Here is a 144,179-nt window from a genome sequence, read left to right on the forward strand (position 1 = left end):
TTTTCGATATGACCAGTTCTAGATCTTTAGAGTACACCCCAAAAAACCCACCTGGTAGTCTAGTTTGGAGCCAGTCTTTGTAACTTCTCTTACCAGGGATATCGTAGTTCCAATCGATTCTATCAGGAATAGTGGTACAGTAACTTTTATCGGATCATACTTAGCATGGATATTGGAAGCCATAGCAGAAGTCTTTGTGTCAAATTTAAACCAATTCAGGTGAAAATTGAGACCTCTAGGGGACAAATCCGGGGACCGGATTATATGCGGGATATATATAGGCCGATTTGGATCATACTCGCCAATGAAGTTCGAAGTCACAACAAAAGTCCTTGTGGCAAGTTTTAGGGGCTCATGAAGTCAAATCCGGGGATCGATTTGATGGGGATCTATATATACCTACGTCGATAAGAAGTATCTGTGCAAAATTTCAAACTGATATCTTTATTGTTCATACACTGTCGTGATTTCGACAGATATACAGACGGACGGACGGTCATGGTTATTTTAACATTATGAGTTATTGAGATTCAATTGCAGAATATTGTTCGGCTTTAGACCATTGTTTAATGCTTTCTATTAAAAGAATAGTATATATATATATACGCACCTTAAGGTTGGAGGCGGCCCTCCACGAAGTGGAACGAGAAGTGGAGACACCTCTCCAACTACTGATATACAACCTTCCTGAATATTAATGGGGCATTTAGGAACGCGGAGATAGAGTCTAATATCGCCGTCCTGAACCGCACGGGGTTCCAGCCGACGGACGGATTGCCGCAGAACTTCAGTGGGGCTCAAAATGCGCAATTCAAGGGTGGAGACGGCCCTCCACGAAAAGGAACGAGAAGTCGAGACGTCTCTGTAACTACTAATAGAGGGTCTTCCTGGATATTAAGGGGGCACAAAGCAACGCGGATAAAGAGTATAATGTCGACGTCTTGAACCGCAGGGGGTTCTAGCCGGCGGACGGCTAGATTACAAACGCAGACTTAATAGATAGAAGGTGGGTGACAAGGAGAAAACCTCAGAGAGGTAATTGAGAAGAGAAAAAGAATTTGATATATATTTGTGGGGTCAAGTATTTTGGTGGCGGCTCCACACCCAAAACGAGCCCCAAACGAGAAATATTTACTGACCATGGCAAAATGGGGTTCAAATGAAAGGTATTTGAGAGTGCAGATCAGGAATCTGATACCTATTTTTAGAGCCAAGTGTGGACATTTTTATCAATCATGCAATAAGGAAGGTGTATGAGATTAGAGCGCGAATATGCTATCCATATTCGATAAAACACGGGCCGTCCAACATACAAAAACCCCAAACAGTATTTTTTTATTGACCATAGGGATATAGGGCTTATATATCAGATCATGACAATATAAGGTTCATAAAAGGTATTAGAAAGTGAAAGAAGGCACTGCGGAGCGGGCCCTGTTTAGCTAGTCATTATATAAACGGAGTTGTAAATGTTAAATTGGCATCAAATTCAATACAATACAAATTTGCCCACCGTAGCGCAGAGGTTAGCATGTCCGCCTATGACACTAAACGCCTGGGTTCGAATCCTGACGAGACTATCCGAAAAAATTTTCAATGGTGGTTTTCCCCTCCTAATGCTGGCAACATTTGTGAGGTACTATGCCATGTAAAACTTCTCTCCAAAGAGGTGTCGCACTGCGGCACGCCGTTCGGACTCGGCTATAAAAAGGAGGCCCCGTATCATTGAGCTTAAAAAAATTGAATCGGACTGCACTCATTGATATGTGAGAAGTTTGCCCCTGATCCTTAGTGGAATGTTCATGGGCAAAATTAGCATTTTAAAAATTTTCCTATGAATATTTAATTAAGGAACAGGCGCAAATTGTGAGCAAAATCCAAATTATATTTGGTCCCTCCAAAAATGTTGAAAAATTAGGACTACTGCAGTCATTAAAGCACATTTGGAAGAAAGTTAAAAATTAGCTCTATTTTAAACCAAACCTATTAAAAAAAGAGATTTTTACACATGTTGAGACATCAAGTAAAAATAGCTCAAGCAGAATGTTTGTAATGAAGGGATCAAAAATGAGGGATTTTTACTAAAATGGATAACAAAATTTGATAACAATCGGGGAACATATGTCATATATTGTATCACATTCTTTATCATTAGGCCAAAATAAACATGAATTTGGTAGCGCTGATTGATGTGACACAAGCTTGCCATCTTTACCACACTCAATAAAATGCCCCAGTGGCCCACCATCTGTTTTTTAGCCGTGAATGATGATGGCTCAGTTGGTGGCATGCAAGTCACATTTTTTTGCATAAAAGCTATCGTTGCCAGAAAAAGAGACCCAAGTGGTAGCCAACAAAGGCTACATTTTTCTATTCGATAATGATTCCAAAAAAAAAGCAAAAATAATTAAGTAATAAAATTTACTACTATTTATAAATCAAACGGCCGCAAAGAAGTGGCACTAGACCTTCATTAAAATGCCGATCGGCAGACAGTGGCAAAGCCTTGCCCAAAACTCAAAAAAACGAAATCATGACAACAAACGAAAATCATTAAACAAAAATTATTACATTTGCAATTTATCGGAAATGATTAAATACCATTAAATTTGCATAGATTATAAATGAATGGCGGAAAGTAGTGTGAAGATGATGAATGAAATGGAAAAATTTAGGCCATATCATAAGGGGTCATATGAAGGGGTGACGAACTCTCAACTCGCTCAAAAACGCCTTTTTAAAAAACAAAAAATCAAATGATTTTGTCAGGAAGGAAACCATGTTGCTCCAAATTCCATGACGCAGATACTTCCTCATCGAAGCCATGCCAAATGTGGGTTACCTTAAATGGTCACAATGGGTGTTGGAGCTGTTTTTATTTGTTTATTTGCCCATTTGGCTTGTTGGCGCAAAGTAGGCAACGCCGCTGTGAGTAACGCTCTAAGCCAATGTTAGGCACTGTTGCGCATGCGTGTTTTTTTTTATTTTCTTGGACACCGCATACTATGTGAAGTGCATTGTTAAGTGGTTATAGACTGTCTGACCGTTTGTCTGTCTACCACTTGGTCATCTTTGGCTCTTCACTTGGGTGCTTTAATTATTTTTGTTTTTGTTTTTGATTTCATTTTAGTTTGTTCACTTTAGGTTGTCTACGGTAGCGCCCCAGCACCCATCATCATCCGCATGTTTTACATGCATTAAAGAAATTAAACGAAAATAAAACGACACAAAACTGTGGTGACCTTGAGAAATCACCACAAATATTTCGCTGTTCGTGTTATTGTTTTTAAACGGATTACCATTACCCCATGGCTCAAAACAGTACTTTAGGTGTCTTCAAGCAAAAACTTTTGAAAGGAGGGCCAAATGACCAAACTTGGAAGGAAATTACTAAGCAGCCGAACTATGTCGTCAGGGTGGGGGGCAAAGGCATGGGAACCTAACTATTAATTCACCCAAATTTATTGCAATGCCATTGTTTTTTAGGCAATTGACACCACGTAGAATGTCTTCACAAGTGCATGCAATAAATTGATTTCAATTTCAATTGGATATTCCCCAAATGTCTCAGCCATTAAATCTTAATCTTCAAATGTTAAACTATAAGAAAAAAAAAAACAAAACAACAGTACCAACAAAAATTAAAACCAAAAATTGAAATGTTAAAATATTTGGGCCCCGACATTTCATTTTCCATGCAAGCAGCATTTTTGGCGAAATAATAAAAAACGGTCAAGTTCAAACTTCACATGATATAACTCTACAAAGTCCCCAGGCCAACAAGCTTTACGAGAAACTATGTTCACTAATTTTCACGGAGGACGACCATGAAAACATAGAACTTATCCATCAGCCTTTAAGCATAGGTACTAGGCATTGCAATTGAGGACAAGATAATGAGGGACTGCCCACTCACCTTCCAGACCATCAAATCGAATGTAATCTGCCCTACACTCTTGCAGGAGTCTTTCGCCGACCAAGGCCAGAACGGATTTCAAATGCAAATTTTGCCCATGAACATTCCACTAAGGAACAGGGGCAAACTTCTCACATATCAATGAGTGCAGTCCGATTCAAGTTTAAGATCAATGATAAGGGACCCCCTTTTTATAGCCGAGTGCAATCGACATGCCGCAGGGCGACACCTCTTTGGAGAGAAGTTTTAAATGGCATAGTACCTTACAAATGTTTGAATTAGGAGGGGAAAACCACCGCTGAAAATTTTTTTTCTGATGGTCTCGCCTGGAGTCGAACCCTTACGTTCAGCGTCATAGGCGGACATGCTAACCTTTGCACTACGATGGCCTCCAGATTTCAGAAATATACTTAAATTGGCTATGACAGTACATTTATTCCATTAGCCTTTGCACTACGGTGGCCTCCGAATTTCAGACCTATACTTAAATTGGCTTTGACAGAATATTTATCCCATTAGCCGAACGTAGAATAGCGTTCCAAGCGCCTCATCTTCTTCTCCTCCTTCTTAAATCTCTGACACCAAGTTTCGAGGTGTCTCCCACCAATTGATCTTTCCATTGGGCTCTTGCTCATTCTGGTTTGCGTGTGCCACCGTGATCGTCTTCAAAAGACTGATTTGCTGGGGCTTCTGACAACATGGCCTAGTCAACGCAACCGTTGTATTTTGATGCGATTAACTATGCAATCGTCGTCATACATCTCGTGGTTCAAACGAGGCCTATTTTCTCCATTAACGCAAATCTTATACATAAAATTCTATTTGTGATTGTTTGTCGGTTTGTATGTCGGTTCGGGCTGAACCGATTACCTTGACTTTGTCACAGATTGTGTAGGTTGGTCTCGAAAGAAACATAGGCTATATAATTTTTTGATATCGGGAGGGGAGCGAACCCTCCCCTTTACCCCAAAAGTACTACCCAAAAATTAAAGTGGGCCGATCGGGACATTATGGGATTCAAATAAAAGGTATTCACGAGGAGAGTACGAATTTCATAATAAAAGTTGGGTTCAAGTACTTGGGGGGCCGCCCAGCCCCAAAACCCCTTAAAATAGGTTTATTTGACCATCATGACAATATGGGACTCAAATGAAAGGTATTCGGGAGTAGATTACGAATATGGTCAGGAAGTAGGAATAGGCTTTATAATTTATTGATAGAGGAAGGGGGCAGACCCTCCACCCTTACCCCAAAAACACCACCCAAAATCAAAAGTGGACCGATAATGACGATATGCGTATCAAATGAAAAGTATGCGGGAGTAGATAATGGATCTGGCATTCACAAATTCATGTCGAAGTATACGGGGTCACCTCACCCCCAAAATACGCACATTAGCCAATCACGGATATATGGGTCTCGGTTTATTTGTTCCGTATAGACTGAAAAACGGCTGAACCGATTTTCTCAAAATGTTCGCTTATTGTGTAGGTTGGTCTGGAAGGAAACATAGGTTATATAATTTTTCAGTATCGGAAGGGGGAGGGACCTTCCCCTTATGCCAAAAACACAGCCTAAAATCAAAAGTGGACAGATCGGGACAATATAGGTATCAAATGAAAGGTATTGGAGAGTAGAATACGAATATGGTATTAAAGTTTGAGTCTTATTATCCATCGGGCCGCCCCAACCCCAAAACTCCCCCAAACAGACATATTGGACGTTCATTTCAATATGGGGGTATTCGGGAGTAGATTTCGAATCTGCCATACAAAATCAAATCGAAGTATAGGGGGTCACGCCGCCCCTCAAAAACACCATTAGACCCATTATGACTATATGATAATTGGCTGAATCGATTTTCTTAAAATTTTCATAGAATGTGTACGTTTGTCTAATTTGTAATTTTTAGAAATCGGCGGGGAGGTCGACCCTCCCCCTTACCCTAAAAACGCCACCCATCTCCGAAAGTGGTCCGATGGGCACAATAAGGGTATCCAATGAAAGGTATTGGGGTCCAAATACCCAGCGGGCCCTCCAACCCCAAAACTCCTCTAAGCATATATATTCGAAGTTCATGTCAATATGGGACTCAAATGAAAAGTATTGGGTTGCCCAAAAAGTAATTGCGGATTTTTTAAAAGAAAGTAAATGCATTTTTAATAAAGCTTATAATGATTTAATCAAATATACTTTTTTTACACTTTTTTTCTAAAGCAAGCTAAAAGTAACAGCTGATTACTGACAGAAGAAAGAATGCAATTACAGAGTCACAAGCTGTGAAAAAATTTTTCAACGCCGACTATATGAAAAATCCGCAATTACTTTTTGGGCAACCCAATATAAGGCAGTAAATTACAAATATGACATAAAACATTAGGTCCAAGAATATGAGACACAAATGAAAGGTATTAGATAGTAGATTACGAATATGACATTAAAATTTGCTTTCAAGTCTAGGTGGCGCTTTTCCTCCTAAAGATACATCAAATGGGTTATTTGACCCATTATGACAATATTAGACTCAAATGAAAGGTATTTGAGAGTAGAAAACGAATTTGATATCCAATTTTGGAGCCAAGTGTTTTGGGGTACGCCCTAAAGCACCCCCTAAACTGAACTTCATTTCCTTTGGGAATAAAGAACGAATTGTGTATCTATTTTCAGTGCAAAGTGTCGGTGGCCGCCCCAGCTCCAAAACACCCTCCAAACGGTTCATATTTACCGGCAATGGCAATATGGGGCTCATATTAAAGGGATTTGGAAGTGCAGCACGAATTTGGTATCATATTTGAGTCGAAATGTCTGAGGTGCCATCCCATCCCTAATGAGAACAATACCCTAAGGAAGAACATTACGACCAGGAACCGAGAGGGGGCAAATTCTCACACGTCAATGAGTGCTTTCCGATACAAGTTTAAACTCAATGATAAGGGATTTTTTTTATAGCCGAGTCCGAACGGCGTCCCGCAGTGCGATACCTCATGTTAATCAATCATGACAATATGTAGCTCAAGTGAAACATTTTTGGGAGTAGAGTACGAATAGTCAAATTTGGGACCAAGTTTATAGGTCCACCAAGAAGAAGATGTAGAACAATCATGACAATAAGCGGCACAAATAAAAAATATTTTGGAGTAGAATACGAATCTAGCATTCCATTTTGGGGCTAATTGTCTGGGCGTAATAGGTTATTTATGGGTGACCACCCTAAATTACCTATTACGGATGGTAACTGATGAGGATTTGAACACGGCTGGTATGCAGATGATGTTAAAATACTTCTAAGGGGTAAGGATCCGAACCAGCTATGCAGAAAGGCCGAGAGAATCCTGCAGATGTCATACGACCGGGCTAGACCTAGGGGTCTCTATGTTAACCCAGAAAAGACCGAAATCTGCTTGTTCACGTGAAAGACAAAGGTGGGTCAATTAAACGCACTACGTTTCCTTAATGGAACGATTTGATATCTGACAAAGTCAAATACTTAGGGGTGATCTTGGGCAGAAGGTTCACAGATGTTGAACACTATGTAGACGGGCCGTAGGCTCAAAATGGGGCCTGAATCCGAGGACAGTCCACCGGCGCCACAGAAGCGTGATAGACCAATATTTAGTTACGCCTCAGAGAAAAAGAACAACGTTAGCATAATCAAAGCTAGAGAACAGAGTCGGCCTGGGGGTCTACATTGAGAACCCAGCGACTAAGATCTCTTTTAGACTGCCTGACCATAATACAGTCCTGCAGGCGGAGACCCGGGCGATCACCGAATGCATGAGCTAGTGTGGCGCTAAAGCGAGGGCATCGAGAGTGAACATCTTTACGGTCAGTAAACTGGCCATAAAGTCTATAACAACCAGAATGATAAAGTCACGAACAGTCTTGGAGTGTAAGAAGGAGATTAACGCCTTCAACGAGAATGACACGATCCACATCGTTTGGATGCCGGGCCCTAGCGGAATAAAGCACACAATTTAGCTATGAAGGCCAGAGAACTGCCGTCAATAAACTACGTTAACCCGAAGTCTTTCGGGTCGACGCTGTCCGAGTTAAGGGCGTAGGCTAAGAATGTGCATGTAACCCTGTGGAACAGTGAAACGATCGGTAGGAAAGCGAAAATCCTATGGGCAGATCCGCAATGTGAGAAGACGAGGCTATTACTGAAAGGAAGCAAGCAGGAGGGACTGCGAGCTCATTTATGCAAAATGCAAGCGGCTAGTAATAGCATGTGTAGGGCATGCGGGAAAGCATTTGAAGCAATTCCTATGTCATTTCCCGGCTTTTGCGGCTAACAGACACCGGCACTTGGGTTGGGACACAATACCAGACATAAACCAACTGAGGGGAGTGGTATGGAAAACAATTAGGGATTTTGTAAGCAGTACGGACTTCCTGACCTAAATTTTCTTTTTGGAGGTTATTATTTAGTATTTTGAGCCCACAAAAAGCCGATTATAGGCTTAGGTGAATGTCCTAACTTAACCTAACCTAATTGTCTAAGGCCGACTCACCCTTAAGAGAAATTATCTCCAAAGCCAAAATGTGAATGACATTTTCCAAAATATAAATTTTTCTTTAAGGACAACATTTAAAGACAAATTTTCTTCAAAGACAACATTTAAATACAATTTTGTCAAAAGACAAAGTTTTAATGAAAATTTCTCTAAAAAAACAGACTTTTAATGAAAAATTGAGACCATTTTAAGAAAAATTTTAAATAAAGTTTTCTCTAAATACAAAATGTTGATGCATTTCCTCAAACTTTCAATGAAATCAAAATTTTAATGTAATATTCTCCAAAGAAAAAATGTCAATGAAACCTTAGGCTAAGAGAAAGCAAATGCAGATTTGCCCATGAACATTCCGTTAAGGAACTGGGGCAAACTTCACGATGAGTGCTGTCCTATTCAATTTATAGCTCATAAGGGACCTCCTCCGAGTCCGAACGGCGTCCCGCAGAGTAACACCTCTTTGGGAAAAGTTTTTACATGGCAAAGTACCTCACAAATATCGCCAGCATTAGGAGGGGATAATCACAGCTGAAAAATTTTCTGTTGGTCCTACCATTCCATGGACATGCTAACCTCTGCGCTACGTCTAAGTGAATACTTCATTTAAATTTTGTCTTTAAAAAATTTTAATTGATATTTATTCAATGGTTCATAAAATCAAAGAAACCCCCTTTGAATGGCGATGTGCTTAAAAGACGCCTCAGTGTCGAAGATAATGACAGCAGTTATTCCATGACCACATTGCTACCGCAAGCCAAGGGGTGTATTGCCTGGAGCACAACCAAATAATTTTGCCTTTTGCATGAATCCTCAAAAGTAATTTGAAGTGGCGGCAAGTGGTGTTGCCTGTTGCTGGGGCAGGTATTGTTGTGGCAAGCAGCATGGTTACAACAGCCAGTCGCATAGCTTGCTAGCCACTGTCAAAGCTCTCACTGCAGAAATGCTGGAGCCAGATTATTATGCAATTGCCATTTACAAGCAATAACTGTAGCTTGTTTCTTGAAGTCCGTAATACAATATAATAATGGCTATTTTAGCTTCCATGTATGCTCCATGCATGGCTTACTGGATGCTGACCACTCCTCCACTTCCTCCTCTCTCTTTCTCTCATATAGTATTTCTTTAAATGCACTTTGAATATTGCATTCAACTCAAGCTGCATGCAACATTCAATGGATTAGCGTTGTACTAGTGATCGGGCATATTATCTTTTATTGGTGGTTGTTTGAGTAACAGCTCTTAAATTCCAGTCATATAATTGGGTCAGTGGGTTCAAGCGAATGTGCCACCAATGAAAGTAATATTGGTAACATACTCATAACTCTGCAACAGCACAATGCAAGGACATCTGCCTCTACTGCGTCTCCTGTTCATGAAATACACACCAATCATCGAAACGTATCGCTGTAAAGTCGGTCAAGATCAACAAGGTTGATGTGGGCATTGTTGCATGGAATGTAGTCTTGTTAAGTTATTCTTTGTTTAGCCTCCACGAAGGTGTTGTACTCGTATAGATATCAATGTTGTCAAGGTTACTTCATTGTTGTTAACATTAAACGTTGAATGAGGAATGACAAATCAGAATTGTATTCGTGGAATGCAGTTTTGGTGTTCTGATTGGTGTCTGGCTAATCGAGACCTTTTGAACCTCTATGGTCTAAATTTGATCATTAAGCTTTTATAAATAATGAAAAATTTTTTAGAATATTTTTCGTGAGGGAACGGTTGATTGAAAATCTTTTTTTAAAATTAAATCCGAAAAATATAATTAGATCATACATAATTGGATCTTTTTTCACCATTGTTTCCATATTACTGCTATCTTCACTTTTTGCCGCCTGTGGGGTTTGAACATGGATTCTCTCGTTTGGTAGTCAGATGAGCTACCAACCCAGCCAACCACTTGTTTATAATGTGCGCGGCTAAAAGTCTATTTTTAGAACCAGCAGCATCGTCTTATGCTCCCGTCGATACTCCTTATTTTTTGCCTACTCTTGAAAAGCAGCTATAAATTTAAGTTTACTCTTTGTGTTTGGGTTGCACTCCTCTTTCATCTACATATATGTGTAGAGTATTGAGCCAATAAAAGGAGAACTTTTTATCCGATTTCGATGAAATTTGAATTTTGGTAGCAGTGGTCCAAGTAGCAGTGACCCGACTAAATAACAACAAGGCAGCAGGAGCCGACGGGTTTCCCGATGAACTGTTTAAGACCGGAGGCGACTCGCTGATAAGGCGTATGCATCAGCTTATGTGCGCAATTTGGCTAGAAGAACGCATACCCGATGATTGGAACCTCAGAATACAATGTCCCGTACACAGGAAAGGAGACAAGACGGAATGTGTCAACTACAGAGGAATAAGTCTCCTCCCCATCCCATACAAGATACTCTGGAGTGTACTGTGTGAAAGATTAAAACCTGAAGTCAATGATTTAATTGGTCCTATCAATGCGGCTTTAGCCCTGGTAAATCCACCCTGGACCAGATATTCACACTGCCCCAAATCCTGGAAAACACTCGAGAAGGACAAATAAACACCTACCATCTTTTCGTTGACTACAAAGCCGCCTTCGATACTCCTTTACGTTCAAAGGTATTTAAAGCCATGTCTGAGTTTGGTATCCCTGCAAAATTAATAAGCGTTCCTCAATAAGAATAGGAAAGAATCTCTCCGAACCATTCAATACCAAACGAGGTTTCAGACAAGGAGACAGCCTATCGTGTGATCTCTTTAATATTCTGTTGAAGAAGATTATACGAGATGGAGATGTGAATAGATATGGCATACTAATCACAAGAGAACACATGCTACTCGCCTATGCCGACGACATCGAAAAGATAGGTCGGTCACCGGAAGTAGTAACTGCAGCCTTTGAAAGAGAGTCAGTGAAAATGGAGATAAGACGAAATGGATGGTTTCAACTCCCAAAACGCCTTGCACAACCGAGCAGATAAAGAACATGGAGAAAGTTGAGAACCACAACTTTGAGACAGTCAGTAACTTTATCTACCTCGGCACCGCCGTAACCGAAACGAATGACACCAGTTTTGAGATTAAGCAAAGAATAATACTGGCAAACAGATGCTACTTTGGACTAAGTAAGCAGTTTAGAAATGAGGCCACCTCTCGACAGACGAAGATTACACTATACAAGACACTGATACTACCCGTGTTGTTATATGGTTCTGAAGCATGGGTACTTGTGAAAGCAGATGAGGCAGTGCTTGGAGTATTTGAGAGAAAGATTCTTCGTTAAATATATGGACCAGTTTGCGATAACGGAGAATATAGGCGACGTATGAACCACTAGATGTATGAACTGTATGACGACGATAGCATAGTTACACGCATCAAAATACAACGGCTACGTTGTCTAGGTGATGTTGTCAGAATGGATGAAGAAGCTCCAGCAAAGAAGTTTTTTGAAGGGAAACACGGTGGTACACGCAAACCGGGAAGACCAAAAGCCGGATGGAAAATCAAGTGGTGGGAGACACCTCGAAACTTGGTGTCAGAGATTTTAGAATGAGCGCAGAAGATTGAGGCGCTTGGAACGCTATTCAATGTACGGCTAGTGAAACAAATATTCTGTCATAGCCAATTAAAGTAAAGTAAGTGCTCAAGAAGTTAAATCGGGAGATCGGTTTATATGCGAGCTATATCAGGATATAAACCGATTTGGACTATACTGGGCACAGTTATTGGAAGTCATAACAAAACACTACATGAAAAAATTTCAGCCAAATCATACAAAAATTGGGGCTTCCAGGGGCTCAAGAAGTCAAATCGGGAGATGAGTTTATATGGGAGCTATATCTTAATATGAACCGATATAAACCATTTGCAATCCCCAACGACTTACATTAATTTAAGGTATCTGTGCAAAATTTGAAGCGGCTAGCTCTACGCGTTCGACCGCTATCGTGATCTCGACAGATGGACGGACGGACAAGGACAGATCGACTTAGAACGTCGATATGATCAAGAATATATATACTTAATGGGGTCTTAGACGAATATTTCGAGGTGTTACACACGGAATGACTAGATTAGTATTCCCCCTATGGTAGTGGGTATAAAAAGCCATGCCAGTCATGTACACATTAGTAGAGCAATAACAAAAAATGCGAGCGAACTCAGCCACATTTCGAAATGTATACCAATGGATGGATGGATGGATAATTATATCTTAGGTCAGATACAATTATATCCAAGGCCAGATATAATTATATATAGCAGATGTAATTATATCTGGTCCCATCTCCAATTATATCTACTACCAGATAAACTTATATACAGCGTCAGATATAATTATATTGGGTTGCCCAAAAAGTAATTGCGGATTTTTCATATAGTCGGCGTTGACAAATTTTTTCACAGCTTGTGACTCTGTAATTGCATTCTTTCTTCTGTCAGTTATCAGCTGTTACTTTTAGCTTGCTTTAGAAAAAAAGTGTAAAAAAAGTATATCTGATTAAAGTTCATTCTAAGTTTTATTAAAAATGCATTTACTTACTTTTAAAAAATCCGCAATTACTTTTTGGGCAGCCCAATATATTATTTGTTGTGGCAGATCCATTTGGATCTAATTAGATCCCACTTAATTTTATCCCAGATATATTTGGATCTGACCATATCAATTTTTTTACTCGGGATGCAAATTATTCTTAAGGCCATATAGTAATGGCCTTAAGAATAATTTCATTACATTTTTGTCTGAAGAGAAAATGTCATAGAAATCTGGTGTTTAGAGAACATTTTGTTTTTATATTTTGTCTTTAAAGAACATTTCATTGAAATTTTGACTTTAGAGTAAATTTCATAGAAATTTTGTCTTTTGAGAAAATTCTTTTGAGGAAATTTTACTAAAATTAAGTCTTTAAAATCCTGCATCTCAGCCTAGTAAATTTTGTCTTTTGAGAAAATTCTTAAGGAAGTTTGTGTTTTAAGGAAATTTTCCTAAAATTAAGTCTTTAAAATCTTACATATCAAACTAGTATAAGAGCAACTGCTCTTGTTAGGGAAAGATGAGTGTAGGAATACACTTGCAAACGTGTTAAGGCCATGGTCTACCATAAGTTCTTTGTAAGATTCTTCTTTCATGCTTCACACAAAGTTCAGAAAATATATTGGAAATGAATTATTGAAATAACGACTTTGTAAATCCTAATCTTTGCAACAGGAAAGAACTCACACCCTGGAAGTAATTAAGTAATCCGTATATATTTTCTATATAAGATAAACCCACATCTCATAAAACAAAGCTTTCTCAATTACTTGTTGCTGTTTCACAAGATATTTCAGATTAAAATTTCATCTTTAGCTCTTATCTTCTGGTGTAATAAATGTTACAAAATAGGCGCACATTCACGTAAAGGTCATTCCAACTAGAAAATATTTTAATAGCGATTTATTTCAATCAAGCAACTTGCTTAACATCGATACCATTGAACCTAGCATAGTAAGCGTATTAAATTAGTCTCTCTAAACTCACCCATGACACCGTGTTATTTGTTGCTGCTAACATCGAAACTAACTTCAACAACAACAATGGACTTAAACTTAATTTTAGGTAAGTCCCATGGGGCAAAACAAAAAAAAAACCTCAAATGATGTGTAATTATAAAAGTGCTGACCTTTCCAATACCGCCGCCGCTGCCGTTGCCGTTTGGCAGCTTCTTCAATGATTCTCCCAGATCTACTTTGGTCAGCGATTCACTTGAAGATCACTGTTAGCGGCAAACTGTACTTAAATGTTAACGCAAACAATATTCAAATCAATTGAAATCGATGATATGTTCGAATACCACAACAACAACACCAGACATTACGTCAAAACAAACTGGCCGAAACGAAACGCCGAAAATCTTCATACCAGCAATTAGCAATGACGAGTAAACGAAGGAAGAATGACTGGTGACTTTTCATTGGAAATACTATGTGGCCAAAGACCCCAAAGACAAAACGAGAAAAAAGTTTTGAAATTTTAACCACTAATCGAAGATGTTGCCGCTGATGATGTTTTACCAAGGTTTTAATTAAGACAATTTGTTGTTGTTGTTATTTATCACACTTCCACTTCAAGTAAGCCCTTCTACTTCACTCTGTTTACTCTGTACGAGTACTTACATGCAAACCAACAAGGCAGATAGACGGACGGAAAATCAATGGAGCGGTATAAGTACTGGTTCAAGTCTATCAAGTTGGGCATCATGTTTTGTGAGCAGCAAAACAAATAACTGATCTAGAAACACGTTTCTTGCTTCCAGAGCTTAAGTTTAGGATATGATAGAGGACATAAACAATAAAGTATCAAAAATGTCAATACATGAGTCCTTTAAAATTGATATATAATGGAAATTTTATGAGTGATCAATATCATGATAGGCATCTCGAAATATATGTATCATGATATCATCATAGACATCACACTTCATGTCATTTGTATGCCCAACACCTTGAAAGATTGCTCTGAAATACCATAAAGTTTAGCAAAGATGGGCAAAAATACACATACTATTGCACATTATTGTGCACAAACTGAAGAATATAACCACGCGGGCGGTATGTACGCATCACTGAATTATAGTTTACTAGCATCCCGGTGGTCCGCTTTGCTGCCCCCGTTTTTGATACCCCTTTTAAGTGTAGGACTTCCAAAAACCTAGATAGTCACCCAGTTTATAAGATTGTGAAGTTTTGTAACAATTGAGTATAAAACTTCAGAAATCTGTCCCCTTCTGTAAAGAGAGTATCAAATAATACCAAGAATAACAATACATCGAAAAAATCATTAAGTGGCCCAATATATATTGTCAACGTATAAATGAGTCCCATTTTTAAAGTAAAGAAAGTGTCGTTTTGTATGTTATAGTACCTAAAATGTACGATATTGAATAAAACTCTTCTGGTCGCCCAAAAATGTATAGTCAATGTGTGGCTGTATCCCTATTTTGAGAGCTTAAGATCACTCTGTAAAAAAAAATATTATTTGTATGTTTTAGTACCTAATTGCACGAATTAAAAACGATTCTTCTAGCCGTCCAATGATTATTGTAAAGGTGTACCCGAATGCAAATTGTGAGTGCTTTAGCTTATTTCCCTAAAGAATGTACCATTTTATATGTTTTAATGCCTAAATATACGAATTTAAAATATCTTCTAGTTGCCCAATATAAACTTTCAAGGTACCAAATCACCACAATTAACACATCTTCTTCCACATGCCATATTTTTGTCAAGACTGCGACAATGTTTGTGAAATTGCTGAATTTAACCACTCCCCGTTGGCTGTAGGCGAAGATAAGCTATTTTGTACTTTTTGGTACCAAAATTTTCGTATTTTGAAAGGTCCATTTAGTCACTCATTATATATTGCCTTCTTATATATGCATGCAAAATTTCAGACGTAAAGCTCCATCTGTAAAGAAAGTACCAATTGGTACAAAAATGTTGGAGTTGTGAATATATTATTTAGTCACCATGCATGCCACATTTCAGACATCTAGCTCCATCTGTAAAGAATGTACCAAATGGTACTAATATTGGTACTTAAATGTACGAACTTTGAATAGATAATTTAGTCATCCATCATTCATTCCTAAGTTGTACCTACTTGGCAAATTTCGGACCTCCATCTATAAAGGCAGTACCAAATAGTACCAATTTTGGTACCAAAATGTTCGAATTGTGAAAAAAAATTAGTCGCCCATCATTTCACCTACATGCCAAATTTCAGGCCTGTAGCTCAATCTGCACAGAAAGTACTAAATGGTACTATTATTGGTACGAATTGTAAAAAGATCAGAATCACCTATCATATTTTTCCTAGTTTTACCTGAATGTCAAAACCTAGAGCTCCATTTTTAAAGAAAGTACCAAATGGTACCAAAATGTATGAATTTTGAACACATCATTTTGTCACTCATCATATACAATATTTCCTAGAACTCTAGCTCCATCTAAAAAAAAGAAGATAAAGAAAGTACCAAATCGTACCAATTTTGGTACCAAAATGTGCTAATACTGATTAGATCAATTAGCCACTCATCATATATTTCTTAGTTGTATGTAAGTACAACATTTCAAACTTTAAGCTCCATCAGAACTGAAAGTACCAAACGGTACCAAAATATAAGAACTTTTAATGGATCATTTAGTTATCCATTATTTATTACTTTGCAAATTTCGGACCTCTGACTCCATCTATAAAGAAAGTACCAAATATTACCAATTTTGGTATCGAAATGTTCGAATTGTGAAAAAATCATTAAGTCCTAGTTGTATCCACATGACAAATTTCAGACCTCTAGCTCCAAATGGTTCCGTTTGCTGTACTAAACGTACGTTTTCTCCCGTAACTAGTAATATTTTTGCATTTTTTCTTATCGCCCTTATCCTTTTGCACCAGATGTCCTTTAAGCCAAATTTCCAAATTCTACCTCTATCCATCCGCCCTGTGCAAAGTTTACAATTTTCGTACCTTTTTGGTACTTTTGTTAGTACTTAAATGAATAAATTCCCAAAAACTTTTATAGTCACCGAATTAGGGCTTCCCATAGTGTACCTAAGTTTCAAAATTCGGAGCTCTAGTTCAATTTACAAAGAGAGTACCAAATAGTACCAATCGCGGTACTAATCGTACTATTTCTCTCCGGTATGATTTTCCAATATTTTTTTTTTACCAATCTCGTTCCTATTGGTCTGGGCGATGACCAGTCAGTCAGCAATCTGTCTGTCACTCAATTCTTTTATATATATAGATAATATATTACATTCAAAATATGTAAAAATGTAAAACTTCCCATGAACACTCCATTAAGGACGAAGGTATATTTCTCTCATATCAATAAGTACAGTCCGATTAAAGTTTAAGTTCAATGATAAGGGGCCTCCTTTTTTAATTCAAATCCGAATGGCATGCCGCATAGCGACACCACTTGGTAAACAAGTTTAAACATGGCAAGATACCTCACAAATGTAGCCAGCATAGGGGGAAAACCACCGCAGAAAAACTGTCTGATGGTTATGTCGGGATTTAAACCCAGGCGTTCGGCGTCAAAGGAGTACATGCTAACCTCTGCGGCCGGGGATAACTATGAGCATCACACAGGCTGGAACTTTGAATTTGAGTGGTGTTCTTCGTTATCACGAGAAGATTAGCTGGGAGCTACCGGTCGTGTCCACAGGTTGCGGATAGTGGAATGCTCCATACGGAGTAGCTGCAACTGCAGTCGCGGACAATCAACAGTCGCGGCTCTTGCTTAAACACTGAGTGCCTATGATGCTCGTGCGACAAGGAGAGTTATTGGCGACTTTAAATAATTAATGGCCATCATGTTCCCGTGGCGATCAGTCGTATAGACCGGAACTAGCTTGCTCGCCTATGAGGGCTTGATGAAGGTCGCCAACTCCACATGCAAATGTGGCTACAACAACAACCTCTGCGCCACAGTGGCCTGCAAAATACACTCGAACTTTTCTATAACGTAACAGTTGCGTACCGAAGAAATACTACGTTATAGAGTCACGAATTAGGGCCCATCTCCTAGGACGCATACTCCAGGAGATACAGCCAATTTAAAGTTTTCATACTGAAATTTAGATTTTTTACCAAATTTTGATGGAGTCACGAATTAAGGGCCATTTTCCTCTAAGTCGCATAGTTTAGGAGATACAGCCAATTGAAAGTTTTCATACTGAAATTTCGATTTTTGATGGATTTTCGAAAAAATTTTGAATATTTTGGTGGAGTCATGAATTAAGGCCCATTTCCCTCTAGGACGCATAGATTAGGAGATACAGCCAATTTAAAGTTTCATACTGAGTTTTCGTTTGTTGATAAATTTTCGACCAAATTCTGAATATATTTGTGGAGACACGAATTTCCCTCTAAGACGCATGGTTAACGAGATATAGCCAATTTAAAGTCTATTTTCTACCCAAATTTTGAATTTTTTGATGGAGTCACGAATTAAGACCCATTTCCCTCCAGAACTTAAAGTTTAGGAGATACGGCTTAATTAAAATGTTCATACTGAAATTTTGATTTTTGATGGAATTTCGACCAAATTTTTTGATAGATTCACGAATTAAGGCCCATTTCCCTCTTGGACCCATGGTTTAAAGTTTTCGTACTGAAATTTCGATTTTCGACCAAATATTAAATTTGTTGATGGAGCCGTGAATAAAGACCCACTTCCCTCTAGGACTTATAGATTAGGAGATACAGCCAATTTAAAATTTACATAAGGTAATTTCGATTTTTTACCAAATTTAGAATTTTTTGTTGAAGTCACAAATTAAGGCCCATTTCCCTCTAGGACGTTTAGTTTAGGAGATACAGTCAATTTAAAGTTTTCATATTAAAACTTAGATTTTTGACCAAATTTTGAATTTTTTTTTATGGAGTCAGTATTAAAGCCCACTTCCAATTGTAAATTGAGGGATTTTCGACCAACTTTTGAATTTTTCAGTGGAGTCAACCATTAAGGCCCATTGTGGGAACTAAAATATTCGACTTTAAACCAAAAATATTCTCCCTTCCTATCTTGGCATTAAATCTCCTGTCAAATGCGATGTAGCGTTCAAACATTCTCTCTAGACGCTCGAAAGTACATCCTTGGCGTGTTCGTCAATGTCATCTGTCGGGACACGGGAACATATAGGAGTGATGTAAAAGAATTTGACTTAATTTGGCCAACCTTCCATCCACTTGGGTACAGCTGCCGGTACTTTCTGTAAGAAAGTATTCTTGGCCTTTTGCTTTTTTAGTAAATCCAAATTCAAATTTTGTCCATGAACATTCCATTAAGGAACAGAGGAAAACTTCTCACATATCAATGACTGTTTTCCGATCCATGTTTAAAGCTCAATGATAAGGGGCCTCCTTTTTATAGCCGAGTCCGAACGGAGTGCCGCAGTGCGACACCTCTAAAGAGAGAAGTTTTAACATGGCTTCTATGCATGGCATAGTACCTCGCAAATGTCACCAGCATTACATTTTTTTTAAGATTCTCACCCGGCTTCGAACCCAGGCGTTCAACATCATATGCGGACATACTCAACTCCGCGATATGTTGTCCTCCAGGTGGCCTTTAGTACATCTGTCAGGAGCTAATAAATTTGTCTCTTACACCAAATTTCAATTAAACTTTCCATGTACCTACATGAGGCTTTTATGTCAACTCAATCACCTTCCCTTCTTTCAGTTTCTTATGCAACTTACACAAATAAAATTCAAATTATCCACCATTGTTTCAATTCATTTTGTAAAAGAGTCGTTGTAGTCAGTTTTCCCATTAACGACAACATCTATGAAACAAATCGATCTTCTTTATTTGCCAATAAAGATTACGATAGTTGAAATGGATATTTATGAATTCGCATGGAAATAAATCTCCTTGGAATGCTGCAATAAGCCCGACTAAAGTCCAAAATAGCAAAAAGAAAAAAAACAGACATTAAAGATTTCCCCACCAGGCAGATCTAAAAATAAATGAATTCCAATGATTACCACATTTGTACATGGTGGTAAAAAAAAAACTCATTGAAAGATTTTCTTGATTGCAGATGGTATGCTTGCATCGTGTTGTACCCACATCGGTAGAAGATTGAGATTACATGCACATTTCATGATAACTCTTCATTATTTCAGTTTTTAATTTAAAAATTAGTTGAAACGACACAAGTGTAGGAAAAAATGATATACACAGAAAAAAATTATTTAAGAAATTAGAAATGGTAAACAATATTGGACGGATGGCTTCCACACTAAACTTAAAACTAAATAATTTTCAAACTTCTTTTTATACCCTCCACCATAGGATGGGGGTATACTTATCTAGTCATTCCGTATGTAACACCTAGGAATATGCGCCTAAGACGCCATAAAATATTTATATTGATCGTCGTGACACTTAAGCGATCTAGCTATGTCCGTCCGTCTGCATGTCAAAAGCACTTTAACTTTCGAAGGAGTAAAGCTAGGTGCTTGAAATTTTGCACAAATACTTGTTAGTGTAGGTCGTTTGGAATTGTAAATGGACGAAATCGGTGCATGTATTGCATTGGGCCTTAACTTCTTGGGCCTCTAATTCTTAAACGATTTGGCTGAAATTTATTGGAAGTCATAGCAGAATACTTTATGCAAAATTTCAGCTTTATGCAAAATTTCAGCGATTCAAGAAGTTAAATCGGGAGATCGGTTTATATGGGAGCTATATCAGCTTATTGGCCGATTTGGGCCGAACTATATATAATATTATTACAGAATATCGCATGCAAAATTTTAACCAAATCGGACAAAAATTGCGGCTTTCAGAGGCTGAAGAAGCCAAATCGGGAGATCGGTTTATATGGGAGCTATATCAGATTCTTCACCGATTTGGTCGGTACTTGGCACAGTTATTAAAGTTCATAATAGAACGCTATGTGCAAAATTTCAGCCAAATCAGACAAACATTGCGGGGTTCAATTCCAGAGGCTCAGAAGTCAAATCGGAAGATCGGTTTATATGTGAGCTATATACAAATCTAAACCGTTATGGCCCATTTGCAGTCCCCAACGACCTACATCAATATTGAGCATCTGTGCAAAATTTTAAGCGGCTAGGTTAACGCGTTCGACCGCTATCGTGAATACGACAAAAGGACAGACGTACGGACGGTCATGGCTAGATCGACTCAGGATGTCGAGACGATCAAGAACATATATACTTTAAGGAAACCTAGATCAATATTTCGAGGGGTTACAAACGGAAAGACTAGATTAGTATACCCCATCCTATGGTGGTGGGTATAAAAAACATATTAAGCTCGGCCGTGCCGATACCCTACAACTGACAAACAATCGTTAATCGAAGCATTCAATATTTTCCATAGTTTTAATAATAAATATCGATAGTATCGATACTAGCATTTATAACTCATCAACTATATTTCAAACAAAAATCAGAAGTAAAAATCAGGAGATCGATTTATATAGAAACAATATCAATGCACAAATCAAATCAGTTGGATTTCTCATGAGAGAAATCATTGTACAAAATGTTAGCCAAATCGGATGAAAATTGCGCCCTCTATAGGCGCAATGTACCTTACAGGATACATTCAGTGGCGGATTACTTATTTAATCGGATCGCTTAGTTTAATTTTTGCAAAAAATTTAACCTTTTCGATAGTATCCATCGGAAAAATATCAATTGATGTTCAGTAAAAAAAATAAATATCGATAGTGCCATCGATATTTTGTCAGCTCTACGATCCCCTCCATTGATATATATTTATCATCTTATTTTATTACAACTCCACTGCCATATCCATAGTTATATCCATACATAAGCTGGCGTTGCATCATATTTGATTCAGATTCTGAGAACTCTTTTACAAGTCACAGTTTCAGAAAAATCGGCCAGTTTCGGAAAAAGCGGATATATGCTTTTAATAGGATTATGACCCTAAATTGGAATAACTTTTAATATTGCAGTTATATTTAAAAATGATTCGATCTGCACTACATCCTGATAGGATGATGGAAGGCTTAAAATTACTCACAGTTTCATATTTCACCGAAATCAGATAATTAATGCGCCTTTTACGGACTTTATACCCAATATCGTAAGACTAGTCTATATGGCCGCTAAATTGAAATATTGTCCGATATGGGCCATTTTATGTTAAAACAATGGGAGACCTAGTCCAACTCACTGTTCTAAATTTCAGCGAAATGGGGCAATAAATGAGGCTTAACATCCTATATATGGCAGCCATATCAAAATATGGTCGGATCTGGAAAATTTTCAGTTTGGTTGTCGGGAGACTTAAAAAAACTCACTGTTTCCAATTTTAACGAAATCGTTTTAATTATACAGCAGTTATGTCCTTAAGATCCTAAATCGGCAGTTCGATTTATATGGCAGCTATATCTAAATATGGTCTGATCTGGATTATATTCCAGTCGGATGAAGGGAGGCCCATAGCAACTCACTGCTTCAAATTTCAGCAAAATCGGGTAGTAATCTGGTTATAGGTTTAAGCCCCTAGTCGGCAGATCGGTCTATATGGTCGAATATAGGGTCAAATACCAGGGTCGAATACCAGGAGGCCCAATTCAACTCAATGTTTCAAATTTCAGCGAAATCTGGTAATAAATGTGGCTTTTATCGGCATACGACCCGAAATCGGCCGATCGGGTTATATGACAGCTATATATAAATGTGGTCAGATCTGGACGATATTTGTAATAAACGCCGACAGGCTCAAACCAACTCAATGTTTAAAATTTCAGCGGAATCGGGTAATAAATGCAGTTTTTATCAGCAGATCAGTCTATATGGTAGCTATATCTAAATATAGTCCGATCTGAACCATATTTGGATCGGATTTCGGGAAGCTTACAAGAACTCACTGTTTTCAGCGAAATCGGGTAATAAATAAAGATTTTATGAGCTTCAGACCCTTAATCAGTCTATATAGCAGCTATTCAAGAACTTAACCAGCGTGCATCAAAGGGACGTATCTGTGCCAAATTTCAGCTCAATATCTCAATTTTTGAAGGCTGTGGAGTGATTACAACAGACGGTTGGACAGGCACACGGACATCGTTAAATCGTCTTAGAATTTTACGACGATCCGAAATATGTATACTTTATAGGGTCGGAAATTGATATTTCGACGTGTTGCAAATGGAATGACTAAATGAATTTATCCCCTATCCTATGGTGGTTGATATAAAAATAAGTAAAATCGTGCTCGTCCGGCCAGGCCCGAATCTTATATACGCTCCACCATGGATGACATTTGCCAAGTTCTTTGCCCGGTTTCTCTTTATAGGCCAACAAAGGGTAATGGATAAGAATTGCTATGCTATTCGAGCTATGTCAATTTATAAACCTATTCGGGCCATATTTGGCTTGGATGTTAATGACAATAGTAGATCCCATTGTGCAATTTCAACCAAATCGGATAAGAATTGCGCCCTGGAGGGATTTAAGGAGTATAATGGGGAGATGGGCTTGCATGGGAGCTATATCAGGTTATGGGTCGATTCAGACCATATTTGGCACTTAGTTTAGAGGGCATAGAAGAAATCATTGTGCAAAATTTCAGCTAAATCAGATAAGAATTAAGCCCTCCAGAGGCTATGGGAGCTATATCAGCTTTAAGACCGATTCGAACCACACTTGGTACATCCATTAAAAGTCATAGAAGACGTCGTAGTATAAAATTTCAGCCAAACCCGACAAGAATTGCGCCCTTTAGAGGCTCAAGAAGTCAAATCGGGAAATCGGTTTATATGGAAGCTATATCAAGTTTTGAGCCGATTTGAACTAAACTTGGCACGTAAGTAGGTCATTGGAGATGTCATTGTGAAAAATGTCAACAAATTGGATAATTGCGTCCTCTAGTGGCTCAAGAAGTAAAATCTGTAGATCGGTTTATATGGGAGCTACATCGAAATATGGACCGATATGATTACAATCCCAGCCGACATAAACTAATATTGTAGCAATTATTTGTGCAAAATTTCAAACACCTAACTTTACTCCTTCGTAAGTCAAGGTGCTTTCCACAAACAGACAGGCGGACGGACGGACATGGCTAGATCGACTTGAAATGTCAAGACGATAATGGGATCTTAGATCAATATTTCAAGGTGTTGCAAACGGAATGACTACATTACCACTCCCTATCTTATGGTAGAGGTGGTACAATAAGATTGATTGTTCTTTAAAAAAGACCTAAAACTCTTATGGCATAACCTTGAAGTTTATTAAAGTTGATATCAAATTGATATAAAAAAAATTATGGCTAGAATTTTTGTGTATGCAACACCATTATCTTAAGTTATTGTACATAAAATTCAACTTACCTTATTTACGTGTAGCACTTTTGTGTCACTTCTACTTTTTGGCACTTTCTTGTAACTCGTGCCAAAGATTACCACACAACCATTCCGGCATAACAACCAACAAGTCAATCTTCCATGAGATTATGTATTATGAGGACAGCAAGAATCGCAGGTGTACACAACGACCGACCAAGAAAACAACCCACAGCTCCATCCAAGCGATGCTATGGGCGGATGGACACGTCGTCTGAGCAATAGCACACAACTCAGACACAACAGTGTTGTCTTAACAAAGGCTAAATAAATAATAAATATAAGAAAAATAAAATAAAAAAAAAAAATAATAATAATAAGATTTACTTGGCATTGGAAATGGCATGAAATGCCTAAGCATACCGGTCAACCAGAAATGTTTACAAATTATTGCCAAAACAAGAAGGAATTATAAATGAAATTGGCAATGAAGAGTCAAGCCGAATTAAGGTGACACTTCCTTTTTGGTATACTATAATCATACCACAAAAGACCATATTAAGGCTGGTACTATGCTCGTAATTTAGAGGGGAAACCCCTTTTGCGATAAATTTTTTGAAACACTACAAAGATCATAATGATAACAGAACAGTTTTATTGAAATTGTAGCATAAGTAAGGAGGGAATAGAGGCCACCGTAGCGCAGAGGTTTGCATGTCCGCCTATGACGCTGAACACCTGAGTTCGAATCCTGGCGAGACCATCAGAATAAATTTTCAGCGGTGGTTTTCCCCTCCTAATGCTGGCTACATTTGTGAAGTACTATGCAATGTAAAACTTCTCTCCAAAGAGGTGTCGCACGCCGTTCGGACTCGGCTATAAAAAGGAGGTCCCTTATCATTGAGTTTAAACTTGAATCGGGCTGCACTCATTGATATGAGAGAAGTTTGCCCCTGTTCCTAAGTGGAATGTTCATGGGCAAAATTTGCAATTTGCAAGGAAAGAATGTTCTATTGAATGAAATCAGAAAGTTTTATTGCTTCAAAATCTGTACTATAAAAAAGTAATCACGAAAAAATATTGAATTTCGTCGCGAAAAAAGAACATAGTACCAGCCTTAAGTAGGGAACTTTTCCCATATCAATGAATTCTAGGCGATTGAAATTAAGTTTCAAAATAAATATTCTGCTTTTTAAAGACTAGTTCGAAGGGAATATTTGAAATCCATCACAAATATTCGTACAGGGTGGCTGATGAAAGCCGCTACCAAAAAAAAATGTAATAACTTTTTTTCTATTTAATAATAATAATTTAATAATTAATTTAATTAATTAATTAATTAATTTAATTAATAATAATTTAATAATTAATTTAATAATTTAATTTAACATGAATAAAAGAAAAATGTATTCCATACACCGAAAAAAAAATGTAGCAATATTCATCATTGTAGCAATATTCATCAGCCACCCTGTATACCTCTTCTAATAAAATCCTGAGCGCATATTGCCAACAGTTGCACCCCTTTATTCAAAACATTTAAAATATACAAAGTGAGATGAAATTTTAAAATATTTTGTGTGGCTCTTCAAATTCAAGCAGTTACAAACACCATGACCTAATAAATATACCATCGCATTACAATATTGTTCGCTACAATAATAATTATAGGCACGCTTCGACCCAAACGAACTGTTGGCCACACAGATAACCTCAACAGTGCGGAGCAAAGTTGAGCTAAGATCAATTACAAAATTACAAAAACAAAAAAAATACAATCCATGAAATATTAAAACAATTTGTACACTTAGAAAAACGTGAGTATCAAATCTAATACCAAGAAGTAATAATGGCAATAAGACGCACTGACCTACAAGTGTTTCTTTCTCTTATCCATCTTAAACTAAAGTGGAGCATGCATACAACAGAGGTGATGCTATTGTGAGAAAACTGGCCAAAGCGGCACATAGAAAACATCTTCACAACATTGAGATATACTCGTATGTGGTCATTGAGATTGAAAGAAGGTGAATAAAATTAAATTAAAATACTAAATTCAAGTAATAGTAAAACAGTTAAGCTCGGACAAGCGGAATCTGATACACCCTGGCTATGGTTCATTTTCGGCAGGTTAATTCAGCAATTTCTCTCTATATACAAATGCAAATTTGTCCATGAACATTTCATAACGGAACAGAGCCAGACTTCTCACATATCAATGAGATATGTGAGAAGTCTGGCTCTGTTCCGATTCAAGTTCTAGCTCTATGATAAGGGGCCTCTTTGTTATAACCGAGTGTGAACAAGGGCTGCCGAGTCGAGCAAGTTTTACTCGACTCTGACTCCGGAAAGATTGCTCCACTTCGATTCCGTAGACGACTCCGAGCACTCATTTTTTAAAATGTTATTAATAATCTTTTAACATTTGAAAAATTAAAAAAGAGAACTTCTTTTTGTTTCCTAAGCCTATATGCTTTTAATGCAAAAAACAAGTAAAAAGGCGTTAAGTTCGGCGGACCACCCACCACCTCGATATGTAAAAAACCTTTCGTCAGTTCGGTGAAAAATGCATAATTTATACATCGTTTAATTTTGTAGAACAAAACATTGTTTTTTTTGGTAGCTATATCCAAATATAGACCGATCCGAACCATATATGAAACGAATGTCGAATAGCCTAACATAATTCACTGTGTCAAAGTACATCGAAATCTGATTATAAATGCGCTTTTTATGGGGCCAAGACTTTAAATCGAGAGAACGGCAGATATATCAAAATCTGGACCGATCTAGGCCTAATTGCAGACAGATGTCGAGGAGCTTAACCCAATTAACTGTCCCAAATTTCGGCGACTTCGGACAATAAATGCGCCTTTTATGGGCTCATATCCTTAAATCGAGAGATCGCTCTATATCGCAGCTATATCCAAATCAGGACTGACCTGGGCCAAATTGAAGAAGGATGTCGAAAAGCCTTACACAATTCACTGTTCCAAATTTCGGCGAAATCGGACAATAAATGCGCCTTTTATGGGCCCAAGACCTTAAATCGAGAGATCGGTCTATATGGCACGACCGATCTGAGCCAAATTTAAGAATGTTATCGACTGGCCTAACACAACTTACTGTCCTAAATTTCGGCAAAATCGGATAATAAATGTGGCTTTTATGGGCCTAAGACCCTAAATCGGCGGATCGGTCTATATGGGCGCTATATCAAGATGTAGTAAATATACCCCCATCCTTCGGTGGTGGGTATAAAAATAATTTTCTTAATATTTTATGACCAGTAAACAAAAAAAAGTGGATTTTAATGACTTTGGCATAAAACTGGACCAGCTTTCAAAAGTAGTCAAAAGTAGGCTTATCGTCATTAATTTATTTTTATACCCACCACCGAAGGATGGGAGTATATTCATTTTGTCATTCCGTTTTCAACACATCGAAATATAAATTTCCGACCCTTTAAAATATATATATTATTTATCGTCATAAAAATCTAGGATGATCTAGCCATGTCCGTCATTCCGTCTGTCTGTTAAAATCACGCTACAGTCTTTAACACGTAAAAGAGTGCTAAGTTCGGCCGGGTTCAGGACACCTAAATCCATTTTCTTTATCTGCTCGGTTGTGCAAGGTTTTTTGGGGGTTTCAACTCCCCATATCGTCTTATCTCCATTTACTGCCAGACCCATTTTCACTGACTCACTTTCGATTCTTTCAAAGGCTGTAGTTACAACATCCGGGGACCGACCTATGATATCGATGTCGTCGGCATAGGCGAGTAGCATGTGTTCTCTTGTGATTAGTGTGTCATATCTATTTATATCTCCATCTCGTATAATCTTCTCCAAAACACGATAGGCTGTCTTCTTGTCTGAAACCTCGTTTGGTATTAAATGGTTCGGAGAGATTATTTCCTATTCTTACTGAGGAACGCGTATCAGCAAGTGTCATCCTGTAGAGTGTTATTAATTTTGCAGGGATACCAAACTCAGACTTGAAATACCTTTGAACGTAAAGGAGTATCGAAGGCGGCTTTGTAGTCAACGAAGAGATGGAAGGTGTTGATTTGTTCTTCTCGGGTCTTTTCCAGGATTTGGCGCAGTGTGAATATCAGGTCTAGGGTGAATTTACCAGGTCAAAAGCCCCATTGATAGGGCCCTCACTGTCTTTAGGTTTCAATCTTTCACACAGTACGCTCGAGAGTATCTTGTATGCGATGGGGAGGAGATTTATTCCTCTGTAGTTGACACATTCCGTCTTGTCTCCATTCATGTGTACGGGACATAGTATGCTGAGGTTCCAATCATCGGGTATGAGTTCTTCTAGCCAGATTACGCAGATAAGCTGATGCATACGCCTTATCAGCGTGTCGCCTCCGGTCTTAATTAGTTCAGCGGGTAACCCGTCGGCTCCTGCTGCCTTGTTGTTCTTTAGTCGGGTCACTGCTACTTGGACCTCATTCTGACTAGGAGGTAAACATTCTGTACCATCATCAGGGATTGGTTCTGCGGTATCCTCTTCGTCGGCAACGTAGGACACTAGCAGTTGGGTAAAGTGTTCTTTCCATATCCTAAGCATGTTATCTGTGTCAGTTACCTGATTTCCAGTAGTGAGTATTTCCTATGTGAATCCCCCCTAAAAATGGTGAAAAGGCTCAGGACTTTCGATGAACAACTCGTACAATACATGCAGCCCCATAATTTTATACAGAGAGTGTTAACACAGATGTCCAGTATGAAAGTCCCCCGAAAAATTTGCATAATTTCGGTTCTAATAGGAATTTTTTAATACTCTAAAATGTCGATTAAAGAAAAGCAACAGAACATTTTCCCAAATTGAAACCGAAACTGCTTTTAGCTTAGTGAAGATTTTTTTTTAAGGATGACCCCATTTTGTAATTTTGATTCCTTCTATAAATCGGGATTATGCTAAGGTACTTAGTTTGATAATAATTTTCTTGACCTCGCAGCCATGGACATTCCATCTTTACATTTTTACTTATCTTTGATGTTGGCTTTTGCCTAGACCAAAAATATTTCCATTGGTGACTAAAAAACATTTCCTACATACCAAAATTCCCAAATGGAACATTCCGTCATGTCTTTGCGAGAGCACCAAACATAACTTTGTTATGTTACTTGTGTCTATGTTATGTATGTATATCACTTTCCTATGATTTACTCAGTTTGGTAGTTTGGTATAAATAATAAATATTTGTGTGTTAAATAATTAAAATTCATTGTATAATAAAACCGCATAATTGAAATTAAGATCAAGATAAATGTGGTTTGTCGCATGGCAACTTTTTTTTTCAAAATTTGGTTTGAAACATTGAAGATAATGGCCACCAAACGATGGCCAAGTTACAAGAAAAATTACTAACTTACGATTGAGAGCAAGAGATCTGCAAGTCTGTGGAAGGCCAGAGCGGGCAAAAAGGGAAAAAAATGTTGTGGTCAACATGCGGAAATGCGTTTTCCCAACTCAAGTCAACTCAACCAGCCAACCAACCAACATATGGTTTAGAAAACAAATGAACAAAACCACCAAACGCACTAAATGCGAGTAGCAGACCATGCCATTTGAAATGGAAAAGGAAAGTGCGTTTAGATCAGTATGTCCAACGGGTGGCTAGCCAAAAAAAAAAAAAAAAACACAACAAAACTATTACCATTGGGTTGCGCATGCGCAAAATAGCTAATTCCAGAAAACTACTGGTACCACTTGCATGAACTAGGGGGATTCCCCTACCCCACTCTAAAGTAAAGGGTACTGTTTTGCAGTGACAGAATTTTAAATTAAAATGAAATATAAAAACATATATATATAATATATATATATATATATATATATATATATATATTGTTGCGAATTCTCTTTATTAAACAAAATAAAAAAAAAAGGTTGACAATAATTTACAGATATTAAAATAAACAAATACTCGTTTAATATCGTTGTAATTATTGTGCTGCTGCTGCTGTTGATGGTTCCCGAGAGGTGTTGTTTTTGGTTTTTCGTTGGTTCGATCAAAGCGATGATGATGATGACTTAAAAAACCATGTGCGAACAACTTGCTTGCTTTACTTCTTAATCAGACTGCCCTTTTTTTACATTCCACCAAGCAAAAGAAAACAAAAGAAGAACAGGTTCTCTCCGGACTTCTACTTCCACTTGTTCCATAACAACTCTTTGTTTAACGAGGCGGATAAATTGGATTTACAATCTAATTACGTGAGAGAGCAACAGTAATCCAAAAGTGTGGCTCTCTGTTATGTATGACGTATGAATTCATTTAGTGCTTATTAAGTTCTATGATGATGATAGGTAGGCAATAACAATTCAATGAGCCCATCTCTTTTAAGAGATATATTTAGTGACGAAAACAATTAATGGTGTGTAATTGAATCCGGTTATAATTTTCGTAACACTGCCCCCTTCTTAGACTCTAGTCTCCTGACTGAGTATGTATCTCAAGAGCGGTTTTACGGTATTTCGCTAAGCGATTGACGTGAATAACTTTATTTGCCTTTTTCCCTGGCAGTTGTATTCTATAAACAAGGTCGGAGATTTTTTCGACTACTTTCGCCGGCCCTATCCAATCTGTTTGTAGTTTTGGACAATATCCCTTCTTTCGAGTTGGAGAATAAAACCATACCTGTTCACCATCAGAAAAGGTTTGTGGATGGGATCGCATGTCGTATCTACATTTAGTTGCTTCAGATGATAATTTAAGATGTTGCCTGGCCATATCATGAATTTCCTCTAATGACTGCTGAAGTTTTTTCAAGTAGCTTGATTCATCCGATATGGCAGTAGATGGGTATTGATAAACCAGGTCTATAGGTAACCGGAGCTCACGGCCAAATGTCAAAAGGGCGGGGCTAAATTTTGTTACCTCATGCTCAGCGGAACGGTAAGCGAGGAGGGCCAAAGGTAATAGTTCATCCCAATTTCTCTGATTTCGATCTACAAACTTTGCGAGATAATCCAGCACTGTACGGTTAAAACGCTCCACCATTCCATCGGATTGAGGCCTTAGAGGTGTAGTTCGGGTTTTTTCAATACCAAGTATCTCCATTGTCTTCTGAAATACTTCGGATTCAAAGTTTCTCCCCTGGTCCGAATGTAAGGCGAAGGGGACTCCAAATCTGCAAAAAACTTCATTAACTAAAGCCGTTGCAACTTCCTCAGTTTTTTGGTTTGGGAGTGCAAATGCCTCAGGCCATTTTGTAAAATAGTCCATACATATAACGATATATCGGTTACCTGATATTGTCAATGGCAAGGGACCTAAAACATCTACTGCCATTCTTTCAAAGGGTACTCCTATCTGGCTGGGATTAAGCCTACCCACGGTTTTTCTATGTGGACCTTTTCTGGCTGCACATACGTGACACTCGATGCACCATTGATTAACATCCGCTGATCGTCGATTCCAAAAAAATCTTGTTTTTACCTTGCTTAGGGTTTTACGCTGTCCAAGATGCCCGCCGGTTACGGAGTTATGAAGCTGTTCGATTGCTAGTGACACTAACTTTTTAGGCAAAACAATTAATTTCATTTGCTCGCCTCTATAATTAGTTTGTTTATATTTCAAAATGTCATCCTCAATTAGAAGCAGTTGCCAGATGTGCCAATACGCCTTTATATCGCTAGATTCTCCCCAAATGTCACTTTTTGGTGGCCTTTCCCCGCAGTTTAACCAGGACCGTACCACTGTTAGAGTTTTATCTTCCTTTTGCAATTCTGCGATGTTTTCGGGTACTACTTGAATCGCTAGCACAACTTGGTGATCGTTTTCTTCAGCTTTCGTGCAGTTTTTACAGTCCCCACATGGCCTTCGAGAAAGTGCATCGGCATTGCCATGACTGGAACCTTTACGATGCTGGATGCTCATGTCATATTGTTGCAATCGTTCTAGCCAACGGGCGATCTGTCCGTCTGGTTCCTTGAAATTATATAACCATCTAAGGGACGCGTGGTCAGTCCGTATTACAAATTTCCGGCCAAAAAGGTAGTGGTGAAAGTGTTTAGTAGCCAGTACTACAGCAAGAAGTTCCCGGCGGGTGACGCAATAATTACGTTCGGCCTTTTGGAGCGATTTACTGTAGTATTCAATCACTAACTCCTTGTTGTCCTGAACTTGACTGAGGACGGCACCTACTGCACAGTTTGATGCGTCCGTGTCCAGTATAAATGGTTTGGACTCATCCGGGAACGCCAGAATTGGTGGAGATAAAAGTTTTTCTTTCAGGTGTTCGAATGACTGTTGGGTATCTGCATTCCACTGGAATTTGTTCCGTTCCTCCGTCAACTTGTTTAATGGATGAGCAATTGTAGAAAAATTCTCCACAAATTTGCGATAGTAGGAGCAAAGTCCTAAGAATGAACGCACTTGTTTTTTATTTATTGGTATAGGCCATTCCTTGACTGCGGATAGTTTTTGAGGATCTGTTTCGAGGCCATTTCTTCCCACTACGTGTCCGAGATAATGCACTCTCGTTTGAAAAAAATTACACTTCTTTGGGCTTAACTTTAATCCAGCTTCTCGAAGACGACTAAAAACAGCTTTTAGGTGATCTAGATGTTCAGATTCTGTTCGCGAATGGACGATGACGTCATCTAAGTACACAAGAACCGACCGCCATGCTATACCAGAGAAAAGACCATCCATTAAGCGTTCAAAAGTAGCAGGCGCATTAGTTAGCCCGAACGGCATTACATTAAACTCGTATAGACCCGAGGAACAAGCAAATGCGGTTTTTGACTTAGACTCTTCGTCAACTTCGACTTGCCAGTAGCCACTTTGCAAATCCATCGTTGAAAACCAGTTTGATCCGTGTAGTGTTGAGAGTATGACGTCCATCCGAGGCAGCGGATAGGAATCTTTTATAGTGACGTCATTAAGGCGTCGATAGTCAACGCAAAACCTCGTTGAGCCGTCTTTCTTTCGTACCAACACTACAGGAGACGACCAAGGGCTCTGTGATGGTTGAATTACGTTGCGTTGGCTCATATCAGAAATCAAATCTTCCATTTCCTTCTTTTTGGCAATTGGTACACGCCGGGGCAGCTGCTTAATAGGGGCGGTGTCTCCCGTATTTATGTGGTGATAAGTAAGGGTGGTTCTGCCAAAGTCCAATGGCCCCGTCGAAAATACGTCATGGAATTGAATAACCATATCGTCGAACGAGTTGCGGTCTTTTTTACTAATCTCGGAAGAAATATTGAAATTATCGACAGGTGTTGTTTCACAAGAATTGCTCGGATCTAAAACATGCACCTCTTCGAGTTTTCCCACCGCTGTCATAGGGGTTATTTTTACTTCCTCCTCTGTCAGGTTAATTAGTCTTACCGGCAGCGTTTCGGTGGCAGCGTTAACCAGGGTTCTTCCCAAAAGTACGCCACGGGGTAGACTAGATTCATCGCATGTCTCTAGCAGTGATTCAGGGACACTTTCTTTAAAAGCACATTTTGTAGAAATGCAAACATCGGAGCGTGCGGGTAATGTAATGTTTTCTAGAAAATATACCAAATTATTAGACATATGCTCAGGAAGGTGTAATGGCACACAAACACTATTCATTTCAAGGCGTAGTTCTCCAAGATTAACTACGGCTTTTTGCTTCCGCAAAAAGTCTACACCCAGCAGCGAAGGAGTCGTTCCTTTGACTATTAAAAACTCATGACATAGCGGAATATTACCAAGCTGGAATTTGAGTGTTGCTACAAACTCAGCTTTAAACGTCTCGCCACCGGGACCTCGTAGCAACACACTACAAGGACGTTTGGTAGCGGTTGAAGGAACGAACCGCAAATTAACAAGTGAAGCCGAAGCACCAGTGTCAACTATAAACTCTAAAGGTTGATTTTCCACAAGAGCTATGCAATGTAAGCTTTGGTCTCCCCAGGCACCAATGTTGAGCAATACCTCACCGTCAGGCACGCTATAAAGTTTATTGTCTGCATCCGGTAAACTTCCTGGTTCATGGCAATTATCCGCACCGGTGTTAAACGTCGCTTGGCAATTGACCGATTCCTTATTATTGTCGTTTGGAGCCTCAGTGTTATCCATCGACTTGGGCTCCTTCAAGTCGATGTCGGCTCGTTTCCCGACTTATTTTTGCTTCTATGATTTCTCGGCTTGTTATTACGTCGATCCAACCCTTCGGAGTCTACTTCCACGTTGTAGACATTTCGAGGTTTAGTTCTGGTGTCTTGCGCCTGAAGATCCATGGCGGTGCGCATAGCATCTGTTATAGAACTAGGACGGCTAGCCATAACCAAACTCTGGAGGTGTGTGTCATACAAGCCATCGATGAACTGATGCATAACTATTTGGGTTACGACTTCATTAGGCGCCCCCCTAAATGCATTCGTAGACAATCTTTCCAGTTCAGTTGCGTAATCCTGGATTGATTCTTTTGGAGACTGAACGCATTTACGGAAATGACGGTAGCTTGCCTGGGCGTCCAAAGAAAAGCGGTCTCGCATAACCTGCCGTACCTGTTCATACGTAGGGGGAGGTTGGCGAGGAATGGTGCCATACAAACTTAAAGCGCGTCCTCTTAAGTTGGACGTAACGGCTATAAGTGTCTCTGCTGCTGACCACTGATAAAAAATAGCGGCATCTTCCACTTGGCGCTCATAGTCACTCCACGAAGTTGTGCCGTCATAGGTCGATATATAATGGGGTTTAAAAGCTGGTTTGTTAGGAAGGTTATGGGAAGTAATATGGTTGTTCAACAACGGTCGTGCCATGGAAGGTTCCCGACAGATGTTTGGTTGATAATTAAAATGAAGGGGAGGTGCCATATTTAATCCGTTGGGCAAGGATTCCCCCAAAAAAATTTGGTCAAAACGGGGAAAGTTTGTGGTAGAATTACAATTTTCTTCGAACCTTGTTGCCCCTGGATGAGGAACTTGATGATAACTATGGTGAAATAAATTACCTGTGGCAGCGGGCACGTGATTGCCGATCTCGTGTAAACCCGGATTGTTCATGACTGGATTAATTGATTGATTTGGTGGGAGATAACTATGACCGTTCCAGATCGGACGATCACAATTAACTGTCGAAAAATTAATTTGATGGCCGTTCGCAATGGGTACAACGTTCTCTACCCTACGAACGTTATGACATGCATCAGTATGCCAGGCCGCGCTAGGTGACTGGTGTGCAATAGGCTGATCTGTTCCAGCATTCGCAGTTATGCCATGGTGTGATAAGATCTGGGAAGCAGGCGAAATGGAGCCACGTGAACTATGACTGATACGGGAGGATGGCCGTGATTCGGAGTGGGATGGAGAAGGGTTGGGGAATACTCCTTGGGTCATATACGCAGAATCCAGGGCAGTAGGGGGTCTCCTCTGTCCCATTTCATCGAGTCTCGCGGCCATCGTACTCTCCAGGCATCGAATATTTCTCATAAGCTCTTCATCTCTCTGTCGTTGGCTTTCCATCACTTCATCGATCGTTTGTTGAACCGTTCTAGTTATGGAGTTTAGAAAAGAAGAATTACTGGATCTTTTAGGCATGGTAAGGGCTTCTACAGGAGTCCGGACGTACCCCACACCTGACACCAATGTTGCGAATTCTCTTTATTAAACAAAATAAAAAAAAAAGGTTGACAATAATTTACAGATATTAAAATAAACAAATACTCGTTTAATATCGTTGTAATTATTGTGCTGCTGCTGCTGTTGATGGTTCCCGAGAGGTGTTGTTTTTGGTTTTTCGTTGGTTCGATCAAAGCGATGATGATGATGACTTAAAAAACCATGTGCGAACAACTTGCTTGCTTTACTTCTTAATCAGACTGCCCTTTTTTTACATTCCACCAAGCAAAAGAAAACAAAAGAAGAACAGGTTCTCTCCGGACTTCTACTTCCACTTGTTCCATAACAACTCTTTGTTTAACGAGGCGGATAAATTGGATTTACAATCTAATTACGTGAGAGAGCAACAGTAATCCAAAAGTGTGGCTCTCTGTTATGTATGACGTATGAATTCATTTAGTGCTTATTAAGTTCTATGATGATGATAGGTAGGCAATAACAATTCAATGAGCCCATCTCTTTTAAGAGATATATTTAGTGACGAAAACAATTAATGGTGTGTAATTGAATCCGGTTATAATTTTCGTAACAATATATATATATATATATATATATATATATATATATATATATAAAGAATATATAAAAACATAATGAGAGCTATATCTAATTGAAAATTTCAATCATTTTTTAATAGGATTAATTAAAAAATTAATTGAAAATTTCAATCATTCTTTTGTTTGAATATGCATTTTTTTTATTAAAATTTTTTTCAATTACTTTTTCAAAAAACGGTGATTGGTATTAGCATTTTCGTGATTAAAGCAGTTTCAATTAAAAAATTAATTGGATCAATTAATTTTGTGATTGAAATCGATTTTTAAATTTTCTCTGAAGAACCGGCTGCCATAGTAATGCTATAACTTTGTCGAAATGTTGAACGTATGGGCCAATTGAATCAATTAATTTTTTAATTGAAAACGACAAAAATTTCAATCAATGAATTCAATCATTGAAGCAATTATTGTTTTACTTGAAAATACATTTTTTTTCAATTTAATTGAAAATAAATTGAAGAACCGGCTGCCATAGTAATGCTATAACTTTGTCGAAATGTTGAACGTATGGGCCAATTGAATCAATTAATTTTTTAATTGAAAACGACAAAAATTTCAATCAATGAATTCAATCATTGAAGCAATTATTGTTTTACTTGAAAATACATTTTTTTCAATTAAATTTTTAATTGAAAATTATGTTGCATTTTTTTCTGTGTAGTACCCGCATATACTCTAACTGGCAGGAAGTAAGGGCAATTTATTTACTCCAATATGACAAGGCAAGTTTTCCGGCACTAAAGAATTATAGATCTAAAAGCATTACGTTTTTTCTAATAAGGACCATGAAGTGTCACGTGGATAATTTGATGAAGAGTAGAATAAACGGCAAATAACATGCCTAGATCAAAGGACGACCGGTGGAAACCTCTCTGACCGAAATTATACATAGGAGCGTGAATACCTCTGACTAGCTGTTTGACAGTATCAATACATTCCGAAGCAAAACGCAGCGTAAAGATGTCCCCTCAAAACTCGCAGCTCATTTGTATGGGTGGACCCTCTACAGAGTTCCACACATGTTCAAAAATCCGATCGTTAACCAAATCCTCCACTTGGGACCGATGATCTGGTGGAATCCTACCGGATGCACAGCCGATATTGATGACTGCATAAGTCAGCTCATCTCTGTTGTGCTTCCTTGCCATTGTGGCGTAAGAAGGCTTCGAGCTAAACTAAGTTTATTGACGGCAGTCCTTTGGCCTTCTCAGCTAAATCGTCTGCCCATTCATTCCCCCTCACACTGTTTTGGCGCAGCACTCAAATGATGCAGATCAGAGAAGGCGTTAATCTCCCTCTTACATTGCAGGACTGTTCATGACCTTACCTTCCTGATCGTTATATCCCTTATGACCATTTTACTTGGGGTCCTCGTGTTAGTACCACACCTCCTCACGCATTCCGTGATTGCCCGGATCTCCGCCTGCAGGACCGTATAATGGTCAGGCAGTCTAAAACAGATCTCAGTCCCTGGGTTCTCAATATAGACCCCTAGGCCCACTATGTTCTATAGCTTTGATCCACCCGTGCATTCCGTCAGTAACTGTACCGCTGGCAACAGTGCCTCATACTCGACGTCAAGTGTCGTCTCAGGTAGCCGATCGGAAACCTCTTCCCTTTCTTGCAGGTTTCCTATCGTCGCCTCTATTATGCCGCAATGGTATGAGCCGCTCCCAACCTCAATCCCATCGCCTTAAGTATCATGACCGCAGTGGCTGCCCGACACATAGTGGGGATTTCATAAATAACAATAAGGGAGGTTATCCTGGCGCAGAGGTTAGCATGTCCGCCAATGACACCAGACGCCAAACAAAAAACTTTCAGCGGTGGTTATCCACTTGCTAATACTGACTACATTTATGAATTCTCCTGCCTTGTTAAAATATCTCTACCAAGTGATGTCGATATGCGACAGGACGTTCGAACACGGCATAAGAGAGGAGAACCCTTATCATTGAGCTTAAACTTTAGTCGAACTGCTCCCATTGATGTGATAATAGTATTCCCTGTTCCAGGGCTGTGGAATCGAGTTTTTGAGGCCGGAGTCGGACTATTGAGCCGGAGTCGGAGTTGAGCACGTAAGGCCTGACCCCGAACCAGGATGTTGTTCCAGGATGATGAGGTCGAGATGCGTGGCGGATAGTTTGAAGTCTCTGGATAGGCTCCGGGTCCACCAAGTGACGCTGACATGGATTCCTGGACATAAGGGATTCTAGGAAATGAAAGCGCAGACGAGTGCGCCAGGAGAGGTTCATCTACGCTGGGCGGACCATCCACCGGATTTGCCTACGTGCCATTTATCGAGCTACTGAACACAGTAGAGGGGATGGCCAGAGCAGTGTCGGTGGCAAAATGGGACTCGGTGGATGATTGCCGGACTGCAAAGGCGATCTCACCTGTCATAGACCGGAGGAGGACGAGAGAGTTGCTGGCGTTCGATAAGAGGCCGATGAGTACCTTAGCAGGGGTCATAACCGGGCACTGTGCCATAGGCCGCATGAAAATACCGCACAATGACTTCTGCAGGAATTGTCTCGATGAGGATGAGGAGGAGACTATCGAGCACTTGCTATGTTCATGTCCGGGTATGCAAGGACGTAGGCTCTCCTTTCTGGGGATCCGTTTCTTCTGCGATTTGGTTGAACTCGTCTGGGAGGCCACCGTAGCGCAGAGGTTACCATGTCAGCCTATGACGCTGAACGCCTGGGTTGGAATCCTAGCGAGAACATCATAAACATTTTTTCAACGATGGTTATCCCTTCCTAATGTTGGCGACATTTGTGAGGTACTGTACCATCTGGTATAGCAGCCAAGTAAAAACTTCTCCACAAAGAGGTGTTGCATTGCGGCACGCCGTTCGCCTCGTCTATAAAAAGGTGGCCCCTTACCATTGAGCTTAATCTAGAATGGGACAGCACTCAGTGGTATGTGAGAAGATTGCCCCTGTTCTTTAATGGAATGTTCATGGGCAAATTTGCAATTTTTTTATGTCAGTCACTCTTCAGCCTTCAAAAGTTTAGATATGGAGCTGCAATTTTACACAGAGGCGTATTTCGTTTATACGCAGGTTAAGCTCTTGAACGGGACAAGTCGGATCACATCGATGTTCTAATTTAGGGTCTTGAGCACGTCAACGGCGCATTTATTATCCGATTTCGCTGAAACTTGGAAAAGAGAGTTGTACTAGAGCCCCCGATGTTCAAACCGAATATGGTCCATATCGGGCTATATTAAATATAGCTGCCATATAGACCGATTTGTCGATGCATGGTCCAGAGAACACAAAAGCCGCATTTATTGCCCGATTTCACTGAAATTTGGAATAGTGACACCCAATGTTTGAACGGAGTATGGTTCAGATCGGACTTTTTTTTGAATAAAGCTATATATGTATACCGATCTGCGCCCGGCACGGCATAGCTGTGAGCATCACACAGTTACCGGGCGGAGAGTCTCAGTGAGAGGTCTGGTGGCACTAGCTCTTGCACAAATACTGAATGCCTATGATGCTTGATATGCCAACGCGAGTTATTGGCGCCTTTAAATAACCACTGGCCAACCTGTTCCCGCGGCTGTCGGTCCGGAACGTACTTGCTCAGCTTGCTACAGGAGCTTGACGAGGATAGCCACCTACACATGAAAATGTGGCTACAACAACAACCACAACAACCGATCTGCGGTTTCAGCATATATAAGCCGCATTTATGACTGTATTTTGAAATCTGGAGTGAGCTGGACAAATCCACTAGATATCCGAACCGAGTATGGTCCACTCCAGAACACACTTGCATACAGCTGTCATATAGACCGATCTGTCGACTTAGGGTCCTAAGCACCTACAAAGCAAATTTATTATCCAGTTGGATTATGCCACCCGATATCCGAACCGAGTATAGTAATTATAGTATGTTATTCCATATAAGTTATTCCATAACTTATAGTCTGCAGCAAATCTTATTTAGATATACCACTGACATACAGATTAAGTATGAGGCAGCCACAGCGGCTATGAGACTTTAGACGATGGAAGAATGGTTAGAGGATAGGAACAGGTCATACCATCGCGGTATAATCGAGGCGACCATAGGAAACCTGGAAGGAATGGAAGAGGTTTCCTATCGGATATCTGAGACGACGCTTGAAGTCACAGCTGCCATCGGTACCGTCTTGGATTGACGGAAATCTGTTTTTACCATCTGATAGTGCATGCTACATGGATATATTGAAACAAGGGCAGAAAACTGGACTGGTTGTTTACAATGAAGACTCAGAAACCGGCTGACTAACCATTTAGCATCTCTATGAGCTGTATGTTGTCCATAAAGACGATAACAACCAAGACGCTGAAGTCGAGGACAGTGATGGAGTGTAAGAAAGAGATTTACGACATCTCTCTGTTTGGCAAAATTCGCATCATTTGGGTGCTGGGGCAATACGCAGTAAGAGTAAGAACGGAAAAGGCAGACGACTTGGCTGGAAGGGCCAGAGGATTGCCATTAATAAACTTGGTAAATGCGAAGCCTCTCAAGACGAAGCAGTACGACTTAAGTGCGGGGCATGGAACGCAAGTAGCTCTGTGGAATAGATATGAGGTTAAAAGGACAGAATTAATCCAATGAAGAAATTTGGATGGCGACAATGCTGAAGGAAGATAAGAACGAGTTCTGTACGGTTCTTGGTACCATTAAGGTACACCTAGGACAACTTGGGCAGAAGAGGTGACGCAAGTGACAAAGCTTGTTGGATATTATGGGGCCGGGGAGGACTTCACAGGCACCACATCCCAAACTTTTATACTGGAATCATTCCCAAAAAAAAAAAAAAAACATTCCTTGATTGGCTTATCATGTCTCACAGATCTGACATTTTTTAAATACCGTGCTACACACAACATTCGCTCACTCTTAACGAGACACCCTTTACACACCACACTAGTATTGATGGCTAAATTGCCGGTTACAGGTATACGCAAGCAATAGTTGAAAGTACTCCCTCCCAAATATGAATGGGGAGCTAAGTGTTCCGCGAAGACAAACACACACATGTCTCTTCGATGGACATACCACATCGGCCAGCAATAATGCAGGTCCCCAAAAATATATGCGAAAGACAATAAACCCGGCAGGCAATTATTGTGGTAGTGTAGACAAATACAAGACTCAAAAACTTAATTTGGGGCACATACCACGCCTCTGAGTCTGAATGTGAGTCGTTGCGCTTGGTTGGATGTTGAATGGGTTAGTTTGGCCGCCTGTCTGGCCCTCATGGTTGCAAGTTGCATGTTGATGTCGCATAAAATGAAATTATTTACATAACTCATATTAGAGCATTAGGCTAAAAAAAAGTTTACATTCACCTCACGAGGAGCCTTTCGAATATTTTTTTACTTAGAGCTACACACAGGCATGAACACACAGCATTAAATCTAAATAAAGGACTAGGAAAGGCGAGAGTCTAAGAGACCATTTTCAGTGATTTAATGAAGACATTTTTTCAATGAAAAAAAAAAAAGAAAAAAAATGTCTTTGCCTTATTAACGCTGCTACATCCTAATCTATTTAACCTAGATTCTTTTTTAAGAAATTTATGTGTTTAGAATGGCCATCAAAAACTCATTTCCTTTAAGAATTTAATTTTAAAATATATTAACCCCACAACTAATTTCTGCAAATTATCGCACAAAAGTGTGAATAACAATTCCATGAGCAAACAAAAAAAAAACAAAATTACCTCATAACGAGCTGTGCTAAATTGTGTTCATAATGCGTAACCACCTGTTGGCCAAAATCTAATGGTAATTCGTGTTAATCGGCCAATGAAGTAAGTAACACCAAATGCATACAACAAGAAAAACAAACCAAACGTACAACCCTATAAGAAAAAAATATTTTATCTAATTCATTATAGCACTTTCACTAGCAGCTGGTAACACCACTGTCCAAGGGGAATTTGGGACCACCCCAAATGGAGTAGTAAATAAGGCCAATAACGTGATTTCAAAATATGACCAAAATGTCGATTCAATTACAAATGGATTTTTTTGCCAATATCAGTCACTTAAATGAGCGCCTATTTCATTTTCACATTACCTACCTACCATCTTTGAGCAATGCATTTCAATTAAGGAGGGGTGAAAACCAAATGGTTATTTAATAGTTGCTATTTGAAGACATTATTTAAGGGGTAATGACAATATGAAGTATGTGAAGAGCATGTATATGAAGAACAAACGGGGCAAATACATTTTTATACCCATTATCCAAGGATGGGCAAATATTCATTTTGCCATTCCTTTTCTGACACATCGAAACATTGATTATCATCGTAGTCCTATGTACCCGTTATGCTATAACTTTAAGCTATACTGACCTCCTTCTTACTCCTTTCCGTAACAATCACGTTTTCCCACGATCCGGATCTCTCCATAGGATTTTCGTTGTCCTACCGACCGTTTTTCTGTTCCAGTGTGCATGTACCACTAGAACAGAAAAACATCCGCCCTAACTCGGACTGCGTCGACCCGAAAAAGTCAACCAACCATGTTTATTGATGCCAGTCCTCTGGCCTTCATTGCCAAATCATATGTTCTTTCATTCTCCCTTACTTCACCATGGCCCGGCGCGCAAACTATGCAGATCGTGCCATCCTCAGAGAAGGCGTTAATCAGTCTTGGAGTATAAGAACTCCAAGACTGCAAGTGACCTTTATTGACCGTAAAGATGTTCACACTCGACGTCCTCGCGTTAACACCATACCATCTCCAGCAATCCGTGATCCGGATCATCAGCTGCAGAACCATATTATTGTCACGCAGTCGGACACAGATCTCAGTGCACATGTAACACTGGAACAGAAAAACGTTCGTCGCCTATGCCCTTAACTCAGACCGCGTCGACCCGAAAGTGTTAACCAACCAAATTTATTGATGCCAAATCATATGCTCCTTTATGGCACGGCATTCAAACCATGCAGTTCGTGCCATGCCCAGAGAAGACATTAATCTTCTTCTTATACTCCAAGACTGCAAGTGACCTTTGTTGTCCGTAAAGATGTTCACATTTGGCATTCTCGCGTTAACACCATACCACCTCAAGCAATCCAATGATCTCGCAGTCGGGCACAGATCTCAGTTCCTGGGACTTCAATGTAGTCTTCCATATCCAATCTGTCCTCAAGCTTATAACCATCCGTATAGGATCAACTTCCATATGGCAATACTAGAGTTCCGTACTTCCAAGATTGTGCCGCTGGCAACAGTGTCTCGCACTCCACCTCAACTGTCTTGTTAGGTATCCAATACGAAACCTCTTCCATTACTTCCAAGTTTCCTATCGTCGCCTCGATTATACCGCGTTGGTATGACTTGCTCCTATGCTCAATCCATTCTTCCATAGCCATAAGACTTATAGCCGCAATGGCTGCCCGCACCTAATCTGTATGTCGGATGTCGAGAATAGTCTTCAAAGCCCTTGGAAGCGTGGTCCTCTTCGCTCCGCCTATGCCAAGACAACATGTTCTCTGAACTTGTTGTATGATCCTTATGTTGCACTTTTTCTCCATAGCAGTCCACCAAACTACTGAGACGTAAGTAAGTATTGGTCTTATCACGCTCCGGTAGAACCATTGGACTATCCTCGGATTCAGGTCCTATTTCGAGCCTATGGTCCGTTTACATATTGTGGGCCTTCTAGGTGTGACGTCTTGGCATCGAAGAATCGTTCTATTTTATGCACAGCCTCGTGCAGCGCAGTTTCCACCAACCTTCCATTGACATAGCCATGCTGTTTGTAAAGGGTGACTTTTTAGCTATTATCTTTTTGGTAATACTGGTTTAAACAGAAATTTCATCGCGCGCTTCTTCCATTGAGCGACGAAGCTCAATGAGTACGTAAATAAACAAAACTGTCAATTTTGAATGAATATCAACCAAAAGCATTACAAGAGCTACCAATACACCCAGAAAAAGTCACAGTTTGATGCGGTTTATGGGCTGATGGCATCATTGGACCGTACTTCTTCAAACATGATGCGAATTGTAGCATAATTGTGAATGGTGAGCGCTACTGTCAGATGAAATCTGCAAGACCCTTTCGGCACTTCTGCAAAGCTGGTTCCTATCCTTAACCCTTGGAAGTATTATAACATCGTCTGTGTAGCAAACGGGTTCAACCCTCTCTTCAGGCAGCATCCGTAATAGGTCATTTATGGTGGTCACCCAAAGGAGTGGCGATAAGATGCCCCCTGTGGCGAAACTTTCTCCCTTATATTTATGTCAAGGGACCTTAGCATCTGGTTTATCCAGTCTCTAAGGACCAGGTCCACTCGGTTTTGGTCTAAGGATTGGATCAGTGTGTCGCTCCGCACATTGTTAAAGGCCTCATCGATATCAATACATACCGGCAATGTGACGTCTTGGCATCGAAGACTTCTTCTATTTTATGCACAACCTCGTGCAGCGCAGTCTCCACCAACCTTCCATTGACATAACCATGTTGTTTGTAAAGGGTGACTTTTTAGCTATTATCTTTTTGGCAACACTGGTTTAAACAGAAAGTTCATCGCGCTTCTTCCATTGAGCGACGAAGCACAATGGGTACGTAAATAAGCAGAATTGTCGATTTTGGAGTGAACATCAGCCAGAAGCATTGCAAGGGCTACCAATGCATCCAGAAAAATTCAATGTTTGATGCGGTTTATGGTCTGGTGGCATCATTGGACCGTACTTCTTCAAACATGATGCAAATCGTAACATAACTGTGATTGGTGAGCGGTACTGTGAGAAGATATCCAATTTTTTTTTGCCCAAAATATAAGAGCTTAACTGGCATGACATGTGGTTTTAACAAGACGGTACCACATGCCGTGTAACACGTGTAACAATGGACTTATTGAGAAGCGAGTTCGATGAACATTTTATTTCACGTTCGGGACCGGTCAATTGACCGCCTAGATCACGGGATTTAACGCCTTTAGACTAAATTTTGTGGGACTATGTTAATGCTCATGTCTGTACAGACAAGCCCAAATCAATTGACGCATTGGAAGACAACATTGTGAGATACCAGCCGCAATGTTGGAAAGAGTATGCCAAAATTGGGCTAAGCGGATGGACCATATGAGGCGCAATCACGGTCTACATTTGCATGAAATTATCTTTAAACATTAAATTATATAGGCCGTACTATCTTTAGTCTTATAGTTCTGTAGACCTTTGGTGTTGCATAACTTGCCTTGCCGGGCTTTGGTATTAATATCTCGCTTGGGTTTTTTTAAGTAGCACGGAATTTCTGACTTAGATTTCCTTTTGTGCGCTCTAAGTTACTCTAATTACTGGCTTAGGTGTATGTCCAAAGTGGCTTACCTAACCTTAGTCAAAATGTTATTTGTTGAAACTACAAACTATATTTTTTGGCTATCAGGAATAATAAGCTTTAAAAAGTTAAGCAAATTTTGTGGCTAAAACAGCAGATTTTGCTAGTTGAACAAATTAAATACTCATATGATTGCTAACACAGCAGTCATGTCTGCTTCCCATTTTCAGAAAACAAAAACTGCTGTTTAAGCTACATTTTTTGATGTTTTCGATGAAAAATTTCTTTAAGTGTCTCATCACAACTGCATAATTGAATTAATAGGTTACGTAATAGGCTGCAATCGAGCCCAAGAGACCCCAATGTCTAGTCGAACATGTTAACCGGGCTCTTTAGTTACCAGATGAAAACCCATACAAATATTTATTATGTAGCCGGTATATAAAAATTTGTTGTTTGTCTTTCATTAACTTGATTGAAAAAAAAAACACCATCAAAACTAAATTTTTAACTTTAGTGGTAATAATTTCCCATTTATTTTTTTCTTTCCTTATTTTAGGTCCCAACAGTGTTCACTTGTCCTTTTAGTCATTTTTGCCATAGCTTTAGTTGTGGGACGACCACAACTAAATCGCTACCAACATATAGCGGTCATAGAGAATGATGCCTGGGAACAATCATTACCTGGAGAGCTGAGAAATCCATTCTACAAAACACCGAGAGTAAGAAGCGCTTTGGCGAAATCATCGTGGTTCGGACCAGGAGAAACACCGGTAATTAAATAAGTAAAAAGGCGTTCTGTTGGCTGGGCCGACTTTTTGATTCCTTATTCCATGGATGCTTATTCTATAAGCCCATATTCTACACAAGCATTGAGAGTCCTATACAACATCTCATTACAAATATTTGCTCAAGCTGCATTTAGTCCGATATAGACCAATGTGATGAGGAGGTTAAAAGTTTGAACGCCACTCAGTTTTCCAATGTTCTGATAAATCAACTTTAATGAGAAGAAGTTAAATCGGGGGATCCGTCTATATGACAGATATCCAAATATAGTCACACTTACACCATATTCGATGCAGATTCGGATGGTTGTTGTTGTAGTAGTAGCCACATTTGCATGTGTTGTTGGCGATCCTCGTCAAGCTTATAGGCGAACAAGCTCGTTCCGGTCCACCGACCGATCGCCGCGGAAACATTATGGCCATTGGTTATTTAAAGGGTATTTGTGGAAGCAGATGAGGCAGTACTTGGAGTATTTGAGAGAAAGATTCTTCATAAAATTTATGGACCAGTTTGCGTTAATGGAGAATATAGGCAATATATCAACCACAAGCTGTATGACGACGATAGCATAATTACACGCATCAAAATATAACGGCTGCGTTGGCTAGGTCATGTTGTCAGAATGGATGAAGAAACTCCAGCAAAGAAGTCTTTTGAAGGCAAATAGTGGGCGACACCTCGAAACTTGGTGTCAGAGATTTTATAATGAGTGCAGAAGATCGAGGCGCTTGGAACGCTATTCTACGCTAGGCAAGTGGAACAAATGTTCTGTCATAGCCAATTAAAGTAAAGTAGGTAATAAGTCGATTGCGGATACGATAATTAGATCCCGGATTTTATTGATACAACGATCACAATCATCGTTCATAGTATGAACATTTTTCTTTTAGTGTTAAATTTTTTATATTTCATGAAGTTATTCTCTGTTACTTACTTGCAATGGTAAGTGCCGACTCCTAGCTGCATCGTTTCGTTGACAACATCCTTCCATTTCACTATTCTTGTAATACACGATCTTTCCGCTTTTCCCACGAGACATCAGCATGGAACTATGTATTGTGATTTGCTGTAGGTTTATTCTGTTTGGCGCATTCTTCTATTCATTAGCATTACGACACTGCTGTTTATTTACATCCTTAAATAAATAGCCTACTGTATATCTTTTTAACAATCTAACAGAATACTTAAAACAAAACATAGGTAATATTCAATACCAATTATTTAAAAACTATGTACTTACATAAAGTTTACAAAAAAACGAGTTATACAATTTTCTTTTTTTATTAAATATATATATTAAATAAAAAAATAATTTTAAGCCATTCATATTTTTTAAGATTTTTATAAAACAATTCTTAAAATATTCTTATATTCTTATATTTTCTTTCTTATATTTTTGTTTTTCTTTTTTCAGGTATTGGATAGACAAGCTGAAAAAATCTCTCGACGAGAAATCTACAATGTTCTAAGTCATGCTGGTCTCATAGAAAGAAGAAAATTTTTCTAAATTTCATCTCAGCAAGAGCCGTGGCTAATTGTTGTCGAAAATAATGTGAATAATAATAATTATTTTTATCAAAATAGCATATATTTAGGAAATTTTGAATTGTCTTGTATATATATATTCCCGGATTCTCTTAAATAAAAATGTCTATTCATTTCATTCATACTTAATAGGAAGCTAGGCGACAAAAAAAAACAAAATTTTAATTGTCAAATAAACTTGTATGCATATCATAATTACCTTAATAAATCAAAACTATATAAAAATACAAAATTCAAAATAAAGTCATAGAATTAAGACCTAAAGAAAAACAACAGCAACTAGTTTTATTACAACATATGATGACATAGGAAGTGGCGCTATACAGCTATAGAGAAGCTATAAAGAAGGCGTGGTGGTCTTATTGCTCAGCTTACCATTGAGGATACAAATAAAAAGTGAACAACTTTTAGTTCTATGGCTTATCAAGAAATCTATGACAGTTATTTAGATAAAATTCATAAATACATATTAATTTACAATGGGGTTAGTTTAAAACTATAAAAGATTAATTAACTATTTCCATTTAGAGAGTTGAAATAGCTAAGCCATTGAACTAAAAGCCAGTAATTTTGAAATTTAAAAATTAAATTAAGTCTAACTCAATGTGAGTTTAGACAATAGCTTAATAATCTTAAAATTGCAAACTTCTTAAAAATCCAAATGTATGGTTTGTTTCGCTATTAACCGTAGTCTTGTCTCCTCCAAGTCTTCGTTGGCGGGCATATCTTCAGATTTGACTTTATGTATGCGCTTCAGTTCTTCGGCTTTTCGCATTAGATCTTTGCGTATATTATTGTTGACGTTATTGGTGGCAGGTGAGGCATCATCTTCATCATCTGAATGGTTGCCCCCAAAACCATTTGTTGTAGTGCCATTACCATTAAGACGTGTTGACAAAGCATCGCCGCCGCCGACATCATCATCAGCATTGTTATGGTGGGAGTTTGTTTGACTACTGCTGCCAGTGGCGCTAGCAACTTTTTTAACCATGGACATTAGAAAATCTTCACACATGAGACTCATGGGGGGCATAGTATGGGTGGACATGTCGATTAGCTAAAATGGCAAATATTTTGAGAAATTTGAAAGAAAATTAAGAATAAATACTAACGAATTATGGATGAAGACACATAACACTGTTACAACAACAGATCGTAGAGGCCAATAGTTTTTCTTTTTATAGCCACCACCATAAGATGGAGGTGTACTAATCTAGTCAGTCCGTTTGTAGGTTCGGTTAGGTAAGGACCCCATAAAGTATATATATTCTTGATCGTGTCGACATTCTGAATCGAACTAGCCATGCCCTTCCGTCCGTCTGTCTGTCGAAATCACGATAGCGGTCGAACGCCTAAAGCTAGACACGTGAAATACTTCTAATTGATGTAGGTCATTGGAGATTGCAAATGGACCATATCGATTCAGATTTGGATATAGCTTCCGATCTCCCGATTTGGCTTCTTGAGCCCCTGGGAGCCGCAATTATTGTCCTTTTTGGATGAAATTTTGCACATAGTGTTCCGTTATGACTTGCAACAATTGTGAAAAGTACAGTCCAAATCGGTCTTTAACCTGATATAGCTCCCATATAAACCAATCTCCCGATTTGACTTCGTAAGCCCCTGGAAGCCTCCATTTTCATCCGATTTGGCTGAAATTTTGCACATAGTGTTCAGTCATGGCTTCAAACAAATGTAACAAGTACGGCCTAAATCGGTCGACAACCTGATATAGCTCCCATATAAACCGATCTCCCGATTTGATTTCCTGAGCTCATACAAGCAACAATATATGTCCGATTTGGCTGAAATTTTTGTAAATGGTGTTCTGTTATGACTTCCAACAAATGTACCAAGTACGGTCTAAATCGGTCTATAACCTGATATAGCTCCCATATAAACCGATCTCCCGATTTGACTTCCTGAGCTTTTACAAGCCGCAATATTTGTCCTATTTGGCTGAATTTTGCACATAGTGTTCGGTTAAGAACCGATTTTTTCCCATTTCCCATATTTTAGCAGAATCCTTGGTTGTGGGTTCCCAAGATTCTAAGCATGCTTTACTAGTTTTAAAATATATTTAAAATCTTTTACCACAGTTTTTCCAGCATAGCATAAAAGAAAAATTTTTGTTTAATATTTACAACTATTGTGCTGACTTTCATTTTTCACTTCTATTTCACTTTCGAGGCGAGCTAAATGATCATAGGATGGGGGTATACTAATTTCGTCATTCTGTTTGTAACACCTCGAAATATGCGTCTAACACCCCATAAAGTATATATATTCGTGGTCGTCATGACATTCTAAGTCCGTCCATATGTCCGTCCGTCCATCCGTCTGTCAGTGGAAAGCACGCTAACTTTCGAAGGAGTAAAGCTAGGCGCTTGATATTTTGCCCAAATACTTTTTATTAGTGTAGGTCGGTTGGGATTATAAGTGGGCCAAATCGGTACACGTTTCGATATAGATATCATATAAACCGATCATGGGTCTTGACTTCTTTAGCTTTTAGAGGGCGCAATTCTTATCCGATTTGACTGAAATGTTGCACGAGGTGTTTTGTTATGACTTCCCCCAACTGTGCTTAGTATGGCGCAAATCGGTACATAACCTGGTATAGCTGCCATATAAACCGATCTTGAGTCTTGATTTCTTCAGCCTCTAGAGGGCGCAATTTTCCTCCGATTTGACTGAAATTTTGCACGCGGTGTTTTGGTATTACTTCTAAAAACTGTGCTAATCATGGTGCAAATCGGTTCATAACCTGATAAAGCTGCCATATAAACCGATCTTGGATCATGACTTCTTGAGCCGCTGGAGGGCGCAATTCTTATCCGATTTGGCTGAAATTTTGCACGCGATGCTTTGCCCAAATCGGTAAATAACCTGATATAGCTGCCATATAAACTGATCTGGGGTCTTGACTTTTTCAGCAATTTTTATCCGATTTGGCAGAAATTTTGTACAACGGCTTCTCTCATGACCTTCGACATACGTGTCTAATATGGTCTGAATCGATCCATTGCTTGATACAGCTCCCATAAAAACCGATCTCCCGATTTTGCTTCTTGTTTTTTTTTAATTTTTTATACCCACCACCGTAGGATAGGGGGTTTATTCATTTAGTCATTCCGTTTGCAACACATCGAAATATCAATTTCCGACCCTACAAAGTACATATATTTCGAATCGTCGTAACATTCTAAGATGATTTAACGATGTCCGTGTGTCTGTCTGTCTCTCCGTCCGTCTGTTGTAATCACTCTACAGCTTTTTAAAATTGAGATATTGAGCTGATACGTCTTTCTGATCCACGCTGGTTAAGTTCTTGAACGGGCCAAATCGGACCATATTTAGATATAGCTGCCATATAGACCGATCTGCCGATAAAGGGTCTGAAGCCCATAAAAGATTTATTTATTACCCGATTTTGCAGAAATTTGAAACAGTGTAATATTTTAAACCTCCCCATACCTGACCTAAATATGGTTCAGATCGGACTATATTTAGATATAGCTGCCATCAGACCGATCTCCGGATAAACGGTCTGAAGCCCATAAAAGCTTTATTTTTTATCCGATTTCGCTGCAATTTGAAATAGAGAGTTATTTTAGGCCTCTTGACATCCAACCCAAATATATTTCAGATCGAACTATGTTTAGATATAGCTGCCATCTAGACTGATCTGCTAATAAAGGGTCTGAAGCCCATAAAAACTTTACTTTTCATCCGATTTCGCTAAAATTTGAAACAGTGAGTTGGTTTAAGCCACCCAACATCCGACCGACATATGAGTCAGATCAGATATAGATATAGCTATATAGATATAGCTGTGATATAGACTGATCTTCCAATTTAGGGTCTTAAAAAGTATATTTATTGTCTGAATATGTTACTTGTATATCAGTTCTCAGGGCGTGAATAAAATATGATCGAGCACAGCACCTATTAAGATATAACTACTGATATAGGATGATTATTATATCCTTGTTTAGTTTGGTTCATATCGATCCAGATTTGGTTATAGGGTGTCATTTAGAATGACCTCTCGATTTAAAGTCTTGGCCCTATAACAAGCGCAGTTATTATCCGATTTAGTTGAAATTTGACGCAGTGACTCATGTTTGGCTTTTCTACGTCCATGTCCTATATGTTTCAGATCGGTTTATATTTGGACATACCTGCCAAAAAGACCAATATTTTGTTCTTCCTAATATATATAAGTAACTGTTTTATGTTTTTTGGACCACTCAATGTCCGTACCAATTTTGAGTGCATAAGTTATCCAATTTTCACCGGATTATGCCGATTATATACCCGAGGTGGTGGGTATCCAAAGTTCGGTCCGGCCGAACTTAATTCCTCTTTACTTGTTAAATATTTCGTTAAGTAGCCGTTGAGTGGAGCGGACGTATTTTCATTTCGCTGAAAGAAAAATATCCGTATCTCAGAATAGGTACTACCTTTAAAGAAAAAATTTTACAGCCATACAGATTACAAGCGAGGCAGCCACTGCGGCTATGAGACTTAAGGCTATGGGATAATGGATTGAGAATAACAGCAGCTCATACCATTGCGGTATAATCGAGGCGCCGATAGGAAACCTGGAAGGAATGGACGGGGTTTCCGATCGGATACCTAAAACGACACTTGAGGTCGAGTGCGAGGCACTGCCGGATTAATATCCGCACCCTCTTATCGAACCAACCTAACCCAACCTACAACGATTGTGCTGACTTTCATTTTTCTCTTCTAATTCCCTTTCAAGACGAGCTCAATGACCAAAAAAAATTGTTTTCTCTTTCCTTGATTTTTTAAAATTTTCGTTTAATGTGGCCTTTTGTAATTTTAAACATAAAAACTGCGTTTTAGAGATTTTTCTAAAAATATCTCTACATAATTTATTTATCCTGTGCGTTTCATGCATTTCTACGAATTTTTATTTATCAAGATGACTATGGTTATGATGATGATGATCTTCATCACAATTAATTACAATTTGAATACGGGGTCACACTCAGTTGGTGTCCATGCTTACAAAAGGCCTCGACGCTTAAAGCGCAGCTTCAATGATCGGTGGCTTGGTTAAGCAGTCAGTCAGTGATTAAAAGTAATTAAATCAAACATGTCTTACAATTAGTCACTTTTCATTTCGGGCTATGAAATTTCAAAAAATAAAAAAAACAAATAAAAATTAACAAAAACAAAACGAAAATAATAATACTGCACTAAATTGAGGGGGAAATTAGTAATCTTGAGTCTTGTGGAGTGGAGCAGAGTAATATATGGGTTTTGTGAGCTATAACAAGCAATATTTGGTTTAAACAGGTTCTCATTGAAAGGGCAAATGAACGAAAACACTTTAACAAAATTGTTTATAATTGTTCTCGAAAGAAATAACACTGGTCTACGGATAATTTGTAAAAATTCTGGAAAATTTGACAATAGGATGCTAAAGGTGTTCGATAAACGGCCAGATTTAGTCAAACATTTTTCGCTTAAAAGCAAAAATGTGATTTTCGTTGCTATATTATCTGCTGTTAGAAATTTGAGAAATGAGTACGCTAAAGTTTGTTCGGGTACTTTTCTAGTTACAATACACAGAGAGAAAGAACAATCTTTATTCTCTTTTTGGTACCACCACCAAAGTATATTAATATTATAATTCCGTTTGCAACACATTGAAATATCCATTTCCGACCCTATAAAGTATTTATATTCTTGATCGTCGTAAAAATCTGAGACGATCTAGCCATGTTCAACCGTCTGTCTGTTGAAATCACGTTACATTTGAAAACAAGTAAAAGCGTGCTAAGTTCGGCTGGGCCGAATCTTATATACCTTCCACCATGGAGCGCATTTGTCGAGTTCTTTTCCCGGCATCTCTTCTTAGGCAAAAAATGATATAAGAAAAGATTTGCTCTGCTATTAGAGCGATATCAAGATATGATCCGGTTTAGACCACAATTAAATTATATGTTGGAGACCCGTGTAAAACGTCAACCAATTCGAATAAGAATTGCGCCCTTTGTGGGCTCAAGAAATAAAATAGAGAGATCGATTTATATGGCAGCTGTATCGGGCTATAGACCGATTCAGACCATAATAAACACGTATGTTGATGGTCATGAGAGGATCCGTTGTAAAAAATTTCAGGCAAATCGGATAATAATTGCGACCTCTAGAGGCTCAAGAAATCAAGACCCAAGATCGGTTTATATGGCAGCTACATCAGGTTATGGACTGATTTGAACCATACTTGACACAGTTGTTGGATATCATAACAAAACACGTGGTGCAAAATTTCATTCTAATCGGATAAGAATTGCGCACTCTGGAGGCTCAAGAAATCAAGACCCAAGATCGGTTTATATGACAGCAATATCAGGTAATGGACCGAATTGAACCATACTTAGCACAGTTGTTAGAAGTGATACAAAAACACTATGTGCAAAATTTCAATCAAATCGGATGAGAATTGCGCACTCTAGAGGCTCAAGATGTCAAGACCCAAGATCGGTTTATATGACAGCTATATCAGATTATGGACCGATGTGAACCATACTTGGCACAATTGTTGGATATCATAACAAAACACGTCGTGCAAAATTTCATCCCAATCGGATAAGAATTGCGCACTCTAGAGGCTCAAGATGTCAAGACCCAAGATCGGTTTATACAATATGACAGCTATATCAGGTTATAGACCGATTTGAACCATACTTGGCACAATTGTTGGATATCATAACAAAACACGTCGCGCAAAATTTCATTCCAATCGGATAAGAATTGCGATCTCTAGAGGCTCAAGAAGTCAAGACCCAAGATCGATTTATATGGCACCTATATCAAAACATGGACCGATATGGCCCATTTACAATACCAATCGACCTACACTTATAAGAATATATATACTTTATGGGGTCTTAGACGAATATTTCGAGTAGTTACAAACAGAATGACGAAATTAGTATACCCCCCATCCTATGGTGGAGGGTATAAAAAAATAGAAATATTGAGCTTAAACTTTGCACAGACTAAATTTTTTGTCCATGGGCTAAGTTCGAAGATGGGCTATATCGGACTATATCTTGATATATTCCGCATATATACCGATCTGCCGATTTGAGGTCTTAGCCCTATGAAATCCACATTTATTATCCGATTTCGCTAAAATTTAGGACAGTGAATTGTATTGGGCCTCTCGATATCTTATTCAATATGGCCCAGATCGGACAGTGATTTGTAGTAGGCCTCTCAACATCTAATTCAATATGGCCCAGATTTAGATATAGCTGTCATATAGACCAATCTCTCAATTAAAGGTCTTGGGCCCATAAAAGGCGCATTTACTATCCGATTTCGCTGAAATTTGGAACAGTTAGTTATGTTAGGCCCCTCGACATCCTTGTTTAATAGCTGCCGTATAGACCGATCTCTCGATTTAAGGCCTTGAGTCTATACTAGGCGCATTTATTGTACATATATCCAGATTTGCAAACATTTTCAGGGTTCTTTTTTCAGGGACGCTACAAAAGTAGACCGAAAGTGACACGTAACAACGCCATATTTTTTGCCACTGTTTTGACATTTCCCTTCAGTAAAGTTTGCCATTTCCTGATGGGAAGATACACGAGCCAACAACGAGTCGAAATTATTAAAATTTGCTACCGAACTTCGGAGGCCTCATCGTTTTCATCAAAAAATCATCTTCAGCGATTAGGCTCATTTCTGGCTGAATGGCTTCATCAATAAGCAAACTATACGTTATTGGTTAGACAGCGATCGACAAGTACTCCAAGAGTCATCATTGTATCCCGAAAAAAGTTTAAGGTTTGGTGCGGTTTATGGGCCGGCGGCGTTATTGCGCTGTACTTCTTCCGTGATGATTTAGACCGTTACTGTGAATGGGAATCGATACACCCAGAAAAATAAGTCTGCTGATATCAACAAACACTGTCTGATTAAAGTTTTAAACTTTTGAATAAATCCAATCAAAATTGTTGAACTTCTAAGCAACGATTGAAGAATTTGGTATATATTAATAAAAAACAAAAACTATTTTAGGCGTTAATTTTTTGTCTAAAAGTATAGTTATAATGTCTGCTGCTTTTTTAATTCGATCAACAATTACCTAATTGTACAAAATTTCAAAAAAAAAATGAATTAAATGGTTGAAAATTGAAGTTTTTCGACATTTTAGAGCTTTTTTAACTTTTTAAAATTTGAAAACAGCAAAAAATGTTTGCTGTTTTAGCAGAAAATCACTACTGTCCCATTTTAAGCAGACTTTCTGCTGTTTCAGCAATCATTTTTTTTTTTGTTTTTACTAACAAATTTCTATGAGTGTATCGTTCAATGATAATCGAATATTTTTGGCCGCAATTGGATGACATGGACTTGGAGGACATGTGGTTCCAACAGGACGGCGTCGCAAGCCATACAGCGAATGTCAAAATCAATTTATTGAAAACCAAGTTTGGAGAACGTGCCAGCTGACGAAATGATTCAGTCGATTGGCTGCCTTGGTCGTGCAATTTGACGCCGTTAAACTATTTTCTGTGGAGCTACGTCAAGTCTATGGTCTATGCCAACAAGCCAGCGACGATTGATAGACTTCGTACGAATATCAAATGTGAAATTGCAGCAGTATCGGCAGATTTATGCTTGAAAATCGTCAAAAATTGGGTTCAGTGTCTATATTTTTGCAAGCTTTTATTGAAAAGCGTCAGTCCCTGAGATCTCAATGTAGACCCCCAGGCACACTCTGCCCTCCAGCTGTGATCCATCAGTGAAGCATGAACTTCCAGATGGCAATACCAGAGTTGCGCCAATCCCAGACTGTGTCGATAGCAGCATGTAACACTGTGTAACACTGTTAGCAGCACAGACTTCCTGACTAAGATTTTCTTTTTCTTTGACTTGCAGGCACGAGATAAATATGAGCACCACACGGGCTGGAACTTTGAGCTACCATCTGTATGGTGTTCATCGTGATCACCAGGAGCTTAGCTGGGAGCTACCGGACACTTCCACAGGTCGCAGATGGTGGAATTCTCCTTTCAATCAGCGGCATCGAGTGGAAAAGTCTCAATAGGCTTCGTATCTAGGCCGAAAAACATGCCTGTACCAAATTTCAAGACGATCGGATGATAAATGCGACCCGTACTTTGTACACAAACATGGACAGACAGACACACAGACGGGCATAGCTAATTCGAATCATAAAGTGATTCTGAGTCGATCGGTATGCTTATCAATAGGTCTATCTCTCTTCCTTTTGGGCGTTACAAACAAATGCACTAAGTTATAATACCCTGTTCCACAGTAGTGGTGTAGGGTATAAAAAGATTTGTATCTTATCGTTATCTGTTGTTGTCCCTACCTCTTCAAAGACCACAGAATATCCATGACTTTTTGATTTGAAACTACTGTGCAACGATTTAACATTTAATGGATGAAGACATAACCATAACCTATCCCAACCTTACAAATTGTCTATTTTAAAATGTTTCCGTAGCTTAGTGTAAAATATATTTTTATTGCATTTTAAATATGTTTTTTTAAAATTTTGTAAAAGACAAGTAAATATGTTATTGTTTGGATGATTAAATGTTTGTGTGTGTTTAGTTTCAAATTCTGTTGTTGACAAGTGGGAAATTTTGTTTTTTATTTCACTTTTTTCTGTTAAAAAAAAATTTAATTTAGCTGACCAAAAAGTCATCTCAAATTAAATTTTTATTTTCAATTTGTTTGGGTTGAGTCAACATTTATTGATGAGAAGAGGCGCACACATGCACTCGGCCAAAAATACGCTTGCCTTTAAAGAAGGAAATTATGGCAAGACAAAATTTCATTTCCCCAATACTGAGGAATGAAATTAGCAATAGCTCCCCAACAGGTTTTTTGGTATTCACCCTTAACGTAACAAAGGTCACGCATGTAGGTTTCAACAAAGATCAACGATATCTTGATTTTAATGCCCTCCACCATAGGATGGGGGTATACTAATTTCGTCATCCTGTTTGTAACTCCTCGAAATATTCATCTAATACCCAAGAAGGTGTATATATTTCTGATCGTGATGACATTTTAAGTTGATGTAGCCATGTCCGTTCGTCTGTCCGTCTGTCCGTCCGTCTGTCTGTCCGTCCGTCCGTCTATCTTTCGACAGCACGCTTACTTTCGAAGAAGTACAGCTAGCCGCTTGAAATTTTGCACAAATACTTCTTATTAGTGTGGGTCAGTTGAGATTGTAAACTGGCCATATCGGTCCATGTTTTGATATAGCCACCATATAAACCGATTTTGGTTCTTGACATCCTAAGCCACTAGAGGGCGGAATTCTTATCCGATTTGGCTGAATTTTTGCATGCGTTGTTTCGTTATGTCGTCCAACAACTGTGCCAATTATGGTTCAAAACGGTCCATAGCCTGATACAGCTCTCATATAAACCGATCTGGTGTCTTGACTTCTTCAGCCTCTAGAGGGCACAATTCCTATCCGATTAGGCTAAAATTTTGCATGCGGTGTTTCGTTATGACGTCCAACAACTGTGCCAAGTACGGTGTAAATCGGTCCATAACCTGATATAGCTGCAATATAAACCGATCTTGGATCTTGACTTCTTGAGCCTGCAGAGGGCGCAATTCCTATCCGATTTGGCTGAATTTTTGGATGAGGTGTTTTGGTACGATTTCCAGCAAATTTGCTCAGTATGGTTAAAATCGGTCCCTAACCTGATATAGCTGCCATATAAACCGATCTGGGATCTTGACTCCTTGAGCCTGCAGAGGGCGCAATTATTACCCGATTTGGCTGAAATTTTGCACGCGGTGTTTCATTATGACGTCCAACAACTGTGCCAAGTACGGTGTAAATTGGTCCATAACCTGATATAGCTGCCATATAAACCGATCTTGGATCTTGACTTCTTGAGCCTCTAGAGGGCGCAATTCCTATTCGATTTGGCTGAATTTTTGCATGAGGTGTTTTGGTATGATTTCCAACAAATATGCTCAGTATGATTATAATCGGTCCATAACCTGATATTGCTTGAGCATCTAGAGGGCGCAATTATTACCCGATTTCGTTGAAATTTTGTATAACGGCTTCTCCCATGGCCTTCAGCATACGTGTCAAATATGGTCTGACTCGGTCTAAAGCCTGATACAGCTCCCATATATACCGATCTCCCTATGAACTCGACAAATGCGATCCATGGTGGAGGGTATATAAGATTCGGCCAGGCCGAACTTAGCACACTTTTACTTGTTTTCTACAAAGATATACATTTTGAGTTGGGGAGAGATCTATGCCTAAAAATAATTTTTCCAATTAGGTATGTGTCTATACAAAAGGCTAAGATTTGTATTCTTTTCATGTCATGTTTTACGCCTCTCATTTATGTCACATTTAATTTTACACCCCAAATTCAAGAGACAGTTTTTGACATATCATCAACTGCAAGATGAGCTTGTTTTTATCACATTTCCTTGTGCGCACTTTCAATTGTGGTATCTGGTGGAGGAGGCGGCTTTAAGTTCAATCAACTCTATAATTATGTTTTGTGTGTTTTCAGATTACTCTGAACTTGAAAGCCAATCAAGAAAGCGAAAACGGAAAACAACGCATTACACAAAATGAGAAATTCCCAGGAAATGACATGACACCGATAGTAACATTTTTCTGAAGGTTAAGAAAATGACACACATATGAGTGAATATTTGGACGTGCACGAAAACGACATCCGACATATTAAACAAAACAATTAAAAGTTACTTTATTTTTGAAACAAACATGATTAGTAATTACTACAATAATTAACAATCAGAGATTTCAGTAGCGCCAATAGAGCTCTCGAAAGTAAAAGTTGAATCTCAAAGAGGGATTATTCAATGAAGTGTGGGGGGAATATAATACAGGACTATAATCAACGTCTTTTTACATGTCGAAGAGTTGTTTTTCGACACTACAAAATATATACAGGGTAGCTGATACGAAGTGTCAACAAGTGTTATATGATATTTGTTTTATTGGCAGCTAATCTTACAAGCAAACAAGCCACAAAAGGCTTTACTTCTGAGTTTTTTTTTTTAAACAAGTAAAGAAAGGCAAAAGTTGAGCGGAGCTGACCATATAATACCCTATACTATTGGGTTGCCCAAAAAGTAATTGCGGATTTTTCATATAGTCGGCGTTGACAAATTTTTTCACAGCTTGTGACTCTGTAATTGCATTTTTTCTTCTGTCAGTTATCAGCTATTACTTTTAGCTTGCTTTAGAAAGAAAGTGTAAAAAAAGTATATTTGATTAAAGTTCATTCTAAGTTTTATTAAAAATGCATTTACTTTCTTTTAAAAAATCCGCAATTACTTTTTGGGCAACCCCATACTACTTAGCAAATGCAAGAGCATGTACATAGCTACTATAGCCATAGACCTATTACGTTGGGGTATATTCAGAAGTCGGAGAATGTATGGACGATGTCTAGTGAGGAAACACTAGAACTACTCATTGAAAGACATTTCCCGGGAAATTCTACAACGGACAACATGACGCTAGAAGAGGTTGTCACTGGTATGCATTCGTCGGAGGTTATTAGGACCATTAAGTCTGAGCCGAAAATCTTTTAGGCGATAAGAAGTTTCGATTTCTTTAAGTCGCCAGGCCCATGTGATGAAGTATCGCCGGTTGAATTACAAGTTGAGTCTGATAGACTGGTTCCTTCGCTTAAGGAAATATTCTCTGCTTGTATCAACATGTCAAATATACCTGTGGGATGCAGCGACACGAAGTTCAATTTCATTCCGAAAACAGGAAAACCTTACCACACGAAGGTGAAAGATTTTCGCCCTATAAGTCTGTCATCCTTTATGGTGAAGACTCTTGAGAGATTGATTGAAACATATCTTAGGGCAAAGATCCCTGGAGATCGCCTATCTCGGCAGCAGCATGCATATAGTAAAGGCAAATCCACAGAAACAGCCCTTCACGTCCTAGTCGACTACATAGAGGGTTATCTCGCTGTCAAGGAATATACAATGGTAGCATTTCTTGACATTGAAGGTGCTTTCAATAATCCAAAACCGACGTCAATCATGAAGGTGTTGGAGTTTCTAGGCATCAACTCTACCGTAAAAACGTTTATTAATAACTTGCTTACTAAAAGATGCATTACGGCAGGCTTGGGATCAGTGGATCTAAAAAGATGGGTAAGCAGAGGAACTCCTCAAGTAGGGGTACTATCTCCTCCACTATGGAATATAGGCATTACAAACAACAAATACAACAAATTTTGCCCATGAGCATTCCACTAAGGAACAGGGGCAAACTTCTCACATATCAATGAGTGCAGTCCGATTCAAGTTTTAAGCTTAATGACAAGGGAACTCCTTTTTATAGCGACACCTCTTTGGAGAAAAGTTTTTACATGGCGTAGTATCTCACAAATGTTGCCAGCATTAGGAAGGGAAAACGACCGCTGAAAATTTTTTTCTGATAGTCCTGCCAGGATTTGAACCCAGGCGTTAGGGTCATAGGCGGACATACTCACCTCTGCGCAACAGTAGCCTCCATATAGAAATTAACAATATACTATTGTCTCTCGAAGAAAAAGGTGTAAAGTGGTCGCATATGCTGATGACGTGGCAATTGCGGTTAGGGGAATGATTCCCAGTACTCTAAGAGATATACTTTAGAAAACTTTACGTGCAACAGCGAAGTGGGCTACCGAAAGTGGTCTAGGCGTAAATCCGTGCAAGACAGAAATAGTTCTTTTCAGCATGAGATACAAGTTACCTACAGTGCCACTTGTCTGCTTGGGAGGAGAGAATGTTCCATTTACAGAAAGCGCAAATACTTGGATGTTTTGTTGGACAGGAAATTGAACTTCAAATTCAAACACTTTGGAAAGGGCAAGAAAGGCAACTCTTGCCCTATACATAGGCAAGAGAGCCTTTGGCAAAAGTTGGGGATTTAGACCGCGCTTTATGCATTGGGTATATACAGCAGTTATCAGACCTATAATGCTATATGGTGTTGTGCTCTGGTGGACGGTACTTCAAAAGTCCATTTATTATTCCTTAGTCAACCGGATCCAAAGAATGGCTTATTTGTGCATCACTTCCTCACTGAGAACGACACCAACTGATGCACTGAATTTAATGCTACACCTAATGACTGTGGGCATTGTGCCTAGACAATTGCTGCGACCACCGCCGTGAGCCAAAGCTTTCTCTTTGGTCATGTGATGGCTATGGACACTGTGTTATCTTTGACACAATGTCCGATGTTCCAGGCAGTGTGGATTACACCCTATCTGAGCCGCTTTTTGATAAAAAGTACTCTGCCACTATTCCTGATAGAACCAATCGGAACTTCAATATCCCTGCCAATAGAAGTTACATAGACTTCTATACGGACGGTTCCAAACTAGACAACCATATGGGTTTTGGGGTGTACTCTAATGATCTAGAACTGGTCATATCGAAAAGATTATCCGACCACGGCAGTGTGTATCAAGCGGGGATCCTTATCTTCCTTATCTTCTCAGACAGCCATTAAATCCCTGGAGAACGTATTTCTGAACACAAAAATCGCCCTAGACTTTCGCAGATCCCTCAACGAGATGGCTGAACAGTTCAAAATTCACCTGTTCTGGGTACCGGGCCACAGAGACATGGCAGAGAATTGTACAGCGGACGAGCTAGCGAGACTTGAAACTATCTTACACATTCCAGGGAAACTTGAATCAGTGAGCTAGAGGCATCTAGCGACATGTAAGCTAAGTTTTCAGAACCAAGTCCGAAGGATAACGAATGATGGATGGTCACAAACAGGGGGCTGCGAGCATTCCAAATCTATGTGGCCTAATATAGACTTGAAGGGGTCTACCACTTTGCTGTCACTGGCAAGAACAGACGTCTCAGTCATTATGTCCGTCATGACAGGTCAATGTCTAATCGGAAAACATGCTGATAGGCTGAAGGTTGCCAGCAACGACTTTTGCAGAAGTTGTGAGGACATCGAAGAAGAAGAGACTATACAACACCTTTTGTGTGTGTGTCCCGCACTGGCAGTCAGAAGGAGTTCCACTTTAAGTTCTCATTTCTTTGTGAACCTGTCTAATTTAGCGGATGTGAACATTCGCAAGTTGTTGGGCTTTTTAAAGTGATCTGCATGGTTTAACGATAGGAATTAGAAGGCATTTTCCATCTTCTGTTCGCGATGACAGACTGACTGTCTGTTATGTTCATCCCGTATTCTTAACTTCAGACATAGAGCTGCATTTGTTGCAATCATATTTTTTCAACTACAACCTGCATCTCGCATATCTGCAGAACATTTTCAATTATTTGACCCAATTATAGAAAATATCATTCCCATTTGGCAGCAACTACCACACCCGTTTGTTATTTAATTCAAAATAAAGGAAAATATATGCGTTAAAAAAAAATACTTTGCATTGCAATCTTACAGCGGCATAACCTGCAGCTCAAATATCTGTCCAACAACATGTCCAATCATTTGACCTACATATAGCAAAATTCCATAAATTAAAGCACCCGCTTGCATCAATTCAATTATCATGAGGGGAAAAAATTGAAGTGGCACAATAAAAAGCGCGTGCCTCACATTACATGGCGCTTTAATTCATCACGCCATTAAGGGGACAGATATGATTTAACCCCACACATAAAAATATATGCCTTCCTAGTGAAATGCAACTCATACTAACTGCAAACGATTCTGGTGGCGAAGAGCATGAGGATTGGGAGGAGGCGCGCAAAAAAGCATCCAATTAAAAAAGGAGCCAGCAGCAGCCGAGTTTACAAATACTTTAATAAGCGAATGGAATGAGTGAAAAAACTTTATACAGGGTGTGTAATGTAGACGAGAATATGTTTTACCCCGGAAAAGCCAAACACAACAACGAAGGGATGGATGAAACAACAAAACATGAAGAAAACGACTTAAGCCCGAAGTCACAAAAAGAAAATTCAGGAAGAGCAGCAGCGTATCTGGATGTGTTACAAAATCCCTAATGGTCTAGTGACACATTGCACATAAACACATTGCAACATTTGTGCACTTCTTTACTGTTGCAACATAAAACCGAAGTGTCAGCCAGCACAGCCAGTTGTAACCGAAAGTTTCTCGCTACTTCGTGTGTAATCCAGTAGAATGTGTGAGATACACAGCACTTAGGTTATTGTATCTTTTGGATAGAACCGCTCTGATTTGGTTAGCTGAGTAATGGAAGGAGGGTTGGTTTTCCCAACCCCCTCTAACACTGCGACAAACATGACAACACAAAAACACTATGAAATTCTCTCAATCACTAGCCGAGAGTGAAGCTGAGTGGTACACATGGGTAGTAGAAACGTACTGAGATGGGCCTTGAAAAACGGGGTTTTAATTTTTTATAAAAATTTGATTTCGGAGAAAGTTAAAGTGAACTTTGTTTTTTAATAGAAAATTTTGTCAAAATTTGATTTTTATGAAAAATTAAGTCGAAAATTTCTTTTAGTAGACGTTTCTTCAAAATTCGTAGAAAATCTCGTGGATATTTGATTTTCAGAGAAGATCTCGTGGATGTTTGATTTTCAAAGAAAATGCCCGGATGTTTAATTTTTGCAGAAAATTTCTTCGAAATTTGATTTCATACGAAATTTGATTTTATGCGAAATTTCGTTGAAATATAATCACATCCGAAATTTCGTCGAAATTTGATTTGCATAAAAATTTCGTTGAAATTTAATTTGCATTAAAATTTCGTTGAAATTTTATTGTCATAGAAAATTTCACCGAATTTATAAGTTTTCTTTCAACCACTAGCCCAGAGTAAAGCTAAGTGCTACACATGGGTAATAGAAAAGTGCTGAGATGGCCCTTGAAAAACTTTTTTTTATACCCTCCACCATAAGATGGGGGGTATACTAATTTCGTCATTCTGTTTGTAACTACTCGAAATATTCGTCTGAGACTTGATCGTCGTGACATTTTATGTCGATCTAGCCATGTCCGTCCGTCTGTCTGTCCGTCCGTCCGTCTGTCTGTTGAAAGCACGCTAACTTCCGAAGGAGTAAAGCTAGCCGCTTGAAATTTTGCACAAATACTTCTTATTAGTGTAGGTCGGTTGGTATTGTAAATGGGCCATATCGGTCCATGTTTTGATATAGCTGCCATATAAACCGATCTTGGGTCTTGACTTCTTGAGCCTCTAGAGGGCGCAATTCTTATCCGATTTGAATGAATTTCGGCACGACGTGTTTTGTCATGCTATCCAACATCTGTGCCAAGAATGGTTTAAATCGTTCTATAACCTGATATAGCTGTCATATAAACCGATCTTGGGTCTTAACTTCTTGAGCCTCTAGAGGGCGCAATTCTTATCCGATTTGAATGAATTTTAGCACGACGTGTTTTGTTATGTTATATCCAACAACTGTGCCAAGTATGGTTCAAATCGGTTCATAACCTAATATAGCTGTCATATAAACCGATCTGGGATCTTGACTTCTTGAGCCTGTAGAGGTCGCAATTATTATCCGATTTGCCTGAAATTTTGTACGACGGATTCTCTCATGACCGTCAACATACGTGTTTATTATGGTCTGAATCGGTCTATATCCCGATACAGCTCCCATATAAATCGATCTCTCTATTTTACTTCTTGAGCCCCCAAAGGGCGCAGTTCTCATTCGAATTGGATGACATTTTACATAGGTCTCCATTATATAATTTAATTGTGGTCCAAACCGGACCATATCTTGATATCGCTCTAATTGCAGAGCAAATCTTTTCTTATATCCTGTTTTGCCTTAGAAGAGATGCCGGGAAAAGAACTCGACAAATGCGATCCATGGTGGAGGGTATATAAGATTCGGCCCGGCCGAACTTAGCACGCTTTTACTTGTTAATTTGATTTTATAGAAAATTAAATGGATTTTTTTAACAGAAAATTTTGTCGAAATTTTCTTTTAATCGAATATTTTCTACGAGTTCGTAGAAAATTTCGTCGATATTTGATATTTATAGAAAATCTCTGGATTGATGATTTTTAAAGGAAATCCCCTGGATGTTGAATTGTTGTAGAAAATATCGTCGAAATTTGATTTCATATGAAATCTGATTCCACACGAAACTTGATTTCTTAAGAAATTTCGTTTAAATATAATTACATACGAAATTTCGTCGAAAACTGATCTGCATTAACATTTCGTTGAAATATGATTTTCATAGAATATTTTGATTTTTATAGAAAATTTCGCCGAAATTTTGATTTTTATAGAAAATTTCGCCGAAATTTTGATTTTCATAGATAATTTCGTCGAAATTTGATTCTCATAGAAAAATTCGTCGAAATTTGATTTTCATAGAAAATTTCGTCGAAATTTGATTTGCATAGAAAATTTCGTCGAAGCTTGGTTTTCATAGAAAATTTCGTCAACATTTGATTTCATAGAAAATTTCGTCAAAATTTGATTTTCAAAGAAAATTTCGTCAAAATTTGACTTCGTCAAAATTATATTTTTTTCTAAAAATTTGGTCGAATTATTTTGTTTTTCATACAAAATTTCGTGGTTATTTGGTTTTCATAGAAAATTTTGATTTTTAAAGGGAATTAAGCAAAATTTTATTTTCAGATATAAAAAATAAGGCCTCCTCCAGCCCAGGGCCTTACTTAAACCACTAAAGTCACATTAAAGCGATAACGCCAGCATGTTGCGTCTGCTGGAGGAGATATGGAGAAAATAGCACTGCTGTGTTGTGAGGAATCCCGAGTCTTTTGGCTGCTACTGTTAGCAATTTTTGGGCCAATATAAAATCATCTGCTCTGAAACACTCTCCGGTCAATCGAAAAACCGAGACTGAACCGAACGCTACTGAGGGAGGATTTGCAAATGAGTGCGTGTGTTATATCAAATTTAGCAAAAACATAAAGAAAAACACTTCCGCGTGTAAACAAACACGAAAAAAAGCCGCACCAATTTGTGTGTGTGTGTATGTTTAAAGAATAAACGTGCTTCGAGTGACAAGAAAGGAATACAAAATTATCAATTGATTACCTACGCTTTCGAATACAAACAAAAAATCAAATCAATTTCAAAAATGTGCTCAAAACTTTTTAAAATTTTAATATCAATGGTGATATTTTTAGGCGCTTGGCTTATTGTTATGCCTGCTGTCGGCCATTGTGGCCCAGTGCCAAAAGTCAATGAGGTAAGCCAAGAAGGATATGTGGCGACGAAGACGTCGACAATGTCCTTTTTGAAAGCGAGCACCGATATAATGGATTATGACAGACTTCAGGACGCACAAGCAAGAAGAAAAAAAATTATGAATGATGTGAATGAAAAAGTTTGTTGCAATGCCATCGAAATTTAGTATAAAATTAAATATCGACAAAAATTAAAAATTGATAAGAAAAGTCAAAGGAATTTTGGAGTAAAACAACTTGAATGTTAAACAAAAAGCAAATCGGCCAAAAATTAAAATTATACGAAGGTTAATTCAATATCAAATCAAGGCGAAAATTTAAAATAAAAATTTTCTATGAAAATCAAATATCGACAAAATGTTCACTGAAACTCAAATTTCGACGAAACTTTCAAGGAAAATCAAATTTTAACGAAACTTTCAATGAATATCAACAAAATTTGTCAAGTAAATAAAATTTCAACAAAATTTTCCAAGAAAATCAAATTTCAACGAAATTTTTCAAGAAAATAAAATTTTAACGAAATTTTCCAAAAAAATCAAATTTCAACAAAATTTTTTTGAAAATCAAATTTTGATGAAATTTTCTATGAAAATCAAATTTCGACCAAACTTTTAATTAAAATCAAATTTTGACAAAGTTTTCTACAAAAATTAAATTTCGACGAAATTTTCTTCGAAAATCTAATTTTGACGAAACTTTCTTCGGAAATCAAGTTTTGGCAAATCTTAAAATCAAATGCTGAAAATTAAATTAAGACGATATTTTCTATGAAAATCAATTTGCGACGAAATCTTATATACACTCAGAGAAATTTGTCAGTAAGAACAGCAAAAATGCTAGTAAAAACAGCAAAAGTGCTAGTAAAAACAGCAAAAATTCTAGTAAACAACAAAAATGCTAGTAAAAACAGCAAAAATGTTTGCTGAAATGGGAAATCAGCAATTTTTTCCGAAAACAGCAAACATTTTCTGCTGTTTTCAAATGATAAAAAGTTAAAAAAAGCTCAAAAATTTAATAAATTTTTCAAAAAAGTGTATATTTCTTTTTATCTTTCAATGTTACAAGCGTATAATTTAAATTTTTTTCCAATTTTTTATGATTTGCTAACTTTTGAACGAATTTCAAAAAATTAACCCCCAAAATTGGCAAATTTATTTTATTAATATATAGCAAATGCCACAATTGTTGTTTAGAAGTTCAAAATATTTGTTTGGATTCATTCAAGAATTTTAAATTTTAATTTAATATCAGCAGTCTAATTTTTGATATCAACAGACTAATTTCTTTGGGTGTACGCAAATCAAATTGTGTTTTTTGTGTGTTCCGTATAGACTCAAAAACGGATGAAGCGAGTTTCTTGAAATCTTGAAAATAGGTCACTTAATTTTTTTGATATCTAAAAGAAATGTTGTCAATCCAATGAGTGAATTGAAGCGGGCTTGTCTGTATAGTCATGAGCTTTAACATAGTCCCAACAAAAATAGTCTAAAAGCGTTAAATCGCACGATCTAGGCGGCCAAATGACCGGTCCCGAACGAGAAATAAAATGTTCATCCAACTCGCCTCTTAATAAATCCATTGTTACGTGTGCTGTGTGGCATGTGGCAACGTCTTGTTAAAACCACATGTCATGCAAGTCAAGCTCTTGCATTTTGGGCTAAAAAAGGTTGGATATCATCAAAGATAAATTACGATTCGCATCATCTTTGAAGAAGTACGGTCCAATGATGCCAACAGCCCATAAACCGCATCAAATTGTGACTTTTTCTAGATGCATTGGTAGCTCTTGCAATGTTTCTGGCTAATCTTCACTCCAAAATAGACAATTCTGCTCATTTACGTACCCATTGATCCAAAAATTAGCTTCGTCGCTCAACGAAAAAAGCGCGCGATGAACTTTCTTAACAGAGCACTCACTTTGATAATACAATTCAATAATTTGCAAGCGTTGTTTGTAAGAAGATTCATGGTTAAATTATAGACCAAACTGAAGATATTTGACAGTGAAACAAAACACGATATATGTATATGATATATGTAGCTGCCATATAAACAGATCTCGGTTTTTGACTTCGGATTAGAACCTCTAGAGCGTGTAATTTTTATCCGATTTGGCTAAAATTTGGCATGAGGTATTTTGTTCTGACTCATAAAAATTGCGCCAAGAATAGTCCAAATCGGTAACCCATAACCCTATAAAGCTGCCATATAAACCGGTCTTGGATCTTGACTTCTTGAGCCTCTAGAGGGCGCAATTCTCATTCGATTTAGCTGTAATTTGGCATGAGGTATTTTCTTTTAACTTACAACAACTTTGACAAGAAGTGTATAAATCTGTTCATTGCCTGCTATAGCTGCCATATAAATTGATCTTCGTATATGACTTCATGAGCCTCTAGAAGTCTCAATTACCAACCAATTTGGCTGAAATTTTGCACGCAATGTTTTATTGTGGCTTCCAACAGCCGTGCCAAGCATATTCCAAACAGGTGTATAACCTGATACAGCTCCCATATATATACTAAATTTCCCATGAACTATCCATTAAAGAACGGAGGATATTTTGCTCATATCAATGAGTGCAGTCCGATTAAAGCTTAAACCCAATGATAATGGAGACCCCTATTCCATTTTGATTTCACTTTGATTTACGTCAAGTTTTATTTGTATCTCGCCTTTAGAAAATGTTGGGAACAATGGATTTAACCTAGTTAAAAATAGCAAAGATCATAAATTTATATTTCCAATAGTAAAAAATGCAAATATAGATCAGAGGTGAAAAACTTACATTGTAGAACATGACTGAATGACGAAAGTAACAAGTCTAATGGTGACAACATTGAAGTTAACAATAGACGTCGAATACAAAGGATTCTATATTTGTTTCTCAAATATTAGGTGGTTTATTCACCTTAGGGTGGAGTGATTTAGATATTGTGAGATTTAACACTATTTCCACTTAGGATGAATCTACGAACGTCTAATCAAGGAACAACCAGGGGACTCGTAACAATAAGAGCTGTTATTTAGGTTGTAGTTTAATGGCAAAGATGCTTCTTCTTAACACATTCCTTCCCATGTTACTTACTCCGTCCTTCTTAAGGCCATCTATTTACCGTGAAAGGCAAGTATTAGCCCGGCAATGTCACTCAATGTTAGAAAGATAGAAACTTAAAATTTGGAGACCAGGCCTCACGGATGCAAAAAAAGAAATGATATCAGGCATGGAAGTCGCCGCCTTTTCCCGCTGGGTATATCCAAATGTGGTCTGATGTAGATCATACTTGGTTCTTATATCGAGTGCCCGTGTGCAGCTTACTGTTCTAAATTTCAAAGAAATCGAGCGATAAATGCGGCTTATGTAAGCTGAATCCACAGATCGGTATATATAGCTGTATCCAAATTTGGTCCGATTTGAACCATACTCCGTTCAAATATTGGGTGTACGACTGCAACTCACTATTTCAAATTTCAGAAAATTCGGGAAATAAATGCGGTTTCATGGATTTAAAGCCCTGAATTCGCAGATCTAAATTTCAAAGAAATCTGGCAATTTATAAGCTTTAGACCTTGAATCCACAGATCGGTCTATATGGCAGCTACATCGTGGTCTCTAGTACAACTCACTGTTCCAAGCTTCAGCCAAATCGGATAATATTTTGGCTTCTACAGCCATATCGGTTGAAAGATATATGTTCTTTTTTTTCATCGTAACCACACTCAGGTGGTTAAAGTTAAGGATTGGAGGGGGGAAAGCGGTATTAATAAATATTGATATTCATCTTATATCTCTGAACGTCGATGCTGGTGGGAAAGACATTCGCCAGAAGTCGATTCCTCATACGAATGGTTCGGGCGAAAAAAGAATTTTATCGATAATGCATGGTTAGGTCAACTGGCCAATCAATTACAAACGGTTGTGACTTCTTGGCAAGTCCTGTATTCCTGGTGAATATCCAAAAGTCAGGAAAAAGAAGCCGGATATCTCAAGAACACACGCCATAAAAATAACGATAGACAGTACAACGTTACCGATATTCCGACGATATTCAAGAGAAGTAATAGAGTTGGATACCCTGCTGTCCCTAAGTAGTCCCCTGCTGTGGATGAGAGTTATATTCCATCCTCGGCTTGATGTAGGTAGTATAGATATTAAGAAGATCAGTAGAGGTGAAATACTTCTTGCACCGCTTAAGAAAGCCCAAACACTTGAGTGCTTCTTTCTACACTCCGAATACGTGTTTTGACCAACACATATCACAATATTTTTTTTTTCCTCTCCCCATTCAATCTGTATTGGAGGATTTTATTCGAGGGAAAAATTAATTCCTTAGGAGTTTATTTTGGGCTTTTGGGGAGTTTTCAGAATTGGGCTGTTAGATATGATATTGTAATGCAAATCTAAATTTATGCACTTTTGTTCAAAATCTTAAATTAAGATCCTTATTAGTTTTAATTAGAAAAAGTCGTAGAAAAAGTTTAAGGTGAAGTTGTGATTGACATACCAGTATAAGTTGATATGACACAAGTTGCTTAAAGCGTTGTTGGGAAATCAACCTTTGCTCCCCTTTATTAAAATCGTCTGAGTTTTGTTATTTTGGGTCAATAGAACAGCCTACACATGCCTTTTCTTTGAATCAGAAGTATCAAGTATGTATAGTAAACATCCAATAAAGACAAATACCACATTTGTCTTCTGGAATGTTATTGTGTTGAAAAAGCGCCGTCATATAAAAATAGAACTCCTAACTTATGAGGTTACTATTTTTACCGTCTAAGTTTCATACTATACGACAATAAGTCTTTGTTAATCAATTTAAGAAGCAATATAAAAAAATTACACACGAAGCAAAATGCAGATAGCGGCAAAAGGAAAAGATTGTGGGTTGGGTCAAATTAACAAAAATAAAATCAGTAAGGAAAGGCAAAAGTCAACAACAATAATCAATTTTAAGGACTTCGGCGGATGTTTTCAGACGGGCTACTAAACAATCCGTATCAAATTCGAGCAAGTATGTCCAAACTGTAATACTACGGTTGGCAACATTATTGCAAGATTGGTCAATTAATGCGCTTGCAGTGGCTCTAGAAGTGAAAATCGGCCGATATACATATATGGCAGCTATATCTAAATATGAACCGATTTCTATAAAATTCACCAGTAATGACGAGAGTCATAAGATTATCCTTCCTGCCAAATTTCGAGAGAATCGGTAAACAAATGAGCACTTTATTGCAATATTTATCAAAACCTGACGAACATATATGGGAGCCGTATCTAAATCGGAACCGGTTTCGACCAAACTGATATTGTGGTAGTCGTCGAGCAAAGCGTTGTACAAAATTTTGGCAAGATTGGTCAATAAAAGCGCTTGCAGTGGCTCTAAAAGTGAAAATCGGGCGATATACATATATGGCAGCTATATCTTAATCTAAACCGATTTCAATGAAATTCACCAATAATGTCGAGAGTCACAAGAAAATCCTCTCTGCTAAATTTCGATAGAATCGGTTAACAAATGACCACATTATTGCAATAGTAGTCCAAATCGGACGAACATATATATGGCAGCAATATCCAAATCTGAACCGACTTTTTCCAATTTCAATAAGGTCTATCCCTAGGCCGAGAAACATGTCTATACCAAATTTTAAGACGATCCGACGAAAATTGCCACCTGTACTTTATACATAAATTAACAAGGACAGACGGACAAAACTAAATCAAATCAGAAAGTGATTCTGAGTCGATTGGTATACTTATCAATGGGTCTCCTTCTGGGTGTTGCAAATAAATGGACTTATTTATAATACCCTGTACCGCAATGGTCGTGTAGGATATAAATGTATTTGTCTTAACTTTTTTAAAAAGGTTTTCATTTTGCTTTCTTTGCGAAATAGAAGCAAAATCAAAGCCTAATTGGTTTAAGCTGTACAAAGAAATCCTACAATATAAACAAGTAAAGGGTGATTTTTTAGCTATTATCTTTTGGCACACGATGTGTCAAAGTAGAATATTTCTGTCGTACGGGGCAATGTGACCGAGTCGTAGTCCTTCTGAAATCGCCCAATCAATTGAGGAGTAATTCAATGTCATATCGGGGCATTAGTCTATTCCCCGTGTCTGCATAAGTATTGGAGAGGATAATTGTGACAAGATTTAGGGAAGGTTACGAGGGGGGTACTTCTCCGTAAAAGTTCGGCTTTCGTGAGGAAAAGAGAACTGTAGATGTCTGTATCCAGAGGCCACCGTAACGCAGAGGTATGCAGGTCCCCCTATGACGCTGAACGCCTGGGCTCGAATCATGGCAGGGACATCAGAAAATTTTTCAGTGGTGGTTATCCCCTCCTAATGCTGGCGACATTTGTCAGGTACTTTGCCATGTAAAAACTTCTCCCCAAAGAGGTGTCGCTCTGCGGCACGCCGTTCGGACTCGGCTATGAAAAGGAGATCCCTTATCATTGAGCTTAAAATTGAATCGGACAGCACTCATTGATTTGTGAGAATTTGGCTTCTGTTCCTTAATGGAATGTTCATGGGCAGAGTTGCAGATGTCTGTATCCATGTACAGAACTGTGTGAGCGGTTCGAATGCCAAATAAGTCCTTGGCTTATTTGTCGATTTCAAAAGCACGTTTCATTACCTTTCATGGCCTAGTGTACTCACGAGATTAAGCGAAATACATTGCAGAGAACCTACTCTCTGGCGTAATTACTTCTGTGATAGAAGAGAATGCATGGTTGGTGCTTGCGCTTAACATGGCCTGGCACCCGGCCTGCCCATGTTGTTGCTGTAGCATTTAGTCTTCATTATTTTCGTTGGCTTGTGGTTGTGTTCGATCAGCCATGAGGGTGGCCGCGTTTGTTGAACATGTTGAGTCCCTTGTTGGAGCTGATATGTGTTGCGAAGTCTGTGATGGCTGACGTGTCTTGTATGCTGTCTATAGGTCAGTTTTGGGCGATTTCCTTTTTATACCCTCCACCATAGGATTGGTGCGGTTTATGGGCTGATGGCATCATTGGACCGTACTTCTTCAAAGATGATGCGAATCGTAACGTAACTGTGAATGGTGAGCGCTACCGAGAGATGATATCCAACTCGTTTTTTGGACAAAATGCAAGAGCTTGACTTGACATGACAAGTGGTTTCAACTACCAGCACAGAGGTACCAATGCATCCATCCACAGTTTGGTGCGGTTTATGGGCTGGTGTCATCATTGGACCGTACTTCTTCAAAGATGATGCGAATTGTAACGTAACTGTGGATGATGAGCGCTACCGTGAGATGATATCCAATTCTTTTTTTGCTCAAAATGCAAGAGCTTGACTTACATGACATGTGGTTTCAACAAGGCGGTGCCACTTGCCACACAGCAATGTCTATACAGACAAGCTCTCATTTTGGGTGTTTTTTCTTAATTTTCTAAAGTCAATTAATTCACTTTTAGCAGAAATTCTGCTAATGGCTAGCATAGTTAACTATTAACTAAAATGGCTTTATTGTATAAACTTTAACTACATGGCCCACAAATAATTTTTGCTTTTTCAAATTTTCTCTTCTATTTCCAGCACGAAATGATAATGCCCAAAGTTCCACAATGGCATTGCTTGCGCTATTTCAAACATGATGTTTTAATGATGCGTCGTTGTCGTCATTTAAGAGTACCAACTGCACCACGTCTGGGTGATGTGAAAAAGTGAGCTCTAATATACAAACAAACAAAAAATATGGTAACTAACTACTCAATGATTTTCTAAATTTTAACCAAACCAATTAATTGACACAACAACAAATTAATTGTATTTATCATCGTAACATTATATATTTTTGAAAAATGTTATAACATGTCTTTTCGTTTTGCTCTTTTTCCAGACTTAGCCAAAGTTCAAATTATAATTTTGTTAAAACGACTGATGGCAAAACAGCGACTGCTAATACCAAAAATAGTTGATTAATTTTCATCATGATACGAAGATGTTGCCAGAGAAAATGGTGGATTTGAGGTTAAGAAAAAACTATAACGAAACGTTATAGACTATAATAAAAAACAATGCTATATGACGTTAAAAAGAATCGTCCTTTATATTAAGTACAATAATTATTTTGTAAAATCACTGCACACATATAAAACGAGCCAAGTATTCATTCATTGATGTATACATACATATATATGTAATTTATTTTTAAAATTAAAAAAAAAATGCCTTTAATGCCTTTGTACTTCATAGCTTTAAGCGGTCATATTCTAGCAAATAAGATTTAATTTATTTGATATTTCCAAAAATATAATAAAAAAAATAATACGCCTTGATAAATGTAACCCCAAAAATAAATTATAAATTTGGTTTTTGTGTTTGCTGCTGTGCTGGTTGTTGAATTTATATGGTAAACTAGCTGGACAGGGCCCGCTCTGCTGCGCCTTCTTTTACTTTATATGGAAGAAAATTGTCCTTTGAATATTTACAGAAACGTGGTATCGTAAGTGTCCTACTCCCAAATATCTTTCATTTGACCCCCAAGATCGGTAAATATGCATGTCCAATTTAGGGATGTTTTCTAGGGAGAGGTGGTCTCCCAGACACTTAGTCCTGAAAAAATATTAGCAACGTGCTCTACCTGTTGAGATTCCATTGCAGGGCAGCATCTTGCTCTACCTTCAACACCCATTTTTTTAAACCCCATATTGCCATTGGTCTAAGGGGAGTTTATGGGATGAGGCGTCCCCCAAGCACTTGGCCCCAAAATGGTTTATTAAATTAGTTTTCAAATCTTAAATACCTTTCATTTGAGCCACACATATAACCATGATCGGTAAATTCGTATTATATTTCCAAATACCTTTATTTGGCCCCATATTGCGATGGTCAGTAAATAATTGCTGTTTGTGGGGTGTTTTTGGGGAAAGGGTAGACACCAAGAAAATTGGTTGGATATCAGATACGTTTTCTATTCTAAAATACCTTTCATTTGAGTCCCATATTGTCGTGATTGGTCAATATATATATTTAGTAGGTTTTGGGGTTGGGGCCCCCCTAAGTACTCCATCCGAAATTTGAACACCAAATTTTTGAACATAAAACACAAAATTTGGCTTAAATCGCACAACCAACCACCGAGATCTGGCGCTTCTAAAAATTAGGGTAAGGGAAGGGGAGTTACAATAAATGTGCTTGCAGTGGCTCTAGAAGTGAAAATCGGGTAAAATATATATATGGGAGCTATATCTATATCTGAACCGATTTCTATGAAATGCACCATCAATGTGGAGAGCCATAAGGAAATACTTCCCGCCAAATTTCTAGTGAATCGCTTAGCAAATGACTACAAAAATGCTATATAAGTCCAAATCGGAGGAAAATATATATCGGAGCTATATCTAAATCTGTGGCTTAAGAAGTGAAAAACGTGAACATTTTTTACAATTCCTACATTTTGGTACCAATAATGGTACCATATGGTACTTTCTGTGCAAATGGAGTTAGAGACCTGAAATTTGGCATGAAGGTAAAACTTAGAAATATATGATGGGCGGCTAAATTATTTTTTTACAAATCGAACATTTTCGTACCAAAATTCATCCATTTGGTACTTTCTTCATAGATGGAGCTAGAGGTCCGAAATTCGGTAGGTAGGTTCAACTAAGAAATAGAAATAGAGTTCCCTCCTATCTGTCATATCAAGCCTCCACAGTAGTAAAGACCGGCGAGTGGACTATGTGCCTGTAGAGAGTCCAGATAGAACAAAAGGTGTTCACCATAATCCTATGCTAACAGGGCAATGGCACAATTAGTGCACAACCGTCTATAACTTCTCATCCTCACAACCTCTGAGTAGTCCGCCTCTTTGTGTGGCCAATGCGATGCGAAAATCCTGACATTGCAATGTCGAGTCAGGACCCATATCTGTCGTGAGAGTGCCAATTCTACCCCATCTAAGACAGGTCCCCTGAACACAACAAGTTTTGTCCTTCTTTTTTCTTTCTGTCGTTTATACCAAGCCCATTAGCTCGACGCATATATGCAACCTGAAACATTTTTGTAATAGTGTAAGGCTGAATTTCTCGTAGATATATAAAGTTTGTGTTCGTATGGAATGCTCCATTGGGAATAGCTGCAACGACAGTCGCTGACAATCAGCGATATAGAGCGGAGAGTCTCAGTGAGAGGCCGCGCTGCGCCGGCTCTTGCACAAACACTGAGTGCCTATGATGCTCGATATGAAAAGGCGAGTTATTGGCGCCTTTAAATAACCAATGACCATCCTGTTGCCGCGGAGATCGGACCGGAACGAACTTGCTCACCCACAGGAGCTTGACTAGAATCGCCACCTCCACATGCAAATGTGGCTACAACAACAACTGAACAAATCCGCGTGTTTTGTGGGAGTTGCCAAATTTTATGATGATCAGTTGATAAATGTGCTTGCAAAGGTTCTAGAGGTTAAAATCGGGCGTTACAATTATATGGAAACTATATCTAAATCTGAACCGATTTCTGTAAAAATCACCAGTAATTTCGAGAGTCATAAGATAAATGTTCACGCAAAATTTCGTGAGAATCGCTTGACAAATGATGAAATTATTGAGGTATTAGTCCAAATCGGACGAACATATATATATATGGGAGCTATATCCAAATCTGAAGCGATTTCAATGAAATTCACCAGTAATGTCGAGAGTTGTAAGAGATATCTTCACGCAAAATTTCGTGAGAATCGCTTGACAAATGATGATATTGTTGAGATATTAGTCCAAATCGGACGAACATATATATATGGGAGCTATATCCAAATCTGAACCGATTTCTTCGAATTTCAATAGACTTCGTTAGTCTAGGCCAAAAGAAGATGCCTGTACTTAATTTGGATACCACCGTGGCGCAGAGGTTTGCATGTCCGCCTATGACGCCGAACGCATGGGTTCAAATTTGAGGCGTACACGTGAGTCGTGACTTGTCGTGTGAATCACGCGTGAGTCACGTGATTCGTGAGTGAGATCCAAATCCAATCACGTGATCGTACGTAACCGTGATTGAATTAAAATTATTCGTGAGTGAGTGAAATCATGCTCACGGCACTTATCGCGACTCACAAGAAAATCACGACTCACGAGACACTCACGAGGCTCTAACCAGACGCTCGCGAGGCACTCACGAGAAAATCACGAACAAAGTTTAAATTTTTTGCATGTTCTCAAATCATACGATAATTTAAACTACGAATCTGTTTACAGATGCATAAAAATGAAAAGAACAAGTAATTGGTTATGCAGGGCTGATACGTTTTGTACATTTATTTTCGTACGTTCAATTGCGGTATGATTTGAGACGCATGAAAAAAAAATATTTTTCGCTTCATGGAAAAATATTTCTTTAACCAAGACTGATGAGTTTTTTGTGAGTTGTGATTTTCTCGTGAGTCTTGAATGCCTCGTGAGTGTTACGTCAGTCGTGAGTGTCTCATGAGTCGTGATTTTCTCGTGAGTCCTGAGTGCCTCGTGAGTGTCGGGTGAGTCGTGCGTGAGTAAAATTTTCGTTTCGTCTGCGTGGATGGAAAATTACTCACGCGCACATCTCTAGTTCAAATTCCGTGGATGGAAAATTACTCACGCGCACATCTCTAGTTCAAATTCCGGCGTGAAAATCAGAAAATTTTACAGCGGTGGTTATCCGTTTACTAATGCTGTCTACATTTGTGAGATATGCTGCCATGTTAAAACTTCTCTACCAAGTGGAGTCACTATGCGGCACACCGTTCAGGGTGTTCTTAAACATTCTTTCTCAATTGTTCCCATGCGGGACCTTGCCAAAAGTCAGGATGGAACCGAAGTCCTACACTTACACTGACCGGGTCAATCCGTTACCGGCTTCTCCGTTACCGGTTATCCGCTTACTAATGCTGTTTACATTTGTGAGATATGCTGCCATGTTAAAACTTCTCTACCAAGTGGTGTCACTAAGCGGCACCCCGTTCAGGGTGTTCTTAAACATTCTTTCACAATTGTTCCCATACGGAACCTTGCCAAAAGTCAGGATGGAACCGAAGTCCTACACTTGCACTGACCGGGTCAATCCGTTACCAGCTTCTCTGGGATTTTTGCAACCGACTGTAATGGGATTATACTGGGGTGTCCTGACTCCCGTGGTACTAGAATGATGACCACACACTAGAAACTGCTTCCAGTTGAACACCAAACGGTTTTGAAATGGTCACCAGTATCCCCTGTTCCTAGATGGAATGTTCATCGGAAATTTTCAAAATTCAAATTTCCATTAAGGAACAGAGGCAAATTTCTCACATGAGTGTTGTCCGATTCAAGTTTAAGCTCAATGTTAAGGGGCCTCCTTTTTATAGCCGAGTCCAAACGGCATGCCGCAGTGCAACACCTCTTTGTGGAGAAATTTTAACATGGGAAATTTAGTATTAGTACTACATTTGAAGACGATGGGATAAAAATTGTGACGGGTACTTTGTGCACAAATTAACATGGCAGACAGACAGACGGACGCACTATGGGCCAATGACAGGCTTTCCAGGAAAAAAGTCAATTCTTCAAGTGAAGAATTTGAACAAAATAATAACGGAATTCTTTTGTCAAGACTCTGAAACACTAAAAAATAAAAAACAAACCAATCTGGTAACACTTCACAACGGTATACTGAGCTGTCAAAGGTGACCTAGTTTCTTAGGCACCTTTTTCTGGCATTCAATTTAAATAAACTGTGAAAGTATTTTAGGCGCCAAACAGTAAATATAAATATTTCAATTATTGTTTTAAAATGGAAAACCCTTGTATAGGTATGTAAAATCAGATAGTATTATCAAGTAATAAAAATGTTCTATGTGATAAATATATTTTTGAGTTAACATGTATTATCTTTTTTTGGTGTAGTTTGTTTTGTTGTCCGTATCGGTATCGGTTTGGAGTAGAACATTCGGTATCGGGATATATCCGCGAGAAAATAAATATGTGGTGAAAGGTATTAATGTGTACTTTCATTTTGTGAAAAAATTATTATAGCCCATCCGCGGCTTCTCATAAAAATTTGATGTCAGATGGCATAAAACTTAAAAATTTAGATATTGGGTTGCCCAAAAAGTAATTGCGGATTTTTCATATAGTCGGCGATGACAAATTTTTTCACAGCTTGTGACTCTGTAATTGCATTCTTTCTTCTGTCAGTTATCAGCTGTTACTTTTAGCTTGCTTTAGAAAAAAAGTGTAAAAAAAGTATATTTGATTAAAGTTCATTCTAAGTTTTATTAAAAATGCATTTTCTTTCTTTTAAAAAATCCGCAATTACTTTTTGGGCAACCCAATATTTCTATTTTTTGGTTGGAGAATAATCCGAAACCCATTAATGTAATCAATTGAATTTCCACGAAATTTAATATAATTATCGGCGACAACCAAATGACAGCAATAAAAAAGCGATTTAATAATTTGTGTGCGCAATTTAAAAGAAAGTGGCTTAAAAATTACAAGAAAAAAGTGGTTCCTAAAAAACGAAAGAGTGTGGTTATCTACTGAGACTACTGAGATATCGTAAGGAAAAAAAGTTGTCTATATGTTGTTTATAGAGTGGGAAATGAGCAACAATAGAGGAAGATTGCTTCGAAAGTGTCGTCGGAACATGGGCATAATACCCAGCTTTTGATTCATGCTGCTTTTGTTGCTTAATATATATATACAATAGATATACATAGGAGCTATATCTAAATCTGGACCGATTTTGATAAAAACATATTGTACACATATTGGGAGGTATTGGGTTGCCCAAAAAGTAATTGCGGCGTTGACAATTTTTTTCACAGCTTGTGACTATGTAACTGCATTCTTCCTTCTGTCAGTTATCAGCTGTTACTTTTAGCTTGCCTTAGAAAAAAAGTGTAAAAAAAGTATATTTGATTAAAGTTCATTTTAAGTTTTATTAAAAATGCATTTACTTTCTTTTAAAAAATCCGCAATTACTTTTTGGGCATCCCAATATATATAACAATTTTTAACTTTGATGCCCTAAAACACAAACTCACGTCTGGTAACACAGAATGACGCTCGATTTCAATCGTCAAAATTTAAAATTCTTTAACAAAAGCAACACGCAAAGCTTTTGTGGGATTTGTTTGCAGAGTTGCATTTTTAACGCAACGCTGAAAAATAAAACTCATACCGAGTCAATCCTTATGCTAATTAATGGGTCTATCTCTCTTCTTTGTACCACAGTAGTAATGTACCACAGTAGTAGGGATGTAACAAACATAGCATTTGTGCTCGGAGTTGATTCCGCAGTCGGAGTCGAGCTATTTTCCCGGAGTCGTGCGACATTTTTTTTTTTACCCACCACCATAGGAAGGGGGTATACTAATAATCTAGGCATTCCGTTTGTAACACCTCGAAATATTGATATAGGACCCCATAAGGTATATATATTCTTCATTGTCTCGACATCCTAAGTCGATCTAGCCATGTCCGTCCGTCCGTCTATCGAAATCACGAAAGCGGTCGAAAGCGTAAAGCTTGCCGCTTGAAATTTTACACAGATACTTAATATTGATGTAAGTCGTTGGGGATTACAAATGGACCATATTGGTTCAGATTTGTATATAGCTCCCATATAAACCGAACTACCGATTTGACTTCTTGAGCCCCTGGAAGCCGCAAATTTGGTCAGATTTAGCTGAAATTTTGCACATAGTGTTCCGTTTTGACTTTCATTTTTTTTATACCCACCACGATAGGATGGGGGTATACCAATCTAGTCATTCCGTTTGTAACACCTCGAAATATTGATATAGGACCTCATAAGGTATATATATTCTTCATTGTCTCGACATTCTGAGTCGATCTAGTCATGTCCGTCCGTCCGTCTATCGAAATCACGAAAGCGGTCGAACGCGTAAAGCTTGCCGCTTGAAATTTTACACAGATACTTAATATTGATGTAAGTCGTTGGGGATTACAAATGGACTATATTGGTTCAGATTTGGATATAGCTCCCATATAAACCGATCTCCCGATTTGACTTCTTGAGACCCTGGAACCTTAAATGTTTATCTGATTTGGCTGAGATTTTGCACATAGTGCTATGTTATGACTTCCAACAACTGTGCCAAGTACGGTTTAAATCTGCCTATAACCTGATATAGCTCCCATATAAACCGATCTCCCGATTTGATTTCTTAAGACCCTGGAAGCTTAAATTTTTATCTGATTTGGCTAAAATTTTGCACATAGTGCTATGTTATGACTTCCAACAACTGTGCCAAGTACGGTCCAAATCGGTCTATAACCTGATATAGCTCCCATATAATCCGATCTCCCGATTTGACTTCTTGAGACCCTGGAAGCCGCAATTTTTTTTCGATTTAGCTGAAATTTTTCATGTAGTGTTCTGTTATGACTTCAAACCAAGTACGGTCCAAATCGGCCAAGAACCTGATATATATCCCATATAAACCGATCTCCCGATTTGAATTCTTGAGCCCGTACAAGCTGCGATTTGTATCCGTTTTGGCCGAAATTTTGCACATAGTGTTCTGTTATGGCTTTCAACAACTGTGCCAAGAACGGTCCAAATCGGTCTATAACCAGATATAGTTCCCAAATAAACCGATCACCCGATTTGACTTCTTGAGACCGTACAAGTTGCGATTTGTATCCGTTTTGGCCGAAATTTTGCATATAGTGTTCTGTTATGACTTTCAACAACTGTGCCAATTACGGTCCAAATCGGTCTATAACCAGATATAGCTCCCATACTTTAGCAGAATCCATGATGTTGGGTTCCCAAGATTCGGCCTGGCCGAACTTAGTACGTTTTTGCTTTAAAGGCACCAATAACTCGCTTTGTCATATGAAGTGGCTAGAAACCGAGGTTGCTGGTCGCGTGCCCTCCAGCCTAACCTATATATAGGTTATATGATATGTAGTCTAGAGAGTGTTTTATATATGATCGAACTTCACGGTCAGGCACTGTAGTGTTTCGAGCAGACAACAGCTATATGCGCCTGCCTCCGCAAAACCTATTCATGCCAGATGCCAGATAAACTAGATTTATTTTGCTTCCACACATTTGGAGGCGTTAATCCTTCTAATTCTACCTCTTAATGGTTTTAGCATCCGGCATCTCTATACTCTTTGCCGGGGCATTTGCCACATTCAGACTTTAGTCCAAGGGTCTTTCTATTTAGTACCATATGGATAGCAAATAGTTCGAGATTGATCACCGCTTTATGGGATGCAGGTGTGAATAAAAGTGGTGCATTAATTTAAAATAAATTACTTCAGACCATATCGGCTTGCTTTGGAGAGAAGTTTTACATGGCATAGTACCTCACAAATGTTGCCAGTATTAGGAGGGAAAAACCACCGCTGAAAATTTTTTCTGATGGTCTCGCCAGGATTCGAACCCAAGCATTCAGCGTTATTGGCGGTTATGCTAACCAACTTTTACGAAGCTTTCATAACACACACGGCGTTACGGGTGATCGCTTAAATTTATTTGAAAATTCTCAGTCCAACTAAAAATGGACCTTAACATGATTTATCTTTTGGGGACAGATTTCCCAAAAATGATAAGATTGACTTTACGGTAGATGGATTTATCATAAACAAAGCGTTCAAGCAATTTTTCCCAAATTGGTTGCTTTGTTTTAGTTCAGCTATTTTTGGGAACAGTCTCGTCGCATTAGTGAGAAATCTTGTGTTTTTTGTTCTCAAATGATTAAAAGGTAAAAAGGCAGAAACTTTCCCTTATTCCTTGATCGCAAGTGTGTGAAGAAATATTTCAAATTTGTATTAACAAGTACTTACCGCTTTCACCGCCGTCCTATCAGAATTACCCAATACTAAGGGACCTGACTGTCTGTTAGATGCTTGCTTTTCTATTGTTGACTTTACAGCATACGTTCCAAAGGTGGTGTACTGCATTAACTCAGAGGCAACATTGTCGAAAACAACAGGCGTTGGTGCATCTGGTTGTTTTTCCCTGGATGAGGACAAGAATATAATGTGCTAGAAAAACAAAAACAAAAGAAATTTAAGAAAATTCAACTTTACAAACAAAACAGGCACAGAGCATTTAACTTACTTGATCATCTGTTAAGAAGTATAAGGTAGATTGAGCCTGCCAATCTAAATTAAGAGAACGTTGCTTGGGGTAACGCCTGGGTATCCAGGCCATGCCATGCAGTTTAGGCATATTACGGCGTTGATAAATAGGCAGTGGTACATTAGGTTGGAAAATATGAACTAAAATAAAAATTTAAGTTGAACAAAAAAATGTTTACTTTAAACACCAAAAAACTTACGTTCATCATAATTTGTAACCACTGCCATTAAATTTGTCTGTGGATCAAATGTAAAATGTTTTACGCTTAATTTTAATACCGATTGTAAGCGTAACGTTAACAGATTCCATATGAGTATACGACGTTCTGTGCATACAGCTACCAAATGACCATATTCCTCTGCAGCAAATTGAACATGTCTTATTTGAGCAATGCTAGGTTTGCTTGGTATCACCTTTTCCTTAAAGTCTTTTGTGCCCTTCGAGGCTTGAGAAGAGCCAGAACCATTGGTCACTGGAGTTTGGGTGTTGTGGCTTAAATTCATAAGACTTAACAGCGGCACCAGATTGTTGGTTATGGCAGCATCATAAATGCGCTGCCTTTTGGTGTGCTGTTCCAAACGATATTTAGCTTTAAAGCGACATTGCTTATTCAAATGATGCACTTGTGCATGCAATAGCTGTACACGTTTCTCCTTCCTACGTTGTTTGACTGTATTGTGAATGTAGTCGGCAACCTTGCTGGCCATTTGTGGATGAACCTTAAGGCCAATGCCTAATTTTTGATAAATCATAACCTTTTGAAACAGGTTTAGCTCATGCATTTGTAGTACTCTGGCGTAGAGAGCTTTCTTTTGTTCATCACCCAAACGAATGACTGGCTTCGAGGCTTTATGCTGTGATATTGTTCTCTTGTCATTAACAGTTTTATGTAATTCTTTTATCAAAGTCTCATCATTTAATTCCAACATATTGGAAAATAATTTCATGAGTCGATCACGTTTCTCTTTTAAATCCACTTTAACGCCATTGACATTTTTTGAGGGTATACGAATCTGGACTTTGTTAACACAACCATCCATACCATTGGGCGCAGACAAGGCAGCTTTAAGTTTCAAATCTTCCGCGTTGTATATACACAGGGTATTGCCAAATCCAGCGGCAAGTAGGGAGCCATCTTGTGAAAAGGATATCGATTCGACAGGTAGATTTCTGTAGGAGGTCTGAGCAATGCAAAACCATGATTTACCATCTTTATATATACTATCGGAATCATGAAGACACCACATTTTGATAATGTTATCCTCGCCCACGGTGGCACAAAGTAGATTATCCACCTGATAATCATTCGAGAATTCAATAGCCTTGAAACCACCTTCATGGGGCAATTCAATATTTGTGTTGAGAGCATAGCTGGAATAAGAAAATAGATAAATATTTAGTAATCACAGAATAGGAGAATGGGCAAGGTAAACACCATCACCATCTCATACAGCCTTTGGTCAAGCTTACCGTTGTGATTCCTCTTGAAATTTCCAAAATTTCAAACGCAATTCAGGCAAATGTTCTTGATCGTTGAACACCTCCCCGGTAACCAACCAATCAATATTAAAGGCGGCCTTGGTCACTCGTATGTCATATAAGATACGATCACTTTCTGTAGACAATTGATTTTGATTGACAATATTTAGCTAAAAATAATACAACAGACCAATGTGATAAAGAACTCAATTATGTGCAACAATTATTTACTCACATTGTATAACATATTCTTAGTATATGTATTATAGAATTGTAAAGAACCCGTACGACCATTGAGTACCAGGGTATTAGTGCGAGGATTTAAACGCAATCCTACAGGAAATTTGCTGTTGCCTGTCTTGTCATCCACTATATAGGTAAACTCTTGCAGATTGCTGAGTATTTTATTTTCAGTTCCCACAATTTGTACGCCATTATCGACGGTGCACACGGCAATTTGTGAGTTGTCCGGACTTACAACAATATGTTGAATTTTTGCTGACATGCGTGGCAAAAATTGTTTATATTCGGGATTTTGTACATTCCATTTGACCAAAACAGCTTCATCACCACTGCTGAAGAAATTAGCACCGGATACGGTAAAGCAAATGCTTGTAACTTTGGTATGATGCCAATGGTAAAGTGACTGAAAAACAGAGATAATATGTGTTAATAAAAACCAATAAGGAAAGACAAAAGTCGGGCGGCGCCGACTATATAATACCCTACACCACCGAGACAACATACGCACTACTTTCAATAAATGAAACCTATTGAAAAACTGAATAGAATCTTGTAAGATTTTTTTCGGTAGGACTTAAATGGTCGCTATTGCAGACTTTAAGGGTTATATCGGATGAAAGATATATCTTATATATAAAATTCAATTCGTGTTTGTTTGTTTGTTCCGTATAGACTTAAAAACGGCTGAACCGATTACCTTGAAATGTTCACAGATTGTGTAGGTTGGTCTGGAACGAAACATAGGCTATATAATTTTTTGTTATCGGGAGGGGCGGACCCTCCCCCTTATCCCAAAAGTACTACCAACAAATAAATGTGGACCGATCGGGAAAATATGGCATTCAAGAATAGAGTACGAGTACGAATAATAAAAGTTGGGTCCAAGTACCTGGCAGGCCGGCCCCGCCCCAAAAACCCCTAAGATGTGTTTATTTGACGATCATGACAATATGGGTCTCAATTGATAAGGGCAATATGGATATCAAATGAAAAATATGCGGGAGCAGATAACGAATCTGGCATACAAATTCATGTCGAAGTATAGGGGTTAACCCACCCCCACAAAAACGCCCAAAATGGGGGCACATTAGCCATTCACGGATATATGGGTCTCGGTTTGTTTGTTCCGTATAGACTGAAAAAAGGCAGAAGCGATTTTCCCGAAATTTTCGCATATTGTGTAGGTTGGTCTGGAAGGAAAAATAGGCTATATAATTTTTCGATATCGAAAGGGGGACGGACCCTCCCCCTTATGGGACCTTATAGGACCCATAATCAAAAATGGATAGATCGGGACAATATGGGAATCAAATGAAAGATATTGAAGAGTAGAATACGAATATAGTACTAAAGTGTTAGTCTAAGCAACCATCGGGTCACGACACCCCTCAAAAACGCCATTAGACCCATTATGACTATATGATACATGGCCGAATCGATTTTCTTAAAATTTTCATAGATTGTGTACGTTTGTTTGAAAGGAAATATAGGATATATAATTTTTAGATATCGGGTGGAAGCGGACCTACCCCTTATCCCAAAAACGCTACCCATATCCAACTTCAGTTGAGTTGCCAAAGGGCAAATTTGCTATAATTTCTGTATTGAATTGCATAATTTTTATACCCACCACCATAGGAAGGGAGTACCCTAATCTAGTCATTCCGTTTGTAACACCTTGAAACATTCGTCTAAGACCCCAAAAAGTATATTTATTCTTGATCGTCTCTTTTTGAATTGATCTAGCCATCTCCGTCCGTCTGTCGAAATCACGATAGAGGTCGAACACGTAAATCTAGTCGCTTGAAATTTTGCACAGATACATAATATCTAAGTAGATCATTGGGGAGTGGCCCATATCGGTTCATATTTCTAGCTCCCATATAAACCAATCTCCCGATTTCACTAAATGAGCCCCTGAAAGCCAAATCGGTTTATAACCTGATATAGCTCCCATATAAACCTATCGCCCGATTTTACTTCCTGAGCCTTTACAAGCCGCAATTTGTGTCCAATTTGGCTGAAATTTTGCATGTAGTGTTTTGTTATGACTTCCAACAACTGTGCCAAGTACGGCCAAAATTAGTATATAACCTGATATAGCTCGCATGTCAATCGGTCTCTCGATCATCCTTGTTCGGTTCCTAAAAGCTTCAATTTTTGCTCGTTTGACAGAAGTTTGGTATGTAGAATAAAATTATGCCCTTCAACTAAATGTAGTTTGTATAATTTTTTTTTAGCAGAATCCATGGTGGTGGGTTCCCAAGATTCGACCCGGCCCGGCTGGACGTTCAAAACACTGATATTGAACGAAACTAACAAAATTTTCCAACTTTATACTAAGTTTAATTTCATGATTTTAACTTCTGGCAACGCAACCATAGTTGAGTTGCCATCCATAATCGACGCCTAAATTATTTTCAAATTTGGACCATGTCAAAAGGGGGCCGCAAACACTTAAGGGCCAACGAAACGAAACACAATTTAGTGTGATATAAAAGATACTTGTAGCCAGGGGGCGGTGGCTATCGGGCCCGAGCCCCAAAATTCCTATTTATCGAATGCTATTGCGTACATGTGCTTATTTTTGTTTCGTATTTCTAATATGGGGCCCGAAAATAATATTCTGGCAAAATCCCTGCTGGAAATTGTTTTTCGTAATAAACTTACCGTCTTTACTTCAGCTTGGCTAGTAAATTCTCGCCATAGGAAAATTTTGCCAGTTTCATCACCAGTAGCAAAACAATCCTCGGAAGGATGTTTTTGAAGAACGGTAACAGGAACTTTATGGGCGTTCATAAATCTGAAATATAAGCAATATTATCGGTAAAATAAATGAAATAAAAAATAAAAGATGTGGGAAGCTGAGACTCTGATGTTATATACAGCTTAGAGTCTATCAACCAAATAAAAAAAAATATTTCCCATCAATAGATTTAATAAGGCGCCCAAAACTACTCTAAATAGAAACAAAGCAGATAACAGAGGAATTCCAGTAGGATACTTGGGCTTAATGCTGGCGAAAGTTAAGCTGGAGCAGTATTGTCAAGGACAAGGTCAAGAGTTCATTGTTGCGATAGACAGCAGTTGGGGCCTTAAGCCTCGGACAATGCACTGGACGTTTAATGGTCTCACATTAGGCTGGCACTGAGGCGTTGGTGATTTTAAGGAGGTGGAATAGTGCACCAAGCAAGGCGCTTAATACCATACTCGGTCTGAGGCCTTAACCTGCATTTGAAGTACTCAACGACGAAGAGTGCCCTTAGACTGAGGCAGTTGGAAAACTGGAGCCCATCAAAGGTCGGATACTCCTTGATTCTAGAACGCAATTGCTTGGAATGCAAGAGTTTTCTTTTTACTGATGACTTAGACGTAGTTTTCAAAAAAGCAAAACTTTCGTCTCTTCAAGTACGATGGTTGGCGGTCTTTCTCCAAGGACAACATTCACCCGGTTGCTTTTCACTGCATCTCCTATCGTGACTGCATGAATGTTGCCCAGACCTGCTTGATATGACGCTTGATCTAGAGGTTCTCTTTTCTAGCGCTGAACCTCTTGTTCTAGGTCATGAAGATCCACCTCAAGACTTCCCTGCGAAAACAGTCTGTCGCTGTTCGTAGAGCGGCATTTTGACAGATCTGAATATTATTCCACTGCGTGTCACATAGCTGACACGAACAGACTAGCGCTGCAGAAATTGTCACTACCATAACTAAAGTTTTTGAATAAAGCAGCAACCAATCGAGGTTGCTAGGCGCATATCCTCCAACCTAAACCTACGACAGGGTAAGATATCAGATAGTCCTAGGCCCCGCGTCTTCAGGGTGTGGCAGGAAATGAGGTTGCCGCAAGCTTGCCCCTTGGGAATATTTTAGTCAAACAAATGCTTTATACAACGATAACCCATTGGCTCAGACTATGTGTTGCCGGGTAGCCACGACCCAAAGAACCATTTACTTGGGGAAGAGCACATCACTTATACCGCTGGGGATGAGAAAGAAAAGCCTTAAGTACTCCAACCTAAACCTACCACAGGGAAAGATATCAGATAGTCCTAGGCCCCGGGCCTTCAGGGTGTGGCAAGAAATGAGGTTGCGGCAAGCTCGCCCCTTGGGAATATTTTGGTCAAACAAATGCTTTATACAACGATAGCCCGTTGGCTCAGGCTATGCGTTGCAGGGTGGCCATGTCCCTAAGACTCATTTACTTGGGGACGAGCACATCACTTATACCGCTGGGGATGAGAAAACAAGGCCTTAGACTGCTCCTAATGGTGTTCACTTTGCACAGGTATATGACAACGCCTTATCGGCTACAGACGACGCGAGACGAAAATTAAGGCTGAGTTTAAGGAGATGAGAAGAACTGAAAGTTGTTTAAGTGTTTTAATAACCACACCAGGGGAGAATCTTAAATCTCTCTAGGTGGTCTATAATGGAAAATCAATGCCTACTCGGATGCTTGTTAATGTTTTGGGTTAACTTCGAGTCCATTAACAAAAATCTTTTTGGTACATTTTCGGATGGTGACAGTTTAAAAACATTTGGTGTATAACTGCACACAGTTTAACAGTTTCTAGTAGTTGGTCGCCAATCTGGTACTACGGGGGTCAGAACACTCCAAAACAATCCCATAGCAGACGGTTGTACGTGCCTGATTGACTCAATGAAGACCTTTATCGGCGAGGGCTGCCGCCCACTTTGCAACACGCTGCCACAACAACATAAACAACAATAAAAATCACCGGATTGACCCGATAGAACGCCAACTAGTTGGGGGCTGCCGACTCAGTGCACGTTCCAGCCTGAATTTTGGTGAGGTTCTGTATGGGAACAATTGGGCACCGTGGCTCACAAAGGAAGGAGTTTAAAATGGTATTCCCTTTCTTACCATATGCAAACAACGCACATTGTTACCCATGCATAGAGACATTATATTTACTCTTGGTTAGAAGCCCCGCAGGATAAGGCACCCACGGCAGGTAACTGCATAAAACAAAAAAAAGAACCCCGATCTGGTTAAATAGGAGTTATAGGATTGCAGCTGAATCCTTATACCTTGTCTGGATTCGGCCCAGTCACTTAGTCTTCTTGTCTTTCCTGACTATTGTAAGGCCTCAGGTTTCTGATTAAAGAGTACTCCCGATAAGTACTTATTCTGGACTTCCAGACAACCATTCTTACAATATTGCTTCACGAATACCGCTTTCTTCACGTTCTTTTCTCCGACACTGTGATGCTATTAACACAATCATATACCATCACTATCAAGGAAAAACACAATGGACCTAGAATGGAATTGATTGAAGCGGCGAGCAAACCATAACCTAGGTTCATATTTCGAGTACGCGCCAAACATCCTTACAAAACTATCACTAAATCTGATTGAAATTGCGACTGAGAATATAATTCACAAGATCGGTTTATCTTAATGTCGTAAAATTGGTTATAGCTTATGCAGATGTTAGAGATCAACAATTTCCATCGCTCATTACCTTTTCCATGTCCACTTTTTGTAGTTGACGAAATAAACATAGAATCCTTGTACCAATACCAGGTTGGGAAAGTTTTTGTTATCCACAGCCATTAAAGGGGGCTTCATTCTAAAAGAAAAACATATTTTTAAAAACTATTTCTCCTTCTTCCTAAGCATATACCCATCCAACTTACGAAAGTTTTAGATCGAATGGTATGGGAATGAACCTGCCCTCAACTCGATCCACAAGGCGCCAATTTATCGCAGTTTGTGGCAACTTCATGCACATGAAGGCATAGGGCAATTGAGAATTTCCCCACAAATTAAGCAGTTTAAAGTTGGTGACAACACCTGGACCAATATCCATTTGAACACAGCCCATTAACTCGCCAGTTTTCCAAGTCCATGCCAATATTTCGCCAGACTGACTGCAGGCCACAACAATGTGCTCATTATCCAATTCAAAGTCATAGTCTGCCAAGGGGGTTGTGGCACCCACCAGCTTACGTACCAGTTGGCCGGTGGTTGTGGAATACACGTTGATAACATCACCCGACAGGAACAGCAAGTGTCTAGAGGTGGGGGGGGGGGGGGTAAAATAACGTTTTTACTAAGGGCTTTATCTCATAGCGCAACTTAACTTACTCTCCTGAACTACCGTATATGGGAGGTTTTTCAATTATATTCCCTCCAGCCAAATGCTCAAACTGCAAACTGTCCTCGTTTTCGAAATTCATTTTTGTTTCGCAGGAAATTGATGTTACGGATATTGATTTTGGATTCAAGGCCTGGTGAATGTATTCCAAAGAGACTATTTTAGGATTTCCCGATTGATAACTTTCAAAATTGATCAATTTCCTTGCAGACAACGATTCGGGAAACCTTTTGAAAATAATGTTGAATTCAACACGTGAAAATGCAAGTACAGTGCCGAAAATTATTTATTGGCGCCGGAGAAACATAAACAAATACGCGGCGGCGAGATTCCTCTTTATTTTCATACTTTGATCAACAAACATACCCTTCTTAAGGGCGGTATGCATCTTAAACGAATGTTTCGTTGTCATAAGAAATGCACAGACGTAACCACACACGGTTGTGTTGAGAATAATGTCATTTTTGAAATGACAAATGTCATCAAGCTGATCAAAGTTTTGCCAACACACACAAAGACATTTTTGTGCGTGTGTGTATACATGTGCGTACATGAGCAGAGAATATGCTAGAGAGAAAATAACGAAGAGAGAAGGCAAACAAAAATCTGTCATCGTAATACCTTCAAACCTGGCCGGTTGTTAACAGCTGTTCTCGTGAGACCATCTTTTTAAATCCACCTTGTAAGAAAAAATTGCTTTGATTAATTTTTGCACCACCTAATAGATGTTTCCACAAAATAACATTTAATTTTGAAGTTTTTTGCTACCTAAAATTTCGTTTAAGTTGCATACTGGACCTTAAATTAAGGACGAAGCAATCTTGCAATGAAATCACAAATTTTTACAATATTTGCCATTCAGCAACAAGCATGAAACCACATCCAAAGCCAATATGTATGGCAAAATTTCCCAATGCCTGTCGCAAGCTTCATTTTTTCAAAATTACCATATGATTATCACCTTCAGAATTTTGATAGGGTGTTCACCATTTTAGCCATATTGACAAACATGAGCTTATTGGGTTATCTGTTTAATTGATCAGCTGGGTGATACATTTGTTACGGCACGTCAGCACTAACTATAATGTTTCGTTTAACTACCTTTTGGAAGGGGGAGAATGATGTAAATTCACTCATACATACTAAAAAAGTGGAACACGCTGCAAAAAGGTAAACAAATATGAAAATCCAGTACCATTCAATTAAATAATTTCTGGGACAATTGTGGCTAAAGTCGGTGTATGCCAAGCGTATCAAAATTAATCGATTCTGTCGTTTTCTTATAGGTAATGTTCACTCACTGCAAATCGTAGAATCGAACTACGTGTCCTACCTATCAACAGCAGCAGTGCAGCGGCAGCAGTAGCAGCTTGTTTAAAAATAGCAATAGAAAGCCGAAATTGTTTTCAAGATAGGATTTTGTTTGCTACATGCATTTTTGAAAAGCATTCCACCGCAATATAATGGACTTTGTAGTGGCCAAGTCATTAACGATAAAAACATCAACAATTTGGAGACCACTTGTTTTCGTTGCTCTCTTGATAACCACCTCGGCACCAGGTATCGCTGATGCAGCAGTGAATGGTGACTTACAGGTTATATACGCTGTAAATGCTGGTGGCTATGACCACACTGATAAACATGGGATTGTGTATGAATCTGATCCATTGAATGTCGGCACTGCATCAGATTATGGCAATCATTTATTGATTATTGGTCGTGTGCCGGAACAAGATGAGGTGCTTTACCGTACGGAACGATATCATACAGCTACATTTGGCTATGATTTGCCCTTGGAGGGTGATGGCAACTATGCATTGATGTTAAAATTTTGTGAGGTGTACTTTAATGAGCCAAACATGAAGGTGAGCATGGTTTTCATTTAAATGATGTGTGCAGTTCTTTTTTTTTTTGGATACTAGAAAGTTGATAAGGGCATAGGAATTAGCTGAAGACTGATAATAAAATATATTGATATTGTGCTGTCAATTGGATTACGTCCCATCTATCATGCTGGTCATAGATAACGACACACATATATTTAGAAATCAAATAAGTGGGCGTTTTGTTCCCATTTGTGGGTAAAAGAAATGAAAATTATGCCATATGGTTAATATCACATACAATTTCTATTAACTGGCAAGGAATTTCGATACATTAACACTTTTTAGAAATCATTTGCACTACAGACATATGTAGGATACGTTCACGTTAGAATAAGCCAAAAGATTGGAGTGCAGATCTTAGATTCAAGTGTGGATTACTAAGGACATGTTGCGTCAAGATGGCTTTCCTCATGGCTTCCGCCAATAGAAGGAAAAACACTAAGATCAGTCACTTCAACCACCCCCGGCACGGGATAGCTATTAGCACCACACTGACTGGGACATTGAGGTCCAATCCGTGTGGTATTCATTGCTGTCACAAGAAGCTTAACTGCGAGCTACCGGTCGCGTCCACAGATTGCGGATAGTGAACTGTGCCAAGCCTATATACCTTCCATATAAACCGATCTTCCGATTTCATTGCTTGAACCTTTACAAGACGAAATTTTCGTCGGATTTGGCTAAAATTTTGCACGTAGTGTTCTGTCCCACAACCGTGCCAAGTATAGTCCCAATCAGTCTATAACCTGCTATAGCTCCCATATAAACCGATCTTCCGATTTAACTTCTTGAGCTCCTGGAACTCGCAATTTTTGACCGATTTGGCCAAAATTTTGCTTTTGGTGTTTTGTTATGACTTCCAATAGCTGTGCTAAGTACGGTCCAATTCGCTCTATAACCTTACATAGCTCCCATATAAACCGATCTCCCGATTTGATTTCTTGAACCCCTGGAAGCCACAGTTTTTATCCGATTTGGCTGAAATACTACATGTAGCGTTCTGTTAATACTTCTAACAAATGTGTTAAGTGCGGTACAAATCGGTCTATAACCTGATATAGCTCCCATATAAACCGATCGCCCGATTTTATTTCCTGAGCCTTTACAAACCGCAATTTTTGTCCGATTTGGCTAAAATTATGCATGTAGAGTTCCGTTATGATTTCCAACAACAGTGTCAACTAGAGTCAAAATCGGTGTATAACCTGATATAGCTCCCATATAAACAGACCTCACGATTTGACTTCTTTAACGCTGGAAAGCGCAGTTTTTATCCGATCTGACTGTTCTGTTATGACTTCCAGCAACTGTGTTTAGCACGGTCCAAATCGGTCTATTACTTGATATAGCTCCCATATAAACCGATCTCACGACTTGACTTCTTGAGCCCCTGGAAGCCGTAATTTTTGTCAGATTTGGCCGAAATTTTGCATGTTGTGTTTTGATATGAATTCCAAGATCGGTGCTAAGTACGGCCCAAATCGGTCTCTAACCTGATATAGATCCCATATAAACCGATCTCCCGATTTGACTTCTCGAGCCCCGATCTCTCGATCATCCTTGTTCGTTTCCTAGAAACTTCAATTTTTGACAGAAGTTTGGTATGTAGAATAAAATCCTGCCCTACAACTTTATTTATTGTGTATACATTTTTAGTAGAGTCCATGGTGGTTCGAGTCCCGAGATTCGAACCGAGCTTTTACTGGTTTCTTTTCATCCTCCTCTTTGTCTTTTATGTCAAATTTCAAAATTCTACCTCTACCCATCCGCCCTGCAAAAAGTTCGCCCACTTCGTACCTTTTTTGTACTTTTTTTAGTACCTAAATGTAAAAGTTTCTAGTTAAATTTACAAAGTTCTAGTTAAATTTACAAAGAAATTACCAAATAGTACCAATTGCGGTACTAAATGTACTATTTCTCCCACTTGCGGTAGGATTTTCCAAATTTGTTTACCAAACCTTTTTTTCGAGATGCTTTTTCATTTGAGCCCAAGAACATAATTCTAGCCCTTTCCATTCGCGCTGGGTAAATATGTACCATTTCGTACTTTTTGGTACTTTTTAGTACCTTTACATGCAAATATCACCAACTCCAGCCTTACCCCGTGCCTGTGACCCAAGACCAACATTCGTGCAAAATTTCATGATTCTAGCTTTAGCCGTTTGGGCTGGGCGATGATCAGTCAGACAGCAATCAGTCAGTCACTCAACTCTTTTACATATTGGGTTACCCAAAAAGTAATTGCGGATTTTTTAAAAGAAAGTAAATGCATTTTTAATAGAACTTAGAATGAACATTAATCAAATATACTTTTTTTTTAAAGAGAGCTAAAAGTAACAGCTGATAACTGACAGAAGAAGGAATGCAATTACAGAGTCCCAAGCTGTGAAAAAATTTGTCAACGCCGACTCTATGAAAAGTCCGCAATTACTTTTGAGCAACCCAATACAATATATAGACAGCTACTCCAACCTAACCTAACTTATATGATTAGAACCCAGTTGATAGGTATTTGTTCATTATTTTATCAATTTTGTTTCTTTTTTGCAGGTATTCGATGTCGTTCTCAATCGCCAACACGAAATCGTTTCGAATTTGGATATTTTCGCCCAAGTCGGTCGCGGTACCGCCCATGACGAGTACATATTTTTCAGCGTATCGCGTGGCAAATTACATTACAAAGATGAAGTATCCGATATACGCAACAATGTGATACGTCTGGATTTCATAAAGGGTGCTTATGATAATCCAAAAATCAATGCATTTGCTTTATTCAAAGGCGATGTGGAGCGAATACCACGCTTAATGCCAATACAAAATGAGGCCGGAAAGGATTTCGATGAGGGTTATGCAGCAGAGGAAAGAAATCATGAAATAAATGCCCATACCCAAAGTAAGAAAGCAAAACAAAATAAAAAAGTTTTGGCAGAGGAGCTGAATCATGAGCCTCTAGACTCTGAGGAAGATGAAACCATAGATGATGTTTACGAGCATGATGGTGATGGCTTTGATGATGATGTCGATTATTTACTAAAAGATAATCGTAAAAATTCTAAAACTAGTGGGCCACGTCAACCGAATCCTTACACCTCGGAGGATTCCATGGTTTTGATGCCTGTCTTTGTGGCCATAGGCTGTTTTATACCGCTTTTGTTTTGCCTTTGCAAATTATGAAGTGGGCAAATGGTTTAAAATCCAACTGCTGTACTGTCCTACTGCAATGCCATTGTGCCGTCATCTTGTAAACGCTGTTTCGGCTGCATTTCGTCATTTATACTTTCGTAATTAATAACAGAGAGCTGTGTTTTATGTTCGTAACATGTGCTTGATTGCCGCCGTACATGAAATATTTGTATGGCCATACGGCACACCACACTTATGGATTTGTGTTCATCCCAGAGCTATTCTTTCGGTGTGAGAATGAAAGATATTTTTAATTTTAGCTAACTTTACGTTCACAATGATCTTGATTTTTTTTATTATTATCATTATAACTATTATAATTTGGGAAAAAGTACTTATAGCATTTATTTAATTTAAATTAATTTTTTTTGATACTTAATATGTTCCTTGCAAGGTAGTTGTCGTTTTTATTTCCTTTTGTGAAAAACTTGGTTGTATTCCTTTCGATTGAAGCACTTTGTTTTAAAAGCACTTTAATTTTTGGTTGCGCTTATCATGCGTGTCGTTGTATATTTCTTTTTTTTTTGTTTTCTTTTTTCAAAAAAAGAGTGGAAATTTTATGTATGTATCAACGATTTTGCTGAACAGTATACTATAAAAAACGAAAACTTTATTTAAAAATTAGCTAAAACAAATTGAAGATAATAAAATGTTGACCTAGAAATGACCATAATGCAATTTTAGCGTAATCCCATAGACAATTATTGGAGAAATCAGAAATCATCCAGGTAAGCCACATTATCAACTTTAGATATTTTCCATTATAAAGGCGGCATACTGCAAAAGCAATTGCGTAAGTTAAGTTTTTACATAAGAAATGGAAGGTGCGGCATAAAGTCGGACGAAGCCGATCGTTAATAAGGAAATCTCCTTTGGCCTACCCTGTCAAAAAACGAAGCCTGTTTGACGGATTTGGCAAGTTGCATGACGGCAGGTCACATGCAGAACTACGAATTATATATCAGCGGATACTTTCTTTGACTGGCTGGGCTTCGCCTTCCCAGAAAAGGATCAGTGGACTGTGGGTATTGCCCACTGGGTACCTCGCCTTTCCTTCAAGAGCTTTTACATACACAAATGGGTCGACAATGGATAGGTGCACTAATCCAGAGGTTTTCATGGATTTCTTTGGAATTAGGATGTCACATAGTTTCCTGGATTGCTATAAGGTCTTTCAGGCGGAAGTTTTCACTATAATGAAGGCACATGTGAGGTCGAAACTGAAGGCACTGAAGACGATGCCGATGCAGAAGCGAATGTCCTATCGGATTGGTTCTATATATTGGGTTGCCCAAAAAGTAATTGCGGATTTTTTTAAAAGAAAGTAAATGCATTTTTAATAAAACATAGAATGAACTTTAATCAAATATACTTTTTTTACATTTTTTTTCTAAAGCAAGCTAAAAATAACAGCTGATAACTGACAGAAGAAAGAATGCAATTACAGAGTCACAAGCTGTGAAAAAATTTGTCAACGCCGACTATATGAAAAATCCGCAATTACGTTTTGGGCAACCCAATAGGATGTCACATAGTCTCCTGGATTGCTATAAGGTCTTTCAGGCGGAAGTTTTCACTATAATGAAGGCAAATGTGAGGTCGAAACTGAAGGCACTGGAGACGATGCCGATGCAGAAGCGACTGTCCTATCGAATTGGTTCTATATACGTTGACACTTTGGCCAAGTGTCAACGTCGTGTCGACGGAATCTCTACATTGATGTTGAAGAATCTGGATTCACCTGGAGTTGAGTACCTTACCACTGTCCTCAACCTGTCATTGAACACTCTTATAGTTCCCGATGTCTGGAAAATGGGTAGAGTGATCCCGTTACTGAAGCCTGGAAAAGACCCGAGTTTGGGGGAGTCGTACAGACCAGTACTCACCAGTGGCAAAGACGCTTGAGGCATTACTCCTTCCGAGTCTCGTAGGAGAATTTCCATTCGCCGAGCATCAACATGGATTTCGAAGACTGCACAGCACAACAACAGCTTTGCATGCCATCACCGCACACATTTGCCGTGGCTTCAATCAGCCCAGGCCATGTGATAGGACGGTTCTTAAGGCACTGGACATATCGAAGGCATTCGACATTCGACGGCATTATTTGAGGACATTGCCAACACGTCCCTCCAGCCAGGCCTGAAACGATGGGTCTCGCATTATCTGTGTGGTCACCAGTCATTTGTGGAATTTAGGGATAAGAAGTCGAAACACCGTAGAGGGACACAGGGAGTTCCCCAAGGTGGGTTGATATCACCGGCACTGTTTAACCTCTACATATCCTCCATTCCACCCCCTCCAAATGGCATAGAGATCGTATCATATGGGGACGATAGTACGATCATGGCATCAGGCCCCTCACCTATTGATGACATCTGCGATAGGTTGAACTTCTACCTCAACGAGCTTGCCTCATATTTCGCTGCAAGAAATCTGAAGATATCCGCCAACAAATCTTCAGCCACATTGTTCACTACAAATACGCGTGAGGTGAAAACTGAGCTGAGTGTGATGGTCGATGGAGATATTATTCCGACCATCAAGTGTCCCAAAATACTTGGCGTTTGACAGCTCTTACACTTACTCCCCACATGTCACAGCAATCTGCGATAAAGTCAAAAGTAGAAACAAGGTCCTCAAGTCACTTGCTGGCAGCACTTGGGGTGCAGACCACGTACAAAGCAATTGGCTGGTCTGTGGTAAGTTATGCAGCGCCAGTGTGGTCTCGTCAACTTTGTGACACGCAGTGGAATAATATTCCGATTTGTCAGATTGCTGCCCTTTGAACTGCGATGGGCTGTCTCCTCAGTTCTCATGTGGACCACCCCCATTAGGAGCCAAAGATCCTACCAGTGCGAAGACATAACTACATGCTGTCTAAGCAATACCTTTTGGGCTGTTATCGCAGAAACCATCCAAATCATCATCTTGTGGATAGATATCCACCGCCCAGAAGCCTTAAGGTAAATCTACATGATCTAGAGCGTGAGGTTTAACGCTACAAGAGAGAACCTCTAGATCAAGCGGCATATCAAGCAGTTCTAGACAATATTCGTGCAGACACGGTAGCAGATGCGGTAAATGGCTACCGGGTGGGAGGACGACCGCCTTCCATTTCACCTGAAAAAATTGACCTCCCCCGGCAAACCAGAGTAGTTCTGGCTCAAATACCTTCCGGGAGATGCAGCCGCCTCAATTCCTACAGAGCTAGGATTGATGCCGACGGGCAAGATGTATGTCCCGATTGTAACCAGGGACCGCACGATACACGTCACCTGTTTAACTGCTCAGCCAGACCCACTCGACTCAGACCCGGATCCCTGTGGACGCACCCCATCTCAGTCGCAGAGTTCCTGGAACTTGACACTCAACAGAATCAAACAGACGAAAGATAGAACACAATAAACTGCTACAACAACAACAACAACAAGGTCGTGTTGCATAGAGTTTCTTCAAACAATGGGAGAGGCTAGCAGGCTTTGTTGGGTGCCGTACCATCAAGGGTTTGAAGTAACAAGTCGGCTTACGATATTTCCAGGAATGGATAGCTGAAACCCACTGATCGTGTAAAGGAATCGGAATCAGGCAATACTCCGAGTAGCGCAATGCAGGAGAGCCAAGGCCTTTGGCCAAGGGCTGCGGTAGCATTAACTCGGTCTGCTGGTACGGGGTCCAGACTAGTCTATGTAACTTCAGGTGCTTTAAGCCGGGGACGGTTGTGGCGGTTATGCTCATCAGATTGTCACCTACAAGCCAATGAAAAATATCAGCACTTCAAGATCCTAAGCATCTTCTCACTTAAAAATGAGGAGTTCATTTATTGTCTGCTGGACTATGGAGAGACTGCAGAGACACCTCGTATTTGAAACTGTGGGTAATGATGCTACCCATGAGTATATACGGGACAAATTGATGTGAAAACTACAAGTGCTGCGTTCAAAATGAAAACTTCAAGAATTGTTCGCATGACCAAGAATTGCTCACTCTCCTCAAGTCTTTGAATCCAAAAATAGCTAAAGCCCAAACCAGGTCAAACCGTGCCAATGATGGTCTTTATGGCGATAGCTTTTAAACGATATTATCAGTCGAATGAGGAATTTAGGCATAAGAAGTAAAAGCGTGCTAAGTTCTGCCGGGCGGTATCTTATATACCCTCCAAGATAGATCGTATTTGTCAAGCCCTTTGCCCGGTATCTCTTTATAGGCAAACAAAAGATTAAGTAATGAGAATTGCTATGCTATTGGAGCTATGACAGGTAAAAAAATCTATTCGGGCCGTACATGGCTTGTATGTTAAAGACAATAGTAGATCCTATTTTGCAAAATTTCAATCAAATCGGATAAGAATTGCGTCTTAGGGGGACTTAAAATGTAAAATGGGGAGATCGATTTGCATGGGATGTATATCAGATTATGGACCGATTCAGATCATATTCGGCACATATATTAGAGGGCATAGAAGAAGTCACTGTGCAAAATGACAGCTAAATCGGATAATAATTACGCCCTCTAGAGGCTCAAGCAGTGAAATCGGGAGATCGGTTTATATGGGAGCTATATCAGGTTTTGGGCCGATTTGAACCATACTTGGTACATCCATTAAATGTCGTGGAAGACGTCATAGTACAAAATTTAAGCCAAATCCAAAAGGAATTGCGACCTGTAGAGGCTCAAGCAGTAAAATCGGGAGATCGGTTTATATGGGAGCTATATCAGGTTTTAAGCCGTTTTAAACCATACCTGGCACGTAAGTTGGGGTTCATTGGAGAAGCCATTCTGCATATCATGTTTTGGGCCGATTTGAACCATACTTGGTACATCCATTAAATGTCATGGACGACGTTATAGTACAAAATTTAAGCCAAATCCAATAGGAATTGCGACCTCTAGAGGCTCAAGAAGTCAAATCGAGAGGTAGGTTTATATGGGGGCTATATCAGGTTTTAAGCCGTACATGGCACGTAAGTTGGGGGTCATTGGACAAGCCATTCTGCAAAATTTCATTATAATCGGATAAGAATTGCGTTTTCTAGTGGCTCAAGAAGTAAAATCGGGAGATTGGTTTATATGGGGGCTATATCTAAATATGAACCGATATGGCCCATTTATATTCCCAACCAACCTACACCAATAGGCAGTATTTGTGCAAAATTTCAAGCGCCTAGCTTTACTCATTCGAAAATGAGTGTGCTTTCCACAGACAGACTGACGGACATGGCTAGATTGACTTAAATCAATATTTCGAGGTGTTACAATAAGGATAGGGAAGTTAGTATACCCTCATCCTTTTGTAGAGGGTATAAAAAGTTCAAGCGCCATAGAATGAGCAAGGGAAATTATCAAAGGCACTGTTTACCACTATGTTCTAACAATCGCATGGCAGCCGTTTGAGAGTACCGAATTGACCCGTCGATTTTCTTTATCGGCAAGGGTTGTTCGTAGGTCTCAGTGTACAACACACTGCTACAACAGAAAGGTTCTAAATGCCATTCCATGGCAGCTGGTTGATGTTGTAGCCACATGTCTATATGTGGAGGTAGCGATCCTCGTCAAGTTCCTGTAGGAGAACAAGCTCGTTCCGGTCCAAAGGACCGATCGCCGCGGGAAGATGATAGCCATTGGTTTTTTAAAGCGCTAATAATTAGCCTTGATATATCGAGCATCATAGGTCCTTATTATGCAAGAGTCGGTGCCGCTTGGCTTGTTTTTGAGAATCCGCTACTCCTTATAGAATATTCCACTATCCGCAACCTGTGGACGTGTCATGCAGTTCGCAGCTTAGCTTCTCGTCACAGCGTGAGTACCACATAGATTGCAGCCCAAAGTTCCTGCCTCTGTGGTGCTCATATTTATCCCGTTCCGAGCTTGTTGTTGGGCTGTTCATACGGTTTTAATCCGATGAAGTTCTTCATCGCCAAGATAAAGATGCTACAACAACAACGACACTTAAAGAAACATCAAGTCATCTATTTTTTTTTTATATAAATTATGTATTCAATTCTAATTTTACATTTATAAAATGTTTTAAAAGACTTGTTATACAAAAGAAACAAATTCAATGGTAAACGAAACAAAGTAGTAATGATGAGGATGAAAAAATAAAACTAAATTAATGAAATGCATGGCTATGACGATGCCATATCAAGAGCCCAAAACTATGTGGCCAAAATTTGTTTGCGGCCACCACATTGTGCTCCACACAGAACAATATCAGCATAGATTAAACGATCTCGACTAAATACTAAATTCTTAACATTTTCAAATGTGGCCAATGCTGCTTTCTCCAGTATCGCATCGCCAAAACACAATTTGCCACAGGCACATTTGGGAGCTTCTGTTAGTATATCTACTAGGATCCAAGGTAAAGTGGCTGCAGAATAAGGCAATTTATGTTGAGAAACGGAACGAGCCGTTAACAACCACAAAGGATTTACTCTGTGTAAATTCTGTATCGCTGATGTGGTGGTGGTAGAACTTGTGGTATTTCCTGCATTCGTTAAATCATACTCTTTTTGTGGCTGAAAATTATTGCCCCAAACATCTAACATATCGAGACGTAGGTTATTAAAGGCAGCTGGCAGTGATTCCAATTTATTTGTGGACAAATGTATAAAACGCAAGTTTAGCATGCGCCTAACACCAAACGGTATACGCTTTAAGAGGTTATTGTTAAGCTTTAAGGTGACTAGTTTCTCATATTTAATTAGCATTGGTGGAAAGTATTCGATTTTGTTAGCCGACATATCGAGCTCCTTAAGGGAATTCTGCAAATTTTTACCCTTTAGCCATTGCCAAGCATTATGTTCTCCCAAGTTGTTGTTATTCAGATTTAATTCTGTCAGCGTTAAACGACCCAGTTCGTTTGGAATCTGAAAGTAAGAGAAGGTGGATTGAATGGGGTTTTGGAAACAGATCACAAATTGTTTGGTGTTTATGATTTAGGTGAGGTTAGTCTGAAAGCCGCGAAAGCCAGGCATTAGAATAGGATATGCTGCAATTTCTCGCCAACTACATGCCCTACACACACTGTAACTTGCCTCACCAATTCTGCATAAGTGAGCCAAATGTTTAGCAGGCAAATGCAAGTTTGAACCATGAACATTCCATTAAGGAACAGGAGCAAACTTCTCACACACCTATAAATGCTAACCGATTCAAGTCTAAGTTTATCAATAAACTTCCTGGGGGCCTGCTTTTTATAGCCGAGTAAGAAAGGCGTGCCGCAGAGCGATACATCTTCAGGGAGAAGTTTTTACATGGCTGCCATACCCGGCATGGGATGACACCACACGGGTTGGAGCTCTCACTTCCGATTTGCGTGGTGTTCAACGTCATTACAAGAAGCTCAGCTGAGTGCAACCGGCTCGCCCACAGGTTTCCGATGCTCCATATGGAGTAGCTTCAACGGCAGCCGCGGACATTCAGCACTATCGAGTGGAGGGTCTCAGTGAGAGACTGGCCTGGCCATGAAGATTCCATTAAGGAACAGGGCCAAACTTTTCACATATCAATGAGTGTTGTCCGATTCAAGTCTAAGCTCAAAGATAAGGAACCTCCTTTTTTGGTCGAGTCCGAACGGCGTGCCACAGTGCGACACATCTTTGGGAAAAAGTATTTAAATGGCTGCCATACCCTGCATGGGATGACACCACACGGGTTGGAGCTCTCAGATCCGATTTGCGTGGTTTTCAACGTCATTGCGAGAAGCTCTGTTGAGATCTACCATCCAAAGGTTTCGGATAGTGGGATGCTAGATATGGAGTAGCTGCAACGGCAGCCGACAATCAGCACTATCGAGTGGAGGGTCTCAGTGAGAGACTGGTCTGCCCATGAACATTCCATTAAGAACAGGGCCAAACTTTTCACATAACAATGAGTGCTGTCCGATTCAAGTCTAAACTCAAAGAAAAGTTGCCTCCTTTTTTTGGCCGAGTCCAAACGACGTGCCGCAGTGGGAAGATGTGTAGCACTGCCCATAGTCATACCCCGCACGGGATGACTATGAGCACCAACCCGTTTGGTAGCTCTCAGTTTTGGATTTGTGTGCCGTTCATTGTCATTACAAGAAGCTCTGCTGAGGGCTACCGTTCACAGGTATGTTGTTGTTGTTGTAGCAGTTTATTGTGTTCTATCTTTCGTCTGCTTGATTTTGTTGAGTGTCAAGACCCAGGAACACTGCGACTAAGGTGGGGCGCGTGCATAGGGATCTGGGTCTGAGTGGAGTGGATCTGGCCGAGCAGTTAAACAGGTGACGTGTATCGTGCGGTCCCTGGTTACAATCGGGACATACATCTTGCACGTCGGCATCAATCCTAGCTCCTAGTAGGAGTTGAGGCGGCTGGATCTGCCAGAACGTAATTGAACCAGAACTACTTTGTTTTGCCGGGGGAGGTCAATTTTTTCAGGTGCAATGGGAGGCGGTCGTCCTCCAAGGAGTACATTCACCCGGTAGCCATTTACCGCATCTGCTACCGTGTCTGCACGAATATTATCTAGAACTGCTTGATATGCCGTTTGATTTAGAGGTTCTCTCTTGTAGCGCTGAACCTTACGCCCTAGATCATGTAGATCTACTTTAAGGCTTCTGGGCGGTGGATATCTAACCACAAGATGATGATTTGGATGGTCTCTGCGATAACAACCCAAAAGGTATTGCTTAGACAGCATGTATTTATGTCTTCGCACTGGTAGGATGTTTGTCTCCTGATGGAGTTGGTCCACATGAGAACTGAGGAGACAGCCCGTTGCAGTTCGGAGGGCGGCATTCTGACAGATCTGAATATTACTCCACTGCGTGTCACAAAGTTGATGAGACCACACTGGCGCTGCATAACTTACCACAGACCGGCCAATTACTTTGTACGTGGTCAACAAGGTTTCTTTGTCTGCACCCCAAGTGCTGCCAGCAAGTGACTTGAGGACCTTGTTTCTACTTTTTACTTTATCGTAAATTGCTGTGGCATGTGGGGAGAATCTGTAAGAGCTGTCAAATGTGACGCCAAGTATTTTTGGGACACTTGGTGGTCGGAATAATTTCTCCATCGACCACCATAATCAGCTCAGTATTCACCTCATTTTTCTGATGTTCTCGCCAGAATTCGTACCCAGGCGTACAGCATCATGCGCGGAAATGCTACCATCTGCTCTACGGTGGCCTCCTTTATTAGCAGGCCATAGTAAGATAGCTAAGCAAAAACTTCAATACTCACCTTCTCAATTGTGTTGTAGCTTAAATTCAATGACGTCAAATTCCTCAAAGAACAAATTTCAAATGTGACTTTGCATAACTTAATGCCTGTAATGGTCAGCGATTTCAGTGTTCTTGGAAATCCCTTGGTTGGATAATCTCCACGGCTGGTAATATTCATTTTTGTCTGTGGCTGTGACTTTTGCGGTATTGGCGTTGCGGCGGCAATATTCATGCGCAAATTCAGGGAATCCTTACCCTCTAGGCCCAGCTTGAGAGTCTGCAGAAAACCCTTTAACTGTATGGGATCACATTTGATCATAAGATTTTCAGCGGGCTGTTTAAAACTTATTGTTGCCTTGCCATCCTTCAGGAATTTGGTGAACATCTTTTCTATGTTATTCTTGACTTTGTAACGCGTTCCCATCTTTTCCTGTGGTGTAAATAATATAATTTCAAGCTCTTTACTACATTGTCCTGTATTATCCTTGGCGGATGTATTAAAACCCACCGCCAAGGTGGCTTTGACCATTCGTGGCGTTTTGTTAGACTGGGTAAGTCGATTTTGGACTTGTGTTTCGCAAAGTATTTTCATGATGTTCCAGGAACGCTATACTTTGTTTTGAATTTCAAGCTCATAGGGAAGTATTAATAGACCTTGATATTAACAAAAGCCCTTAGTTCCTCGGCTCGCCTTTGTTTGTTTAATTTTCTTTCTTTTTTTGTTCGGAATAAACAAAAATCCGCCTTTTTGGCCAAACGAAAATTTATTGCAATTTCACAGCTGATTTTGTTATTGGCTGAGAGACCCATACAAAAGCTTAGAGTAGTTACAAAGTCTTTGCAGTGATTTTTAAACTGTAGTGGTAAGCAGCTGGGTTGCAGCAGTGACTTGAAAACTATTGCTTGAATGTTAAGAATACGGTTACAAGTGAATTCCAATGCGTCGGGAAAAAGTGTTTATTAAGATTCATACGATAAGAAAATCATTTAGTGCTCAATATTACAATGCATCGGGAAAAAGTGGTAATTACAATTCCTTCGATAGGAAAATTATTAATGTGTTCAACGATACAAGTGAATTATCGAAACTAAGGGGTAAGTGAAACAAATTTCTTGAAATATCCTTACTGTGTCTCATAAAATTGTACTTCAAACATTCAAAATAATTGCTCGCATTGAAAACAAATGTATGTTCCAGCTAGATGAGTTCCTTCCATATTAGATATAGATGTGGAAAGTTGTTTGGAAGTTGTACAAGTAGTTGTTGTGGCCCTATTTGATTATGAAAGTCGCGATCCTCGTCAAGCTCTTATAGCTGTGCAAGCTCGTTCAGGCCTATGTGACCGATCACCGCGGGAACATGCTGGCCATTGGTTATATAAAGGCGCGTTGTCGTACGGAGCGTCATAGACACTCAGTCGCGCCCAGTAGCTCCTAGATAAGCTTTTCGTCATAACGAAGAACACCGTACAGATTGGAGCTCAAAGTTTCGGCCAGCTTGATGGTCATCGTCATACCGTGCCGGGGTGGTTGTTTTTGTCGCCACATTTATATGAAGAGGTGGCAATTTTGTGGGTGAGCTAGCTCCTTCTGGTCTATACGACCGACCGCCGAGGAAACATGCTGGCCATTGGTTATTCAAAGGCGCCACTAACTCGCGTTGTCGTATCGATCGTCATAGACACTCAGTATTTAAGCAAGAGCCGGTGCCGCAAGACCTCTTACTGAGACTCTCCACTCGATACCGTTGATTTGGCGCGACTGCAATTGTAGCTACTCCATATGGAGCATTTCACTCCCCGCAACCTGAAAAGCCACCAGATAAGCTTTTCGTCATAACGAAGAACACCACAGAGATTGGAGCTCAAAGTTCCGGCCTGCTCATAGTCATACCGTGCGGGGTTGTTGTTGTTGTCGCTACATTTGCATGTAGAGGTGCGTAACGTTTAAGGATTCTGTACTGGTTTTTTTTATTCAGTTTGTTATGATGTGGTTATAACTCTTGGGGGATTGTCTTTCCTTAGTGTCTAACAAGGAAAGAAAGCTCACAAAGCCTTTTAGAACATGGAATGTTGGCTCCAAAGCAGTAAACTTTAGTGAAACCTCATGATTGCCTATCATTGTTAGGGCGACACTGGGACACGACTCAAAGTAAAACTTTGTCTGCCAACTTTGTAGCAGAATACAGCAAATGGTCGAAACCCTTAGTTTTTATATTCTCTCCGTTGCAATGGAGACAACCGAAAAAGATGAAAAGTGCGACGCTTCTGTCTGAGGTCGTTGCACTTGTACAGTAAGTGCGTAGTTTGGCGAATGGGCTCAGGGTGCCCATGTGCTGTAGCTGTGTGTTTCACACTAAGGCGGCAGCCCTTGCTGATGAAGGATTCCATCGGGTCAATCCGGTACATACAATCGGATGCCATGGGATTGATGCCATACCATATACCCCATGGACTATCTACAAAATTATGCCGGCCAGAAGACGCTGCGAAGTTCTCAAAAAACATTATGACGCCAAGTTTGAGTTGGTAGCGTACTTAGATTACCAATGTAGGGGTCTTGGGTTCGATTCCCCCCAGAGGCCTTGATCTGTCAACTACTCAGCCACATGCCTGGGGCAGGGAGAATAATGCAGCGACGGCATTGCTTTTCTTAATTACTTGTTATTCAGGTCGTCAATTACATCCCAATGGAAGAGACCAGCACTTCGACTGGATTTTTTCAAGACTGGCGGATGAAAGGCATTGGCTTCGAATCGACAACCCAAAAACTTCAAGGATTGGTCCCCTGACCAAGAACCTAAAAGGATGAAAGTACGATGCCTCTGTCTGAGGCCTTTACACTTGTACGGTTAGTAGTTACGAACTTTGCCCTACGGCTATTTTACTCATCCTGGTGACCTTGTCTGTACGGCAGACACTCCTCGATTGCGACAGCAGGCACAATTGTGGCATAAGTAAAATACGATGAATTACGTTTTAGCGATTTCATTATTTACTGGGGAATTAACCGTTGTTTATTCTGGGACTAAGCCTGGATCAGCATGAATCTCTCTAGACGATTGATATAACTACACGGACGAATCCTGGCTGAATGGGTGCACCGGGGTAAAGATTTTTATTAAGTTCTTAGGATTGAATAATTCATATACATAGACTCCTGGAGTGGTGTAGCACATTTGGGGTAGGTCTTCGCCACCTATGGGACTCTGGATACGATTTTGAGGCAGATAGTCGACGCTGTTTGTTCTGGCCTTGCATTGTGTGATGTAGACATTTGCTGAGAGATGAATTCAGCATCTCCAGATAATTGGGGAGGCTGCGAGTTTGTGCTTCCCGCGAAATCAGAGGGTGATTTGAAATTATGTTTCGGTAAACTGGCATGAATTGGTTGACCGATGGACGTGGCCCATGTCAAGCATTAGGGAGCAGACCCAAGTTGGCAAATTTTGGCAGAAATGACGTATACACAGCCTATGAGTTTAAGAGGGGTCAACATTTGTTGTTTGTTTATTATCTAGGGCTTATGCGCAATGCGCAGAGAGATGCAGACATCAGTGCGTTTTTAGTCATGGGGAGGGTTCAGGACGATCAATCATCAACTTTCAATGAAACTTTTTCTAAGACAAAATTTCTATGAAAGTTTCTCTAAAGACAAAATGTCTATCAAATTTTCTCTAAGGACAGATGTTGGAAGTCGTAACAGAACACCGCATACATAGTTTCAGGCAAATTGCGGTTTCCAGGGGCTCAAGAAGTCAAATCGGGAGATCGGTTTATATGGAATCTATAACAGGTTATAGACCTATATGAACTTTACTAAATTCAGTTGTTGGAAGTCGTAACAGAACACGATTTGTAAAATTACAGCCAAATCGGATAAAAATTGTGACTTCCAGAGGCCCAAGAAGTCAAATCGGTTTATATGGGAGCTATATCAGGTTATAGACTGATTTGGCTTGGTCTCAAACTGGACTGTTTTATGGCCAAATGTTTCAGGGACGCCTCACCTCATAAATTCCCCCTAAACCAGGCGTAAGCACCGACTATAGCAATATGTAGATCGAATGTGGTTTTTGGGAGAAGAGTATGAATCTGATATCCACTTTAGGGGCAAAGGGTTTTGCTACTCCAATCCACCACCAAAACCAAGAGAATGAAGTAGATCTAACATCTACTTCATTCTCTTGGTTCTCTTGGACCCTCCCCTTACCCTACATTCAAAAACGCCAGATCTCGGAGATGGGTGGGGCGAATTAAGCGAAATTTGGTTTGTTTATAATAACTCACAAACAGAAATTTGCTATTCTAATTTAAGGTGGGATATCTAGGGGGAACGCCCCACCTCCAAAGCCCGCCAAATGGATATATAAAACAATAACGACAATATGGGGCTCAAATGAAAGGTATTTGAGACTAGAGCACGATTCTGATAAATGGGAGTCCGCCACACCCCCAAAAATACCCCCATACCGGATATATTTACCGACCATAGCAGCATAATGCTCAATTGAAAGGTAGTTGGGAGTAGAGCACCAATATGATATCCACATGAGCCAGTATATGGCTCAGATAAAATAAAAGAATGAAAGAAGGCGCAGCTGAGCGGCGATTTTCATGCAATTTTCACGGGTGGTAGAGTTTGAGCCCCTAGTGAAAATAGCGTTCTAAATATTTTATATCCGAAGGGGGGCCGTTCCCTTCCCCCTTCCTCCCATTTTTAAAAACGCCAGTTTTCGAGATGGGTGCACCGGTTTATTGTAAAAGAAATTTTGTATGCCATCTTATGATACCCCAAAAAAGAGAAATTGCTATACAATTGGGGTCAAATAACTTGAGAAGGGGCGCACCCCATCTCAAAACCCACCCGAACGGACATGATGACCGATTGGGACAATATGGATATCAAATGAAAGGTCTTTTAAAGTAGAATACGAACTTGGCATAAAAACGTCACTCTAAGAGTTGGAAGGCCCCCCACCCCCAAAAAATTGGGCCCAAGTACCTAGGGAGGTATCCAAGTCCAAAACCGTCCCAAAAGTACCGCAAAAAATCAAAGTAGACGAATCGGGACAATATGGGACTCAAATGAAAGGCTTACGGGAGTAGAGTACGAATATGTAGTCACAAATTGGATCTAAATTCTTAGGGTGTCACCCCAAGAGAACCGCCCAAAATAAAAAGTTGACCTTTGGGACTCTATAGGACTCCAATAAAAGGTATTTGCGAGTAGAGCATGAATATGATATTTAAAACTGGGTCCAAGTACATAGGGAAAATTCGGACCATGTCAATAGGGGGCTGCGAACACTTATTATGCGAACTAACGAAGCAGCTAGTTTTTTATAAAGACAAAATTTCTATGAAATTTTCTCTAAAGACAAAATTTCCATGAAATTTTCTGCAAAGACAAAATTTCCATGAAATTTTCTCTAAAGACAAAATTTCCATGAAATTTTCTCTAAAGACAAAATTTCTATGAAATTTTCTCTAAAGACAAAATTTCTATGAAATTTTCTCTTAAGACAAAATTTCTATGAAATTTTCTCTAAAGACAAAATTTCTATGAAATTTTCTCTGAAGACAAAATTTCTATGAAATTTTCTCTAAAGACAAAATTTCTATGAAATTTTCTCTAAAGACAAAATTTCTACGAAATTTTCTCTAAAGACAAAATTTCCATGAAATTTTCTCTAAAGACAAAATTTCCATGAAATTTTCTCTAAAGACAAAATTTCCATGAAATTTTCTCTAAAGACAAAATTTCCATGGAATTTTCTCTAAAGACAAAATTTCCATGAAATTTTCTCTAAAGACAAAATTTCTATGAAATTTTCTCTAAAGACAAAATTTCTATGAAATTTTCTCTAAAGACAAAATTTCTATGAAATTTTCTCTAAAGACAAAATTTCTATGAAATTTTCTCTAAAGACAAAATTTCTATGAAATTTTCTCTAAAGACAAAATTTCTATGAAATTTTCTCTAAAGACAAAATTTCTATGAAATTTTCTCTAAAGACAAAATTTCTATGAAATTTTCTCTAAAGACAAAATTTCTATGAAATTTTCTCTAAAGACAAAATTTCCATGAAATTTTCTCTAAAGACAAAATTTCCATGAAATTTTCTCTAAAGACAAAATTTCCATGAAATTTTCTCTAAAGACAAAATTTCCATGAAATTTTTTCTAAAGACAAAATTTCCATGAAATTTTCTCTAAAGACAAAATTTCCATGAAATTTTCTCTAAAGACAAAATTTCCATGAAATTTTCTCTAAAGACAAAATTTCCATGAAATTTTCTCTAAAGACAAAATTTCCATGAAATTTTCTCTAAAGACAAAATTTCCATGAAATTTTCTCTAAAGACAAAATTTCCATGAAATTTTCTCTAAAGACAAAATTTCCATGAAAGACAAAATTTCGATGAAATTTTCTCTAAAGACAAAATTTCCATGAAATTTTCTCTAAAGACAAAATTTCCATGAAATTTTCTCTAAAGACAAAATTTCCATGAAATTTTCTCTAAAGACAATATTTCCATGAAATTTTCTCTAAAGACAAAATTTCCATGAAATTTTCTCCAAAGACAAAATTTCCATGAAATTTTCTCTAAAGACAAAATTTTTATGAATTTTTCTGCACAGACAAAAACTTTGATAAAATTTTTTGTTTCAAGCAAATAACCGACAACTTTTTGTTCATAATTAAAGTGTTTTACTGTTTAAATGCATCACTTGATACACGATTTTGCCTTTTATTAACCTTTAGATGTCTTTCCACTTGTTTTTAATAGAATATATGCTAAGTGGTTGCCAGGTTTTATCCTTCTTGGTTTTTTCTAAGAGAAAAATAAAAATAATCTTAAATTCGTTTTTGATTTTCTATGGCAATGCGAAAATGATAGGCGTTTCAGCACTAGAACATCAACCCAAGTATGTTGAAAAAATAGGAATGAAGATGTACGAATCAAAGTAAATATTTAAAATTGTTGTCTTTTGATTGCTCCTTTTTTCCCAGTCGCATTGCTGCCTTCTTAGCAAATCCTCTTAACTATGATGGCATTGACAATGAATTGGAACAAAAAAAAGTGGTTGAGATTCAAACGAACCGTAAACTTGTGTAACTGCTTAACCCCTTTGCTATCAAACCGACCATTAAGAGGATCCTTTGGTTGTATTTTTTTTCTTCGAAGGAAACAGTTTTGCTTGTTATTATTGTAATATTTGTTTGATTATATCTGTTTCGTATGAGTGTGGGTGTGTTGTAGGCAACAATGGGGGAGTGCCATGGTTTCTTTGCACTTTTGGTTTTGTTTGGAAGGACTCAGTCGAAGTTATTAAGGGGTTATACATTTTGAGGCCTTATATCTATGAAATCAATGGTATTTTCTTTAACTTGAGAACACAATACCGATGCCAATACAATAGACCCCCTTTAAACTTTTAGTTTGACCATATAATCCAGGAACGTTCAGTGCCCCCAATTTGTGGTCACTGTCATCCGTTGGCATTAACTCGAAGTCTTAGCCTTAACGATACCCAGAAGGCATTTCACTATATCTAGAGACATCAGTTTAAAATTAAATTTTCCGTCCTTAGTAAGGATATAACAGACAGGCTAGGCATCCTTTGATACCGGCTGAGCATTGAAAAGTAGGGGGATTTTTAAAGTGCTGTCCAACAGAGAACAATGCCATATAGCATTACAGGTCTGATAACTGCAGTACATATTGAATGCATGATACACAGTTTGAACACCAAACGATTGCCAATCGACCCATTGCAGATGAAAATTTTCTATTCCCCAAGAGTACTACGAAACTTCCCCATTATAACACGACTCCATCAAAAATCGATTCTACACTTGTTGTACCCTACATCATTACTGTGGTACACGGTATTATAACTTATGCCACCTGCTCAAAATTTTGTACAATGCTTAAATGCCATAAACCGCGCGGATTTTGGTCGCAATCGATTCAGATATCGAGTCGATTCGATTCAATCTCCAGATTTGATTTCTTGAGCCCTTACAAGCCAAAATTTTGTTCGATTTGGATGAAATTTTGCATGTTGTGTTCTGTTATGACTTTCAACAACTGTGCCAAGTACAGTCCAAATCGGTCTAGAACCTGATATAGCTCCCATAAAAACCGATCTTACGATCTTGACTTTTGAGTCCCTACAAGCCACAATTTTTGTCCGATTTGACTGAAATTTTGCAGGTTGTATTCTGTTATGACTTTCAGCAACTGTACTAAGTAAAGTCCAAAACGGTTTATAATCTGATATAGCTCCTATATAAACCGATTTAACATTTTTAGCCCCTGGAGGCCGCAAGTTTTGTCCGATTTAGCTAAAATTTTGCACATATTGTTCAGTTATGACTTTCAACAACTGTGCCAAATATGGTTCAAATCGGTTTATAACCTGATATAGCTCCCACTATACACCGATTTCCCGATTTGATTTTTTAAGCCCCAGCTTTACTCCTTCGAAAGTTGGCATGCTTTCGACAGACGGACGGACATGGCTAGATCGACTTAAAATGTCATGACGATCAAGAAATATATATACTTTATGGGGTCTTAGGCGCATATTTCGAGGTGTTATAAACTGAATGACGAAATTAGTATGCCCCATCCTATGGTGGAGGGTATAAATATGGGTAAGAAGGTTGCCTGTGAGGTTCAGCGCGAATTCTGTAGGTGCGAGGGGCAGAGGTTACCTGGTACCTCACTTCGTTCTCCGGGGCGGCGAGGAGCGTCTTCAACGGCGTTCCTCAAGGAGGTAATCTCTTGAAGACGTAACCTGGTACGGCACTTCGTCTGGTCGGGAGGTGTTGAAAACTTCTGCATCGGCGGTTCCTCCAGGTACTGATGGCTGGCAGACGTGGCCTGGTGCAGCACTTCGTCTGCTTGGGGGAGGCTGGCGGCTACGTTGACGAGATGGTAGGCGCGGGCGTGTCCTACGAGGCGTAGGGTCAAGTGTCGGGTGTGGTCAGGAACGGGGAATGAGTCGAGTCTATGTTCAAGCTAAGTTTAGGAGTCTCTTCCACGGCGGTGCGTCTTCCACGGCGTTCTCAAGGAGGGAATCTCTGGAAGACGTGATCTAGTACGGCACTTCGTCTGGTCGGGAGGCGTTGAAAACTTCTGGCTCGGCGGTGCCTCCAGGAAAAGATGTCTGGCAGACGTGGCCTGGTACTCCACTTCATCTGGTTGGGGAGACTGACAGCTACGTTGGCGAGACGGTATGCGTGGGCGTGTCCTACGAGGCGTAGGGACACGATGTGGTCAGGAACGGTGAATGGGTCGAGTCTACGGCGGTGCGTCTTCGCCGGCGTTCTCAAGGAGGCAATCTCTGGAAGACGTGATCTAGTACAACACTTCGTCTGGTCGGGAGACGTTGAAAAATTCTGGCTAGGCGGTTCCTCCAGGAAAAGATAGGTGGCAGACGTGGCCTGATACTCCACTTCATCTGATTGGGGGAGACTGACGGCTACGTTGGCGAGACGGTAGGCGCAGGCGTGTCCTACGAGGCGTAAGGGTCAAGGTTTGGTGAGGTCAGGAACGGGGAATGAGTCGAGTCTATGTTCAAACTAAGTTTAGGAGTCTCTTCCACGGCGGTGCGTCTTCCACGGCGTTTCTCATGGAGGTAATCTCTGGAAGACGTGACCTGGTACGGCACTTCGTCTGGTCGGATGGCGTTGAAAGCTTCGGGCTCGGCGGTTCTTCCAGGAAAAGATGGCTGGCAGACGTGGCCTGGTACTCCACTTCATCTGGTTGGGGAGACTGACAGCTACGTTGGCGAGACGGTATGCGCGGGCGTGTCCTACGAGGCGTAGGGGTCAAGGATCGGTGTGGTCAGGAACGGGGAATGGGCTGAGTCTACGGCGGTGCGTCTTCCCCGGCGTTCTCAAGGAGGTAATCTCTGGATGACGTGATCTAGTACAACACTTCGTCAGGTCGGGAGGCGTTGAAAGCTTCTGGCTCGGCGGTTCCTCCAGGAAAAGATGTCTGGCGGACGTAGCCTGGTTCTCCACTTCATCTGTTTGGGGGAGACTGACGGCTACGTTGGCGAGACGGTAGGCGCAGGCGTGTCCTACGAGGCGTAAGGGTCAAGGTTTGGTGAGGTCAGGAACGTGGAATGGGTCGCGTCTATATTCAGGCTATGCCTAGGGGTCTCGTCTAGTGTCACACAAATGATAGGAGTGATAGGTTCGTTGCTTATGGACACGTCGCCTCTTAAGAATGCATGAGCGGTCTTGGCACTACGTAAGCGGGCTTACTGGGCACCGTAAGAAACAAGTTTATGCCGGTACAGTACCGGACAAATCGAAGTTACTCTCATAAGGCACCGTGAGAATCGGGTTTAGGGTCGAACATTGGTTATATGCCCCGACTACGTTGCCTACTGGTAAGCCACCACGTAGGAAGTCTCAAAGACACGAGAAGAATCAAAGTTAGGCAGGCTTACGGGAACGTCACCACGCAAGAAGACTTGCGAACACGAGAATTATTGATGCTTTATTGCTGGCGGGTCCGTGACCATGTAAGAAGATTCGAAACACGAAGATAATTAATGGTGTGTTGATCACGGGTACGTCACCACAAGAGAAGACACGATAAGAATCGATGTTAGGGTGCTTACGGGTACGTCACCACGCAAGAAGACTCAGAACACGAAATTTTCAATGGCATGTTGCTTACGGGTGCGTCCCCACGTAGGAAGACACGAGAAGAATCGGTGTTGGGGTGCTTACGGGTACGTCACCCCGCTAGAAGACTCGGAACACGGAGATAATCAATGGTATGTTGCTCACGGGTTGTAAGAAGACAAGCAAAAAATCGAGTTTCAAGGTACTTACGAGCACATCACTACGTAAGAAGACTCGCACGGCATGAAAAGAGTCAAGTTCACGTTACCTACGGGTACGTCATCACGTAAAAATACTGGGAGACACGGGAAGAATGGAGTTTATGTTGTATACGGGTACCTCACCACGTAAGAAGACTCGGGAGGAATTAAGTTTACATTGCCTTGTAAGAAGACTCGGAGACAGGGAAAGAATTCAGTTTACGTTGCTAACGGGTACGTCACCACGTAAGAACACTCGCGCGGCATGAGGAAAATCGAGTTTACGTTGCCTACGGGTACGTCACCACGTAAGAAGACACGAGAAGAATAAAATGTATGGTGCATACGGGTACATTACCACGTAAGAGGACTTACGTTACTTACGGGTACGTCACCACGTAAGAAGACTCGGAGACGCGGGAAGAATTTAGTTTACGTTGCTTACGGGTAGTCACCAGATAGGAAGACTCCGGAGGAATTGAGTTTACATTGCTTACGGGTACGTCTTCTTGTAAGAAGACTCGGAGACGCGGGAAGAATATAGTTTACGTTGCTGACGGGTACGTCACCACGAGAATCACGTCACGAAAAAACACTCGAGTGGCATGAGAAAAATCGGGTTTACGTGACCTACGAGTACGTCACCACGTAAGAAGACACGAGAGGAATAAAATGTATGGTGCATACGGGTACATCACCACATAAGAAGACTCCGAGACACGGGAGGAATTGAGTTTACGTTACTTACGGGTACGTCACCACGTAAGAATACTCGGAGACACGGGAAGAATTCAGTTTACGTTGCTTACAGGCACGTCATCTTGTAAGAAGACTCGGAGAAGCAGGAAGAATTAAGTTTACGTTGCTTACGGGTACGTCACCAAGTAAGAACACTCGCACGGCTTGAGAAAAATCAAGTTTACGTTACCTACGGGTACGTCACCACGTAAGAAGACACGAGAAGAATAAAATTAATGGTGGACACGGATACGTCACCTTGTAAGAGGACTTGGAGACACGAACAAATCGATGATATGTTGCTCACGGGTACGTCACCACGTGAGAAGAACAAGAAGAATCACATTTATGGAGTTACGGGTCCTCACCACGCAAGAAGACTCACACAGCACTGAAGGAAAGAAATACGTTGTTTACGTTACCACGTAGAAGACACGCACGCCGAAAAAAGATATCGAATGTGCAGTGCTTACGGGTACGTGACCACGTAAGAAGATTAACACGGCACTGGGATAATAAACACGGCATCGAAAGGGCACTGTTGCTAAAGCTAACACTCCCGGTTGTCTGTCTTTGTTCATAAGGTACACTCGTTGTTAATACTCACTTGGTTCCTGTGGGCTTTATGTTGCTCGACCGACACACTTGCTGGATGATCTCTGTTTCTTGGCCGACTGACCCCCGTTTCGCTACACTCATCGCCTTTTATAAGAAACAAATTCAAGGCAGCAACTCCAACTCGCTCGTTGATGATTTTTAATGTCACCCAACTGTGACCAGAAAAATGAAAATAAAACTTCAAAGGAATAGGAATTCATTGACCAAACGTCGAAAGGTGTGACCGGAAACGAACGTAGTGACTTCCGGACCTCACAAATTTCTACAACGCATAGATTGTCTAACAATATTTTGCGCCTTAAAAAAATATCCATTCTTTGTACCCATCAAAAATGCATTAAATTTTATCGTAAACAAAGTCCCAACGTTTCTCCTAAAATAAGTTTAGTTGTCGAAGTTTTTATTTTAGGTTAATGAATTATTTTGTTGCGTGCACAGGGTACAATGAAACCAGATGCTTTATGTAAATGAAATGGCTGTAACATCTGGTGTCTACATAAAAAAAGGCCTGTAGAAGGATGACTGCTTTCTGTTTTCCACCTCTGGTTAAAATATTTGTCCCCATATGTAGGTTGCTTGATGGCCTATCGTTTCATATCCTTCGCAGCAGAGACACTTTAGTTAAATGTTGTCCCAATTTAAGCAGAAGCATTCTCCCCCAATCCTTTATGCATCCTTGTACGACATATCAACATATTGTAATTTTTCCACATAAGTCAGTTTTATACACAACGAAAATAGCATTTCGTTCTTTTTTCTAAGGGATTTCAACGGAATATTGTCCCTCTTTAGAATATAATCTTCAATGCTCCTATTTTAGGAATAGCATAGCAAAGAAGTCTTAAAAAGTTATTTATAGGAGAGTTGTTAAGAAGCCTTTGCATGGTTTCATTGAAATTTGATTCAGTAAAATTTGATTTTTGAGGCCAACGTAGCGCAGTGGTTAGCATGTCCGCGTATGGCGCTCAACGCCGTGGTTCAAATCCTGAAAACATCAAAAAACATTTTCAGCGGTGGTTATCCCCTCCTAATGTTGGCAATATTTGTCATGTGTTATGCCATGTAAAAACTTCTCCCCAAAGAGGTGTATCGTACTCGGCTATAAAAAGGAAGCCCCTTTAAATTGAGCAAGAACTTGAATCAGACAGCACTCTTTGCTATGCGAGAAGTTTGCCTCTGTTCTTAATGGAATGTTTATCTCAAAAACCATTCGTTGGAAACCCATCTTGTCCCGTTCGGTGTACATGTCCATTTAGTGAATAATTTGGGGTGGGGCGACCCGCCTGGAAATAGATCCCAGACTTTAGTATAAGTTTCGTATTCTACTCTTAAGTACCTTTCGTTTGAACCCCATATTGTCCCGATCGGTTCACTTTTGATTTTGGGCGCTACTTTTGGGATGGTTTTGGATCTGGGGCGTCTTTCTAGGTACTTGGACCCAATTTTTAATAACATATTCGTATTAAGATCCCAAACACTTTTCATTTCATTACCCCGATCGGTCTACTTTGGTTTTGGGCTTGCGACGGCTTCCTAGGTACTTGGATCTAATTTTAAATATCATATTCATACTCTTCTTCCAAATACCTTTTATTGAAGTCCTAGTTTTTCCCGATCGGTCCACTTTTTATTTTGGGCAGTAATTTTGGGGAAACGCCCTAGGTATTTGGATCCAATTTTTGACACCATATTCGAATTCTACTCCCCAAAACCTTTCATTTGATTCTCATATTGTCCGAACGGTTCACTTTCCATTTTGGGCATTACTTGTGGGGCGGTTTTGGGCCTAGGGCGACCTCCTAAGTACTTGGATCCAATTTAAAATATCATATTCATACTCTATTCGCTAATACTTTTTATTTGAGTCCCATATTTTCATGATCGTCTATATGCCCAATTGGGATGGTTTTAGTTTTGGGTCGGCCACCTTGGTAATTACTCCAAATTTTAAGTATTCGAAAATCATTTGCGTACTCTACTCTCGAAAACCCTTAATTTAAGTCCCATATTGTCCACATCAGTCCACTTTGATTATTGACGGTACTTTTGGGGCGGTTTTAGGCTTGGGACGGTTCCCTAGGTACTTGAACCCTATATAAAGTATCATATTCATACTCTTCTCCCAAATTCGTATCATTTGAGTCTCATATTGTACCAATCGGTCCATTACTGACTTTGGGCACTACTTTTGAGGCGGTTTTGGGCCTGGGGCGGCTCCCTACATTCTTGGATCCAATTTCCAAATATCATATTCATACCCTACTCCTGATTACCTTTCATTGGAGTCCTATATTTTCCCGATCGTCCACTTTTTAGTTTGGACAGTACTCTTGGGTCGACGCTCTTGGTACTTGATCCGATTTTTGACATTATATTCGTATTATACTCCCGAAAACCTTTCATTTGCGCCCCATACTGTCCCGATCAGTCCAGTTTGATTTTTGACAGTACTTTTGTGTACTTTTATGTACTTGGACCCAATTTTAAAAATCATATTCATACTTTCATTTAAGTTTTATTCTGTGCCCATGGGTTTTTGATTTTGGGCACTACTTTTGGGCGGTTTTGGGCCTGGGCGTTCTCTTAGGTACTTGAACCTAATGTTTAATATTATATTCGTATTTAACTCCCAAATACTTTTCATTTGATCCCATACTGTCAAAAACGGTAAATATATCCTGCTGGGGGCTTTTTGGGGGTGGGGAGGCCCCTCTGATACCAAGGAATACATTTTTATGTCAGATGTTTGCTATACTTTTAAATACCTTTCATTTTATACCCATATTGTCCCAAACGGAAAACATGTCCGTTCGGGTGGGTTTTGGAATGGGGCGTCCCCCTAGGTCATTTGACCCCAAAGTTTTATACCAATTTCGTATTTTTGGGGTGCCATAAAGTGGCATAAATCGGTGCACGCATCTTTGAGATCTAGCGTTTTTGAAAATTGTGATAAGGGGGATGGTCCAGTGAGTATTGAATAATAGGTGGACGTTTGAAGCGCCGTCCACCAGACTACAACACAATATAGCATTACAGGTCTGACAACTATAGTATACATCAAGATGTTTGGTTTTAAGATAAATTTCCTGTCCAGCAAAACACCCACATATTTTGCGCTTTCAGTAAATGGAACATTCCCACCTCCAAAAGAGACAGGTGCCACTGTGGGTAGCTTGTATCTCCTGCTGAAAAGAATAAATTCTGTCTTAGACGGATTTACGCCTAGACCACTTTCGGTAGCCCAGTAAGTAAGGTAAGGTTTTCCTGCTTTTGAAATGAAAATGACCCTCCATGTGTCCCTCCATCTCACAGATATATTCGACTTGCTGATACAGGCAGAGTATATCTCCCTAAACCAAGGAGCCAGTCTATCGCATACAGGTTGTAATTCAACCGGTGCTACATCATCAGGGCCTGGCGACTTTAAGGAGTCGAAACTTTTTATCGCCCAAACGATTTTTGACTCAGACAAATTTCCCCCAATAACATCCGACAAATGCATATCAGTGATAACCTCTTTTGGCTCCACGTTGTCCTTTGAAGAGTTTCTCGGAAAATGTGTTTTTTTTTTTCGCTAGAAATTGTCCATACATTCTTTGACTTCTGGGGGTCTCGGGGATAGGATCTTCCTTAGCCCTTCTGCAACCCATCCTTAGACCAACCAGTCGTGGTTGTCTTGGTCAACTATATAATCAACACCGAAGCCAAATATCTATGATGCCAACGTAATGCTCCGTATTCAGTGACATCAGAGAGGTGTTTTCGGTTGAAGTCAGATCCAACAATCATAGAGCACCTGTACCGAACACAGTTGATTCATTTCATGAAAGTAATCAAAGAGTAACTAGACACGAGGTCATTATCTTTCATTATGACAACTAGGGGCCATCTGTTGCAAGACTAATCAGAAGACACATGTTGGAGGACACATTAAAAAGAAGGTGTTGTGCAAAATTTTGTAAAGATCGGACTAAAATTATGGCCACTAGAGCCTTAAAAGACCGTATCGGATGAAATATATGTCTGGGAGCTATATCTATATCTGAACCGATTTTGTTAAAAATCAATAGCGTTTGTCCGTGGACTAAAAAAGTGACTTTTTCCAATTTTGTTTATCTACACTTTATTTGTATACCGAGCTTTTCTTTTTTTGCACCAGCATAGCAAAGGATGTGTTGGTCACTTCCTTTCTGTGATCCACTTTTCCGCCAGTCTTGCAGTCATTTCAAAAGTAATCTACTCAAATGACAACAATGCAAGCACATATATACATCATAAAGTTGATTATTACCATTTCAGTCTAAGAGATTTGCAAACAAAAAGGAAAATGCCCAACTAAAACGTCCAAAAAATATTTTTCATCTTGTGTTTTGGACGTTTTAGATGTTAGTTTTATCTGAAATATTTAAAACGTTACTCATTGTATGAAATGTGTTCCTTAAATTAAATTTATGAGTATAATGGGAGAAAATGAGAGATAAAAACAACAGGGGGCAAACTTCTTACATATCAATGAGTGCTCTGTGATTAAAATTTGAAGTTCAATGATAAGGGACTTCCTTTCTTTGGGGAAACGTTTTAACATGTCCGCTAAATGATAGCGGACATGTTCATATCGTAGTACCTAACAAATGTCGCTAGCATTAGGAGGGATAGCCACCACTGACAAATTTTCTTAGGTTTTTGCCAGGATTCGAACGCAGGCGTTCAACTTCATAGGCGTACATGCTGACTTTTCGACTTACTCTGATAATCAAAAAGTCGACTTTTCGACTTTTTTTTAATATAAAATAACGACTTTTCAACTTTTTTCGATTATTAAATAGTCGACTTTTTTTTATTATTAACAAGTTAAATGTGTTATGTTCGGCCAGGCCGAACTTAGTACACTAGTTAGAAGTCAAATCAAGAGATTGGTAGCTGGACAGGGACCCCATATTGCCATTGGCCTCAAAATTGGATATCAAAAACGTTTGTTAATCTCGAATACCTTTTATTTAAACCCCTTATTGCAAAAGTCAGTAAATATGTCTGGTTTGGGTATGGGCCCTAAAAACTATCAATATCGAGATCCACACTCTTTAAGACCCAAATTGTCATGGTGACCAAATACGTCCTATTTGCGGGTGGGACGTCAGTTAGATAGTTGGTCCCGAATGTTGATATCAGATTCGTAGTCTACTAACAATGACCTTTCATTTGAGCCCCATATTTCCATAGTCGAGAAACATGACCGTTTTGGGTGCAGTTTTTAGGGATGGGGCGGCCATTCAGTGATTTGACCCTGAAAATATATATCTGATACTTGTTCTACTCTAGAATACCTCATACTAGAGCCCCATATTGCAATGGTCAGCAAATACGTCCTATTTGGGTGGTTTTATAGGGTTGGGGTGGCCCATAAACACTTTTCCCCGAATATTGATATCAGATTCGTGCTTTACTGCCAAAGACTTTTTATTTGAGCCCCATATTACTTTGGTCGTAAATTTGTCCCATTTAAGGGGTGTTTTTGGGAAGGAGTGGACCCACAGAAACTTGGTCCCACATTTGGATATCAAATTCGTAATTTACTCGCAAATACCATTCATTGGAGTCCCATATTGCCATTGTCCGTAAATATCTCCGATTTAGGGTGGTTTTGGGGGTTGGGGTGGTCCCCCAAACACCTGGTCCGACAATTGAATATAAGATACGTTTTCTACTCTTAAATACCTTTCATGTAAGTCCCATATTGTTGTGATTGGACTATATATATGTTTGATAGGTTTTTTGGGGTGGGGCGGCCCCCTAGGTACCCCATCCGAAATGTGGATACCAAATTTTTGTTTGTAGTATACTATAAGAGAGTACACAAAATTTCGTTTAATTCGCAGCATCCATCTCAGAGATCTGGCGTTTCTGAAAATTAGGGTAAGGGGGAGGTCCGCCCCCCCTTCAGATATCAAAAAATGTAGTACCCTATTTTCACCACGGGATCATTATGTACCATCTGTGAAAATTTCAAGAAAATCGGTTCAGCCGTTTATGAATCTATAAGGAACACACAAACATACAAACAAACAAACAAATATACAAACAAACAAACAAATCTACAAACAAACACAAATTAAGTTTTATATATATATCCAAATCTGGTATGACCCATTTGCAATCCCCAACGACCTACATCAATAAGAAGTAAGGTTTAAGTGGAGGTTTTCCCCTAGGTACCCCACCGGAACAATAAATACCAAAGTTTTGTTTTTAGGTTACTATGAGACGATTTCGATATCTGGCAAGGTCAAATACTTAGGAGTAATCTTGGAAAGGAAACTTAATTGGAAGTGTCACATTCAGGAGCGCACTGGGAAGACTCACAGATGTTGGACACTATGTAGATGGGCCGTAGACTCGAAATGGGGCCTGAATCCGAGGAAAGGCCACTGAAGCTACAGGAGAGTGATTGGACCAATACTTACGCCTCAGTAGTTTGGTGGACTGCTATGGAGAAAAAGTGCAACATAAGGACCATACAACAGGTTCAGAAAACATGTTGTCTTGGCATAGGCGGAGCGATGAGAACTACGCCCACTGGGGCAGTGGAGACTATTCTAGATATCGAACCCATTGACATACAGATTAAGTGTGAGGCAGCCACTAGGCTATAAGGCTATGAGACTTAAGGCGATGGGAGAATGGATTGAGGATGGGAGCACCTCATACCATCGCGGTATAATCGAGGCGACGATAGGAAACCTGGAAGGAAGTGGACAGGTCTCCGATCGGATACCTGAGATGAACCTTGAAATCGAATGCGACGCACTGCTGCTGCGGCACAGTCTTGGATTGACGGAACCCTAGTATTGCCATTTGGAGGATCATGTTACACGGATGGATCAAAGTTAGAGGACAGAGTGGACCTGGGGCTGTTTTAGACTGCCTGACCATAATACGGTCCTGCAGGCGGAGATCCGGGCGATCACGGAATGCGTGAGGTGGAGTGATGCTAACGCGAGAACGTCGATGTGAACATCTTTACAGACAGTAAAATGGCCATAAAGGCAATAATAATAACCAGGACGGTAAGATCACGAAAAATTTGGGAATGTAAGAAGGAGATTAACGCCTTCTCTGAGAATGGTACAATCCGAATCGTTTGGGTGCCGGGCTATAACGGAGTAAGGGGAATGAAAGGGCAGACGATTTGGCGGTGAAGACCACAGGACTGCTTGGTTAACTCGAAGCCTTTCGGGTCGACGCAGTTCGAGTTAAGGGCGAGGGCGACGAACGAAACAGTCGGTAGGACAGAGAAAATCCTATGGGGGGATCCGGATCGTGAGAGGACGAGGCTATTACTGAAAGGAAGTAAGAAGGAGGTCAGTATAGCTTTTGGTATCATAACGGGACACATAGGACTACGAGCTCACTTATGCACAAACGGTGCGGCAAGTGATAACATGTGTAGGGCATGTGAGGAAGATGATGAGACGTTGGAGCATTTCCTATGTCATTGCATGACTTTCGCGGCTAAAAGATACCGGTACTTAGGTGGGGACACAATAACAGACATGAACCAACTTAGGGGAGTGGTATGGAATGAATGAATTTTGGCACGACGTGTTTTGTTATGATATCAAACAACTGTGCCAAGTATGGTTCAAATCGGTTCATAACCGGATATAGCTGTCATATAAACCGATCTGGGATCTTGACTTCTTGAGCCTGTAAAGGTCGCAATTATTATCCGATTTGCCTGAAATTTTGTACGACGAATTCTCTCATGATCATCAACATACGTGTTTATTATGGTCTGAATTGGTCTATAGCCCGATACAGCTCTCATATAAATCGATCTCTCTATTTTACTTCTTGAGCCCCCAAAGGGCGCAATTCTTATTCGAATTGGCTGACATTTTACACAGGTCTCCAACATATAATTTAATTGTGGTCTAAACCGGATCATATCTTGATATCGCTCTGATAGCAGAGCAAATCTTTTCTTATATCCTGTTTTGCCTAAGAAGAGATGCCGGGAAAAAGAACTCGACAAATGCAAAAACATTTTAGCTTTAATCGCATCACCCATCCCCCAAGATCTGGTGGTTTTTGAAATTAGGGTAATGAGGAGTTGTTTTGGGGGGTGGAATGGCCGGCAGATATTTTGCTCCAAATATGGATTCGTGCTCTACTCCCAAAACCTTTGATTTGAGCACCATATTGCCATTATCGGTATTTATGTACGGTTTGACGGTGTTTTGAGTAAAAGTGAATTTTCACTTCCAAAACTTAAAATAGCCATATAGCCTTAACTAAGCCTCGTAGAGCAAAAGTAAGGTTAATTCGTGATCACTTCCAAAAATTTGAAATATTGATGAAAATCGGCCAAAAAGTGTATTTTTCACTTTCAAAACTTAAAATGGCCATATCTCCTTAACTAAGCCTCGTATAGCAAAAGTAAGGTTAATTCGTCATCACTTCAAACATTTGAAATTTTGATGGAAAACGCTCAAAAAGTGAAATTTTCCCATATTGATATGAACTCCAATATATCTGTTTGAAGGGGTTTTGGGGTTGGAGCGGCCTCCTAGGCACTTCGACCTAACTTTCCGTTTGGTTTTTGGACTTCTCAACTTTTTTGGTTTGGTTTTTCGACTTTTCAACTTTTTTGACTTTTAAGTGAATTATTCAAATTTTTAAATAGTGAGCTTAAACATTGATCGTTTCGCTAAGAATTGTCCTTTGATTCATTATTTACATGCCTTTTGGTGTATGTATATTTTTATGGGAATTTTAACTTCAATTTTTGCTGTTGACATTCTTAACTTCTGAAAAGGAAAAAAAATCCAATATATTGGTATGACCTTAAGTGGCGCTTGCCGCCGTATATGTAAAGATGTTTGCCGCAACCATACGATATTCCTTTTGGACCTTATGATGGGGAACCAATTGACCACTCCATAGGTGTAAGGACGTACAAATATTTTATTGACTGTCGCTATGCTGATTGGATTTGATGTTGACCACTTCAATCCATAAATTGCTGTCTTTTGTGGCTGTCTGTTTGGCTAGATTGTTTGTCATTTGAAAAAGATTCCCTGTAAAAATGTTAAGTGATACCACTTGACAACATAACGTTTTTCTCATGCCCTCTTATGCTAACTATGACAACGATTTAAACATTTGAAATGAACAGCTATAGAAACCAACAAAAAAGGATGAAAGCATTAGGAGTTTTATTAGATCCGTATACTGTATATCGCAACGTTTTAAATCTAAATAATGAATATGTGATTATGATTACCTTCTTGTTCTTTTATATACCAATTGAGCCGGGTAGATGAAGATAATGACAAATTTGTTGTACAGTTTTATTTAGTTTTTATGTTATCAATGAAGGCTTTATTAACAAAAACTCTTTATTGGAGAAAAATCATTGGGTTATAATCAGATTAGCACACTCATTTATAGAGCAAAATAAAAAATCTTCAGCGGTGGTTATCCCCTCCTAATGCGACATTTGGGAGTTACTGCACCATTCGGTATGGCAGCCATGTAAAACTTTATTTATGTAGCAGTTATATCAAAACATGTACCGCTCTAGCCCATTTACAATCCCATCTAACCTACACTAATAAGACATTTTTGCTCAAAATTTCAAGCGTCCAGTTTTACTCCTTCGAAAGTTAGCATACTTTCGACAGACAGACAGACGGGAAGAATCGAATATAAATCGATCTCCCTATTTCATTTCTTGAGCCTCTAGAGGGCGCAGTTCCTATCCGATTTGGCTAAAATTTTGCATGACGTGTTTCGTGATGACTTCTAACAGCTGTACTAAGTGTGGGTCAAATCGGTCTATAACCTGATGTAGCTGTCATATAAACCAATCTGGGATCTTGACTTCTTGAGCCTCTAGTTATTATTCGATTTGGATGAAATTTTGTACAACGACTTTTCTCACGAACTTCAACATACGTATTTAATATGGTCTGAATCGGTCTATAGCCTGATCTCTGACATCCAGTTTCGAGATATCACTCTCCACTTGGTCACTCTACCTTAGTTTTGGTCTTCATCTTTTGCGTTTGCTTTTATGGTTGCCTTCAAAACGCTTCTTTGCTGGAGTTTCTTCATCCATTCTGACAACATGATCAGCCCATGCAACCTTTGTATATTTTTGCATTTAACTATGCTGTCGTCGTCATACAGCATACAGATCGTGATTCATAAGACGCCCGTATTCTCCGTTAACGCAGACTGGTCCTAATATTTTACGAAGAATTTTTCTCCCAAACACTCCAAGTACCACCTGATTTGTTTTCGCAAGTACCCATGCTTCGGAGCCATATAAGAGCACGGGTAGTATCAGTATCTCGTATAGTGTAATTTTCGTCTGTTGAAAAGTGGCTTTACTCCTCATCTGCTTGCTTAATCCAAAGTAGCATCTGTTAGCTAATATTATCCTTCGTTTTATTTCAAAACTGGTGTCATTTGTTTCGGTTACGGCGGTACCAAGCTACATAAAGCAGCAGACTAGGTAGGCGTAGGTAGATAGGCGAGTAGCATATGTTCTCTTGTGAGTAGTGTGGCATGCCTATTCCCACCTGCTTCTTGTATAATCTTCTCCAACAGGATATTAAAGAGAGGCCGTCTCCTTGTCTGAAACCTCGTTTGGCATTGAATGGAGAGATTGTTTCCTATTTCAACTGAGGAGCATGTAGCAGCAAACGTCATCCTGTAAAGTTGTATAATTTTTGCAGGAATGCCAAACTCAGGAATGGCTTGAAATATCTTTGAACCTATAGAGTTGTCGAAGGCGGCTTTGTAGTCAACGAAATGATGGTAGGTTTTGATTTGTCGTTCTCGGGTCTTTTCTTGGATTTGGGGCAGTGTAAATATCTGGTCTATGGTGAATTTACCAGGTCTAAGATCACACTGATTGGACCCAATTATGTTGTTGACTTTACACTTTAATTTTTTACACAGTACGCTCGATTGTATCTTGTATGCGAGGGATGGGGGAGAGTTTTTCCTCTGTAGTTGGCGCATACTGTCTTGTCCTCTTTGTTGTGTGCGGTGCATAGTATGCTGAGGACCCAATCATCAGGTATGAGTTCTTCTAGCCAGATTCCGCGGATAAGGTGATGCATTCGTCTTATCAGCGTGTCGCCTCCGGTCTTAAACAATTCAGCCGCCAACTCATCGGCTCCTGCTGTCTTAAGGCTTTTCAGCCGGATTACTGCTACGTGGACCTCTCGTTCTGACTAGATGGTACACATTCTATACCATCATCAAGTATTGGTTCTATGGTACTCGTATAATTATGTTTAACATCATCGGATACCAGCAGCTGGAATAAATGTTCTTTTAATTTATTCTAAATATCAAACTTCTGTCAAACCAGCAAAAATTAAAGCTTCTAGGAACCTAACAACGATGATCGAGAGCCCGGTATACATGGGAGCTATAACAGGTTATAGACCGATTTTGGCCGTACTTGCCACAGTTGTTGGAACTCGTAAAAGAACACAACGAGCAAAATTTCAGCCTAATCGGACAAATTGCGGCTTCCAGGGGCTCGAGAAGTCATATCGGGAGATCGGTTTATATGGGAGCTATATCAGGTTATAGACCGATTTAGATCGTACTTAGCACACTTGTTGGAAGTCATAACATAACACTACGTGCAAAATTTCAGCCAATTCGGACAAAAATTGCGGCTTCCAGGATTTCAAGAATTCAGATCGGAAGTCAGGAAATTGCATTCCTTTGGAAGTCATAACATAACACTACGTGCAAAATTTCAGCCAATTCGGACAAAAATTGCGGCTTCCAGGATTTCAAGAATTCAGATCAGGAGATCGGTTTATATGGGAGCTATATCTAAATCTGGACCGATATGGCCCATTTGCAATCCCCAATGACCTACATCGATATAAATTTCAAGCAGCTATTGTAGCTTTACGCGTTGGACCTCTATCGCGATTCCGACAGACGGACGGACGGAAATGGCTAGATCGATTCAGAACGACGAGACGATCTAGAATATATATACTTTATGGGGCCATAGACGAATATTTCCAGGTGTTACAAACGGAATGACTAGACTAGGATACCCCCATGCTATGGTGGTGGGTATAAAAATGGAAGTAAATCTGTCACTTTTGCACAGACGGAGACAGACCAAATAATAAAAAAAGCAAGTGCAAAGAAACAACGGAGTATGTCTATGCCGCTCAACAAATTTTGTTGTCTCATTCCTCTGCTTGCTTTGGCTTCATATGGCACTCATCAGAGTGGTGTTCATTTTCAAACAACACAGATAACCGTCGACCAAAATGAAAATCTACTAAACGATAACTAATACGTTCGCGCATCTCTATTGTATTTCTGCGTGTGTTTATAGCTAGCTTTGATTTTATGTGGCATGCGATACAGACAATTGCTTGGGCCAAAGTGGCTATTGAGTGCTAAATTTTGGATCTCGTGCAGTTCTTTGGTGTAGAGTCGATTAATCGATTTTTCATGATCTTTTAAATAATCGAACAATTGAAAATGAAATATTTTCAAATAAAATAATCGAATAATTTAGAATGGTTAATCGATTAATCGTTTTGATGTTAAAAAACATATGAATTTCGTCATTTGTTTGCATTTTTTTGTGCAAAGAGGAAGATTAAATAATTTGGATCCATTTTTTGCCCTTGAAATTCACCATAACAATCTTTTGAAATAAACTCCGAAGTTTTGGTGGTTTGTATATAATATAATGAGCTGTCAATAAAACAAACATCATATGGCGGTCATTTCTAGTTTGACTGATATTCCAATGTGAACTTGGTTGAACTTCGTTTCCTCTATCCTGCATAAAAAACAACACCAAAATGAAATTCCAAATGTTTACCTTCTTGTGTTTTGTTGTCCTTTAAAAATATACAAATTTCTAAGCTGCTTAAATTAGATTTCTTATAAAACTTCAATGCCACAAACTTTGACTTAAAACATTTCACAATTGTTTAAGTATATTTTGCTACAAATTCAAGAGAGCTCTTCAAAGGAAGTTGCATTCCTTTATGATTCTCATCTCAAAATTCCTTAAACAAATAAATTATGATATATGTATGTATGTATGTATATGTGTGGTTGAATGTTAGTGCATTCTGTGGCCCCAAGCTTCATATCAAATATTAGCAATTCCACAAACGAATGTTTGGCTTGCAAGGCAGAAGCTTGCTACACTCTTACCTGAAAATATACCATAGCCCCCAACAATTCCACCCTGTACAATTTGGCAGGAAAAATTCCATTTAATCAAATTGAATGTCTTATGATTTATGCGATTCGTGCACGGTGGTTTGCATTAACTCAAATAGTTACAAATATATTTAATATTTATTTTTATACCCACCACCGTTGGTGGGAGTATACTAATTTCGTTATTCTGTTTGTAACTCCTGGAAATATTCGTCTAAGACCCCATAATGTATATATATTCTTGATCGACATGACTACATCGACATTTTAAGTCGATGTAGCCGTCTGTTCCTCCGTCCGTCTATCTGTCGAAATTACGAAGGAGTAAAGCTAGGCGCTTGAAATTTTACACAAATGCTTCTTATTGGTGTAGGTCGGTTGGGATTGTAAATAGGTCATATCGGTCCTCGTTTTGATATAGCTGCCATATAAACCGATCTTGGGTCTTGACTTCTTGAGCCACTAGAGGGCGAAATTCCTATCCGATTTGGTTGAAATTTGTCATGACGTGTTTCATTTCGACTTCCAACAACTGTGCTAAGTATAGATCAAATCGGTCTACAACCTGATACAGCTGCCAAAAAACCGATCTGGGGTCTTGACTTCTTGAGCCTCCAGAGGACGCAATTCATATCCGCCTTTGCTGAAATTTGGCATGAAGTGTTTCACTATGACTTCCAAACTCTAAGTCATGTTCAAATTGGTTCAAAACTTGATATAGCTGTCATATAAACCGATCTGGGATCTTGACTTCTTGAGTCTCTAGAGGGCATAATTATCATCCGATCGGGCTGAAATTTTGAATTTATACCATGACCTTGAACCAACGTGTCAAATATGTTCTTAATGGGTCTATCGCCTGATATAGCTCCCTTACAAGCCACAATTTCACTCCGAAGTGGCTGAAATGTGGCATGTGGTGTTCTATTACGACTTCTAACAACTGTGCCAAATACTGTCCAAATCGGTCTATATCCCGCTCCCATGTAAATCGGTATCTCAATCATCCTTATTCGGTTCCTAGAAGCTTAATTTTTGACGGTTTGACAGAAGTTTGGTATGTAGAATAAATGTTATGCGCTTCAACTAAATTTATTTTGTAAAAATTTTTTGCGGAATCCATGGTGGTGGGTTCCCAAGATTCGGCCCGGCCGAACTTAGTACGCTTTTACTTGTTACATATAGGATTTAGATGTGCCTTAGCTTGAGACTGAGCCTAAGCTTGAATCGGACAGCATTCATTGATATGTGGTAAGTTTGCCCTCTGTTCCTTGATGGATTTTTCGTGAGCGAATTTGGAGGCACCGTAGCGCAGAGGTTAGCATCTCCGCTAGTGAGTTGTGTTAGACCCTTTGACAGCCCTTGGTTCAGATTGCCCAGATCGGTTCAGATTTGGATATAGGTGCCATATAGACCGATCTCTCGATTTAAGGTTTTGGGCCCACAAAAGGCACATTTATTTTCCGATGTCGCTGAAATTTGGGACAGTGAGTTAAGTTAAGCCCCTCGACATATTTCTGCAACTTAGCCCAAATCGGTTTAGATTTGGCTATAGCTGCCATAGAGACCGATATCTCGTTTTAAAATCTTGGCCCCATAAAAGTCGCATTTATAATCCGATTTCACCGAAATTTGACACAGTGCTTTTGGACATCCGTGTCATATATGTAAATCGGTATCTCAATCTCAATGGGTTCGAATCCTGGCGAGACCATCAGAAAAAGTTTTCGGCGGTGGTCTTCCCCTCCTAATGCTGGCAACATTTGTGAGGCACTATGCCATGTAAAACTTCTCTCCAAAGAGGTGTCACACGGTGGCACGCCGTTCGGACTCGGCTATAAAAAGGAGGCCCTTGTCATTGAGCCTAAACTTGAATCAGACTGCACTCACTGATATGTGAGAAGTTTGCCTCTGTTCCTTAGTGGAATGTTCATGGGCAAATTTTGCGTTTGTATTTTTTTCTTTACATGAACAAATCTTTTTTCTCCACGTACCCCTAAAAGCATCATTAACCTTACTACCTATTCTTACAATTTTTGAAAAAAAAAAAGATTTTCTATTAAAGCTATAGACAAGGCAATACGACACTGTGTTGATTGGTACCACTTTCTTTTATTTTTTCGGTAATTGGCATACTGTCTTTTTGTTTCCTCCTGTTTTAAGTTCTCAGAATGTCTTTATCAAGGGAGGGAATGAGTTCTGTAATTGATAAGCCATATAATGTTACACAAGGTAAATTGTCTGATAATGTCTTTGAACGACGTTTCACATTTTCACGCAATAGCATAAAGGTATCTTCTTGCTAGCAAAGTCTCAGCTTTTCTATTTCTTCATCCCCATCCCCCCCCCCAAACATACACACACAAAATAGCACACGTAATGGAATATCTCAAAACCTAGCCACGAGGGTTGAATGCTAATGTATGTTGTATAGATAACAGGGGGTGGTTGGGTGTCTTTAAAAAGACAAAAAAAAGTCTTAGGATGTCTGTTTTGCATTTTGCCGAATTGCAGTTTCCTATGACACTAACGAAATTTTCCCAATTCCCATTGAATAATCAGCTATAATACACTCAAGGAATTCATAAGCGTGTGGCGTGTAAGCTCATGCGACAAATGCTTGCCATTCTGGCCCTGTTGTTGATCTGGGGTCTGTTTGCAGCTGATAAGCCTTTCAAGTTGCCTGGTTTCTTAATGCGCTTTCATTGGCTTTCAGTTCAGTAGGTACCGCGCTCGACGCTCCACGCCTTTGTTGTGATACTGGTATATAAAATGTGACACTGATGCACGCAAATTGGGGATAAATTCCCAAAAACCAAATTTATTTCACCACTCGGGGGACAGAATGCATGAGAGGGGGTGTACCCATCACATGGCCCATGAGTAATTGTGTGTGGCTGAGGGGTAGGAAGCGGCAACCAGGCTTTACATTCGTTACACTTAGCCTTTGACCTTAACAATATCCATACCCAACTACCACCATTAGCCAGACAAGCTAAGCTGTTTTAATTCATTGTTAATGTTGGACTTCTGATGTTATTAACAAATTTTTAATGTTTGGTTAACATCCTAACTAATATTGCCCGCCAACCAGTTCCTGTTCCAGTGCCAGCTCCAACTCCACTATGTCAGCACTGCTTTGCATAGAACGCAGCCACACAACACAACAACAACACTCGTTGTAGCCAGGAATTTGAAAAAAGGACATCATCGTTGAGGGTGGTTTCGCTGGGTTGGTTGGCATGTCGTTGTATCATTTGATTGTTCACAGTTAAAGTAATGGCATGTATCCCCCGAGGCCAGACAAATCTTTGGCGAGTCCTGGTACACTTTAATGCATTTTCTGATATTATGCACCACCTCAAACCAACACAACCCCTAAAAACCCAATGTCTCCTGGTTTTATTTGAAAATTCCACATTTATGTTACGTTGGCAAAGTTAATTTGTTATTTTAGTAGAATTTTTATTGCGCATACATTTGGAAATGTCTGATAGGGTGGGTGTGTGTTTACTGTTGTTTTTTTTTTTTTGTAAAGGTTTCATATTTTCTGATCTGAATAATTCGCACAGACATCCTTACGATTTTTACGATATTTTTGTCTATGCTCTCGAAGCGAAATTTTAGAAATCAGAGTTTTTTTGTTTGTGCGTTTAATTTAAAGCAAATGTATAAAAATGTATGATATTTAGATTTTTATGCTCACAAAAGATTCTCAAGGCAAAGGGAGAGAACAATTAAGCAGTAGTCTAAAAGAAGGCAGATATTTTTTTAAAGCGGGTCCAAGGTTTTTGCTAACATGGTGAGAAATGGAAGCTGGTGTTCGGGGTACGACAAACTTTCCCCAACTGTGGGTAAATGGTAATAGCGGCGACAAAGATATCTCTAAAACAAGAAAAAAGGCGTTAAGTGCGGCCGGGCCGAACTTTGGATACCCACCACCTCGGTGGGTATATGTAAACCACCTTTCGTCATAATCCGGTGAAAAATGCATAATTTTGCCCCCACAGCAGCTTTATCGAAATATGGTCCGATTTAGACCAAATTTACACGGATATCGAGTGTTCTAATAAGTACAAGTCATTGTTCAATGTTGTAGAACAAAATATTGTTTTTTTTGGTAGCCATATCTAAATATAGACCGATCGGAACCATATACGACACAGATGACGAATAGCCTTACATAAGTCATTGTGTCAAATGTCGGCGAAATCGGGCTCTTTTTTGGGCTCAAAACCTTTAATCGAGAGATCGGTCTATATGGCACCTACATCCAAATCTGAACCGATCTGTGCCAAATTGAAGAGGGCTCTCGAAGGGTCTAACACAACTCATTATCCCAAAATTTCGGCGAAATCGGACAATAAATGCGCCTTTTATGGGCCCAAAACCTTAAATCGAGAGATCGGTCTATATGGCAGCTATATCCAAATCTGAACCAATCTGGGCCAAATTGCAGAAAAATGTCGAAGAGCCTAACGCAACTCACTGTCCCAAATTCCGGCGAAATCGGACAATAAATGTGGCTTTTATGGGCCCAAAACCTTAAATCGAGAGATCGGTCTATATGAAAGCTATATCCAAATCTGAACCGATCTGGGTCAAATTGAAGAAGGATGTCGACTGGCCTAACACAACTCACTGTCTGAAATTTCAGCAAAATCAGATAATTAAATGGGCCTTTTATGGACCCAAAACCTTAGATCGATAGATTGGTCTATATGACAGCTATAACTAAATCTGGACCGATCTGTGCCATATAAACAGAAGTATGACGAAGAGCCTAACGCAACTCACTGTCCCAAATTTCTTCGACATCGGACAATAAATGCGCCTTTTATGGGCCCAAAACCTTAAATCGAGAGATCGGTCTATATGAAAGCTATATCCAAATCTGGACCGATCTGTGCCATATTGCAGAAAGATGACGAGGGGTCCAACACAACTCACTGTCCCAAATCTCAGCAAAATCGGATGATAAATGTGGTTTTTAATGGCCTGAGACCATATATCGCGGATCGGTCAATATGGGGGCTATATCAAGATATAGTCCGATATAGCCTATCTTCGAACTTAACCTGCTTATTGATAAAAAAAAGAATCTGTGCAAAGTTTCAGCTCAATATCTCTATTTTTAAAGACTGTAGCGTGATTTCAACAGACTGACGGACGGACATGGCTAGATAGTCTCAGATTTTTACGCTGATCAAGAATATATATACTTTATAGGGTCAGAAATGGATATTTCGATGTGTTGCAAACGGAGAGAGACCATCACCTACTTCCAAGAAGCCCATTTACGTAAGATTTGGAAGACTAAGATAGGAAAAGATCCTAACATTGAAACATCAGGCAGTACAAGGACGGGAAATTCAATACAGCCAGTGAAGATTCTGTACCTATGTACAGAATCTAATACTGAAACATCAGGCATGGAAGTCAATTCAGCCTAATGAGTAGCGATCAGACGATGAGACCATCGCCCACCACTATAAGCCCATTTAATGGCCATAATAAGCTGAATACTGGATTAATATCCGCACCCCCTATTCAACCTAACTAACCTATTGCTGTCATTTCTGGTATCGTGTCCTCACCTAAGTACCGGTGTCTGTTAGCCGCGAAAGCCGGGCAATGAAATAGGAAATGCTCCAACATCTCATCATCTTCCCCGCATGCTCTACACATGCTATTACTTGCCGCACCGACTTTGCATAAGTGAGCTCGTAGTCCTATGTGTCCCATTATGATACCGAAAGCTACAGTGACCTCCTGCTTACTGCCTTTCAGCAATAGCCTCGCCTTCTCGCAATCTAGATTTTCCCTCTCAGATTTTCGTCATCCTACCGACCGTTTCGCTGTTCCACAGCGTTTGTCGCCCACGCTGTTATGTCGGACTGTGTCGACTTGTAAGGCTTCGGGTCTATCATGTTTATTGACGGCAGTCGATGTGGATCGTGCCATCCTTAGAGAAGGCGGTAATCTCCTTACACTCCAAGACTGTTCGTGACCTTACCATCCTGGTTATTTTTGCCCTGATGGTCAGTTACGCTTCGAAAAGATGTATACACCCGACGTGCTCGCGCTAAAACCGCACTACGTCACACATACCGTAATCGTCGGGATCTCCGCCTGCGGAACCGTATTATGGTCAGGCAATCGAAAACAGATCCCAGTCCCTGGGTTCTCGATTTAGACCTCCAGCCCCACTCTGTCCTCTAGCTTTGATCCATCTGATGGTAATACCAGAGTTCCGTCAATTCAAGACCGTCAATCGAGATCGTTCTATTTAGGAAACGTGGTGGGTCAATTTGGCCCACCCTCTCGCGAACAGGCAGATTTCAGTATTCTTTGGGTTAACATTGAGAACCCTAGGACGAGCTCAGTCGTATGCCATCTTCAATACACGTTCGGCCCTTCTGCACAGCTGGTTCGGATCCTTACCTCTTAGAAGTATTGTAAGTATTGTCTGCTACCGTCAATCGAGATCGTTCTATTGAGGAAACGTGGTGGGTCAATTTGGCCCACCCTCTCGCGAACAGGCGGATTTCAGTATTCTTTGGGTTAACATTGAGAACCCTAGGTCGAGCTCAGTCGTATGCCGTCTGCAATACACTTTCGGCCCTTCTACACAGCTGGTTCTTATCCCTAACCTTTAGAAGTATTATAATATCGGGTTCAAATCCCTCCTCATTTAGCATCCGTAAAAGGTCATTTATGATGGTCACCCATAGGAGTGGCGAGCTCCTACAGGCAAGCTCTGGACCCTGCATACGCAATTGAAATCTCGCAGTCCAACCGGGAAAATATGGGATTCAAATGAGGGGATTTCAAGAGCCGAGTATGAACCATAAATCCAAATTTGGGTCCAACAATAGGAGACCGCCAATCTGTAAACCGAAATTTTGCTCGAGGGGTTCTCTTATAAGTTACGACATTATTATTGAATTTCATAGAAATTCGGTTCAGATATCGATATAGCTCCCATATATATGTTCGTCCGATTTGACTAAAATTGCTATTATATCGTCATTTGTAATCCAATTCTAACGATTCTCTTATAATTCTCGACATTGTTGGTGAATTTCATGGAAATCGGTGTAGATTTAGATATAGCTCCCATGTATATGTTCGTCCGATTTGGACGACTATTGCAATAATTTGGTCATTTGTTAACCGATTAACACGAACATTTGCGCAAAGTGTTCCCTTATAACTCCCAGTATTGCTATTGAATTTAACATAAATCGGTTCAGACTAAGTTATAGCTCCCGTATATATTTTCGCCCGATTTAGAATAATATTCAATAATTTCGCAATTTGTTAACAGTTCTTCATAAAATTTGACACCACGAAGGTTTCTCTTATAACTCTTCTGATCACTGATAGAAATTTGTTCAGTTTTATATATAGCTCCCATATATATGCATCTCCCTATTTTTACTTTTAGGTCCTTTGCTAACCCATTCATCAGTCAATCTTCTCAAAAAATCAAATTTAAGCCTGCATATCTAATGTGGTGTAGGGTATGAAAAGTTCGGCTTCGTCCGTCTTTAGTCCGACCTTACTAATAATGGTTTTATTCGATTTTTTTGGCCCAAATGAAATTGTCTCAAATATTTTCCACTATTAAAATTTTCACTAAAGGGTATTTGCGATTCGACAATGCCAAAATGTTGTTTCTTTACTCACTTGTTGTCTTTGCAAATGCAAAAATTTTCCAATGGAAATCTGATTCTTTCCTCTATGATGTTTGCATGATGTCCTTTGATAAGAAAATCCCTGCAAAATATGCAACAACAACGAACAATAACAACAACAAAAATGCTTTAACGCACTTCGCTAAAGGAGAAAATACAGAAAAAAGAAAAACAAATCCCGAGACATGAAAAATTTACGTCATTTATAGTCGCATGGCCTAAGGATCTGTCGTCACTGAGGACATTTCACTCAGTCGTTTGTGACTGACTGCCTTGCGTGCAAAAGGGATTGGTGCAATCAACAGCCCACCCTCCCGATATTGTCGAACTGATTTTTTTTTATTTGTGTATTTTTTGATTAGCCATAAAATTTGCTTTGCATTCGTTAAAGGGGCTGATTTTACTCGAGTTTGTGAGTTCATTGGAGTTTTGTGATTTATTGGATTTGATTTTATATCGCCTTCAAAATGCATTTTTGATGACAAGTAATGGATCAGCTCAGTTTTTATGGGTTTTTTATTTTTTTCTTATTCGTCCAGAAAGAGCTTACGCGCCTTCTCTCATCCCTTTTCATTTGGGATTTGTTAGTGGCCTTGATGGTTTTGTTAGTACGCCTGAATTTTTTTACGACTTTGATTTGTGCTTTCAGTTCTCATCGGACTATGAAAACGATGTGGGTGTTTCGAAGGGGAAATTGTCAAACGCATTTCCCTCTTTTTGTAGCAGTAGTTTGGTAGTAGTTCGTAAAAGTGGCGTATCGGTAGATTATAACGATTGCCACTGATTTTGAAGTCTAGTCACAAAATTAATACCTCCTTTTTATTTTCTTTTGTCTGCTCCTTTTGGTATTTAAATATTTTTATGTTTGTTGGCGGATAGCATATAATTTGTGGGAGCTTTGGTGGTGGTTTATGTCTAATTTGTTTTCTTGTTGGTGTGATAACATCGATTTATTTATCACATTAAATCTGTTACACATAGAAAAATTGTCTAAGTGTTGAAATGTGTGATGTATTAGACAATTTGAGTTTCATTGCCATTTCTATAAGTTTTTAATTTTAAACAAGTAAGAGCGTGTTAAGTTCGGACGGGCCGAATCTTATTGGGTTGCCCAAAAAGTAATTGCGGATTTTTTAAAAGAAAGTAAATGCATTTTTAATAAAACTTAGAATGAACTTTAATCAAATATACTTTTTTACAATTTTTTTTCTAAAGCAAGCTAAAAGTAACAGCTCATAACTGACAGAAGAAAGAATGCAATTACAGAGTCACAAGCTGTGAAAAAATTTGTCAACGCCGACTATATGAAAAATCCGCAATTATTTTTTGGGCAACCCAATATATACCCTCCACCATGGATCGCATTTGTCGAGTTCTTTGCGCGGAATCTCTTTTTAGGCAAACAAAGAATAATGGATAAGAATTGTAATGCTATTGAAGATATATCAGGTTATAGTCCGATTCGGACCATAAGTGAGTTGAATGTTGAAGACCATAGTCGAAGTCATTGGGTAACATTGTAGGGGCTCAAAACGCAAAAACGGAGATCGGTTTATATGGGAGTTGTATCAGGCTAAAGATCGTTTAAGATCATATTGGACACGTATGTTGAAGGTCATGGTAGAAGTTGTAATACAAAATTTTAGCAAAATCTGATAAGAATTGCGCCCTCTAGAGGCTTAAGAAGTCAAGATCCCAAATTGGTTATTTGGCAGCTATGTTAGGTTATGTACCGATTCTAACCATATTTATCATAACAAAATACTTCATACAAAATTTCAGCCAAATCGAATAAGTATTGCGCCCTCTAGTGGCTCAAGAAGTCAAGATCCATGATCGGTTTATATGTCAGCTATATCAAGTTATGGACCGATTTGAACCACACTTAACACAGTTGTGGGAAGTCATAACAAAATATTTTATACTAAATTTCAGCCAAATCGGATGAGATTTGCGCCCTCTAGTGGCTCAAGAAGTCAAGACTCAAGATCGGTTTATATGGCAGCTATGACAGGTTATGCATCGATTTGAACCATACTCAACACAGTTGTTAGAAGTGATACCAAAACACTTCGTGCAAAATTTTTGTCAAATCGTATAAGAATTGCGCCCTCTAGATGCTCAAGAAGTCAAGTCCCAAGTTCGGTTTATATGACAGATTTATCAAAACATGGACCAACTTGGCCCATTTACAACCACACTAATAAGAAATATATGTCCTCCGAAAGTTTGCGTGCATTCGACAGACGGACGGACATGGCTAGATCGACTTAAAATGTCAAGTCGATCAAGAATATATATATATACTTTATGGGTCTTATATTATATTAGCTGAACCGGGCCCCTTCTTTTTCTTGATATGGATTTTATAAACCAAAAGATTTAGGGGTGTTTTCGGGGGGTGAGGTGGTCCCTTAGACTCTTGGCCCAGAAAAAAAAACCAGCATCGTGCTCTTCTTTTAAATATCATTTATTTGAATCCCATATTGCCATTGGCCTCAAATTTGATATAAAATTCATTTTCTATTCTCAAATACCTTTCATTTAAACCCCTTATTGCAGAAGTCAGCAAATATGTCCGGTTTAGGGTATGGGCTCTAAAAACTATCAATATCGAGATCCACTGCCTTCAAGAACCAAAATTGTCATGGTGAGCAAATACGTCCTATTTGGGCGTTCTATTGGGGTGGGACATCCTCTAGGCAGTTGGTCCCGAATGTTGATATCAGATTCGTGATTCCCAAATACCTTTAATTTGAGCCCCATATTTCCTTAGTCGGCAAACATGACCGGTTTTGGGGGAGTTTTGGGGGATGGGGCGGCTGTTCAGTGACTTGGCCCTGAAATTATATATCAGATTCGTGTTCTACTCTAAAATACTTCTTGTTACAGCCTCATATTGGAATGGTCAGCAAATACGTCCTATATGGGTGGTGTTAAAAGGGTGGGGTGGCCCCATACACACTTTCCCGATTATTGATATCAGATTCGTGATTTACTCCCAAAGACATTTCATTTGAGACCCCCATCCTATTGTGGTGTTATTATGCAAATCAAAATTTAAACCATTTCATCAAAATAAAGTTCTCAGTGAAAATTCAACGACATTTTTATCGACTTAGATGAACTAGTTTTTAAAAATCAAACGAAAGAGTCTTAGTGCTAAGAGACGAAGATCGTCGCATAATGGTTGGTGATTTTCCTCAACTCTGATTAAGTTAGGGTATGTTGACAAGAGGCCCGAATTCAAGTCCGTCCCACGCCACTGTGAATGAATCTAAGCAACTCGAAACCACAATTCGTGGAGTGGCACCGACATTAATAAACGGGGTCAAGGCCTGAATACTAACAATTAGTATAGAAATGATTAGAGAGAAGGTTTTAGAAGTGACAATATCTTCGGAATATCTTATAGATGAGTTTCAAAATTGGAGGGTCTCTATGAAGCACTCCTTCTGGCACCATCGCTACATTAGTTTTAGAATAGTATGGCCATCGCCGAATCCTGTAAGCTTCTGATATAAGGTGAAAACCAATTGGAAAAACCCGGAAGACTTGGGCGCTGGAAGTTTGGGTTGTCGAAGCAGGATGTTGTCTTTTCAACAGTATTGCAAATCCAAATTTGCCCAAATCCAAATTTTTTATAGGCGAGTCCGAATGGCGTGCTGCAGAGTGACACCTCTTTGGAAATAAGTTTTTATATGTGAGAAGTTTGCCCCTGTTCTTTAATGGAATGTTCATGGGCAAATTTGCATTTGCAACCTCTGGTGGCCTGTCAACAGAATTACTACTGCAATAATGAGGTTTTTCGAAGATAACTCTCCTCTTCGAAAAAGGAAATCACCCCAAGAAAAGCCCTAGATGACCGGGAAGAATCACAACATTGGAAAAGTGGTCCGCGGGCTTCATAACAGAGCACGTTGCACAGTGGGAAAAATTTGAAAAATGGCATATTTTTTATAGTTTTTTTTCGAATATATCCCACTGTGCGTTGTTAAAAAAGCGGCAGTTTATTGGGATGGGTATACACACGGTTTAAGGAATTCAATAAGATGATTAGATTGGCAAAACGTGTTTTGGGAGCTTTTCTTCGAACAAGTCGATTGCTTCAATGACGCCGCCAAGATGAGAGTTTCTCTTAAAAATCCATGTCCAAACTGAAACGTGGGCATGTTGAGGCTTTTGATGAAAACACACCTTCCACAGAATACGATGGGACTCACGGGGACGCCAGAATCGTGGAATAATAAAGTTGATCGTGGGATTATCCTTACATACTTAATGGTGAAGGAAGCCTTGAGGACCTTCCAACCACTTAAGTCACCCGGACCTGATGGAATATAAACGACGATACTACAGAAGAAGGCAGACAACCTGTCGACTCATCTGGCCTCTACTTTCGAAGCGTGCCTAGAACCGAATACTCCCAATGCCTGGCAGGAGGCAAGGGTGGTATTTATACGCAAGCTCAACAAGCAATTTTTGTACGATTTGGCTG

The 144,179-nt window shown here is 39.3% G+C and overlaps 5 protein-coding genes across 5 annotated transcripts; 3 read left to right on the plus strand and 2 right to left on the minus strand.

Annotated features, from left to right (window-relative positions):
• The first annotated feature begins 42,628 nt into the window (after positions 1-42,628).
• On the plus strand, positions 42,629-48,213 carry LOC106081215 (uncharacterized). Its single transcript, XM_059365452.1, has 3 exons — positions 42,629-42,633; positions 46,305-46,518; positions 47,949-48,213. Exons 1-3 carry the CDS (start codon positions 42,629-42,631, stop codon positions 48,039-48,041), a joined length of 312 nt encoding a protein of 103 aa, XP_059221435.1. The 3' UTR covers positions 48,042-48,213.
• A 98-nt stretch (positions 48,214-48,311) lies between these two features.
• On the minus strand, positions 48,312-92,539 carry LOC106081212 (uncharacterized). The gene is made up of 10 exons (XM_013243021.2): positions 92,262-92,539; positions 91,811-92,188; positions 91,636-91,743; positions 88,814-88,946; positions 86,136-86,546; positions 85,892-86,070; positions 84,621-85,792; positions 84,401-84,561; positions 84,124-84,324; positions 48,312-49,136 (listed from the first exon to the last, which is right to left on the minus strand). The coding sequence occupies exons 1-10, from the start codon at positions 92,351-92,353 to the stop codon at positions 48,729-48,731; spliced, it is 3,243 nt and encodes a 1,080-aa protein (XP_013098475.2). The 5' UTR covers positions 92,354-92,539; the 3' UTR covers positions 48,312-48,728.
• LOC106081214 (uncharacterized) lies at positions 66,670-75,460 on the plus strand. Its single transcript, XM_013243024.2, has 3 exons — positions 66,670-67,310; positions 74,882-75,009; positions 75,186-75,460. Exons 1-3 carry the CDS (start codon positions 67,200-67,202, stop codon positions 75,262-75,264), a joined length of 318 nt encoding a protein of 105 aa, XP_013098478.1. The 5' UTR covers positions 66,670-67,199; the 3' UTR covers positions 75,265-75,460.
• An 804-nt stretch (positions 92,540-93,343) lies between the features above and the next one.
• On the plus strand, positions 93,344-98,018 carry LOC106081208 (malectin-B). Its single transcript, XM_013243016.2, has 3 exons — positions 93,344-93,441; positions 93,558-94,136; positions 96,708-98,018. Exons 2-3 carry the CDS (start codon positions 93,735-93,737, stop codon positions 97,329-97,331), a joined length of 1,026 nt encoding a protein of 341 aa, XP_013098470.2. The 5' UTR covers positions 93,344-93,441; positions 93,558-93,734; the 3' UTR covers positions 97,332-98,018.
• A 5,366-nt stretch (positions 98,019-103,384) lies between these two features.
• On the minus strand, positions 103,385-107,323 carry LOC106081209 (leucine-rich repeat protein 1). The gene is made up of 2 exons (XM_013243017.2): positions 106,553-107,323; positions 103,385-104,212 (listed from the first exon to the last, which is right to left on the minus strand). Exons 1-2 carry the CDS (start codon positions 107,123-107,125, stop codon positions 103,499-103,501), a joined length of 1,287 nt encoding a protein of 428 aa, XP_013098471.2. The 5' UTR covers positions 107,126-107,323; the 3' UTR covers positions 103,385-103,498.
• Between the last annotated feature and the right edge of the window lie 36,856 nt (positions 107,324-144,179).

This window comes from Stomoxys calcitrans, chromosome 3, assembly GCF_963082655.1.
Source record: "Stomoxys calcitrans chromosome 3, idStoCalc2.1, whole genome shotgun sequence".
Classification (NCBI taxonomy): Eukaryota; Metazoa; Arthropoda; class Insecta; order Diptera; family Muscidae; genus Stomoxys; species Stomoxys calcitrans.

Excerpts from the sequence above, each read along its gene's own strand:
- LOC106081208 (XM_013243016.2), top strand. The coding sequence starts at position 93,735 with ATGGACTTTGTAGTGGCCAAGTCATTAACGATAAAAACATCAACAATT. Across the intron at positions 94,137-96,707 it reads TTAATGAGCCAAACATGAAG|GTATTCGATGTCGTTCTCAA; the intron begins GTGAGCATGGTT and ends TCTTTTTTGCAG.
- LOC106081215 (XM_059365452.1), top strand. Across the intron at positions 46,519-47,948 it reads TCGGACCAGGAGAAACACCG|GTATTGGATAGACAAGCTGA; the intron begins GTAATTAAATAA and ends TTCTTTTTTCAG.
- LOC106081214 (XM_013243024.2), top strand. The coding sequence starts at position 67,200 with ATGTGCTCAAAACTTTTTAAAATTTTAATATCAATGGTGATATTTTTA. Across the intron at positions 67,311-74,881 it reads CAGTGCCAAAAGTCAATGAG|CACGAAATGATAATGCCCAA; the intron begins GTAAGCCAAGAA and ends TTCTATTTCCAG. Across the intron at positions 75,010-75,185 it reads CGTCTGGGTGATGTGAAAAA|ACTTAGCCAAAGTTCAAATT; the intron begins GTGAGCTCTAAT and ends CTCTTTTTCCAG.
- LOC106081209 (XM_013243017.2), bottom strand. The coding sequence starts at position 107,125 with ATGAAAATACTTTGCGAAACACAAGTCCAAAATCGACTTACCCAGTCT. Across the intron at positions 104,213-106,552 it reads GCTACAACACAATTGAGAAG|ATTCCAAACGAACTGGGTCG; the intron begins GTGAGTATTGAA and ends TCTTACTTTCAG.
- LOC106081212 (XM_013243021.2), bottom strand. The coding sequence starts at position 92,353 with ATGAATTTCGAAAACGAGGACAGTTTGCAGTTTGAGCATTTGGCTGGA. Across the intron at positions 86,071-86,135 it reads CTAAGAATATGTTATACAAT|CTAAATATTGTCAATCAAAA; the intron begins GTGAGTAAATAA and ends TATTATTTTTAG. Across the intron at positions 84,562-84,620 it reads GGTTACAAATTATGATGAAC|TTCATATTTTCCAACCTAAT; the intron begins GTAAGTTTTTTG and ends TTTTTATTTTAG.